Source organism: Eptesicus fuscus, chromosome 7, assembly GCF_027574615.1.
Source record: "Eptesicus fuscus isolate TK198812 chromosome 7, DD_ASM_mEF_20220401, whole genome shotgun sequence".
NCBI lineage: Eukaryota > Metazoa > Chordata > Mammalia > Chiroptera > Vespertilionidae > Eptesicus > Eptesicus fuscus.
This window is the reverse complement of record NC_072479.1, coordinates 57,580,779-57,719,486: the sequence shown is the minus strand read 5'-3', so window position 1 is coordinate 57,719,486 and position 138,708 is coordinate 57,580,779. Positions and strand designations below refer to the sequence as shown.

Sequence of the window (138,708 nt, the reverse complement as noted above, 5' to 3'; positions counted from 1 at the left end):
GCCGCAAGTAGTTAGCCAGCTGCCTCTGATCCTGGGCCCTGTGCTGGCCTTGCTGGTCCTGGGGGTCCTGTGTGCCCTGGGCCTGTGGCATGTCCGGCGGAGGCAGGAGAAACATCAGCACCTGCACAGCGAGCTGGGCGAATCCAGACTCATCCTGAAGCCTTCCGAGCAGGGGGACAGCATGCTGGGGGTATGAGCATGGGGAACATGGGACACAGCGCCGGGGGGAGGAATAAGCAGAAGCCACAGAATCAGAGGGGTGCAGAGTGACAGGTAGCCAGGAAAGGCACAATCACAGACACTCAGATGCCAGTGGGTGGGGAGCTGGGGGAGCGAGGAGCATGCAGCCACAGTAGCAGGGGCCAGGTAGGGAGAGAGGAGGGGGCTGGGTGAGGGACAGCTCTCAGTGGCCTCTTTGTACCTTCAGGACTTCCTGGACAGTGACTGCACAACAGGCAGTGGCTCGGGGCTCCCCTTCCTGGTGCAGAGGACGGTGGCACGGCAGGTCGCCCTGGTGGAGTGTGTGGGTGAGCCGTGGGTGAGCCTGGGGGATGGGGACCAAGGGCTCCCATGAGCTTGGAGGGAGGGGTAAGAGAGCTCTTGGCCTCTGGAGTCACCGACGGGGCCAGGTCTGGCTCAGAATGGGAATTCTGCTGGGCACGGAGTGGGTGGAGACCGGGCAGGGCTAGATCCTTCTGCAGAAGCCAGCAGGGAACAAGAGGCAGGTGGGGGTGGCCTGCGAGCGGGGTGTGGGTCTGCATTGAGTTAAGCCTACGTGTCAGAGGTTCTGCAGATGGGCCAGTGCAGCTGGGGACTACGGTGCCCAGGGCCTTGTGTGACCTTCTCTCCCCTCCGCCCCCCTGTCACTGGATCAGGAAAGGGCCGCTATGGCGAGGTGTGGCGAGGCCTGTGGCATGGTGAGAGTGTGGCGGTCAAGATATTCTCCTCGAGGGATGAACAGTCCTGGTTCCGGGAGACTGAGATCTACAACACAGTGTTGCTCAGACACGACAACATCTTAGGCAAGCTGGGTGGGGGTGGGGTGGGAGTGGGGGAACGAGGCCAGGCCCCGGCTTTCATCCCCTGCACTCAAGGCTGGAGTCCCCAGCCTATGGACACCCAACCCTGAAGGACTCCCAGCCCGGCCTCAGCCCCCACCACCCTCTGACTCCGGCTTCCTCTCTGCCCTAAGCCAGAGCAGCCTTCGCCCCAGCCCCTGCTTGCCCTGACTCAGTCCGTCCTGTGCCTTAGTCCAGCCCTGACCCCGGCCAGTCCAGACCCCCTCATCTCTAAACCCTTGGCTGAGCCACCTGACCCTCTGCCCATAGGCTTTATAGCCTCGGACATGACTTCCCGCAACTCGAGCACGCAGCTGTGGCTCATCACGCACTACCACGAGCACGGTTCGCTCTACGACTTCCTGCAGAGGCAGACGCTGGAGCCCCGCCTGGCCCTGAGGCTGGCCGTGTCCGCGGCCTGCGGCCTGGCGCACCTGCACGTGGAGATCTTCGGCACTCAGGGCAAACCGGCCATCGCCCACCGCGACCTCAAGAGCCGCAACGTGCTGGTCAAGAGCAACCTGCAGTGTTGCATCGCAGACCTGGGTGAGCGGCGGGGCGGAGTAAGGTGGGCCTTTCCAAGGGGCGGGGCGGGGCAGGGAAGGGAAGGGGCGGCCCCTTTGCGGGCGGGCGCGGTCCCATGTCCACGGGGCTCCACCTTTGCCTAGGACCTAGGTGTCTGTGTGCGTGCCCTGGCGATTCTGATTGGCGCTTTAAAACGTAAAGAGATGTTTGCTGTCTCATTTCCCCTCCGCAAGAGCCCCACCGTCTGCCTAACACTCTTTTTAAGCTTAAACTCCTCCCACTGCCCCACCCCGGGCTCCAGGAGTTGGGAGAGAGGAGCAGGGAGCCAGGACCCTGGGTTATCCTCCGGGCTTCACTGACTACATCGCTCCTGCTCATGGGGCCTTGGGGTCCTGCTCTGTGAAATGGGCGTCATAATGCATGCCTTGCCCGCTCCCATCCCGCTGCGTCCTTGGGCACCCAGAGAGCGCTACACAGTCCACGGAAGGGAGCCAGTGTTCTCCCGGCCCGCCTCAGAGCCGGTCTCCATCTGCCTGCAACCCCACCTTGCCCCCTGGACCACAGCCTCTGGGGCCACCCTGTCTGTGGGCTGGGGTGAGCAGCCGAAGTGACAGCCCTGCTACCCACAGGCCTGGCTGTGATGCACTCGCAGGGCAGCGATTACCTGGACATCGGCAACAACCCGCGAGTGGGCACCAAGCGGTACATGGCCCCCGAGGTGCTGGATGAGCAGATCCGCACCGACTGCTTCGAGTCCTACAAGTGGACGGACATCTGGGCCTTTGGCCTGGTGCTGTGGGAGATCACCCGCCGGACCATCGTCAATGGTGAGGGCCCACCCTGCACAGGGTGAGGAGCGGGGAGGGGCGAGTGGGTAGACAGGCAGGAGATGGGGGCTTGTGGCCAGACTGCCTGTATTCCGTTCATTGCTACTCGCCAGCTGGTTCAGCTGAGCAACCTTTTGAGGTTCATCTGAGTCTGCGAGTTTGTGATTCTGGCTGTGAAATCTTGGGTAAGTGATAATAACAGGAATATTAATAGCAGCTAACATTTATTGAGCTTAAATATGTGCCAGATGCCATGCGATATACATGTATTGTCTTATTTAATCATCCTCTGTTGGCAGGAAGCTGGTATCGCTTCAGTAGTTAAGAGCGTGGGTTGGGAATCAGGCTGCCTAGGTTCAATTCCTGATTTTGCCACTGACCACGGGCATGTTACTTCACCTCTCGGTGCTCAGTTTCCTCATTTGTAAAGTGAGAATAAAAATAGTTTCTAATGGTTGAGATCATCCAAATAAAAGGTTTAGGACAGATCCGGAGCTCAGTAAATACTAGTAGCAATTATTGTTGTCATAATGAATCCCTGACACAGTATCACCCCCATTTTACAGATGAGGGGACTGAGACCCAGAATTACAGCCGGTTAGATGCAGCACCAGGATCTGAAACCCGGCGCTCTGACTCCGGGGCCAGTGTTGTTTTTCACTGTGCTGCTTAAACCTCCCTGGTCCTTGGTTTCCTTGACCACAAAACATGCGAGATACCATAGTGCCCGCACTGCCTGCTTATTGCTTCCTCATGTTCCTGTGGGTGCCACAGGGGAGCAGGCAGAGGGACCTCATCCCTGCTGGCCCCATGCCACGGGCAGCCCTGTGGCCAGTGCCTTCCCGGTCCTGGGGTGCAGGGATGAGGGCTGGTGTCTGGACTGGCCGAGAGGCTTGTCAATCTTGGTGGAGGCTGCCCACAGAGTGGGGCTGCCAGGAGTCCTGACAGTTTGGAGACAACCTCAGGATAAGACTGGAGCTCTGTTCCTTGGGGAGAGGGACATTCTCATTTCCCGAGCATCTGTGAGGGGCCAGCTCCATGCCGGGCCCCGTTTGCTCTCAGCAGTCACCGATGGGTGGAGGCTGAGGTCTAACCAGTCCCTCTGGGAGGCTCAGGGGCTCAGGTTCCTGCCCCTTCAGGCCTGAGCTTTTAGAGTCAGCTCTAGGGGCCGGTGTCAGGGAAGGGGGCGCCTTGACGGAGCCGAGGCCCCTTGGACCAGGCTGCGGCGGGAAAGGAAGGCTGGACCAGCCAGGGCCGAGGGCAGGCTGACTGCAGGCTCCTGGGCGGAGGGAAGCCCTGTCAGCCCCACACAGATTCGTGGCGCATTATAAACACTGTAATCTGGTGTCAGCCCCGGCACTGATTAAAGGCCCATTAGACACGCTCAGGCCTCTGTGCAGCACTGATTAGGGCGCGAGCGGCTCGGGGGCTGGCCTGGAAGCCCGCCACGGGGAGAACAGCTGGCGCAGGCTCTCCCGGGCTGTGGCTGTGGCTGTGTGGGCCCGGTCCATGGCCGGCCTGGGAAGCAGGGTGGGGCACGGGGCACTTTTTCCGAGCCTGGCCTCTCCTGCCTGGGCCGTCTGCAGCCCCACAGGCCTCGTTTTCAGAAAGCCCCTGCTAAGGACTTCGGTGTAAGGAGGTGCTGCTGGCTGAGGGGGTGCCGTCCCTGAGAGGGGCGGGTGTTCTTTGGACTTGGGTAGAAATTCCTTTCTTTTAAGAGAGACGTTTTCTCCCCCTTCTCCTGCATCCACATCCTCACCCAACAGTCAACCAGCTACCCTCCCTTTAGGGTAGCAAGGAGGTCAAGAGCATGGCCTTGGGTTGGATTTTCTGGTCTTAAATCCTAACTCTCACTTATTACCTATGCATTTAGGTAAGCTCCTTAATTTCCTTAATTAAGACCACTCTGGCCTTAATTTCATTGCTTATAGAGGGGGGCTCACATAACATTGCTTCCTTCCTAGTGTTATTGTGAGGATTTAATGCAATGCAGTTAGGACAATAAACATTGGAATTATGGGCATCTGTGATCATTGGGACCTGGGAGCGGAGCCCGGGCCTGGGTAGGAAGCAGCTATGGAAAGGCTGGAACAAGATCTGGCCTAGGGATCCAATGAGATGAAGTCTTGGCTCTGCCATTACTAGCTGTGTAACCTTGGCCTCAGCTTCTCTGAGCATTAGTTTCTTCATCTGTAACACACAGGTAATAATAGTACCCACCGCATAAGATCATTGTAAAGACAGGATAATGCATATAAAGTATTTATAGCACAATGCCTGGCACATGGTAAGTGCAAAATAAATGGTAGTAGTAATTATTATTTATAAATATATTTATAACTAGAGGCCCGGTGCATGAAAATTCATGCACTGGAAGGGGGGGGGGGTCCCCTCAGCCCGGCCTGCCCCTTCTCACAGTCCGGGAGCCCTCAAGGGCAGGAGGCGACCCAGTGATTAGGGGAAGGCGACGCCCCATCACACCTCTGCTGCTGCCACTGCCGGCAGCTCAAGCCTTGGCCGACCCTGGTTACCTGAGCCTTGGGCGGCCCTGGGCGGCTGGGCAGCCACCATCCGAGGCTTGCCTGCGCCTCGGGCCAGCCCTGGGCGGCTGTGGGGCTGAGGGGACTAGGCACCGCCATCTTGTGGCTGTGGGTGCCACCATCTTTGAGGGTGGGGCCGTCAATTAGCATGTTCCCTCCTTATTGGCTGTGGGCGCTGCCATCTTTGAGGGTGGGGCAGTCAATTAGATATTCCCTCCTTATTAGATAGGATATTATAGTGTCCCTCTAAAGGGTACCATGGTCAGACAACTGGTATCTTGGCCCCTGGACAGAGGTGGGCAAGGCTCTCCTCTAGGTAGTATTGGCCTTCTTGGGGTCCCGAGTGACTGCCCTGTCTCCCCTCTCCCCCGATTCCCAGGCATTGTGGAGGACTATAAGCCACCCTTCTATGACGTGGTGCCCAATGATCCCAGCTTTGAGGACATGAAGAAGGTGGTGTGTGTTGACCAGCAGACCCCCACCATCCACAACAGGCTGGCTGCAGACCCGGTGAGGCCCCTGTGGAGCTGGGATGGCACGGGGTGGTGGCTCACAGCTGGAATTTCTGAGCCCAGGAACTTGTGTCTGAGGCCTTGGCTTCCCCCGGATAGATTCTAGGGGGCAGATTCCAGGGTCCTCCCTGGCCACACCCTCCCATATCTCTGTCCTGTGGACCCCCACAGGGACTCTAGTTATTCTGGGATTTTCAGAACCCTTCACCTTGCTGGGAAAATCAGAGGTTCTCTGCTGCATTTCTTACTATACAGTTTTTGTTGTTTGTTTTTATCTTTGCTCAAAATACTTCACATACTTTTGTAATACACATACTCACACGTATATAAACATATATAGGCACGCACATGCTTCTACTTAAATATACATTCACAGATACATACACATGCAAGTATGTGCCAGAATGCTGACCCTGTGAAGACAAAGAGCATGTCTCCTGTGTAACCCTATGTCCCCATTACCTATGACAGTGCCTGGCCCACGATTGGTGCTCAATTAATGTTTATTAAAAGAATGAATAAACGTACACACATACATACATGTATGTATACATAGACACATGTACATTTTTACACAGCATACATATCCACAAAAAGCCACACATGCATTCAGATGTACACACACATACAATCCCTCTCAAGAACCAGCTTGAGGTGGTTAACCCTGTGCACTCGCTTGCTTTTTTCTCGATTCCTTTATTCTACTCGGGATTTAATTTTTAAATACCCCAGATTTTACAAAGCGCGGCAGTAGAATAAAAAACTGGAGTTTCTTTTCATACAAACTTGTTTATTTGGATTTTTTTATATTTCAAATTATTGATACATTCAAAGAGTAATTTTAATCTCGACAGCCGAGTGCAAAAGGTTAAATCTGAGCTTCCTGGGATGGGTTCCTCCCTGCACATGTGCATGTTGGGGGCAGTGCTCACCACCCGTTCTTCCAGTGTTCACCAGCCAGGGTTGGTGGGGGCTGGGAGACACAGCCCTCAGCACTGGGGTCTGATTGGGGGTGCGGGAGCCCCGAGACTTACATATCTCCCCCTTCTTGGGTCTCGGTGGCGGTGGGGGGTGGGGGAAGGTGCTCCACAGACCCTACTCCCCAAGGGGGACTGAGCGCTCCTGAAGATCTGAGTTACATCTCTGTCCGGCCTGCCTCTCTCCATCCTCATCCCATTCTTCCTCTTCGATTTTTCCTTTTACTCTTTTCGTCCCTGCCTGGATCCCTCCATCCTCCCCCCACCCCCTACCCTTACCGCTCCTGTCTTTCCTCCCGCCTCCTTCTCAACACTCTCATCGCCCCTCTCCTCGTCCTTTGTCTCCTGCTTGTGTCTCCCCATGACTGGGCCCTTCTCCTCGCCTCCTCCTTCCCATCTCCCCTGACCCATGTCTCTGCTTCTCTCCCTCCCCCAGGTCCTCTCAGGTGTGGTTCAGATGATTCGGGAGTGCTGGTATCCCAACCCCTCCGCCCGCCTCACTGCGCTGCGGATCAAGAAGACACTACAGAAACTCAGCAACAGCTTCGAGAAGCCCAAAGTGATTGACTAGCCACAGGCTGACACCTGACTCCCCTCAGCCTGCAGTGTGTGTGTGTGGGGGGGGGAGGAGGGGGCGGGCAGGGGGGCGGTGAATGGTGGTCTATCTGGGTGGAGGTAGTGTGTGTGTGCTGGAGAGGGGGTGCCCCTCTAGGGGCAGCTGTGCCTGCCCAGCTCTGCCCCCAGCCCATCCAGCCCAAAATACAGCTGGGCTGAAACCCGATCTCCCCACTGTCTGGCCTGCTCAGAGCAGCAGGCTCCCTGACGCCTGGCTCTGTCCCCACCACCATGCCCTGGGCGCACTCCCTACCACCCAGGACAGAGTGCAAAGGAGGCCCCAGTGCCAGGATGGCCAAGCCAGGGAATCCCAGTCTCTTGGGCCGAGAGCCTGGGCCTGCACTTTACCCCCTGCCCTCGGTCAACCCCACTGCCTACCAGAGCTGCCACGTGGCACAGGGCCCTGTCCAGCCTTCAGTAGACACCCTGCCCTGCCAGGCCCTCGCCTCTGGCCAAGCCCCAGACACCCAGGACCCATGAGTTTGTATCTCAGCTCCATGATGCCTTGGGCCTCTGTCTCCTGGACAAGACCCCTGCTAGCTGCCGACCAGCTGCCTGAGAGAGCTGGGGCCTATCCTGGGCCCCTCCTCTCCCCCCATCCTAGCTGACTTATTGGGGCATTAAAACCAAGGAGCCCTGCTGTGGGTGTGGCAGGGTCAGAGGCCATTGGAGAAGTGGCAGGTCAGATGGGTAAGGCCCAGGACTTTCAGAATAACTGAGAGGACACTGAGGCCAAGCATGGCTGGGAAGGGCTCGGCTGGGAGTCGGAGACCCAGGCTCTGGTCCTGGATGCTTGCTGAGTGACAGGAATGAGCCTTCACTGTCCCAGCACCTGTTTCTTCATGTGCATATTGAAAGAGTTGGTCCTGATGGCCTCTGAGGTTGTTCAGCTCTAATTTTCTTCTCAATGCCATCCTGCTCAAACTCAGTTCCTAGTGCCTTCTACTTATGCCCCAGCCCGTGGCTATTTGCCCCAAGATGGGGCTTTGAACATAAGCTTATCTGAGGCCAGGAGTGTCTAAGATGCCTCCTAGTTTAAGTCTCCAGGCTCCAGTTCCTGCCAATGGCCATCCTTGGGCTCAGATAGTCCCTGGCCTTTTGGCAGACAAGCCAGCCTTCGCCCCCTCTGTGGCTTTGCCTTCTCTACCCAGAGCTGAGAGGGGTGAGGATGGCTTCCGGCAGGGCCTCCAACCAGTCAGCCTCTAGCACCCAGGTTCCTGCTCCCCACTGCCCCTTGGCCCAGGCCCACACCCCGGGCCACGCCCCAGAAAGTGTGTGCCTAGAAAGAACCTGATGTTTGTAGAGAAACACAGGGAAACTTTGGCGTTTGGAGGTCAAAGGTGTGTGTCTATGCGCTGAGGAGGTTACCCTAGGCAGGTGGATGGTCTGGGGGGCTGTGGGGGTGGGGGTGGGGCTCATGCTAGGGACAAGGACAGCCCCAAACTTGGGAAGACCCGAGCTCACAGCCCTCAGCCCTTGGGGCAGGGGGAGAGAAACCCTCAGTTCCTACAGGAGGGGAAGAAAACAGCCTCCTGCTGTAAATGACCCAGCGCAACCTCCCAGGCCAGCGCCGTCCACCATCACCCGGGGCACTTTCCCAGGCCTGCTCCCAGCATTGTGCAAGGTCCTGGAGGAGAACCAGGAAGTGAAACCGAGTGAAAACAGAAAGCTAGATGGACCTGCGGGGTTCCCAGATCATCACGGGGCAGCTTGCTTCATGTCTCCTCATCACTGATCACTGGAGCCCACCCGGCCCAGGAATCAGTCCTCCCCTGAAGGATTTCTCTCTGATGAATTTAGGGGCCAACAGGCTCCTTCTGAGACTCCACAGCCAGAAGCTGAAGGCAGCAGCTCCTCAAAGCCTAGGAAATCCCTAAGAGGAGAAGGTCTGAGGCAGGAGGGGGAGTGACGGGGGGAGAGTTGAGAAAAAGGGGCCAGAGCAGGGAGAACAGCCAGTGGCCAGGCAGGGCCTTAAGGGGGCGCTGGTGAGCTGCCGGCATCATGCTTCTGCCTGAGGGCAGGAAGGCGGGCCAGGTCAAAATTAATCTCTGACCTGGAGATACTGTTTGTGAGAGCACTTAGCTGGTGCTTAGCACGCAGTAGGTCCTCAATAAAACCGTGGTTGAATCCTGAGCTCCAGCTGAGTCTTCCTAGGCCGGTGCTTCTGCAGTGGCCCGCCTCAGAGGGAACCTGAGGGGATGGGGAAGGAGAAGGCCCCAGGGTGTCATGCCGGGACTTAGCCCTTAATTGACAGCTCATAATTCGCTCAGGCACCCCACGTCCCACCCCCCCCCACCCACACCCCCCACAGCCCCCCACTCCCTCTGTGCAGGGCCCCACATTTCTGTTCAGACCCTGAGCTGGGTTCCGGCTGCTGGCGGCGCCGGCCACATCGCCCTCTGCTGGCCTAAGGGCTGCCCAGCGGCCGCCGCCCTCCCGCCCCTGCGCGGCATCGACGGGCTTTTCCCGGGGATCTCCTCACCCCGCCCCGGCGCCGGCGGGGCGAGCTCCCCGGTGCTCCTGCTTTGCAGGTACTGTCCCCTGAAAACCACGCCTCGCAGGAGCTCTCCGTGTCCTCACTCAGAGGCGGCTTGGACCTGCCTGCCTGAATTCTCTGTTTTCAATTCCCTCTTCAAATGGGGTCTCCACCTTGCCTGGAATATACAGAAAGGGTACCCCCATTCCTTTTACCACGGAGGTCCTCCCCTACTCCCTGCAGCCCCCCCACCCCAGTGGGCCTCGTGCCTGGAGCATGTGTCTGTGGAGTCCAAACTACCTACAGTGCGTACCCTCCTTCCCAGGGCACCTCTCAGACGGGCTCTGGGGAAGTGAGGGTGTTCCTGGCATCCGACCCCTCCCGGCACCCCGTGCCTGCCACCCTCTGATCCCTACCCCCCACCTGATGCCCACGCTGGATGGAGAGGGGAAGAAAGGCAGGAGGAAGAGGGCAGAAAGGGAGCTACAAGAAGCCCGCTGGGGTCTGGGAAAGGAGCGTCGCTCATGGCCTCCAGGGGCAGAAGAGTTCTTGGGAGGCCACCTGTCTGAGCCCGTCGCTGAGGGGAGCCTCGGGGAACCTGTCTGCCTTGGACAGAAAGAAAACCGCTCATTTCTTTGCAGTTTTCCCTGTTTTCCTGGGAGTCCCAGGTTCCGATTTCCTCACCTCTACAAAGAGGGAGAGGGCACCTGTGTGGGCCCTCCCTGAGGGATGATGAGTGTCTATAACGTGCCCAAGGGGGGGGGGTGAAGGTGGTCCCTGGAGCATGAGCTTTGGCATTGAGGTACACCCCTGCCCCCCGCAGTACCCAGGCCCTCAAGGTCAGTTCTTTGTACCCTCCTCGTCACTTTCTTCCTCAGTCCTGCCTCACATCAGCCTTCACGAAGAATGTTCTGCTTCCCCCATATCCTTACTCGCATCAAGATTGTCAGACCGAGAGCCCGAACCGGTTTGGCTCAGGGGATAGAGCGTCGGCCTGCGGACTGAAAGGTCCCAGGTTCGATTCCGGTCAAGGGCATGTACCTTGGTTGTGGGCACATCCCCAGTGGGGGGTGTGCAGGAGGCAGCTGAATCGGTGTCTCTCTGATCGATGTTTCTAACTCTCTGTCCCTCTCCCTTCCTCTCTGTAAAAAATCAATAAAATATGTTTTTTAAAAAAGAAGATTATCAGACCAAGAGATGGCAAAGGCCTCATGCCTAAAAGACCCAGCCCTGGGAGTGGCGTGGAGGGGTGCGTGTCCCGCGTCCAGTCTCCCAGCGTGGGGACTGATGCTAGCTGCACAGTCGTCACTCTGGGTGGGCGACTCTTGGAACGAGCTGCTTGCATCAGGGCCACATTCAGTTTGCTAGAAATAGAGACAGAGGGCTTCTTGACTTTGCATATGATTTGCATAATGTCGGAGACACAGTCTATTTTCAGGCAGTTTTCAGGTTAAAGTGTTGTCGCTGCTGCCCTGCAGGGTGTCACGTCTGGATGAATCTCTTCTCTGTTCTTTCTCACCCACCCACTCTTACTGACCTAGATCCCCCGCTGCAGGAGCAAGTGGTAGGGCGGGGGGAGAGTGGGGTTGTCCAGGAGACACGGGGACAGGGCAAGAGGCACACTGGAATTTCCTTTATTACCGCCACCACCAAAGGCAGAATGTGGCTGCTCAGGGCAACGGATAGGCAGAGGGCGGCGAGGCACCAGCCACAAGGTGGCCCATCCTCTGTTCTACACAAACCTTTCCCACCTCTCCTGCTAGGTCCTAAACAGCCAGTTCCCATACAGAGCCGGCTAGATAAACCTGTTCCTCGAGGCCACCCATAAGGCTTTGCTTGGCCCAGACATCCCTCGTGGGCATTTATTTTCAGCACTAAGATTTGATTTTAGTCTCATGGGAAATCTGACCCCTAGTCCCTCCCTCTCCTGGGAACCCCATCTGGGAGACCAGTATCCTAATCTGATGATCAGTGTTTGCAAAGCACCTGGCACACAGTAGGAGGTCAGCCAATGCTAGAGGCCCCTGCTTTCCTTCATTTAGAAGTCTGTGCCAAGCCCCTGGTTGTCCCAGGCCTGGATGCCCATCAGGCACCGTCCTCTGAGGGCTGAGGCCAACACACCAGAAGGGCCAGTGGGTGACCATCACTAAGTCGGCTGTGAACTGGTCACAGCACTTGGCCTCTCAGCTAGAAAAGGGGGTTTGGTGGATTTCCGGGGCAAGGGCAATTCTCATTTCATAGCTTGAGCTGTTTGATGACCTGTCCTTGGCCAAAGAGGGCTAGGCCTGGAGCCCCACCCAGGGCTCCCTCCAGACCCTTCAGCCTCGGGGCCAGTCTGGTGTGCTGTCTTCCTAATGATTCACCAGGTGCCTCGGCAAAAAGCCTGGGAGCCATCCTGGGTCCTGGGAAGCAGAAGGCCACTTGGTCAGGCTGGACACCAGCAATGCATTACCCAGAATTCCCGGTCCCTGGCGTCCAAGTCCCCCTGGACCTGCCCTCATCCCCTTAGGCAGGCGTTTCCTGTTGATAAGAAGCTCAGTCACAAACACTGATAAAGAGATGAAGAAAGGAAATTGACGGGCTTGGGTATAATGGGCATTTTGTCTGCCTTTTCTACCCTCTTCCTTTGCCCAGCTCCCCTCCCCCGCTGCTTCCCAGAACCCAGGAGAAAACATGTCCCCCACCTCCTCTTGGGCCCTGCTTTGTAGTTTCCAGGAATTTAGCCTCACACACAGTCCTTAGAAGTAGGGCCCAGGTCAGGGGGAGGGGAGGTTAGGAGCTCAGAGGCAGGAAGCACTGGGTGCTACGAGGCCACCAAGCCCAGGGGAAAGGGCTGTGGCAAGAGGAAGGAAGGATGGTCAGGCACAGGTTTCATCTACGACTTTCCCTCTCCCCTCTCTCCCCCCCCCAGAGACCTGGATCCAAGTTGTGGTTAGGTGGTTGCAGTCTATAATTAGCGAATTTTCCATAATTTTAGTCTCAGGCTCATTACTGGAAAATCTCATTAATTTTGACTCTACTAATTTGGATCTATGATCCTTCAGGACAAGAACTAAACTGATGTTTAGGAAAATAAACAAAACAAACAAGTTTGCAAAGCATGTCCGGCTTTCCTTTCTGGGTTTGGGCTGGTAAGCTCAGCTCCACAGACAGTTCTCAAGCGCTCAGCCTGCAGTTACGATAACCTGCCACCGGGTGTGTGATGAGGCTTCGCCTGACACTTGTGCTTCAGGTACAGCAGTCATTGCTCACCGAGAGGTTCTTTAAAGGCTTATATTCGAGACTCCTTTTTTCCTCTTCCCCCAAATTAGCTCCTCAATAAAACAGTTATGCACACAGAAAGAAGTGGAATAGATGGTTCTAAATGGCCATTGTTTAAAAGGAAACCAGTAGCCCTATACAAGTTGGAGGCATTCTCCTGAATTCTTTTTTTATATATATACTAGAGGCCCGGTGCCCGGATTCGTGCACCGGTGGGGTTCCTCGGCCTGGCCTGCGGACATCCCCCAAGGGGTCCCAGGTTGCGAGAGGGTGCCGGCCAGACCGAGGGACCCCACTGGTGTATGATTGGGCTGGGGAGGGACCGCAGGAGGGTTCCAGGGTGTGTCCTGCCCATCTTGCCCAGTCCCCATTGGCCGGACCCCAGCAGCAAGCTAACCTACTTGTTGGAGCGTTTGCCCCCTGGTGGTCAGTGCGCATCATAGCGACTGGTCAAACAGTTGAACGAACAGTCGGACACTTAGCATATTAGGCTTTTATTATATAGGATTTTTATTGATTTTTTTACAGAGAGGAAGGGAGAGGGATAGAGAGTTAGAAACATCAATGAGGGAGAAACACCAATCCGCTGCCTCATGCACGCCCCTTACTGGGGATCGAGCCCGCAAGCAAGGTAGATGCCCTTGACTGGAATTGAACCCGGGACCCTTCAGTCCATGGGCCAACGCGCTATCCACTGAGCCAAACCGGTCAGGGCATGAACTCTTAACTGTTCTCAGTCCTGGTTACCACCTGCCTGGGCTTTCTCCTGGCTTCAGGCCCTCACCTCTGCCATTGCACTGCTGACACCTGATGGAAGGAGCGGAGTAGTGAAGAGCAAAAGGTTTCGTCCTGGTCAAGGTTCCAGTCGAGGTTTTTGGTGGGTTTTTTAGTAATTCAATAAATTTATTCCAAATTTTATATAGAGGAATATAAGTTCATGAGGAGCTATGCCATTTTTCCCTTATTTTAGGTTACTTTTTGAATAGGTATACACTCACATGATTCAAAAATAAATGACTCGCCCTAGCCGGTTTGGCTCAGTGGATGGAGCATTGGCCTGCGGACTGAAGGGTCCCAGGTTCGATTCTGGTCAAGGGCATGTACCTTGGTTGTGGGCACATCCCCAGTAGGGGGCGTGCAGGAGGCAGCTGATCAATGCTTCTCTCTCATCAATGTTTCTAACTCTCTACCTCTCTCCCTTCCTCTCTGTAAAAAATCAATAAAATATATATATTTTTAAAAAAGAATTGGTTTAAAAATAAAATAAATAAAATAAAATAAAATAAAATAAAATAAATGACACAAAGGCAGACAGTGAAACGCCTTCCTCCCATCCTTGTCTCCCATCTGCCCAGGTTCCCTAGCCCCCCAAAACCATTAGTCTTAGTTCGTTATGCTTCTGTCCCCTCACACTGTCCTTATGTGTATATAAGTGAATTTGAATATGGATCCTTGTTTCTCCCACCTTTTATATAAAAGTAGCCTATTCTATACACTATTCTACACCTTACATTTTTTTCACTTAATAATGTATCTTGGAGATCTTTCCATATCAGCAGATATAAAGTTCTTTCTTTTAAACAACAACATAGTATTCTACTACTTGAATGTACCATAATTAAACCAGTCCCCTATTTTTGGAAGTTTTCAATTTTGGACTATTAGAAATAATGCTGCAATGACTAAACTTGTATGCACATAATGTTGCTTAGTTCAAGTGTATCTGTAGGATAACTTTTAAAAAGTGGAATTCTGGGGTCAAAGGACATGTGAATTTGGCCAAGTTCATTTTGAAGAAGCAAAAGTGAAGCCTTGCCCTAGCAGATAATAAGACATAAGACAAGCGATAGTAACAGAAGTAGAATAATACCAGACAAATGGACAAAAACAAATGGATAAGTGGAACATAATAAAGAACTTAGGTCTGTGTTCACCTGAAAACTGGAATGGGATAAAGGTGGCATCAAAAATTAGTGAAGATAATGGTTAAAGGGCACAGTGGTTTTTTGGGGGGAGGGGACTGAGGGAAATGTTCTAAATTAATTGTGATAATGGTTGTACAACTCTGAATATACTAAAAGCCACTTTAAACAGGTGACTTATATAGCGTATTAATTATATCTCAATAAAGCAGTTTAAATATTGGTGGTTTTTTTTTTTTTTTAAAGGCCAGGTTGTTTAGATAGTATTGAGAACACTGGATCACTGTTTTGAGGATAAATGAACTTGGGTCTCTACTTTACATCATATACAAGGATGAAACTCCAAATGCGTTAAGAACCAAAATGTAAAAGGCCGAATAGCTCCTGGCCGGTGTGCTCAGTGGGTAAAGCATTAGCCTGCATAGCAAAGGGTTTCAGGTCCAATTCCTAGTCAAGGGCATGGGTTATAGGTTTGATCCCTGGCCCCAGTCAGGGCACATGCAGGAGGCAACCAGTCGATGTGCATCTGTCACATTGATGTTTCTCTCTCTCTCTCTCCCTCTCTCTCTCTCTCTCTCTTCCCTTCCCTCCACTCTCTCTAAAAATCAATGGGAAAAAAAAAATCCTCGGGTGAGGATTAACAACAACAAAAAAGAAAGGCAAAACTGTAAGGCTAATAAAAGAAAATATAAGAGAACATCCTGTGACCTAGGGGTGGGAAAAGACTTCACCAAGACCCTTAAAACAAACTGCGAAACAAAGAAATATATGGGTATAATGATATCACATCACTCTTCTACTATACACCATACATACATTTAACATTAATGAGTTAATAAAATTAATAAATAGATGGTGGACCAAAAGGAGATATTGGCAATCCCTAAAACTGTTAAGGCATTAATGTCTACAATATATGAGAAACTCATACAAATCAATGAGACACCCCCCCCCCAATTTAAATAATGGCCAAAAGACATGAGTCAATTCACACAAAAGGGAAGCCCAAATGACTAACAAGTATAGAAAGGAATGCTCAAGCTCACTAGCAATCAGAGAAATGCACATTTAAATGCCATAACAACTAGCATCCATCAAAATGGCAAAATTAGAAAAGTGAACAATGCCAAGTATTGGCAAGGATGTGGGGCGATTGGGACTCTTGTGCAGTCCTTGTAGAAGTATAAACTGATATAGCCCTTTTTATTTTTTAATATATTTTTATTGATTTCAGAGAGAAAGGGGGAGGGAGAGAGAGAGATAGCAACATCAGTGATAAGACAGAATCATTCATCAGCTGCCTCCTGCACGCCCCACACTGGGGATCAAGCCGACAACCCAGGCATATGCCTTGATTGGGAGTCTAACTGTGACCTCCTGGTTATAGGTTGACACTCAACCACCGAGTCACACTAGCTGGGCAAAACGGATATAGGCTTTTTAGCATGACTTAGTGAAAGCGGGTAAGCCCATGTGATTTGACCTCGTGAAACCAAATCTGAGTTCATATCTCAGAGAAATTCTCATCAAGTCCACAAGGGGACAAGCAAGAGGAAGTTCAGCACAGGGCTGTGTGTGAGAGCAGGGAGCTGGACACAGCCTTGGAGCCCGTTCCCGGAGGAATGGATAAGTAAAATGTGTGGACAAATATTTCAGAATGCTGTATCATCCAGAAGCAATGAACCATACAGCAACATGGATATCCATACAGCAACACGGAGAGAGCTTCAAAACATAGAATTGATTGGCAAAAAGGGAATGAGGCTTATGGCACAATCCCTTTTATATAAATTTAGAATGCATAATAGAACTTCTATATGATCCAGCAATCCCACTGCTGGGTATATAGCCAAAGGAATTGAAATCAGGATCCCAAAGAAATATCTGCACTCTGATGTTCATTGCACCATGAGTCACAGTAGCCGGGATATGGAAGCAAACTAAATGCCCATCAGCAGACAAAGGATAAAGAAAATGTGGTATAGACATACAGTGGTATAGTATTCAGCCTTTCATTAATTTTAATATTTAAAACAAAAGAAATTTGTGACAACATAGATGAACCTGGGGGACATCAAGCTAAGTGAAATAAGTCAAATACAGAAGGACAAATTCTGAATGATACCAGTTACACGAGGAATCTAAACTAGGCAAACTCATGGAAGCAGAAAATAGAATGGTGGGAGGTGGGAATGGGGTGGTATTACTAGTAGTCAAACGGTACAAAGTTTCAGCTCTACTAGATGAGCAAGTTCTAGAGATCTAGTGTGCAGCATAGAGCCTAGAGTTAAAATACTGTATTGTATGCTGAAAACTAGGCTGAGGGTAGGCCTATGTCCCGTGTTCTTACCACACACACACACACACACACACACACACACACACACACACTGATAATAGAATGCATACATATCCCAAACAACACCACATTCTTCATCAGGATTGGCATGTGTTAAAGGACAGAAGCAAGCACACTAGAGTGACTGTGGGGTGAGGGGGGCAAGGCGAATAGAGATTGGAAAGGGGTTTGGAGAAAGAGGTAAAAAATAATCTGAGAAGGGCCTTGCCGGCTTGCACAGGCCAGTGGTGATAACATGCTACCACGTGATTAACCTGAGGCCCACACAGGGGGAAGAGAAAACAGGACCAAGGACTGCAGAGTTTGAGTCCTGACTCAGCAGCGCACCCGCTCACGATCCTGGGCATGAAACAGCACAGACTCCTCAGCTTCCTCATCCCAAAGTGGGGATACGACATAGGTGGTCGTGAGGAATCCATCGCGTGTTGGGCCAGAATTGCTGTTCAATAAATAATAACACAAATACTGCCCAATCAGCGTGACTGAGTGGTTAAGCGTCGACTTATGAACCAGGAGGTCACAGTCTGATTCCCAGTCAGGGCCCATGCCCGGGTTGCAGGCTCCATCCCTGCTGTGGGGTGTGCAGGAGGCAGCCGATCAATGATTCTCATCATTGATGTTTCTATCTCTCTCTCCCTCTCCCTTTGTTTCTGAAATCAATAAAAATATTTTTAAAAAGTAATACTAATACTAATAATAGTATGCTGTCCTCATTGATAGCATTCACAGCGTCCCTTGTGCAGAGCTACAGGCCAGCTTGGTGTCAATACTGCCACTTTGTTCCTCCGCCTAGTGAGAGGAGAGAAAGGCAGTACCTCTCCCCAGCTCCTGGCTGTCTAATCTCCCTGGTCTTCTCATCTGGGCAGCAGCTAAAAAGGAGAGATTTGCAGAGCAAGGTGGAAGCCGATGATTGCATCCGAATATGTGTATTACACGAGTGTATTTTCAATTAGAAGAAGGCTCCTCGTCCTGCACTCACTGGCTGCTCCCTTTGGATCAATACTTTACTTAGGTCTTTTGTGAAATGAAAGTTATATTCACGCCCCACTGTTCCCTTAGTAACAATCTCCAGCAATCAGATCTGCTCTCTGGTGGAAATGGCCTTTGGAAAGTGCCTGTGCAGTACACAGTTGCACAATCTTACCTTTGCCAGAAACTGTTTTCTGATGTAGCCGGTATCTTTTTCAGAAAAAAAAAAAAAAAATGTCTTTAACTACATTTAAGCAGACTTAACAAGGCCTGAAAATAACTATAATGTGGTTTTCACCCCACGAGGGGATTCTTAAAATACTAAAGCACTGTTTTTAAGCATAGTCAAGTACTTCTGAAAAACTAATTTACATTCCAAACAATTTTTATGCTAATTACAAATGATTCTTTCTCAACCACTAGGTAATATTTTATGTTACTGTATGTACCTGAAATGAATAAAATTACTTTTTTTTTCTTAAACCAGTATTCACTAATTCAAACTGGTCTTTCCACAATTCTTCCAGATTTACACTAGTATTTCAGAATTTGGGAATTTGATTGCATAATATTGAGGTAAAAACAGATTTATCACAGCTGTCTACAGGAGAGGGTTGTGACTCTCAGATCTCCACTGATCGAGAAAATGGAAGCCCCAGGATGCTCTCAGATGCTGACGTCAAACCATACCTATAAACTCACCCGCACCCACATCTCTCCCCCTCAGGTCCCCCTTCCTCCTTCCTCAAATCAATATTCCACAATGCTCTCCACTGAATGCCCCTGCCCTCAGCTGAAACTCCAGACTCCTTATCAATAGGCCCTTATTGCCTGACCTGACCAGGCCCATAACTCTGCTCACATCTCTTTCCACAGCCCTCCTTCCAGGTTCTTGGGTCTTAATGACCCTTCGCTCTTCTGAATGAACCTCAGCTCGCCCTTCTCTATCGTGTCCTTCCCACCAGGGCATGAACTTGCTGCAAACAAAAGCTCCACTCCCCTTCCAGCCACCTTAATCTCTCTCCTCCCCCCTCGTGGTCACATTTATTGGGACAGTCTCTGTTTCCTTACCTCCCACTCACTCCCCAGCCCACAGTTTCTGGCACTGCCCTGGAAACGGATCTCTTGGAGGTTACCACTGGCCTTCTTGTTGAGGAGCCCAGTCCTTATGTGACCTTTGGGCGACATCTGACTGCTGGTCACTCCCACCATGGCTTTCCTGACATTCACTGCGGTCTCCGGTCTCCGTCCTGCCTCTCCCAGACCTCCTTCCTTGTAGGATTCTCCTGTAAATGCTGGTGTTCCCAGTTCTGTCCCAGGCCCCCTTCTCCACCTGCACATGCCTCCTGGGTGAGCGCTTCACACCTGGGCTCTAATGCTCACTGATGACCTTCACATCCGTGTCTCCAGCCCACACCTCCCTCTTGAGCTCAACCTCAAGACCCAGCTGCTTCTGGAAGGCTCCTTAGGTGTCTCCCAGGCACCCCACATTCATCACGCCCAAAACAGAACGTGTTACCTGTCACCTCAAACCTGCTGCAGCTCTGATGTTCAGAGAATATTACTATTCAAGCAATCATATGATATTTGTTCATGGTTTATCTCCCTACCACCCCCCACATCAATCAATCAGTCAAACTCAAAGTCTTGTCTATTCTATCTCCAAATTGATCACCTCTCTCCATCCCTACCCAGCTACCAGCGTCTCTCACGTAGGTTAGTGGGACCTCCTCCTAGTCTCCTGCATCCATCTAGCCTCTCCAGGTCATCCTTCACCCTGAAGCTGGAGAAGTTCCTCTAAGATACAAATCAATATTCCACAATGCTCTCCACTGAATGCCCCTGCCCTCAGCTGAAATTCCAAACTCCTTATCAATAGGCCCTTATTGCCTGACCTGACCAGGCCCATAACTCTGCTCACATCTCTTTCCACAGCCCCCCTTCCTCTTTGGGCTCCAACCACACTAGACGTCTTCCTTCCAGCTCCTCAGACCCACAGTCCACGTTTGTCTCCAGGCCTTTGTGCACACTGTCCCTCTGACTGGAACACTCTTCGTCTGACTGACTGGATTCTGAGTACATGTGTGCGGTGGTGTGACAGAGTGGACTTCCCAGAGAAGCAGGCCGGGCTTGAATTCCAGTTCTGTTGTTTTCGAGCTGAAGGTCTGACCTTAAGCCTGTTGACTAACCTCTCTGAGCCTCAGCGTCCTCCCTCAGCCGGAGAAAGAGAAATAATAATACCTGCTATGTCTGGCATATATTGCTTTTCCCTTTCAACTACCTCACCCGCCTCTACCTATCCACTCTCATGTCCTTTTCCTGGGAATTGTCCTTTCTTCCCTTTTTGTGAACAGTGGTGGTTCCTGGCAGCCATGTTTTTACAAATATGACCCACTCCTGACAGGTCATTGGGTCAGAAGTGAACACCTGATCCCCGCTGGACCCTCAGTCCTACCTCCTGAATTAGGAGTTGGGATCCAGAGAGAGTCACACGGACGCCTTTCCTGTGCTGGACGGAGCAGAGACCCCACGCTGCCAGGAGCCGTATATTCCTGTGAGGATGAGAAGCAGAGAAAGCTGGTCGGCATCAAAGGAGATGAAAGCAGATGCACAATGAAGCGAAGACCCGGAAACGAGAGACACAGAGCGAGAGTCTTGTTTGTTGGACATCCGGCTCCCAGTGACTGACAGACCAGCTGCCCTGAGCCTGGCAGAAACCCCTGGATCCTTAAAGTCAAAATGATAAAAAATATTTTCTTAAATAGCTAGACTGGATTACTTGGAAGGAACAAAGTCCTAAGCACTTTACTTATCTTACAGAGTTAGTGTGCAAGTTAGAAATGAGGTATGTACACACATGGTAGGTATTCAATAAATAATAACAATACTATGTTTATTAACACATTCAATGGATGAATGAGGTAAGGATTGATTAAGGGATGTCAGAACTCTGCACTACTTTCTCTAGAATAGTTTCCAAAATAGGCCCCAAGGTTTAGCATTGTAATCATCCCATGAGTATTTTTATTTAATTGAAAAGGCCAATCATATTTCAGTAATTTTGAAAGAAATTAAACATAATCTTGCCCTACCAAACTGAAGCAAACATTTTCTTTTGCATACATACTTCACATACTTAAAATCATGGTGCACATTCCATTTTGTTTCTGGTATTTTTCACTTAACGTGTCATAAGCATTTTAATATTTCTACACAAGACATCATAATCATTGTAATGATTGCATAATATTCAATACACTATATTACATAATTTATTAGGCATATATATTCTGGGGTATTTTTGTACAGTAAATCGTGCTGCAATGTATATCTTTGTGGATAAGATTCTTTTAAATTAGTTTATATTGATTTAATTATAATAGTAGCATATAGTCATTTTTGAAAATGTTGATGATGTAAATAATCAAGAGGCCCTGGCTGGTGTAGCTCAGTTGGTTGGGCACTGCCCTATGCACCGAGAGGTCGCCAGTTTGATTCCCAGTAAGGACATGTGCCCAGGTTGCAGGCTCCATCCCCAGGAGGAAGCGTGCAGGAGGCAGCCAATCTATGTTTCACTCTCACATCCATGTTTCTCTCTCTCTCTCTTCCTTTCTCTTCCTCTCTCTCTAAAAATGAATTTAAAAAATTTAAAAAAATTTAAAGGGGGAAAATATTCATAATTTTACCACCCAGAAGTAACTCTTGCAAACATTTTGCTAAATATTCTTCCAGCTCTTCTTTTGCATAATTTAATAATAAATATTAGATTATACTATACATATTTTATAACCTGCTTTTTCCCCACTTTAACTATATCATCGACATAGTTTTGTCACTAAAAACTTTTCTACAATCCTTTATATAGATGTACTTTGCATGAATAATTTTCTATTTTTGAAAATTCATTTGTTGCCAATATTTTGCTATTTCAGCCGAAACTGTGATGACATTCCTGAGTCGAATCTTGATGCATATGTTTGATTACAGTATTTCTTTAGGATGAATTCCTACAATAGGATTGTAGGGTCAGGAAGTATATGGATATGCTTGGGATAATTTCTAGGAGTGAAATTATGAGGTCCAAGTTTAGAAATGCTTTAAGGCTCTTGATATATTGCGGTTTTGCTCTTTTTTTAAAAAAAAGGCTGCCTCCATTTTCAAGAGTGGAACTTCAGTGGTGGAGGAGAGAAGAGTGGTTTTTTTGTCTTCTCAGAATCACCTCCCAGAGGAGAGAGAAATGGTGTGCACTGGGTTATGGGGCCCAGCTCTGGGCCCTCTTCCCTCCCTCCCTGCACCCTCCAAGGCAAGCTCCCCTTGCATTTCGGTGTAATGACAAAGACCACAAGACTCGGGTTCTAGGTGCTGGTTCCACATTTTACTGACTGAAGTCTTCAGCAAGTCACTTAGGTGTTCTGAGGCCTCAGTTTCCCCATCTAAGTGAGGCTAATTATGCTGCTATGGAGCAGCGGACTTGGTCTCAAAGGGAAAGAGGAGTAAAAAAAAAAATCAATTCTAAATCTCTATTCTAAGCCGTGCATTTGGTTCAGCCCCACAAGGAAGCAATGGCGTTCAGTACCAAGCTCCGTTTCTGCAAAGATGGTGGCGCCCTGGCGGTGGAGAGCGTTGCATCATGGGATTTCACCCACCTGGCCGGCTGCAGCAGGGTGGGGAGTGACCCCATAAATTCCTCCCTGTGGCCACCTCTGTCTGCCTCTGTTCTGGGTTAGCGTGGTGGCCGGCCCACCCTTGGGATTCCTTGGTTTTAATACACAAACCCTTTCTCCGCCAAATCCGGGCGGCCCCTGGAGGTTCCCATGGCAACAGCACGCCTGGGAAGGACCAGCTTGGGGTGGGGGGGCGTGGGGGGGAGAACCAGATTTTTTTTTTATTGTAAAAAAACAAAACTGGCCAGAAGCCACAGGCAGGGCAAGCTGGGACAGGCTCTCCATAGTGGGGCTGGTCCTGAGACCAAAGACAGCGGAGGGGTGAGCGCAGGCAGGCGCCGCGCTGGGCAACCTGGAGCGCAGCACCTGGCGCGCGTTGAGTACTCGCTATGACCAGACACCATTACCTGTGCTGTGTTTGTATTGACTTGTTTGATCCTCACGACAAACCTATGAGGTAGGACCATTATTATCCCTGCCTTACCAGTTAGGGGACCGGTATGGTGAGGTTCAAGTCTGGCAGCCTGCATTCCGGGCCTCTAGGAAGTCACAACTCTCCTGTCCACAGCCGTTGACAATTGATAAAAGGATGGTTTCATTCTACCGTCCCCCAGATTTTGCAAGATAAACATTATTTTCCTCAGATTGCAGACGAGGAGCTCAAAGGTCAGAGTGGTGAAGGGATGGGCCCCGAGTCACACAGCTGGTAGGACACAGAGCCGGGGCTTGAGCCCAGGGTCTTTTTTCTACTCGGCAGATCTGGGCCGTCCTCGCTCACAGGGGCAGGCAGGGCAGGATCGCTTAGTATGGCTTTAGGGGCTTGTGGGGGAAGGGGCGGGTTTCTGTGCTTTGGGCACAGTGCCAACCCTTTCTCTACGCGTCCACACACGCGGGCACACAGGCCCCGGCCACTGAGGCTGTGCCCTCCCCGCAGGGACGGCCCCTCCTCACCACAGGCTGCCCAGGCAGGTGGCCTGCCCACACCTGCGTGCTCCCTGGGAGAGGCGGCTAGAAGGCACATCTCCCCGCCCCACTCATCCTTGCGACCAGGCCCCGCTTCCCAACGAGGGAGAAACTTCCAGAGGTCTGTGAGGCCACTGGAACTTCTGGGATTTTTTTCCTAAAAAGAGTGAGGAGCCTACATTTCCGAGCTTCGAGCCTAGGCTGCGTAAGGTAGGGAAGTCTCTGCCATCCCTAAGGGACACCGGCCTGTTGTTCTCCCCATGCCCATGTTTTATTTCACATATTTGATTACCTGTCCCCTGATCTGATTATTTTCTGGATGGTGGCCTTTGATGTTTAAAAGTCCTACGATGCCTGCGGTAAGTGCAGTGGCCTTCTAACTATCTGTCTTTCTGCCTCATCACCGACAGACTATTCTCTATTTCCAACGGAGAGGTTACCTCTACGGTCTTGAAGGAAAATCACATTTGCTTAAGATCCATCATGGCACAGATACTGATCGTATGCCTTCCCCTTCAGAGCCAGGGTCTCCATGGGAAAGTGAGGACGCCTTTAGACCCATCTCTTCCCACCTCTGCAGAGACAAGGGAGGCAACAGCGGCCTCCAGTCTGGCGAAGTTCCCTCTCAGAGGGTGGGCTAGAGAAGGGGCGGAGACCTGACTGGGCAGAGTTAAGGTCCTCTCCCCAGCTTCATCGGCCTGACTCTCTGCCTCCATCCAGTTCCCTCTGAAAGGCCCACAGTCCATCCTTAGGACTTGAAACGGTCCTAAGAGGCGTGGACACCCCAGCTTTCCCCAGCAGCCGCAGACCCCGCCATGCCTCAGCATGAACCCCATGTCTGTCCAATGTCCAGCTGCAAAGGATCAGAGAAGAGTTAGCACACTGCAACCAGCTCCCAGTTTCCTCACTGGGGCGGAAGCCAGCCAGAAGCTTCTCTTTAGAGGACCGGACATCCATGCGCAGGACAGCCTGGCCCCCAAAGGGGAGTGGGCAAGGGGGAGAGGCTGCAGACACAGGGAGAAGGAGAGCCAGAAAGTGAGGCATGGGGGCTGGTGGGAGAGTGAGCAGAGGGGGGACCGGTGGTAAAAGTATGCCAATACCATGTTGCTATTCCTCTGGTGGGGAGGGTGATGAGGGAGGGCATCCTGCTGTCTTGAGTACTGAGCACCTGTGCACTCCCCCCACCCCCCCGGCAGCCTGGCTCAGGCATGCAGTGGGTATTTAGTAAGTGCACACCAGAGCCGGCGGTTATGTTGATAAGATGACGGCACAGCACTCAGTCTGCAAAGTCCAGACTTCTGTCTCTCCCACCCCCTGGGAATGTCATAAATAAATCCCTGGACCTGTTCCAAGAAGAATTTCAAGGCTTCTCTGCGTGTGTGTGTGTGTGTGTGTGTGTGTGTGTGTGTATGTTTTCAGAAACACAACAATTTTACATGCTGCTTGGTATGCAAACTCCTAAGCAACCCACGGGGGAAATGAGGGCTGGGCCCCACCAAGAGAAGGTAGAGGCAGGATCGGGCCAGTCTGGGTCAGGCAAGCAGCGGTTAACAGCGTTAGGTCCCAGCCAGCTCTGTAGCTGGCTCCGATAACCTGGCTCCCAGACACCCAGTCGGCCCCAGGCTCAGGTTGCTCAGCCCCCACCCCCTCGGGTTTGGCAGTATTCTCCACCAGGTTTTTGCAAAGTGCTGGGGTCTTAAAATAGCATAAAGGCACACACACTCAGACGCTAGAGTCAATTCCTGTACCACAGAATGATCACAAAGGAGGGCGAGTGGAGAGGGGAGAGAGAACTGCAGGGCATCTCCCTGAGTAGAGAGCAGTGTGAGTGTGAGGACGGGGTGGGCACTTGGTGTGCGGAAGGGGGTGGAGGAACAGGCAGGAGAAAACTCCCAGAGGGCAAGAACGAAGGACTTCATTTGAACCATTCCCAGGGCCTAGCCCAGTGCCTGGCACATAGACATCCAATATATGTTCCAGGGTAAAGAAATGATGAATGGACCCGTGGATTTGCTAGAACATAAAATGATAGCAATATAGTCCAACTTCAAATAGCAAAATTAGAAATGGGTGCCCCAAAGTTAGAAGATTCTATCAATCAGTAAGTATTTACTGAATGTCGTGAGGGAAATGGAAGTGGTGGGGATTATGATCTGTCTGGGGAAGGAGAGATGAACACACCGGAAAGATGGAGGGTTGCGGGGGGGGGGGGGGGGGGGGGGGGGGGGGGGCGGTGGCTTCCGGGAGGAATCAGACCCGAGCTCCTTCTGAAGGCAGGGAAGAGTTCCGCGAGCTGGTGTTCTAGCCACGGCTCCTAATCTACGTACAAGACAAACACACTCAAACCCGTGGAAGTGAAAAGAGGATTTCCTGGAAAGATGCATGGAAATCTCAAGGAAATGCACTGTGGGAAATACACCAAATCTCATGGGATCGGAAAAGGCAGGGGGCTGGGTATGTGCTGAGGACAATTTGACTGCTACAGTGGGCGAGGCTGGAGGGCATGTGTGCACATATGCATACCAGCAGGCATACCTGGGTAATCTCTCTCCCGCCCCTCCCCCTTCTCCCTGCCGCTGCCCCCTCTCTTCTCCTGGCTCGCCCTGCTACCACACGGCCCAACATGGCTTCCAGGCACTCCTCTGTGGCACCCACCACCGTCTAAGTAACTGGGTTTCTACGCCTCGTTAGTTCAAATGCTCATGAAAGAGCAGCTGATTAGCTCGGCCAGTTTATTTTATTGCTTTCCCTTGGTTCAGATGCCCAACCCTGGTGCAATCATCTGTGGCCAGAGGGCAGACTGTGCACTCACCTAGGAGAAGGGGTGTAGGCAGGTGAGAGCCATACACTCTTGTCATCCAGATATGAAAGAGGGAGCAAGGACTCTCCAGGCACGGGAAGACTATGAACGAGGGTGTGTGTGTGTGTGTGTGTGTGTGTGTGTGTGAGAGAGATAGAGAGATAGATAGATAGATAGATAGAGAGAGAGCGAGAGAGAGAGAGAGAGAGAGAGAGCCTCTCCACAATGGGTAAATAGTAGTACCTCTCTTATGGGCTTGTTGTGAAGAGTAAATAAATAACCTACACAAAGCTCTTAGGAGAGTAAATGGTCAGTCTCTGCACACTATTTTTATGTGTAGGAGGAGATAATTCTGGATGGATATCATGTAGAGGTCTTTTTTTTTTGGGGGGGGGGGGTGTTCAGTGAACTTTATTGGTAGTGGTGCATGACAATGTAGGGCTTCCTAAACCCCTCTCCTTCTTCAGGGGTTTGGGAAGGAACCTGTGGGGATCAGGAGATTCTCAGTGTGGTGGGGGCTTGATTGTGGGCAGGGACTCCCCAGCAGCTGAGGGCCTCTTTTCCTCTCGCTGGGGCTGGTGGTCAGGGGGCTCTTACTCCTGGGAGGCCATGTGGACCATAAGGTTCACTACTCTGTTGCTGTAAACAAATTCATTGTCACACCAGGAAATGGGCTTGACAAAGTGGTCATTGAGGGCAATGCCAGACCCAGCATTGAAGGTGGAGGAGTGGGTTTCACTGTTAAAGTTGCAGGAGACAACCTGGTCCTAAGGATGACCCAGGATGTCCTTGAGGGGGCCCTCTGACACCTGCTTCATTACCTTTTTGATGTCATTGGGTTGGTCAGCTTTCTCCAGGCGGCAGGTCAGATCCAAACCCGACACGTTGAGGGTGGGGACATGGAAGGCCATGCCAGTGAGCTTCCCATTCAGCTCAGGGATGACCTTGCCCACAGCCGTGGCAGCACCAGTAGAAGCAGGGATGATGTTCTGGGCAGCCCCTTGGCCATCATGTCCCAGCTTCCCAGAGGGGCCGTCCACGGTCTTCTGGGTGGCAGTGATGCATGGACTGTGGCATGAGTCCCCTCATGATGCCAAAGTTGTGGATGACCTTGGCCAGGGACGCCAAGCAGTTGGTGACAATCTTGAGGGAGTTGTCACACTTGTCATGGCTCACACCCATCACAAACATGGGGGCATCTGCAGAAGCGCAGAGATGATGATCCTCTTGGATCCACCCTCCAAGGGAGCCCCAGCCTTCTTCAAGGCAAAGAAGGCACCAGTGGACTCCAAGACATACTCAGCACCAGCATCACCCCCTTTGACGTTGGCGGGATCTCGCTCCTGGAAGATGGAGACGGACTTTCCATGGATCGCAGGCTTCCCGGTCTCAGCCTTGACGGTGCCTTTAAACTTGCCCCGAGTAGAATCCTACTGGAACATGTAGACCATGTAGTTAGGGTCAATGAAAGGGTCATTGATGGCAACAAAATCCACTTTGCCAGAGTTAAAAGCAGCCCTTGTGACCAGGCGCCCAATAAGGCCGAATCCATTCACTCTGACCTTCACCATCGTGTCTCAGGGTCGTGGCCGGCCCTGTGCAGGAAGACGCGGGTGTCTGTCCAACAGGAGGAGCGGAGAGCTTCATGGAGAGGTCTTGATCGCCAGTTTGGGATCTTCCTGTACAAGTCACTATCTTCTCTGAACTCCAGTCTCTCTGTCTGTAAAACAATGGGATCAAACAAAATACTTTCGAAAATCTGCTCCAGATTTAGGATGCGTTCATTTGGCCGGGTGTTATGGGTCAATAGGGAGCCTGTGTGTTTTCAAGGAGTCAGATGACCAAACGAAAGGGACCTTCTCGGAACACAGGTGTGCCTGGTAACGACAGGGAGGCCCGGCCGGGAGGGAGGGCCGGGGTAGCAGTAGCAGCACCAGAAATGTGAGGGAGGAGACTCTGGACTGTGACTTCACTGAGGGCGTGGAGGAGAGGGGGGCCAGATAGGCAAAAGCTCAGAGGTCCACAAGAAGAGGAGGATAACCAGGAGAGCCGTCCTGCTTGGCCACTGGGCATGCCGGAGAGAAACTGAAGTATGAGTCACCAAGGCTGAGGGCACAGACCTGTTTACCAAGGAGGCACTGGGGTAGAACAAGGTCAGTGTGAGGGTTAAAGAAAAGAAAGAAGGCTGGTCTCTAAAGTCATGCAATGGCCTCTGGAGCAGAAAGTGAACGAAAAAAGCCTAGGGAGGGTTTTCTTCAAGAAGGAACAGCGCATCACCATCCCAAGAGACCACTGAGCACGGACTGCATGCTGCTGACCACATCAAGTCCCTGAGGCCGACGAGGGCCTTTGGGCTTCTCGGGCCGGTAGCAGTCCCTCTAACCAGCGTCCCATCCTCAGCCACCAGGCACATCAAGTTCAAGTTCCTTCCATTGCCTAAGCGGCCCTCCCTCTGCTTCCTTCAACTCCCTGGCCCATCTGCTCTCCCACCAGCCCCTACACCTCACCTCCTACCCCGTCAGCCTCCAAATATCCCCTTTTCTGGCCCCACCCTGGGTTGCTGACCGTTTCCAGAGGAAATTGTACCATCAAAGAAAGAGGCATGTTATGACCTTTACTCTCTGTTCTGCAACCCTAGCCTAATGCCATCTTGGCAATCACTTTCTGCTTTTCTAAGTCTCTGGACACCACTCCATGCTCCACAGTGGCTTTTACAAATTCTCACCACTCTCTTAGAGCACCCCCCCCATACATACCATCCTGCCTCCTGACCATATTGTCACAAAACAAGTGGCCATGACTGAAAACATCCAAGTGACCCTCTCCTGCCTAAAAACTTATTTGTTCAAACCTCTTTCCTCTAGCCTCCAAGAGGGTAACATTCTCCTCCAGGCCAAAGCTACTCCCTGTACCTCTGGGTCTTGATCCTGTGCCCTCATCAACCCTGGGTTCTGGAGTCATCACTCACTCCTTCTTCCTGTATCTTTGAGCAACACTTGGCTCCTTTATAATGATCTGCGTTGCAGTCTCTCCTTCTTACGAAAGCAACAAAACAAAGGAAACACTTCTGTGATCTTGTGTCCTGGAAATCCCCTTTTCTCTCTCTTGTCTAGTTTAGAAATCTATATTTTTAAATTGGATTATTTAGTCTATTTATATTTATTATAATCATGGATATATTTGAACTTATTTTCACTAAGTATCTTATTTTGTGTTTTCTATTTATGCCACCTCAATATTATCCTTTTCCTTTCCTTTCTTGCCTCCTTTTGGATTATTTTTATCTCATTCTATTTCCTTCCTTCTCTCACCCTGGGAGTTTTCCTTCTATTAGTCAATATCTGACAATTGACAAAGTACACTTGAGTTCATACACAACTTACACCTTTCAATTAAGCTCTAACTTTTAAAAGGTATCTTCTATGGGCATGAAATTCTAAATTGGCTGTTATATATTTGTTTGTTTTTTTGCATTTAACTATGCAAGTTCTATTTCTTGGAATTTTGCCTGTGAGGATTCCTCGTAGTCTGACTTGAAGATGGGTTCCTCTGAAGACGATTTGCTCTTCTTCCTTCCAGGTCCAGGAGTGCCACCAGCCTGGGGTCACTTGAATCTAAATAGTGTGTAGTTTTTCAAACCACCCAGGTAGGGTGACTGTGGAATAAATTAAATCATGAAGGCCAACTTGGGGTTATGAATCCTCGATGACGATTCCCCCCCTCCCCCCCCCCCCCCATTCTCACTCAGAGGCAAGATCCAGGTCAGGCAATTTCCCTTCCAGTCTTCTGGAAGAGTGTTCCTAGTTCACTGGTCAAATGAGGGTATTAGCACCCTTTGTGGTCACAGCTTTGTGCGGATGGTCACTTATTAGGCTGCCCACTTTGGGCAGGCCTAGGTTTTGTGTCCTGTCCCCTATGTCCAGCTCGCCTTAGAAAACCAAGGTTCAGTCCTGGCTGGTTTGGCTCAGTGGATAGAGTGTCGGCCTGCAGACTGAAGGGTCCTGGGTTCGATTCTGGTCAAGGGCACATGCCCAGGATGGGAGCTCGATCCCCAGTGTGGGGCGTGCAGGAGGCAGCTGATCCATGATTTTCTCTCATCGTTGATGTTTCTAGCTCTCTCTCCCTCTCCGTTCCTCTCTGAAATCAATAAAAGTATATTAAAAAAAAGAAAAGGGGAAAAAACGCACACAAACGAAAATCAAAGTGCAAGTTCACCTGGTATACAAATGTTCTCAAGGGGAAAGCCAGCTTTGGTGTTCTGCTCTCCTATCTTTGTTCCTTAGTTTGGACTTGAGTGTTCTTCACTTTCTAGATTGTTTATCAAGCATTTTGAGTTGTTTCTGCAGCAGGAAGAATGTGGTCTGTCATTCTGAAGAAAACCCAAATTTCCCCTTCCCATCACAGCCAAGTTCTTTTAAAGCATAGATGGCCTTCAGTCTTTTTAAGCCTTCACCTCCCATTCCCGTGTAGCCTCCTGAAGATGGGCTTCCACACCATCTTCCAGTGAACCTGCTCAGGTAAGCATGACCAACGGGCTTCAAGTTATCAAACCCTAGACACGCTTTGCTCCTCATCTCACCTGAACCCTTCTTAACATTAGATACTGCTGACCTCTTGAACCCCGCTCCTGCCTTGGTTTCTATTCTTTCCAGGTTCTCTTCTATGTCACTGATCGTTCCTTCTCTGTCTACTTTTTTCCTATAGTATTGATGTACTTCCGAAATTCTCTCACCGCCTTCCCCGCCCCCACCCCGAGTTGTTTGAATAGGTATTAGATGCTACTGACCTCCAAATCCGTTTCTCCATGGCTCCGGGTACCTCCAGGAGGCCTCAATGCCCAGTGGGGGAACTCAGCATCTTCCTCCCAACCTGCTCTTGCTAATCTGCTAAACGGAGCCACCAAGCAGCCGGGCAAGACAGATTGCCCTGGAGTGGTTTGGGGCCATCCTCATTTCCTCCTCACTTCCCTTATCCAATCACGCATGCAGCTTCTACCTCTTTCAAACCTCTTGAATCTATTTCTCTTTCCCATTTCAATTGCTGCTGCCTCGGGTCAGGTCCTCCTCCTATCTTGTCTGGGCCACTGAAATTGCCTCTGGTTTCCTTTCTCCAACCATCTGCGCAAAGTTCAAGTTCATTTGGATCAGCAAAGTAGTTTTTCTAAAACACAAATACGATCACTTTCCCTCCTTGCTTAGAACCCTTCTAGTGTCCTGGAGAATACGATACTTCCAAGCCTATGTCCATGTCTGTCTGTCTTTCCAACACTACCTTTCAGCTCCCCCACCATCCTTCTTCACTCTGCACTCCCTGGGGTGCTGCCATGCTGCTCACAGTTCCCTTAAATGCCAGGCAATTTCATTGCAGTACCTTGCTCATACTGCTCCCTGTGCCAGGAACAATCTCCTGCCTTCCCTTGCCCCATACAAGCCTGTCTATCTAGGAAACATTCTTTTGTCTTCCAAGAGTCAGCTGTAGCATGGCCTGCTCCTGAAACCCTTCCCGCCTCCTCAGCTTGTCCCTACAGAGTTGAATCGTCATGCCCTCCTAATTGCCCTCTCCGACCCTTTACAGGTGTATGCTATAACACCTGGTTCTTAATCCTCACCCGAGGATATGTTTCTTGGTTTTCAGAGAGAGGAAGAGAGAGAGAGAGAGAGAGAGAGAGAGAGAGAGAGAGTGAGAGAGAGAGAGAGAAGAAACATCAAACATCGATGTGGGAGAAAAACATTGATTGGTTACCTCTTGTACATGCCCCAACCGGGGACGAACCTGCAACCCAGGTATGTGCTCTGGCTGGGAATCGGACCCCCAAACCCCCGGTGTACGGGATGACGTTCCAACCAACTGAGCCACTACAGCCAGGGCAACACCTTGGTGCTTTTTCTAAATGCATGTTTTATTAGATTGTAAGTTCCATGAGGGCAAGGACGTATCTATGTTTATATGTTGTGCCTTGGATACGATGTGTTTAATAAGTGTTTGTAGAATGGATGACTGAAGATGGGCTATTGCCTTCCTGGGATTAATAACACCGCTATTTGCGCACCAAGGCAAACTGTGCTGAGTTCCCCAAGAGGTGGGCTGTCTGGATTTGCTGCAAGCAAGAAGGCAGCTGTAGCACCAGGTGGTCTCGTCAGTGAGCCCGGGGAGGAGGACTTTTTCCTGGAAAAGGGAATCCTGGCAGCTCTGGGGAATCTCTGACAAAGGGACAGAGCAGGGCTGGCGAGGAGTTCATAGACTGTGATATGGGTCCCGCCCTAAAGTTAAAGAGGCTTACAGAAAAGGACACAGGCCCTCACGGGTGGTAAGAGAGCCAGGCTGCAGCAGGGGGCACAGTCTGTCCCATGCAGCTCGGGACCTGAAAGGCGTGGTCAACGCATCACCTAGGACAATGGTCGGCAAACTGCGGCTCGCGAGCCACATGCGGCTCTTTGGCCCCTTGAGTGTGGCTCTTCCACAAAATACCACGTGCAGGCGCGCACGTACAGTGCGATTGAAACTTCGTGGCCCGTGGGCAGAAGTCGGTTTTCAGCCTGGGCGAGTCTATTTTGAAGAAGTGGCGTTAGAAGAAGTTTAAGTTTAAAAATTTGGCTCTCAAAAAGAAATTTCAATCGTTGTACTCTTGATATTTGGCTCTGTTGACTAATGAGTTTGCCGACCACTGGCCTAGGAAATCTCTGACTTGAGCAGCTGCCTCAAACTCTCAGGAATAGGGTGTGAAGGACATTACTAACCTCCCTCCCCTGCCCCATCGAGCCTAATCTCCCCCCTTCAGCTGGCTCTGGAAGATCAGCCCCTGAAAAAAGCAGGAGGTGCTTCAATGTCGAAGAAGGACAGGACCAGCAGGCTGTGGCGTCGACACTTAATTATACGTGAGCCCGGGCAAGTCACTCACCCTGCTTAGGTCTCAGCTGCCTCGCCCATAAACTGAACACACCCTGACGTGCCTCAGCCCCTTCACGGGATTATAGTAAAGGTCAAAGCATCATTGTAAGAATAGCCATTCTCTCTGTATCACTTCCTATGCGTCAGAGGCGATGCTAGGTGCCATGCAATGTCTTCAGCCGTCCTCACAACTCCTCTATGAGGGAGAACTATTATCAGCTCCATTTTACAGATGAGTGAATCGAGGTTTAGGGAGGTAAAATGTCTTGCTAAAGTCCAATGCTAGCCAGTGGGCTGAGTGAGGTGGCGTTCGATCTGGGGACCCAGTGGTCCGGGTGCCTGGGCGGTATATTCAGGTTTGTGGCTGACCTTGCAGTTTAGGAGCAGAGCTACCACCGGGCCCCTCCGGGAGGGACTCTTGGTCTTGCGGCCACAGCGGCAGCACTGAGTGAGATGTAGGGAAGAACAGCCCCTTCCCCGGGGCCTCAGAGACGTGCCCCAGAGGGCTCAGCCTTCCCTTCCCAACCACAGGGGTTGGTCAACATACGGCATTGAATAGTGGCCCCTAAAATTCATACCCAGCCAGAACCTGTGAACATGAACTTACTGGGACGTAGGATATTTGCATATGTAATCAAGTTATAATTACTTCAGCTCCTACTGTGTTAGGCTGGACCCTAATTCAGTGACTGGTGTCTTTATAAGAAGAGAGGAATTTGGACAGAGATACACACACAGAGGGAAGATGACCCTATGAAGACGAAGGCAGAGATTGATCAGCAAGGCTTCCCCAAGCCAAGGACTGGGGAAGAACACCAAGGATTCTGGGAACCACCAGAAACCAGAAGGGACGGGGCCTGGTTCTTCCCCAGAGCCTTCAGGGAGAACATGGGCCTGCTGACACCCTGGTTTCAGGTTTCCAGCCTCCAGAACTGGGAGAGACTACATTTCTGTTATTTTAAGCTATCCAGTTTGTGGTGTTATAGCAGCCCCAGGAAACTAGCACAGTCACGGAGAGCTGTGCCCACCACAGCTGGGAGCCCCAGGGTGTGGGTGCAGCAGAGTTTGGGAGACCAGTTTAATGGACTAGAGAAGGGAGGTGCCTATTGTGGGGGGAGGGGGGAGGGGGGAGGGAGGTAGGGAGGGGGAGGGAGAGCAGTATAAAAATAAGGTGTTTACTCATCTAGCTACACTGACCCATTTGTAGACAGTGCCTCTGCATGACTTTGCACGTGTGCATGTTGGGGCAATGTGTCTACAGTCTTGTTTTTTTCTGGTGAGGATGGGGCTTCTTCAGGTTGGTGATGACTTACAAAGTGAGGACTTCATTTGAGAAACTCCTCCTTTTACCCTTTGGTCACCGTTTCCAACCCTAGATCCTAGACGATAAAACTGGACTTAGGCTAAAATACTTGCCCAAGTTGTCGGTCGGTAAGAAAAGGAGAATTCAGATCCATAATTTTGGCTTTTTTTTTTTTTTTTTTTTTTTTTTTTACAATCTCAAGCTCTTTCTCAAGCCAAAGAAAGTAAACTCTTTTCAGGAAGATAGAGGTGATTTTATCTTCTATAAGCATTTTCCCTGAATTTGAAAGTAACACTTTGTTTATTTTTAAAAGGTTTAGAAAACACTGAAATGTTTAAAGAAAAAGTAAAAAAATTATTCTGGCAGTGACTACTGATAATATCCTTCTGGTCCTTTTCTATGCAGATATATGGTATATTATAATAAAATTAGAATAATACTGTAAACAGCTTTGTGTGTTTTTTAAATCCCCACCCCAGGATATATAAGGGATCCCCCCAAAATACATACTTTTATAACTGATAATCAATTTTGAAAATGAGCTGTATGTTAATAAACACTGACTTTATAATCACTCAAAGCATGTATCATTTTGGGGGACATCCTGTATTTCCATTGATTTGAGAGAAGGGGGAGAGACAGGAATGGGTTGCCTTCTTAGGGGTCCTGACCCTGACTAGGGATGGAACCCGAAACCTAGGTATGTGCTCCGATTGGAATTGAACCCTCAACCCTTTTGGTGTATGGGACCACGCTCCAACCAACTGAGCCACACCGCAGGGCACATCTTCGTATTTTGCTTTTTAATTTAATATTATCTCATTTATCATTACCATTCACTTAACCTTTTCTCACTTCATGGCTTTTTATAACCATACCTTTTAATTACTAAATAATGCTCCATCATATGGATGGGCCATACTTTTTTTTGTCTTTTATAATTGCCTAGTTACTAGCCTTTTACAAGGATAAACATGCCACAGTTAAAACTTTTCATAAGCATTTATTCTGTCTTATTTCCGGAAGACAGACAGGGGATAATACCGGGCCAAGGGGTCTGTGAGTATTTTAAGGCATTATATACATAATGCCAAATTGTTTACCCAAAAGGTTCTACCTGGGAGCAGCATGTGAGCCGAGATGGAGTACTATCACCAAAGAGCCTTAGGATGTTCTGAAAGGGGGCACCCCATCACTGATCATACAGGTTGCGGGGCGCCCAGAGGATTGCAGACGGTTGCGAAGACCCTGCTGGGACAGGAGGCTAGGCAGTGGGATGAAGGGAACCAGAAAACGCAGGGGACTCGCGGGACCTTAGATGCGGGGGAGGAGGCTGGTGCTGATAAGATAACTGCACTGGGTGGGGTGCAGGGGAGGGCGGAAGCTGCGCGTTCCCCTCGGCTTCCTCCTAGCCGCATACGCGCCGGTGAGGGGGACCGAGGGGCACACCCCTCCCGCCCCTTTAACAGGGACACTCCCCTTTAAGGCGGGCGCCCGCGCGCACCCGGCCCCGCCCTTCGGGTGCGCGCGCGGCGGCCGCGGGGCCGGCTCCGCCGGGAGCGCACGTGCCGGCGCCGGGCGGAGGAGCGGGAGGCGGGAGCGGGGCCGCGGGAGGAGGGGAGGCGCCGGGGGCGCGCGCGCGCGCTGGGCGCTGCTGGGCTGCGGCGGCGGCGGCGGCGGCGGCGGCGGTTACTATGGCGGAGTCGGCCGGAGCCTCCCCATTCTTCCCCCTCGTCGTCCTCCTGCTCGCCGGCAGCAGCGGCTCCGGGCCCCGGGGAATCCAGGGTGAGTCCGGAGGCGGGGGGCGGGGGCCGGGATGGAGAGGGCCGGGCGAGGGCGAGGCCTCGCGCCGCGGCGCCTGGGCTACAGCGCGCCCCTTCCCCACGCGCACAATATGGCCGGGCGGGGGGCGCGGAGGAGTCGGGGTGACCCCAGTGTCTTCTCCTGACCCCCTAGGCTCCGCCGTCCAGCCTCGACCGAGCTCACGCCGGGCCCCTGAGGACTCGAGCCCTCTTCCAGGCGGAGCTGGATTCGGGGAGCTCTCGGGGGTTGTGCTCCAAGCACCCCTATATTTCATAAAGGGAGTGCGGGCTTCTTTCCAAAAATGTGCAGATCATGTTTTCGCCCCTCCGCTTGTCCAGGGGCGGGGGGTCTTCATTTCCTCTCTCCAGATGCTCCTGGGGGGATGCCTTTTCTCCCGCCAAGATTGTGGGGCTGCGGCGGTAGGGGCTTTGCTTTCCAAGGTATCCAGGTGCGGAGAGCCCCTGCGCACCTCCGACGGTAGGGGCAGGGGTCTCTAACCTTTCCTTCCGACCCTGCACCTGGGGGCATCTCTTCGCCTCCCGCTCCTCCCTCCCTCAGGTTCCGGGCGAGGGAGTCACATTTCCCCTTCGCGCAGCCCCTGGAGTTCAGTGGGGCAATCCCCCACCTCCAGTACCCGTGCCCTGTGGGAGCTCTGTGGGGGGAGTGGGACGAACAGGCCCCTCCACCGGCTAGGAGTTTGCCTTTGGAGTCCCTCTGACCCTCGGAAACCAGGTTCCGGAATGGTTAATCTTCATCTAGGTGTGTTTGCTTTCCATCTCGCCTCCCCCACCCCACCCCAGGGGGCCCATTCGGTTGCTCACTTCATGGATGCCTCTCAGGTGAAATCCTAGAACCCGCCTCCAACCCTCAAGATTATTTAAAGGTCCCACCACTGGACCCGCTCCCTGGCCCTTGGTCCGTACTTATGTACCTTCCCCTACGACCCCTCTTAACTCCCCCTCCCCCCTCACACTCCTCCCCCCCACACACACCCGTCACCTTCCAGCCCCCACCCTTCCAGCTGTAGAGGTGGGTGCCTTTCTGTGGCACCCTTAACTGGGCGTGTTATTTAGGAGGCTTTGTGGGGCTGAGAAGAGCCGATGAAACCCTCAAGTATTTCATGTAAGAGAGTTGTCTCCGATGTGTTTTGGCATTGGGGTAGCAGATGCAGGTTATGTTTGGCAGTTCTATTGAAGTGATTGTTGACCCACAGATGGATCTGGGAGAGACGGTCGGGATTGTATCTGCTCTGATGTACGAAGCCTGCTGCTTTGACTTCTCAGCAGCCCCTAGCCTGTCGGCAGTGGGAGGTCAAGTGTGTGTTCTGTGGCTCTCCTCTCCACTACACATAATGATTCTCAGGTGGGTTCAGGCTCCTCTAATGCACCAGACAATCAAGAAGGGGCCTCATCCCACTTTGGAGTGTCCAAGACAAGTTCATTCTCTCCAGCTCTCATACTTGTTCCCAGAGGGGAAGCCTGTGCGGTGGGGTCTTTGTTCAGTGGCTGATACTCCTGTTAAGCGCCTCGTGTGTTCCTGGGTCTCCATGTGCCGTGCTCGGTGACACGCCGTAGTTTCTGATCAACACAGGGAAGGTGGATGAACACAGCCTGACATTTAAGATCATGGTTTTCGTGAGGAATGTTTTCTGGGCCTTATTGTGGGCCATGCTTTCGGAAAGTGTAACATCATGTTATTTCTCTACTGGGGTAGTACATGAGGAGACTTGGCCTTCATGTTTGTCATCTGATATGTGGATGAATAAATCTTTAAATTCCTTCCGTAGGAATTTTTATCCAGTCCCTGCTGTATGCAAGATTTTTAACAGCCGTTTCCCTGTTAACTTGTAGTGTCTGTGGGCTTGTTGTGAGCTTAGTTAAGAATGTTTAATTGATAATCCAACTGGTGCTGAATGGGGCAGAGTTCATTTTATTTTATTTTTTTTGTAACCTTCCTAAAATGGATGTTTGTTGGGGTGAGATGGGTGGTCAAAATAGGGAATTAGTTTCTTTTTTTGGTAAATTGGAAATTGGGTTGTGTGTCCAGCAAACATTCTCGAAGGCCTTTAAACTTCTTGGCCAGACACTACAGTTTTTTCCGGGACACAGCTAGTTGCCAATAGTGCATGCTACAGAGACCACTGTTGCAAAAGGCCTAAAGTAAAACGTCAGTTCTGGGAAAAGAGAGGCTGATGATAACAAGAAGTTGATTGCTTTCCTCCCCTGCACTTCCTCTGTGCGCTGGGCTTCCCTAGGTGGGCCGAGGAGCCGCGGAGCCCAGCCCTGCCGCCTGCTGCTGGGGCATGCCATGAGGACAGCCAGGGATAGGTGTTTCTGTTAATTACTGAATTAACTTGGACTTGGTAAAAGGCCCGTGATAAGGCGAGTGGCTTCCAGGTTACAAACAGCATCCATTTGATAGGTGTGCCATGTTTTAAGGCCTCTCTCTGGAATTTTCACATTAGTATTTAAAAATAAAAAATGGCATAGTTAGTAACAGAACACACTCATTTCTTAAGACAAAAGCAATAATGGCAACATTTGAGCTTCTGATAGGAACATTTTCAATTTCTTTGAACAGACTGAAAATCTCATTTCAGGCCAAGTCTTGTAACTATTCAGTGGACATGGTTTTGAAGTACAGTGGACATGGTTTTGAAAGTGAACTCTTGTGGAGAGGAAGGGAATCTCTGATTAGTTTTGTTAAAAGCTCCTGGAACAGATGTGATTGAAACATAGTAAAATGGCTACTCTGGCTAAAGGTTAGAGCCAGAGGGAGGGAGGAAGCTGGTTTCCAGCCCCACAACTTCATTCCCTTTCAGGTTGTCCTTGAATAAGTGACTTAACCTGACTGTGCCTGCCTCAGTTCTCCCTCTGTAAAGTGAGGAAACAATCCGTGTCACTCTGATTGGGACATTAGTGGGACTGACTGATAGCCAGTTGGCTGGGAGGTATTTTTAGACACAGTTTCTGACTTCAGTGAACAAGCAAAGTTGCGTTACTTTCTATCTTATGGAGCAGAATAACATACTGTCAGGATTGATAGAAGCGCCACCGCGTCACAGTGTGGTTGATTTCTTCTTATTTGTGCATTTTTGTAGATGAGTCAGATTTCCTCAGTTAATTTCTGTCTTTTGACAGGCTCTTCCCTCGTAGACCCGGCAGCATACCTGTGCTAATCAAAAACAGTCTGGAGGGAGTGACCTGCTTTAGGATTTATTGGTTTGGCAACGTTTTAATTCTTACGCAACTCTGGGTATGTTTATGGCACTATGTAAATGTTACATAAGAACATGGAGGCTGCGAGGTGCCGGAACGGTGCCTGTGAGCACGGGAAGGTTAGGCTTCATCCTGAAGGACCTTGGGAACCTGCAATCAGTGCTCGGAGAAGCGGCACTTCATTCCCCTCTAGAAGCCTTTTTGGTTGATTGTGTCTTTCAGGTGGACTGCTGTGTTATAAATAGGTTTACTCTCCACTGGTGAGCTAATTGTAACCTTGCTACCAAAATATGAATCAGAAGGCGAGGAGAGGAGACGCGCTGCTGCTTTCAGCAGGTCCTGTGGAAGCCGCTTGTTGCGTTTTGGAACATGAGTTGAATTGCGTTGCAGTCTGTTCTCATAATAACTCGGGAGTACAGGGTGTTGAGGTGGAATGGAATTGTCAGTTCCTGGTGCTGTAGGGCTTTCTTTTTGAAGGTTAAATTAGAATACTGAAGTGGCTCTTTTGTTTTAATTTTGAAATCCTTATTGTTTACTGTGCAGTTTTTGCTCAGAGCAGCAGTGAACATTAATTCTGGAATCCCGCCTCTTTGTCTTGAATTCTTGTGTTGTTTGTCTGGTATAGTAGGGGTTGATGTAAGGGGGTCTTATCTCATTTTCCTCTCTGTATTTATACAATGAAAATCCTCGAGTCCTCTTTCTCACCAACCCTGCCGCTGCTGGAAAGTGCTGCCGGCACCCGGAGCCCACCCGTGCCGCCTAGACGGGGGCTGCAGAAACCTCTTAGGGACTCAGCTGCTCAGACCTGACAGCCCCCCAGTCTAACTTGCATGCTGTCGCTCTGCAGGCACTGCTTCCTGGCCAGGTTCCAATACCTGCTCGTGGTTTTGCTCGCCTCAGTTTCTCTCTCACACGCTTTCACCGGAGCTTGGGCCCCAGAGGCACCGTCTCGGCCCTGGTGTGTTCCCCCTGCCCCTGGCTTCTCTGCCATGGATAAAGGTAGCCGCGGGGGAAGCTGCTATTGCAGAGTGTACTCGCATCTCTCTGTCCCTTACTCTGTAGAGCTGCCAGAATTTAGTGGTGAAGTTTCCATCCCAGGTAATCTCACCTGCTGTCTGGGTTTCAGACGGTGCTACTTCTGGCAGCTTGGGGGTTCTTCTCTCTCTCTCTCTCTCTCTCTCTCTCTCTCTCTCTCTCTCTCTCCATGTAGTCTTTTTTTTTTTTCTCTCTTCACTTAGTCTTAAGCCTGCATTTGTCTTGCTAAATATATTAAATTTAACATAATAAAAGTAACTACTTCTCCCTTTGCAGTATCAATCAACCCTAATATTTACACAATTACATACCGGAGAATTCTTTATTTATTCAGATGGGTATGTGCCTGGAATGGTTCTTGGCGTGAGGAAATAACAGAGAACAAGATGGACAGAGATCCATAAATCCCTGATTTTCGTGGAACTTACAACTGCAGTGGCTTAGGCCGAAGATGAAGAAGTAAACCCAGGGGTCCGCTGTGAGTGCTGTGAAGACAGTAGACCAGGATGCTGGGTTAGAGGTGCTGGGAGCTGCCCTTCCACGTCCACCTCACCCTGTAAGATGGGGTGTTGCACTCATCTCGTTACTTGTGGTCGATATGCTCTATAAAGTCAGCTGGAACACTGAATCACCAAATACGGAGCCATGCTCCCAGGGGAAGCAGAGGGTTAGGCTCCTGTGAGCCGCTGGTCACAGGATTACATCCATCAGTGCATCCCCTGGCCTTCGTATTTCTATTTAAGACACCTTGTTCAACATATATTGTTGATTATTAAACATTGAACTCAAGGCCAATAGCACTATAACACATGCCTGAACAAAGCTTTTCTAACGTATGTATTTTCTCTGTAAGGCACATCATCTTCTTAGCATTTCAGCACTACTCTTGAAGGCCATTTTAAACTGAAATCACCAACAAAACCACAGAAAGGCAAAAAGCACTGCGCTACATAGACCATGAAAAGGACGCACACTTGCAGTGTAAGAGCTGAAACAGGCAGAGCGCTGCCTGACCTCAGCGGGGGCCTGAGCGTTGGGTGTTCAGACTTCCGGGCACACGTCCAGATTTTTCACCCCTCAGTGCATGTCCACAAATGACCATGAGAGCATCGCCAGTACCGATTTGGGGGTTCCAGGTAAGGTTTAGCAATTAGGCTGATTCACAAATACAGAATCTATGATTGATAAGGATCAACTGTATTTTGTTAAAGCTGTTCAAATAATTGTGGGTGAGAGAAAATTATACGGACATTCAAGGACTCCTACTAAATGGTTTCATTGAACCAGGATTTTAATATATATAGTTAGAAGTCCCATTTTCAGCCTGTAAATAAATTACACACACACACATATATACACACACATAGAGAGGGAGAGAGAGAGAGAACTGTGGTGTCTAAAGATTCTTTTAATACATGTTTATTGAGCACCTACCATATTCCAAACACTTGTTTACAGTAAACAAAAGGAGACAGAAATGCCTTTCTTCATGAAGCTTACCTTCCTGGCAGGTGAGATAGTCCGTAAAGAAATAAAATATTTCTACAGCCCATCCTTAACCTCCCACCCCCAAGACCCCCAGCCTTTGGTGTACAAACACCTCTTCCAGTTACTCCGTCCAACATGAATGTAGGTACCACTGTGAAGGCAGTTTGTAGATGTAATTAAGGTCCCAAATAAGTTGGTCTTTGTATAGGGAGACTGTTATGGTAGACAGAACCTAATCAAGCCAGCTAGCCCTTTGAAAGCAGAGAATTTTCTCAGCTGACTGCAAAAGAGGAAGGCAGAGATACTCCAGCTGGCTTGAAAGAAAATAAACATCTGTATATGAACCGCCCACGGGGCCACGGGGCCAGGAACTGCAGGCCGACTAGGAGCTGAGAGTGGTCCCTGGCTGTCAGCATCGGGGGGAAATGGGGATCCCAGCCCTTGTGCACAAAGCAGTGGGGTTTGCCAACAACCAATGAACTTGAAAGATACTTGAGACCTGGTACTTGGCCATCCCATCGCTCGACCTTGCATGTGAAAAGTGCTTTGACCACGTGGCTTTCATCTACTGCCTGTTGCCTTTTCCTAGCCATTTGTGAGTGTTTGGAGGAGAGAGGAAATTGTGGGTGCTTTGGCTATAGTGTTTTTTAGGTGATTGTGATGTATATACACACACACACACACACACACACACACACAGAGGGTGGGGCAAAAGTAGGTTTACAGTTGTGAGTACTTGGAACACAGTTTATTCTTGTATTATCACTTATTAATTATTGTATTTATTTTTAAGTAAGTATTTGTGTTGAACCCACCTTGCCACAAATCTTCATTTATTATCTTGGTATATGTTTGTGTATTACATTTTACAATTGTATTGGGTAAGATTGAATCAGATTCGATCAATGTTCGTTTCTAATATCCAGACCAAGCTGAATGAGAGGGATACTGAGGAGTCTGTCTTTGCCCTTTAGAAGTTTATACACAGATTGACTTTTTGTCTGCTTGTTGGAACAACCACAGAATTACGAAGAGTTCAGACCCTTATTGACTGGATGACAGTAGTAATAAAAGCTTCTGATTGACTGAATGTTTACTGCATACTCAAGCGTTGAGCGGAGGCACTCTTGTCCCCATTTTACCTAGGAAACAACTGGGGCTTACAGAGGGTAGGCCATGGGCCGAGCGAGGTCCGTCTGACTCCAAAGCATGTGCCCTAAATACTGTACTTTATAGTATGATGCCTACTCAAGTAATTTTCTAACCAGGCTCTGCCTCCAATCTCCGAGTTTTCCTCCATCCCAGTGCTGAATTTAACTTGGGAAAATACACCTTCTGAATCTGATGACTACCGTTTTTATGTGGCCTCCAGGATCAGTGCCAGACCCCTTAGCCTGGCATCACAATCTGTCCAATCTGGCCTAGTCTCTCTTACTGCCCCATCTGTGGCTGGCACCTTGATATTGTTGCATCTGCCCATTCACTGTGGACCTAACATGCCTTGTGCTTTTCTTGGCCTTGCCCTTCTTTTAGCCAAATCCAACATCCTGCAATGTGGACCTTCTTTGTCCTCCTGTCTTTCCCCAGTCAATGATCCTCTCCTCTCTGCTTTTCTCTTTGGTCCTTATTGGTAGTATGGAGGTTTTTTGTTGTCTGCTCCTCCCATTCTCCCACCAAAAATTGTTGCTAGAAACTGGCTTATTCTTCTTTACATGGCTTTGTCCTGTCACAGAGCTTTGCATACTTTAAGTACATGATAAATTTCCTTATTTCTGTCCTCTCAGCAAAATCCTAGGTAAATAATTCCAATTCTGACCTATAATTTTATCATCTCCTGTATATGCAGTTTTTATCGCAGTTACTCAAAAATATTACATTTTGTGAGTTACTTGGAATGTCATATCTCTCTTCCTACCTCACCTCTTTCATCTCCATTTATTCTACCACCTATTTTATTCCAGCCAAATTAACTTGATTTCAACCTCATTAGTTTTATTCTCAGCCCTGGCTGAATTTTTTTTCTTCTCTTTCATTGCCCCAGATGCCTGAAACAACCATTCCTATCCTTTTTCTACTCATGTACACCATCTCCTTTCCACTCATCCATAGTATCGTAAATAGATCAGGAAACAAATACAATATATCACCATAAATATCCTCCCTGCCCTAATGAGCCACAAATATGTCTACTTATATACAACAAAGAAAGAAAACAATGTTTTGCATGTTCATTGTAAACTGCTAGTAAAGGAGAATTACCAAGTTACTAGTAGATAGTTTAAATATGGCGGCTGAGTCTGGAACATTGGACATGCTCCATCATAACGATACCACTCACTCTTTTACCAATGTTTTACCTTGACATTCTCCCAAACAGCAGGTGGGCCCTTGCTGGATGTTCAGGTATTTACAGTCGGCCATAAATTAAGTTGCATTGACAGGTCTCTTTAGCATAAACATCAAACATTTCTTTTGAGCGAGAACAAAGCTTTCATTCTCCAGACCTGAGGCTTAGGGGTGAACTTGTTTAAACAGCTCTCCAAGTAGAATGTCAGAAAGGCAGTTTGTAGAATAGAGATAGTGTGAAGCTGGCTTTTCAAACACTTTTCTCTCATGCAAACTCCATTCCGAGACCTTTTCCCAGATTGGAATTAAATACCAAGTTTATCAAGTGTTTTATTGTTAAATCTGTGTGTGTGGTTTTCTCCCCTCCTCATACAAATAGCTTCCTTTATGAAGTCAGTTACATTTTTTTCATAAGTGCTTTTACCAGTACATTGTGTGTGTGTGTGTGTGTGTGTGTGTGTGTGTGTGTAGGTACCACCATTACACATATGAAAGTTGACTTTATTATGGCTCTTGGGAACCTGAGAGGTTTTGTTTTACAATCACCTTGTGAAAGGTGAAGGTGTAACTTGGGTCTTTTTTTACCAATAACATCTGATCACTTTACTGCAAGATTTTTCTACTTTGGTTAGTTAGAGCTTTGGCTGCTGGTACAATGGCAGTGCCCCATTATTCCCCCTACACTTCCCCTTTTCAGGAAAACCTACCTCTGTTTTGTGAGTTTACTGCCAAACACCACCTTCTTTAAAAAAAAATAACATTAAAAATTTTTTTGATTGATTTTACAGAGAGGAAGGGAAGGGGGATGGGGAGAGAGAGAGAGAGAAACAATGGGTTGCCTCCCGCATGCTACCCCACACACCCAGACCAGGGATTGAATCTGCAACATGGGTATGTGTCCTGACTGGGAATCAAACCTGCCACCTTTGGTGTATGGAATGATGCTCCATTCAACTGAGCCACACCAGCCAGGTGATACCTCCATTTTACACACACACACACACACACACACACACACACACACACACACACATACATATACGTGTGTGTGTGTGTGTGTGTGTGTGTGTGTATTATTGATTTCAGAGAAGAAGGGAGAGGGAGAGAGAGAGAGAAACATCAATGATGAGAGAGAGAATCACTGATTAGCTGCCTCCTGCATGCTCCCTACTGAGGATCAAGGCCGAAACCTCGACATGTGCCCTGACCAGGAATTGAACTGTGACCTCCTGGTTCATAGGTCAATACTTAACCATTGAGCCACGCTGGCCAGGCAACACCTCCATTTTTAAATTAAGGATTTTCATAAGCACATTGGCTGTTGTCTAGATCAATAATTACTGTAGCCCTCGCCAGTTTGGCTCAGTAGATAGAGCGTCTGCCTGTGGACTAAAGGGTCCCGGGTTGTCAAAGGGGTGGGGCCGGGGGGAATTAATTTGCTTTCTGGATATTTAATATAAAGGGAATCATACAATGTGCTACTTCTTTCACTTAACATAATGGTTTTTAAAAGTTTATCCATATTGTAGTATATGTCAATAACTTATTTTTGTAGCTGAATAATACTCCATTGTATGAATATACCATATTTTGTTCACCCATTCATTATTTGATGGGTATTTGGGTTGTTTCTACCTTTTGATTATTGTGAATAGTGCTGTTACGAACATTTGTGTACAAATTTTTGTGTGAACACTTGTTTTTAATCTTTTGACTATACTATACCTAGGAGTAGAATTACTGGGTTATATGGTAATTCAATGTTTAACTTATCGAGGAACCATCGAACTATTTTCCACAGCAATGTTTGAGGTTTCAGTTTCTCTCACCAACACTTGCTGTTTTCCTTTTTCATTTCCTTTTGGCCTTCCTAGTAAGTATGAAGTGATATCTAATTGTGGTTTTTATTTGCATTTGAATTTGAAATTCACTTGCATTTGAGATCTTGTTGAACATCTTTTCGTGAGCTTGTTGACCATTTGTATATTTTCTTTGAAGAAATGTCTGTTCAGGTCCTTTGCCCATTTCTTTAAAAATTGTCTTTTTGTTATTGAGTTGTAAGAGTTCTTTATATATTCTATATACGAGATCATTATTAGTTATGTGATTTCTTTTCACCCTCTTAATATTTGTTCTCCTTTGGTGCACAGTTTTTAATTTTTATGAAGGCCAATTATCTATTTTTTAAATTTTTTAAATTTTTTAATTTTTTTTTTCAATTTTTTTATTAAGGTATTATATGTGTACATATCTTACCATTGCCACCCCCCACTATCTATTTTTGTTTTGTTGCTTGTGCTTTTGGTGTGCTATCTAAGAGACCATTACCAAATACAAAATCAAGATTTGCCCCTGTTTTCTTTTTTAAGTTGTAGAATATAAGTTTCACTCTTATATGTAGATTTTTTTATTCATTTTGAGTTAGTTTTTGTCTGTGGTGGAAGGTAAGGGTTCTATTTTTCTTTTATTTTTTGCATGTGGCTATCCAGTTGTCCAGCACCATTTGTTGAAGACTAGTCTTCCACCCTGAAGGTTCTAGACATTCCTCTCAAAAATCCGCAGATCTTAGATATATAGGTTTGTTTCTCACAAGTCTATTTCATTGATTTATATGCCCATACTTATGCCTGGAGTAAGTTTTGAAATCAGGAAGTGTGAGTCCTCCTTTATTTTTTAATTTGTCAAGATCACTTTGGCTATTCAGTATCACAGAGTTGTGTAGAGTTGTGGTCTTTGTTCGATCCTAAGGAAGATGTAGGGGGGTTGGATAAGGTCCTTGTAAGAATAATTAAAATGATCCTGGGTTATGATAGGGTATTCTGATAGTTTGGCCTGTCTGATGGAAGAATGAAGGCTGAGAGGGACTTTCTGAACAACTTGTAAAATAATGAAGAGTCAGGGCAGCACAGGCTGATTTGGGCACCAAATATTGGATACGCTAGAAGTAGGAGGTTGCCTGGTGAGGTTTGAAGTGGCAAGTTTAGTGTGCTTATTAAACAGGACAGTACTCCACACAAGAACTAATTTGATGAAACTTATCTCCAAGAAGCACTTGACATAAGCTACAAATCATAAACACCATAGCTTTAAAACATTTTAGAACATTCACTAACCTCCATCTCCCAGGACAGACGTGCCTGCTTTTCGGTATGCCTCTTACCTTTTGAGGTTTGTGCCACCCCCTACGCTCTCCTATACTTTGTCCCCTGGTGATATGTATGGTCTCAGGCCTGATACTGGGTGCGTGGTTCTTAGGAACTCCCAGTGAGCCACAGCCTCACCGAGGGTCTTCCCGGTGTCTGCCAGTGGGTAATCGAGGGGACCGAACCGGTGCCCTCCTGTGGTGAGTTTGTCTCGCTGGGACCTGGCTGTATTCGTGCCTCCACAGCATGCAGCTAGACCGAATCTGCCCAGGCTGGGACCTGTCAGCCTTCCTCAGCCTTCCTCAAAGCACAGCCTCTCTCAGAATCAAATTTGCATTTATTTCTTACCACAAACCCTTCTAATCATACTTTGGAACCATGTTCAAATCCTGCCAAAGCGGTTTTGCCTTTTTAGTTCATGTTTGACTAGCTTGTTAACAAAATTCTGTGCTAGTGGGAATTTTGTTCCGACCCCTTTTTAACTTGTGTGTGTGTAGAATGATTTTGTTACTCCTCTGTGATTGGTTTTCCTAATTGTGTTATTTCAACTACATAACTATTAGATATGTGTTGTTTATATTCACGTGTGTAGACTGATTTAACTTGATGAGTCAATATGAAACATTATAAAGGCTGTTATCATTAATCCAGATTTAGCTTTTCAAAGACATTGAAATTAGGTTTGTGATTTATAGCAAATTTATAGTAAATTCAGATGTTTGTGTAATTTTATTATCATTTACTTTGTTTTAGTGAAAAATGAATATTTACAGAAGACTAGCCATAATGTCTGTCTTTAAAGTTCAGGATAAGGTATATAAAATTTAAAGCAGAACTTCCCATTGTTGGATCAGTGAGGCAAACAGTGTGGAATTTAGAAATAAACTGGATTCGCATTTCAGCTGGAGGGTTTTAGAGGTCATCTAGTTCAGTCTCTTCTTTCTGGTTAATCATGAGGAAAATGAGGTTCAGAGGTTAAATGACTTGCCCAATGCCACGCGACTCAGTTACTGGCAGAGCTGAGGCTCCAACAGCCCTTCGTGCTGTGGTCCTGCTTTAACTTGCCACTCCCTAATTAATGGATAAAGAGACAAATGTTAAGTGTGTTCGAGTTTTACATTGAGAGTTAGGATTAAAATTTACTGAGCATCTATTTTTTAAGCACTTTTTAATTTCATTTAATTCTTACCTAGTCCAGTGACATAATTATTAACAGCTCCACTCTACAGATTAGGAAACCGGGGTGCGTGAAGGCTCCTAACCTGCTCAAGGCCATGTGATTAATATTAGAGCGGGTATTTGAGCCAGGTCTTTCTGACCCGTCTCCTGCGGTGATACCCGGCCGCGGCTCCAGTCATAGGACGGAGACCTTTTCAGGGGTGCGGGCATAGTGATGGTTCCGTTAAAAATAGATCTTTTCAGACTTGTCACTCATTGTAAAACACATAGACGTACACAGATCGGCGCAGAGGGGATCTTTCTCAGAGTACCCACAGCACAAACGGGTGTTGGCTAATCTTTATACCATTTCTGTAAGATAAGTGGTATTTTTTGGTTGGGCAGCCAAGGCCCAAATAGATCCAGGGACTGGCTCAATTCCTTATCGCACACCCACAAGGCCCTGCTCCCGTTTCCGGTCTTCGTCCAGTCTAGCATGGATTTCACCACTCTTGTTCTTTCCTGTCTTACACCAAGATTGTTTAAGTACTTCCCAAAAATAATGAGCCACGTGTGGGCGTGTTCCTTCTCCAGGATGAGTCACTGCGAAAGGGGCCGGGAACCAATGAAAGGAGGATAAGTATCTGGAATCAGACTCCTGGCTCCCGATTGACGACTCTGAAGTGAGCTTTTTTCAAAAGGCGGCTGCGGGTCTGGCCTGTGCGCCCCACGGTGCTCAGAATAGCCCTCTTGGAGTTGTTCGCTTTGCCTTCTCGCTTCCCAAAATAGACCCGATGCTGTTCTCTTTGCTGGGTGGCCTGGCGCATGTACTGAGAGGTGTTCACTCCATGGGGAACCCCTTTTGTGCTTGAAGGTCCCCACTGACACAGAGGAGTGGCTGTTGGCTTCCCTGAAGTAACAGGACTGCAGCTTGAGTAAAAGAGATTTGAATTGAGTATTCGGGAGGTCACAGAAGTAAATTTGTTAACAAGAGGAATAAAAGAGGGAGCAGATAAAGGTATTGGGGAGGAAAACGGAGGAGGTTCTTTTAGTCTTTCTTGTGTCTAAAAGGGTTGGAATTGAAGTTTAGGAGGCACGTACTTTTAAAATTCCCTCTGGATTTGGAATGTAGCCTAAAGAGGACCTGCTTTAAACTTCCTGCCTTTAAAAATGTAACACTGCCCAAACCCTTCAGCAGGTAGCGACATGTTCTGGAATTCCTCCCAGAAGAAAGGGATCTGATCAAACGCTGTGAAGAAAATAACCACAGGCCATGCTGCTGTTTACCTGTCAGTGCTCTCTCTCCCTTGTTTCCTTGGCTGGGGATGGCAAGGGATGTGTCCTCTATAGAAGCCTAGAAAGGAGGGGTGTGACACTGAGATATTTAGAATCTGCCTTTGGATTTGAAAGCTAAGAGGTGCCTCCCATTGTATTGGAGAAAGAGACAAAGATAAACTGTTTACAGCCTAAAGGGGTGAGTGACAGCAGACTAGGTTTTCATGGGACTGGTCCTATGTGTCTCTTCTCTAGGGGCCCTAGTTTGAACACCTTCCCACTCGGTGTCCAGATAGTATCCACTTGGTGTCTAGTCTGGGACCGGGGTGGGCCTACCACCTCCACCCCCTGATGGGCCAGTGCTTCGTCCAGCATGTGAGTCCCAACCTGAGCATTGTAGTGGCTAAAGCCGCACTCCTGCCCCTCCCAAGAGGTCAGGGCTCGGTTAGGCTCCTGGGAGACAGTGCTGGGCAGCACCAACTGCTGCTGTCTGTGCTATTCCTGTTAGACAGATAAATTAAGGATTTCAGACTCCAGGGCTGCTGAACTAGCTTTCAGAGGCACAAATTCACTTACAGTAATTTCCTGTCAATGGTCTACACTTATGTATACTACACACCCAGCTAAACTCACTGGCCCAGAGATGATTGCATACACTACCTATCTGGGGGAGGAGGGAATATATATATATATATCTTTAAAGTGATATCCAGGGACCTTTCCGAATGGGTTAAACACATTGAGTACTTTTTATGAACTAGCTCATTTAACCCTCGCTATAACTTTATGAGGTAGAGGATGTTGAACAGTCAGGGGAAGCTTTTCTTTCTTTTCTTTTTTTTTAATTTTCACCTGAGGATATGTTTATTGATTTGAGAGAGAGAGAGAGAGAGAGAGAGAGAGAGAGAGAGAGAGAGAGAGAGAAACATCAATGTGAGAAACATCTATCAGTTGCCTCCCGCAGCACCCTGACCGGGGTCGAACCCGCAGCCTTTTGGTGCACAGGACGATGCTCCAACCAGCTGAGCCACCCAGCCAAGATGGCAGGGGAAGCTTTTCAAAGGAAGCGATGTTTAAGCTGAATTTTAAAGGATTTGTAAGAATTAGCCAGGAAAAAGAGCATTGCAGCAAAAGAATATATGAGAGCATGCATACTGACTGCATTCAGGAGACTAGGCATCTAAATTTAAAGAAAAACGTCTTTCCCAGTCACAAAATTATTTGTATTAAGTCTAAGGCAAAGTTCAAAAGGCAGTTTCTCTGTGTCTCAGAGGCATAAAATAGAGCACTTAGAGGAAAGTGGTGGGGCCTAGAAAGTCTTGTTTGTGAGCTGAATAAACAGGTGGAAAGGTTGTGTCTCCGTTGACGATAGCATCTTTCTGACCCGATCTCTATAAAAGCTGCTGATTTTGGAACATCAAGGATGCTAAGGAATGATATTCTAAGTTTGTGAAAGGACCTCGGATAAGATCTAATCTTTGATGTCAATGTCTACTCCCAAATATCCTGCAGCTCTGCTGTGTACATGCACCAACTGCCTACAGGCCAACTACACGTGTGAAACAGATGGAGCCTGCATGGTTTCCATCTTCAACCTGGATGGGATGGAGCACCATGTGCGCACCTGCATCCCCAAAGCGGAGCTGGTCCCCGCCGGGAAGCCCTTCTACTGCCTGAGCTCCGAGGACCTGCGGAACACCCACTGCTGCTACACCGACTTCTGCAACAAGATCGACCTGAGGGTGCCCAGTGGTGAGTGACACCTTGTTGGACTATTGGCTCATCGTGGAGGTAGGGCACCCCTGTCACTTGATCCTTCCCTACGCTTCCCAGTCCCTTGGTTTGATGATAGGTAACTTGTTGAAGTTCCCTAAGGTGACAGGGGATGGGATTGCTCCCACATCAGGTTTGCAGATTAGAGGATGAGGGAGACAGATTGTTGTCAGATTGTCCCAGAGGTGAAAGCTGCATTTTGGATGGTGGCCAAGTGGCACAGGCAACTGTGGAGGAGTGGGAGAACCAGGCAAGGAGGGGGGCGGGGAGAAGGGTATGGGACTGATTCTGAAGGAGGCAACCCCAGAGCCTCATGAAGGGAGCTTTTGGGGTGGGGTGAAGGCAATAATGGAAAGAGGGGCTACAGTTAGGCAAAGCGGGCAGTGATCAAGGCTGGGAAGTGTTAGATCTCACCCCTCTGCAGGTCTGCCATTTAGAAGGTATCACTGAGGAGACAGACGTGCAGGAGAGAGACAGGAGCAGAGCTTAAAAGAGTTATAAGTTGAAGAGTAGATCCTGGCATCTGTCTGGGCCACTGAGATGGGACAAGTACCATAAATGACAAAGTGGGTTATGGATTTGACTGCTGCAAAGGGCACTAGAGAGGTTTGCATTTGAGAGCAGACAAACTCACCCAGTAAGACTGGAGAGGTCAAGCACACCTTGAGCGTGTGGGGAGGGAAAGGGCATTTCACTTAGAGGCGGGTGTTGGGATAAATGAGGCCAATGCCCTCCCTTGTTTTTACTCTTTGTCCTTTCCCTCTCCTTTCGCACCTGACCCAGGTCACCTCAAGGAGCCTGAGCACCCATCCATGTGGGGCCCCGTGGAGCTGGTCGGCATCATTGCCGGCCCCGTGTTCCTCCTGTTTCTCATCATCATCATTGTTTTCCTGGTCATTAACTACCATCAGCGTGTCTATCACAACCGCCAGCGGCTGGACATGGAAGATCCCTCGTGTGAGATGTGCCTCTCCAAAGACAAGACGCTCCAAGATCTTGTCTACGATCTCTCCACGTCGGGGTCTGGCTCAGGTACTGAGTTCCTCTGGCCTTGTGTGTTGTTGGCCTTCAGCACTGCTTCCCGGCAGGATAGAGCATGTATGAGAAGAGCTGGGCCTTACACTTGTTTCTAGCAGCATCGAGTCTTTTTGTTTCATACTGCCCCTTCTTGTGGAGTCTGACATGTAATAAGATAAGGGGGTCACAGAAAATCTTTCATTCCCTGGGATTCCAAAGGTCAAGTGCAAAACTCTCTCTGCCAGAAACTGCCTCTCTCCAAGTTCTGTAACCATACATCTGTTAAAATTCATCTGGTTCCACCTGAGCGGTGGAGTGCTCAATTTAAGGGCCCCTTTTGAGAAACAGGAGTGTGCCGCGTTCCTGTGAGGTGGTGACAGCTAATCATTGATCTCTGAGCAACCACAAGGGGAGTTTAAGGACATTGAGTGAAGCTGAAAGCTGGGTTTGGTGAATCATTGACTTGTTTCAGTTGCCCAGGGGTTTTTCATGCGGTTAAATAAAGGCAGCTTGAGCTTCCAGCAGGCATCAGCTCCATTTCTTGTTCTGCCTGTTGGTAACCGAGTCTTCCTTAGATGAGGGAATTGAACCAAACACTGGGCCTTGTCCTGAGACCAGGATTGGCAAAAGGGAATTGGATTGGTCGGGTCTCAGGGTATATAGCTCAGCTAGCTATTAGAGATGAGTATGACGGCAAAATATTCTTTTTATGAAGATAAACAATTATTTTAGTGATGGTGGTATTCTGTTCTTGTAAAAAAGTCACAAAAATCATTATTGTTGCCATTGTAGCTAAAACATACAGAATCATATTTGTGAGAATTTTGTGTTTGTGTTTTTTGGGTTTTTTTGCCATGTGACAAGACTATTCTGTAGGGAAATTATACCATCAGTCATAGCCAGACATTTCTCCTTGAACACAAGGAATACTTTGACATCTCTTGAATTTTAGTGGTTTTGCCTTTATTAAGCTCTGCAGTAAAGTGTGCCAAAATGATGGATGTATTAAAAGCTGTATACATTTAGGAAGAGAGAACAATAGATGGCCTGTTCTTTGATGAAGGAGGAAGGGCAGTGGTTAGAACTTCCTGGCTGCCTGTGACTTGATTTACTGTCCGAGGAGGGTAGCTCGGTTTTCAGAGTCTAGCTGAGGCTCTGGAAGGGCATGGTGGTGAACAACCATTTCTCTCTGGATGGTTTAGTCCATTCTTAATTCGGAACGTGCAGAGCTTCCAAGGGGTTGGAGTTTTAATTCTGTGGATTTAAAGCGAATAAGTCCTTTGCTGCTTACGTGACTTTCAGTTCACATGAACAAATACATATGGAACACCCTCTGCATGATACAGGATGAACCAAGATAAGAAGGAAGCTGAGCCAAAGTTGGATAAGAGATGGAGATGGTTGGGAAAGGTCCTACAGAGGGGGTGTACTCCAAGGGGTCTTGAACACTGAATTTGAAGTTTTAGGAGAAATGAGGGCACAGGGAATATGCCGGCCAAAGAAAATCTCTTGAGCAAAAGGACAAAAAGGCATGAAAGTTCACCGGTGTTTAGAGAATGACAGAGAGTCCGGCATGGCGTGGCCACGCTGGGGGTGGGAAGGGGCAGGCTGACCAGGAGGAAAGGACCTTGGGTGCTGTGCTTTTTCTGGCAAGATCAGAGGCATCTGCTGAAACGTCTCCTGTGGAAGGAGTTCTGGCAGTGTTGTGGAGGATCAATTCATTCATTTGCCAACCTCCTGTTAGAGAGGGCAGGGTGAGGTGAGGCTATGTGCGGGTTGCAGGGCAGGAGCAGGGCGAGATGGGAGGCAGAAAGATGAGTTGGAATTGTTTTAAAGAAGGGCCTGAACTAGGACTGGCACAGAGAAGATGGGGAGTAGGGGTCTAATTTGAGAAACAATTTGCTGACTCTATACTGCATATAGTTAAAAGCATGAACTTTGCAGTCAGACAGTTCTAGATTTTAATTCCGATATTGCCACTTACTGTTTGTATGCATTTGAATGAGTTACTTAACCTTCTCCCTTTGGGCCTCAGTTTTCTCATCTGTAAAATGGGGATAATAAAAATACCCACCTTATAGATGTTTGTGAGGAAATGAGATAATTTATGTTAAGCCCTTAGCATAGTGCCTAAAGCATACAGTAAATGGTCATTTTACATCCACAAGAGTTAGGGATTAATGACATTTTTTTATTTGGTCAGGGAGAGGAAGTGAGAGAGTTAAGAGTTAGTCATGATGGTAGGGGTGGATTGGTTAGATAGGGAGCCATTGAATGAGTCAAATGAGGCAATAAATGAGTTCTAGAAAGACAATAAAATTAATCTTAGAATAAGCATGGGTAGTCTCCCATTCTGCATCTGGAGCTCCACCTGTGAGCAGAACTTTGATCTCTAGATCCTTATATGCCCTGACCACAATTTGGGTTTCTTGGGCCACACAGCACTGCCCTCTAGTGGCAAACTAGCAGAGCAGCCAGAAGGTGCTCCCAGTGCTCAAGGCCTCACTTGCATCTTTTCGGCCCTCTTTCCTGTTCATCTGCATAAGGTAGATGTGGATGGATTGGCCCACAGGTGGCTGGTTACAGAGTTGATAAATCTGGTCAGATGTTTATATTAAAATCTGTCACCCACACTAACTGAGAGGACAAATTGCTTAGATCAGGAACAGCTGATCCATTGCATTTCCCTTTCTGTATTCACTCTCAGGCGCCGCCTGGCTTAGTCTTCTGGTGGATTACCTGGCCATGGTACAGGGGCAGCCACAGCTCTCCGTGGCCAGGGCATCAGTGTAGCATGGGGCACGGTGATAAAGACTTTTCCAGTGTGGCAATGAGAGTGGGAGTTACAAAATTTAGCAAAATTACAGTGTCAGCTTTCTTTCCATCCTTTGGTCCATAGGGTTACCACTTTTTGTCCAGCGCACAGTGGCCAGGACCATCGTTTTACAAGAGATTATTGGCAAGGGCCGGTTTGGAGAAGTGTGGCGCGGCCGCTGGAGGGGTGGTGACGTGGCTGTGAAAATTTTCTCTTCTCGTGAAGAACGGTCTTGGTTCCGGGAAGCAGAGATATACCAGACAGTCATGCTGCGCCACGAGAACATCCTCGGATTTATTGCTGCTGACAATAAAGGTAAAGAAAGGGCTGGGTGTGGAGACAGTGTGTCCTAAAACCAACTATGGTTCCAGACAGAGGCATGACTGGGCCAACACAGCTCTGTTTGCCTTCATAGTTATTACCCATAGAGAGAGAATCTAAATCTATACTACTAATAGAGGACTATGCAAATTGTCCAGGACACCGTCACAGTAACGACCGAACAGCAGGCTGCGTGGGGCGACCAGGCCGGCAGGGGGGGCGGTTGGGGGCAACTAGGCCTGTGGGGTGGGGGCAGTTGGGGGCAAACAGGGGGGCAGGGGGGCAGTTGGGGGCAACCAGGCCAGCGGGGGGGGGGGGTCAGTTTGGGGCGATCAGGCTGGTAGGCAGAGGTGGTTAGGGGTGATCAGGCTGGGAGGGGGAGCAGTTATGGGTAATCAGGCAGGCAGGCAGGTGAGTAGTTAGGAGCCAGTGGTCCCGGATTGTGAGAGGGATGTCTGACTGCCGGTTTAGGCCTGATCCCCAGGATTGGGCCTAAACCAGCAGTCGGACATCCCCTGAGGGGTCCCGGATTGGAGAGGGTGCAGGCTGGGCTGAGGGCCCGCCCCCCTTCCCCCCCTCCCCGCATGAATTTCGTGCACCAGGCCTCTAGTAGGGTAACAATTTTCAAACTTTTCTCCTACAAAAAGCTTATGTGGAAACCCAGGTTACTTAGCAAGTAAATAAGCAGTTATTAAGCAGGTAAACAGGATAAAGCTCTTGCCCCTCCTGCTCACTTCCCTTTCAAGACACTATCAAACCTCCCCCCACCCCCCCAGGGTAGTCCCTGAGGGGCCCCAGGCAGTTTACCTTGAATAAAACTGGAGGGAAGAGCCCTGACCACTTTGGCTCAGTGGATAGAGCGTTGGCCTTCGGACTCAAGGGTCCCAGGTTCAATTCTGGTCAAGGGCATGTACCTTAGTTGTGGGCACATACCCAGTAGGGAGTGTGCAGGAGGCAGCTGATCAATGTTTCTCTCATCGATGTTAAAAAAAAACAAACAACTGGAGGGAAGAACTGTGGCCTCAGCTCCTGCCAGGAAAGATGCCCCAGAAAAGCACGTCGTCCGCATTCTGTGACACCCCAGCAGCAGGCACCGTTTTGCAGTGGAGCAGGTGCAGCACATAGTGACCTGTCTGCCCCCAAAGGCTACCTCGTGGCTTTCAGACTCGGCTTTGGGTCCACTTATTTCCGAGGTCCCTTACTTCCTCCTCCTCCTCGCTCCTGTTTTTGCTTTTGTTCTTGAGTCTCTCTTGTGTGACCAGGCACATTGTCATTTTTGAGGACCTCATTCCCAGAGGGATAAAGTAATGGTTAATTATAGGATGTGATCAAGTAACATGCTGTTCTAGTGAGCACAGCCAGGGGTGAGAAGTGGGTCTGGGAGGGCACACCTGAGCTTGATTAAGGCGAAGGTGGCAGGAGCTGGTCAGAAAGCAAAACTAATGGAAGGTTCACTCCAGACAGGTGAGCAGAGGAGAAGTGTGTTTGGGAACCTGCAGGTAACTTGGGATGGCTGTGTGACAGCAGAAGACATGGTGAAGTCACAGAGGCCAGATTGTGAGGGCCTTTTGGAGAGGAGTGTATTTTTTTATGAGATGGTGGGTGGTAACTGAAGTTTCATTCATTAATTCAGTAACATTATTGACAACTATGGGCAGGACCTCTGCCCGCTGCTTGGATCATCGCACCCAAGAACAAGACACAGTCCCCGCCCTCACAGCCCCAGGGAGGGGACGGCAGACACACGGGGAGGTAGTCCGTCCGCTTGGAGTCAAAGGCCATGAGGCGATGGGCTTTACCGCTTTGGAACCTCCTGGCAGTTGTGACAATTTGCTCCCAGGGCACAGCGATTTTTAGAAGTTAGTGCCTACAAAGCCTACGGAAGATGCTAAGTATTTATGTTTCCTTCCTAAAACAGCAGCAGGCTGTCATTCCTCACATTGCTGTGGGGGTTGGTAGTGATCCCGGCCGAAGGGTCTTGGACTCATACACAAGGGAAGAAGCAGAAGAGAATTTTTTACTCCTTCTGAATAAAACAACATCACCTTGGAATAAAATTTAAAATCTTACATGTATTTTAAAGGATCGAAAGATGTCTTCCCTTTTGACTTATTGGCAGGGTCCTCAAGACTTGGGGGCTGGTAAGGGTGTGTTGAGTGGACCCCTGTTCAGAGATGCCAAGACTAGGGCTTTTCAGAAGCCACTCCCCTGATGCATCTGGCAGCTGTGTGAGTCGGGCCTGGCCTGGCTGTCGAAGCCACATTGGACCAGCGGAGGGGAAAATGGGACTCCTCTGACTTGCCTTTTAACACGATATGTAGTACAGTGTAGGGTCCTGGAAGCAGCACCGGCCTGGAATCTAGAAGACCTCAATCCAATTTCCACTTTTCGTATCGCCTGCAGCATAACCCAATTAGATTGACAGCTTTGGGGTTTACCTTTTCTCCCCTCCTCCCCATGCCCACCCCCACCCCACAATGTACAAGAGCGTGTGCTGTGCACCTTCCATTGCTCTTCTGAGGGCGAGATGACCTCTCTGGAATGCTGGGACCTGTGCTCATCACGCCCTGGAAAGTGTTTTTTGGTCTGAGATACAATAATGCACAAAGGAGCCCTTTCCTACTCAGAGCTCATAACCTGGAAAGAGCAATGGCTTTAGGAAAGAAATGCTACAAATGAGACAGGTGCTGGGCTGGGCTCAAAGGGTCTTGGAGACTGGGGGTGGAGGAAGGTAGAAGAGGGTATAGGGGGGATAAATGGTGATTTAAGGAGACTTGAACACAATACAATATTCCAGATGATGTATTACAGAATTGCACACCTGAAACCTATATAATTTTATTAACCCATGTTACCACAATAATTCCATTTTTGAAAAAGGGTCTTGCCGCAGAGAGCACCTGCGAAGCCTCCCTCTGGCGGCGGTGGACGCAGCCAGTCGTGGTTGCTAACGTAGATGAGCGGTCTCCTCAGGATCGAAAGCAGCGTTACTCTCTAAGCGTACGCTTCCTCTTCTGGAGGCCTCGCCTCAAATTTGGGGTTACAGTGGGATGCTGTCCAGAACCCTACAGCCTCCTACGAGAAATAAGGGAGCAGGTCTAAGAAAGAAATGCTGTTCTCCTGTCCTCCCTGGAGCCCGAAACTGGTAGACACCTGCAGATGAAACGGACGCAGAGGGGGCCTCGGAGGTGTGGAGGCGAGAGGTGGGAGTTCAGGAGCAACGGGAGTCCATAGGGTACACATCTTCCTTTCCTGCTTTAACCTCTGTGGTTGTGCTTCTTTATCTTACCTTACCTGGTTGTGGAACTCTTCTGTGGTTCTCTGCAGATAATGGCACCTGGACACAGCTGTGGCTCGTCTCGGACTACCATGAGCATGGCTCCCTGTTCGATTACCTTAACCGGTACACGGTGACGATCGAGGGGATGATCAAGCTGGCCTTGTCTGCTGCCAGTGGGCTGGCACACCTGCACATGGAGATCGTGGGCACCCAAGGTGAGTGGACCCAGCCGAGGGGCAGTGATGCTGAGTTGACTTTAAAAGCTTGTACCATCCTGATTTGGTCCCCTGACACCTTCTTACTGAGAAAGTTGGAGCTGGACCTCAGGAACTGTCGTCTAATCTAAAGGAGAGAGGTTTGGGCTTGACTTGAGTGAGAACAAGAGGATCTCCAGGCTTCTTTCCGCCTGCCTCCAGCACTCCCACGGAGGCTCTCGTGGCAAAGTATGGGTATTGGCCATTCCTTGGCCTGGCATAGTTGTTGGTTGGTGAGCTAGTGTTCACTGAGTAATCATCTCAGAAGTCCACAATGCACAGGAACTAAGAGATTTCAACAGACTCTTGTGACGGGAGCATCTGTTTAGTAATTTCACACATTCATTGTTGGGGGCAGCTGGCTGAAAGACTGCTTGGTGGATTAGACCCTGGGCTTCCCTAGACTAGGAAGGTTTTTCTGGAGGCAGAAGACCTTGACCATCCCTACTTGTTGACTGTAATGTCAGCTCTTTAGGAAATCCTGGATCTTGTCACGGTGGCAGGGTGTGTTCCCTGATGCCTCATTGACCAGGGCAACAGCACTTGCTGGCCATGACAGAAAACCAGCCATTAAAAGTTTGGTCCTGTTCTTAGCCTCTGTCGGGTATCAGCAGTCCTTACTAATTGGTTGGTGATTTTGTTTGATTCTAAGACCTAGCCAACACAGCCGTTTTTCTTTTAATTCCTCAGCACTTCAATACTGGAGCGTGTTAGTTCAGGGGAGGCGAGCAGTAGCAGTAGTCACAGTAATAGCTTCTAATACACATGCCCTCTGAGCTCATCACTTACCTACATTAATGCATTTCTCCTCACAGCGTTTCCGTGAAGTCAGCCCTGGGGTTAGTCTTTACAGTTGGGTTAAGTCGCTTTTCCAGGGTTACTGGGTTAGTGGGAGGCAAAGCCAGGACTCGAACTCATGCGACCTTCCTAACATTCCGTCTGGCTGTAGACTCTTGCTTGTAACATTTTTACTACCTTTCTTTAAAGGTCCCTGTTTTTTTCCTCTGCCAGGGAAACCTGGGATTGCTCATCGAGACTTAAAGTCGAAGAACATCCTAGTGAAGAAAAATGGCATGTGCGCCATTGCAGACCTGGGCCTGGCCGTCCGTCATGACGCAGTCACTGACACCATTGACATTGCCCCGAATCAGAGGGTGGGAACCAAACGGTAGGAAGGCCCTGGGCCTCTGCCTTTGCCCTCTGCCCGTCCTGAGTGGTCCATGCGTGCCTTCCTCATTGTGCAGGAGGAAGTCAGAGAGGGTCTGCTTATCGGTTGAATCTCAGGGAACTTCACTAAGTTGTTTTGCTGCTTTTCCCTCCCCTTTGACCTGAATGAAAGAATGACCCAGGATCCAAATTGTGAGGCCTGAGGTGACCCCCTAATTGCCTCTGTGTGTGTGTGTGTGTGTGTGTGTGAGAGAGGAGGGGGGGGGGGGGAGAGAGAGAGAGAAGTAGTATTAATTAGCTGAGAGGGACTTTGATGACTATCTAGAATAATTTTCACATTATCTGCAACCAGGTAAGGTAAGATAAAGAAGTACAGAATGAACTTTAAGCTCAATCCATCACTGTGGCTACATTTAATAAAGTCCAAGACCCCAGTGGCAACTAGATATTATATATTGTTAGTGCCCTGTGACCCACAGTACAAATACCTCTGCCAAGAAATCAAAACATGCTAAAAATAAATCTTGATGTTAAAAAGCAGAGGTACAAGTAAGAGTAGCCTATGCTACTTCCCAGAGCTATGCTGAAGAATTTAGATTCGAATCCAAAACATGGTAGTTTGCAATAAAAACATTGATCAGTTCCTCGTCCCCAAAGGGCTTTTGGGCGATACCCACATTCTGAGGCCTCGAGTCAGCGCTTCGATTTAAGGAGAGAAGTCGTCTTTTCCTGTGCGTGATCCTGTTTCCTTTGCTGTTGCAGGTACATGGCCCCTGAAGTGCTTGATGAAACCATTAACATGAAGCACTTTGACTCCTTTAAATGTGCTGACATCTATGCCCTCGGGCTTGTGTATTGGGAGATTGCTCGAAGATGCAATTCTGGAGGTACTTTTCTCTTCTGCCTTTTCTTGCTCCTGCCTCCCAGTCTAGGATGCTGATCACCTGAGGATGCTGGTGTTCTCCTGCCTCCTTTCTTTTTACAACCTGTGGGATGCCCAGTGACGGACGCCATCGATCACAGCGTTCTCATCAAATATGAGGGAACCTTGGAGGTAGCTGTGCTAAGGGTGTGTTTACTCTTTGGAACAGCTTCCAAAATAGTGCTTTACATTGTGGTAAACATTCTGGAGGCCTATTTGGCATTTTAAAAATTTTAAACAGATTGTTCTCATTGGTCCTGGAGCTTGTGAAAGTCCTGGGCAGGAATAGCATGAGACTGCTGCAGGGGCCTCCGTTACACAGGAGGCTTTGGATGCCAACACACTGGCTCTCACGCTGCGCTCCTGGGGAACATGGGTTCATTGACAAATTAATAGTGGTAATTTCTCAATTTGTAGGACAAAGCTTACCAGTGTGTAGAGTTTTCTCAAAATGAGTTTTAATCTTGTACTTTTTCTTAAATCTTGGAATTTGCAACTGCTCACTCATGTCTGAATTGAGTAAAAGGTAGTGTCAGGTTTAGCTGAGAACATTTTTGTCATCAGCTTAGTACATCAGTATTTTACAGTGACTTTTAAGTATGCTGCCCTCAAGTTCAAGAACCACTAGACCCCTGCCCTCAGCCACTTATCTCTAAGAAATTCCAGGTCAGGGGGGATGAAATGAAATGAATTAAAAAGAACTGGTGAGTCTTCCAGCTAGACCCCTTTCTGTGTTACTGTTTTTTTCTGTCTATAATATTTTTGGTAAGATCCAAATTATGGAGAAGGCACTCAGGTATTCATAGAATTGTACTTATAAAATTTTGATCCTTATATACAGAATACAGATTAAGAAAATCTGGTCACACAGATCTTAAACTGAGTAACTTAATTTGTTCTTCCTCATACCATCCAGAAATTGGGGCTAAGTGTATAATAAGAATAATGCTAATATTTACCCCTTTTTATTATAAATTAGTTTAATCTTTATTATAAACCTGTAAAGTGGGTACTAATATTGTCACCATTTTGCAGATGAAGAAAATGAGTCATAGGTTAGCTAATTTGTCTAAGATCATATGGCTGATAAACTAGGATTCAACCTGTGGTAAATTGAGGTCAGAGCTCAAGCTCTTAACTACCCCTGAGATAACTACCAAGTCAACTCTATTGCTTTTTGTTTTTTTATTTCAGAGAGGAAGGGAAAGGGAGAGAGAGAGAACCATCAATGATGAGAATCATTGATCAGCTGCCTCCTGCACACTTCACACTGGGGACTGAGCTCACAGCTGGGGCATGTGCCCTTACTGGGAATCGAACTTCGACCTCCTGATTCATAGGTTGATGCTCAACCACTGAGCAACACTGGCTGGGCCAGACTCTATTTAAAAGTCTCCTGTTAGCTCCGGATAGCAGAATTTTTCCTGGAAAAAGGCATGAGAAAGTTACATAGTATTTTTTAAAATATATTTTTATTGATTTCAGAGAGGAAGGGAGGGCGGGAGAGAGATAGAAATCAATGATGAGAGAGAATCATTGATCGGCTGCCTCCAGCATGCTCCCCACCTGGGATTGAGCCTGGGATCCTTCAGTTCACAGGCTGACATTCTATCCACTGAGCCAAACTGGTTAGGGCACATTGGATTTTTTAAATTAATTTTTTATTATGGAAAATATTTCAGTATGTAGCTCTGACTTCCAAAAATAATACTCATCACACTTTTTTAAATGAACATTAATTCTTAATATCATTTACATCAGTCAGTGTTGTGATTTCCCCAATTTTCTCCTGAACAGTTTGTTCAAAATTAGGGTTAATGTTCATTTGTTGGAGTTGAATGATGCATTGCTCAAGTCTCTTATAATCTACTAGAGGCCCGGTGCACGAATTTGTGCACAGGTGGGGTCTGGCCGGCCCGCCCAATGGGGGGACATCGGGGGCCAGGCTGGCCAGGGGGAGGGGTCGCAGGAGGTTGGCCGGCCAGCCCCGCCCCCTATCGAGGTGGGGGTGCCGATCGGGGCCCTGATCAGGCCAATTGGCTGCCGCAGTGCACATCATAGTGAGCAGTCCTTCCGGTTGTTCCAGTCGCTTGGCTTTTATATATATAGATAGATTTCACCTCCATTTTTCCCCCCATGGTTTTTTTAATTGGAGAACCCAGTCATTTGCCCTATAAATTTTCCTGTTTGTCTCTTCATGGAGTTCATGTGTTCCTGTGACTTTTCTGTGATAGTTACATTTAATCACTACAATCAGATTTTTTTCCCAAAAAAGTTCTCTGTCACAAGGCACATAGTGCTGGTAACTCTGTTTCTGTGATGTTAACAGCCATCGATGATCATAACAAGGTGTCTAGTTTGAACAGGAAAGGCAGGAAAAATACTTGATTTCCATTTATCACAATAAGTTTGTTACCTATCATCTTACAAAGGTGACCATGATTTTGAGGGTTTTGTTGTTTCGTATAAGTATGAACTGGAAGACTTTCTTTTTGAATTGGTGGGTTTTAAATATTTGTCTCCATTAAAGTTATTAGTCTTACTGTTGCGTAAATGTTCTCATCTTTGACTAGTTGGGAGCTTTTCAAGTTGGTGCCTGTCAACTTGACCTCAGTAGTCTTTGATAGTGTTCTTGCTTTTTGGTATGAAAGAGATGTTTCTGGCTAATCGTCTGTACCTCTTGTCCCATCCCTAGATCCACCGAGCTCTCCACGGGGCCCATTCCCTCCTAGTGGGACGTGGTGTTTGCAGGCCACAGTGTGCTTGTTCTCATTGGAGTTTGAGTCATCTCTTCCTTCTGTTGGTAACTCAGGTGGACATTTTCTTTTCTTCCAGGAGTCCATGAAGAATATCAGCTGCCATATTATGACTTAGTGCCCTCTGACCCTTCCATTGAGGAAATGCGCAAGGTCGTATGCGACCAGAAGCTGCGTCCCAACATCCCCAACTGGTGGCAGAGTTATGAGGTAGGAAGCTCCCCTACCTCCTGCTGCTTTTCCGTCTGCGTGGTTTTTCTACCTTACCTGACGGTGGGTCCAGCCCCTGAGTGTCTGTTACGATACACCACTGTGCTATAATATACTAAGCCCTGAGAGGCCACAGTCCCTTGTCCTGGGCACTGTAGGGTCCCCTTGGGAATCCACAGCCTAGTACAGTGGTCAGCAAACTCATTAGTCAACAGAGCCAAATATCAACAGTACAACGATTGAAATTTCTTTTGAGAGCCGAAAACTGACTTCTGCGCATGGGCCGCGAAGTTTCAATCTTACTGTACTTGTGCGCCCGCACGTGGTATTCTGTGGAAGAGCCACACTCAAGGGGCCAAAGAGCCGTGTGTGGCTCGCAAGCCGCAGTTTGCCGACCACTGGCCTAGTAGAAGAAATTGGCCCTGGGGACACAGATGAGATAGGTAGTCAATAGGAGACAGAAACAAAAGCCTAGTGGGAGCTGTTAGACCTGTCTAACTGGAAAGGTGACTGAGTGAGTACATGTCTGTGAGGGAGGTGGTCTTTCTAAAAATTAAGAAGAAGGGAGGAGGATGTAGAGAATTTGAATTTGGGGGAGATGGCAGATGAAGCGAAGAGGGAACAACATGCCTGACTGGTGTAGCTCAATAGTTGAACATCAGCCTGTGAACCAGGAGGTCATGGTTTGATTCCGGGTCAAGGCACATGCCCGGGTTACAGACTGGATCCCCAGTAGGGGGCGTGCAGGAGGCAGCTGATCAATGATTCTCTCTCATCACTGATGTTTCTCTCTCTCTTCCTCTCCCTTCCTCTCTGAAATCAATAAAAATATTTTTTTTAAAAAAAAAAAAAAGAGGAAACATTTTGTGGAAAGAATTGAAATGACAAAATTTTTTTTAAAAATATATTTTATTGATTTTTTTACAGAGAGGAAGAGAGAGGGATAGAGAGCTAGAAACATCGATGAGAGAGAAACATCAATTAGCTGCCTCTTGCACACCCCCTACTGGGGATGCGCCCGTAACCAAGGTACATGCCCTTGACCGGAATCGAACCTGGGACCCTTGAGTCCGCAGGCCGACGCTCTATCCACTGAGCCAAACCGGTTTCGGCTGAAATGACAAATTTATTATACAGATTCCTAATAAACATGGAGTTCTGGGTCTTAGAGTCTTCAGGGGGAGCGGGTTTGCCTAGCTAAGTGCACTTGGGCCTCTTTTTCTCTCATAGCTCTGCTTTTTTAATTTTATTTTTTTATTTCACAGAGGAAGGGAGAGGGAGAGAGAGAGAAACATCAATGATGAGAGAGAATCATCGATTGGCTGCCTTCTGCACAACCTCACTGGGGATCTCGCCTGTAACCCAGGCATGGGCCCTGACCCAGAATGGAGCGGTGACCTCCTGGTTCACAGGTGGCTGGCTGCTCAACTACTGGCAGGCCGCTCTGCTTTTTAGGAATATACCCACTAGAGGGCGCTTCCGCATTGGCCAAAAAATTACTAGTCGTTCACATTTTAGGTGATGTCCTCTCATTGCATAATACAGCAACATTTTCCAAATGTTCCTTGGAACCCCTGATTGGGTTTACTTCAGAGGATGAGTGAGGCTGGAAGAGTTGCTTTTACTGCCCTGCCCCCCCCTCTGTTCAGTCACCACTGTTTGTATTGTTGGGACTCTACTCAGGAAAGTGGGGAAAAAATTATTTTTCCTCTCTGAAAATTCCACTGCTAAAAGGAATTTTGAAAAATGGTGGCCTAGAGCAGCAATCGAGGAACTTTGTAGCCCTCGATAACCAGTAGCGGTCCTTAGGTGACCTACCATGTCACCTTTTGGCCTGACTTTAGTGGTCACCTGGGTCATCCTGGCAACGACAATGTAGCTTTCTGCCTCTGACAAGATTGCTTTCAGGGGTAGTTTCCACCGGAGCCTTACTAATTGTTCTTTCGAAAGTAGCATATGGCCCTGACTGGTTTGGCTCAGTGGATAGAGCATCAACCTGTGGACTGAAAGGTCCGGGGTTCGATTTTGGTCAAGGGCATGTACCTTGGTTGCAAACTCGATCCCTGACCCTTGGCCCTGGTCAGAGCATGTGGAGGAGGCAACCGATTGATGTGTCTTTCTCACATCGATGCTTTCTCTGTCTCTGTCTCTCCCCCTCCCTTCCACTATCTCTCAAAATCAACCAATGGAAAAAATATCACTCGGGTGAAGATTAACACAAACAAAAAAGAGTGGCAGATGAGCCCTGGCCAGGTAGCTCGGTTGGTTAGAGCATTGTCCTGATATGCCAATTGTGGGTTTGATTTCTGGTCAGAGCACATACAACAAAGCAACCAGCCTGGCCGGGTGGCTCAGTGGATGAGCATCAACCTATTAACCAGGAGTTCAATTCCCGGTCAGGGTATATGCCTGAGTTGGGGGTTCAATCCCCAGGGTGGGGCAGCCAATCAGTGATTCTCTCTCATCACTGATGTTTCTATCTCTCTCTCCCCCTCTCCGTTCCTCTCTGAAATCAATAAAAATTATTTAAAGAAAAATTAAAAATGCAACCAGTGAATGCATAAATAAGTGGAACAACAAATCAATTTCTCTGTCTCTCCCTCCCTTCTTTCCTCTCTCTAAAGCCAATAAAAAAATGTTTAAGTAAAAGTAGAACAATAATCATGAAAATGGATTCTCGAACCTGATAGGAATGGTTGTCAGACCCCAGGTGGTTGTGGGTGTTTCTTTCCAGATTGCGCAGGTGATGGGGGCGGCTCGCTGTGCTTGCTGAGAGCTCCCTCTGCTGAAGCTTCTCCTTGTGCCTGCACAGCTGGCGCCTCAGGCAGGGCGAGCCGTGGGGACAGGGAAGCTTGCAGAGTGTTTCCCTGGGTTCAGAGTGGGAGGAGATGCTGGCAGACTTTCACTGAGAATGAGGGGCCTGGGAACCGGAAAGGCTTCCGCTGGGCAGGGTCCCATTGATGCCTCTGGTCTCTGGGCAGGCGTTACGAGTGATGGGCAAGATGATGCGCGAGTGCTGGTACGCCAACGGCGCAGCCCGCCTGACTGCTCTGCGCATTAAGAAGACCCTCTCCCAGCTCAGCGTGCAGGAAGACGTGAAGATCTAACCCTGCTCCCCTCCCCTACATGCAACCGGGGCAGCGAGGACTACACAGAGCTGCCATGTCGAGCGTACGACGGAGGCCTACCTCTCGTTTCTGCCCAGCCCTCTGTGGCCAGAAGCCCTGGTCCGAAAGAGGGCCAGAGCCCGGGAGACCCGCTCACTCCCATGTTGGGTTTGAGACACAGACACCTTTTATACTTACCTCCTAGTGGCATGGAGACTGAGCGAACGTGTGAGAACTCGGTGCCACAACTCAACCCGGTGCACCTGGGGTATTTCCAGGAGTGGCGGCGCGGCCTGGAGGCCCAGGTGAAGCTGAGTGCTGAGCAGCACTGAGGTTTTCCTCCAGGGACCAGCCCCAGCACCGAGGTGGCCAGAGGAACCCGAAGCGCAGCCCTCTGGCAGGCAGTTCGGGGCCCCATGCTCCACCCTCGCACGGACATCGGCCGGGGCTGCCAGCGGAGACGGAATCCGCTCCTGTCTGTCCAGCCAGGTGTGCATGTGCTGAGGTGCGTCTCCTGTTGTGCCTGGTCTGTGCCACGCCCGTGTGTGTGTGTGTGTGTGTGTGTGTGTGTGTGTGTGTGTACGTACACGTGTGTGTCTGTAGGTGTGTACTTCCCTGCTTGAGCTTTCTGTGCATGTGCAGGTCAGGGGTGTGTTCTTCATACCGTCTTCGTGCTGGTGCCTCTGTTCAGTAGTGAGCAGCGTCTCGTTTCCTGGTGCCCTGCCCAGAGGTCTCCTCCCTGCCCCTGCCCCAGAGCTCTGAGCCACGGTACCTCCTTTCCCACAGGCCGCTCTGCCCACCCTGTGTGAGCACCGCTCCCCATTTCAGACTGGAACCAAAGCTGGCCCGGTTGTCCATGGCAGGCGAGGCTTTTGGGTCCAGGTGTGAGGGGAGGGGTGAGTGGACAGGAAAAGCATCTTGGTGTGAGTCTTGGGCGTGTGGTCAGCTGCCACCGTGGGAAATGAGCCAGCCCGGGGCATGGTCCTCAGCGGCATCGAGGAAGGCCCAAGGCGTTTGGAGCCCAGATCTGGGGACTCGGATTAGAATGTCACATCTGTCTTTCCTGTCCCGGAGTCTGGAAACAGCCGTGTATATTTTTGGTGGTGGTGGGTTTAGGGGGGGAGGGAGAGGGGGTGGGAGGGAGGCATTTGCATGGGTCTTTACTGGATTATCTGATCATGGTGGAGGGAAGGTAGGAGGCTTGTACCCACTTCGGGGCCCTACTAAAGGGAACAGCCTGAGCCGAATCCTATTTAACCTGAATGTAGTAGTTAACGATGTCTAGAAGCACGGTTGTGGGGGTGGTTTGGTCACCATGTCTTAGGTATATAATAACTTTGAAGCCATAACTTTTAACTGGAGTGGGTTTTTTGTTGTTTGTTTTTTTAATTTTATTGGGAGGGTCTAGATTTTAACTTTTTTTTAATATTATTAAGTTTTTATAAAAGAAAAACCATCTCTATGTGATGATTACCTCTCAATTTATTTGTTTTTAAAGAAATCCCTACAAAATCAACCACAAAAAAAAAAAAAAAAAAAAAAAGCTTCAATCAAGCGCACATAGCTCAATCACACTGGAAATGTCTGTCCTTGTCCTGAGCCTGTCCCCACTCCACAGGAGAGACCCGTCCTGCCCGGGGTTAGTCTCTCTTGCTTCTGCCCACCCCACCCCAGTTCCATGAGTGGTTGGGGCCAGGGCCCTGCCCTTCGTGCATTGTCCAGCTGGCTGCACCTTCTCCTCCGGGCGTTTGCTCAGCTCATGTTGGGTGCCTGTTGGGTGCCAGGCACTGTGCTCGCTGCTGGGAATTCCGCTGTGAACAAAACAGGCTTGGGTCCGACTCTTGGAGCGCTGAGGAAGGACCTGGTCCAAGATAGTGGGGGCCTGTTTTGAGACCAGAAGTTTCGTACAATAGTTGGTTCTGAGAGCGTTTGCGCCTGGAATGATTGCTCTCATAGAAGACGACCACTGAGGAGCAAGGATGCCTCCCACGCCAAAGAGACCGGTGGTGGGCACGAGAGCCCAATCACTGCATTCCTCCTGAGCCTCCTGCCTGCCCCGGGGAGATGGGATGGATCCAGCTTCACAGCAGCCCTGCCTCCAGCCCAGCGATTCTCTGCCAAAGCTTGTGGAGGAGGGGGGAGCCCTCTCCCTGCTTATGTGTCTCCCCGATGCCCCTGGCCTTTCTATTTATTTTCCTGATGTATTGCCTCTTTCCTTGCATTAAAGGAGATTTCCCCCTAACTGTTTGGGCCAATTTACTGGCTATTGACTAATTTCCCTTGAATACCAATTGTGTCATCAGGGGACTTTCTTTCCTCACCTCTGCTGGCCCCTCGCCCCTCTGCCCTGCAGAACCTGGCGGGTTCTAAGTGATAACGGGATTAGACTCCTGTGCCCGTCACAACCAGCCTCTGGGATCTGCCAACACTCCTCAACCCAGGGACTCCCAAGCCACTAGCCTACTCCCTAGGTGGCCCTTCGTCCTCACCACACGTACGTCCAGCTCCTCCACCCTGGGGAAGGCTGAGCAGTGTTTTGGGAAGCTCCCGTCCTCACCCTCGCCACTCTTAGCCGTAAGCGTTAGGAGTTTAGAGAGTTGGGGAGAAACTACAGCCTGGAGCCGTGGTGTTTGGCCCCCGAGGCTCACCCTGACCCTTCGGGCCACCTGCACCTCTGGATTCTGGACTCACAGACCAAGACCAAGCCCGTTCTTTTGCTGCCATCAAGGCCCCGAACGGCATTCTCGGTACTTCTGTTTGTTTTGTACATTTTATTAGAAAGGACTGTAAAATAGCCACTTAGACACTTTACCTCTTCAGTATGCAAATGTAAATAAGTTGTAATATAGGAAATCTTTTGTTTTAATATAAGAATGAGCCTGTCCAGTTTCTGCTGTACATTATTAAAGTTTTATTCACAGAGCTGTTCTGGTGCCATCTGTATTTTTTTTTTTTTAAATCCTTATTGATTTCAGAGAGGAAGAGAGAAACATGATGAGAGAATCATTAACTGGCTGCCTCCCGCACACCCCCCACTGGTGATTGAGCCTGCAACCCAGGCATGTGCCTTTGGCTGGAATCGAACCTGGGACCTTCAGTCCGCAGGCTAAAGCTCCATCCACTGAGCCAAACCGGCTAGGGCCTGGTGCCATCTGTTGTCCATCTGTGGGTTGCTCCCAGCTGTTGTCAGGGGAGTGGGCCTGGGCAGATGTTCTCAGGTAGCGTTTCTGCCCTCCCACTGGGCTGGGCAGCAGGTCACAGAAGAGCTGACCCGGCCCTGTCGGGGCTCCTGAGACTGTCCTCGGTTCCGTGGAGGGAGAAGGCCTGGCACGTGAGGGAGTGGGACACGAAACACCTTTTCCTGGGCTTGGTCTGTATTTCAGTCTTGGAGCATTTCCCTTTTTAGACAAAAGAGGGTCTTGATCCTGCTGAGTTGCAAACCACGTAGTTTCGAAGACGGCCTACAAGCTCTCCGCAGTTTCTGCTTCCTCCCAGCGTGGAGTATGAATGTGAATTTGGGGCTTTGAGATGTCAGTCTCCAGTGGTTCCTCTGGCATTTTCAGTGTGTGGGTGGGTGGCTGTGAATGTCTGTCTCCAGGCTGAGGGAACCTGGGATAAAAGTCCTAGAATCATAGAAGTTCATGTTTAGGCGGGACCCTAGAGGTACCCTGGTCTACCACCCATTGGGCACATGCCTCCTGACAGCATCCCACCACGTGGTTGTGGGCCACGTGATTTCGAACCTCCTGCTGTAACACTTGGGATCACAACTTGCACGTCTGCTGTGGAGAACGTTCTTCCTCATGTAGAACCGGGCAACCTCCATGTGACTTCCATCCACAGGCGCTTCAGAGCAACTTTCTCTCTTCCATATAAGGCCCTGATAACACTTGAAGGCAGCTGTCATGTTACCACGAATCTGGCAAAGCTTCGAGTTTCTTCAGTTAATATTAGCAGATACTTACGCGTGCTGAGCAATGCGCCCAAATTTGCTTTATGTATTTAATTGCTTTAATCCTAAAAGCGTGTGAGGTGGGCATTATTGTCCTCTCTTTGTGGCTTAGGAAACGGGGTTAGAGAACTCAAGTAAATGGCCAGTAAATCAAATAAGCATAGCTCACAGGCTGGAAAAGACCTTGGGTTTAGGATGTCGGACTGCAGCCCTTTAGCCTTTGCACCGTCCAGCCTCCATGGTCCACGGTTCTTCCCCAGGCCAGCTGCTCTCCGCTGAGCCAGCTAGAGCCGGGCCAGGAAGGGCACCTCGGCATTAACTGGCAGCACAGACTAGAACGGGAGTCCCAGACTGTGCTTGACACCGGCAGGTCACATCCCATGGCTGCATCTCATGTCTCGGGTTGAGTAAAATCCAGCCTCCTTCCTCCATCCTGTATAAGGGAAGTTGAACTCAGGTGCAGGATGGCATATGTTTACCCTGTTAAGTTTTACCATAGAACTTGCCCATTGCTCCGGCCTGTCGATATTTTAAAATTCTGATGGTTTGCCCAGACTTTTTCCTTGTTTTCCCATCTGAGACTGTGGGGCTGGAGAAAGTCAAGTAACTTACTTTAAGACGTTGGCTTTTTAAGTTTGGCATCTATCCCCATTACCCAGGTTAGCTGCTAATTAAATGCTCCCTGGCCACAATTCTTTGACGCACAAAGAAAACAGCAGAAGCCCAGGTAGCTTGCTGAAGTGGCCAAGTATTAGGGCCGCTGCATCTCTTTGACCTACCTGTCTGTCGGAAGGAAAGGTGAAGTGGCTTGTAGCTAATCTCAACCCCGTTCAAAAGACCGTCACCTTGCAGGCATGGACCTACAATTCCCTAGGCTATGGATTGCAGGTTCAACTTCATTCTGGAAATCCGAATGCCAACCATTCAGGTACCTCTTCATGTGCCCTTGGAGGTTACTAACAGGGTTTCACCTTCGTAAGGCCCAGTACAGGAGACCTGAATTCATTTGACTGGTGTATCACTTGGGTTTTCATTACACACATTTTACATTTCTGCCTCCTCCTTCCCCCCAGGCCATGTCTTCTGATCTTTGCAGTCTGGAAAACATGATTGCTAAAAACAACCAAAACAAAATAAGGAGTAGAGTAGGAGCCTTCAAGAGACACGTGGGAACATAGAGGGATGCAGAATGAAGGTGGTGGGAGGGGAGGAAGCTTTGGATCCAGCCAGGAATGCTGTATTAGGGTTCCCCAGAGAAAGAGAACCAGTAAGGTGGGTGCGTGGGTGGGTGGGTGGGTGGGTGGATGGATGGATGGATGGATAGATAGATTTTTTAAGGAATTGATTCATGGTTGTTGGGGCTGGCAAGTCTGAAATGAGGCCAACAAGCTAGAGAGCCAGGGAAGAACTGATGATGCAGTCTTGTGTCCGAAGGCAGCCTGGAGGCAGAATTCCTTTTTCCTCAGGGACCTCAGTGTTTTAAGGCTTTCAGCGGAGTGATGAGGCCCAACCACATTTGCAAGGCAATCTGCTTTGCTGAAATTCTACTGATTTAAAGGTTAATCATACCTCAAACATGCCTCCACAGCAATGTCTAAGCTGGTGTTTGACCAAGCACCTGGCAGCATACCCAACGGAAAGTTGATGGGCACCCCATGGTCAGACAGGATGGCATAAGGAATATGGCAGAGAGCCCTGGGTCTGTCTGGGAATGCTCTTTGGAAGCCGAGGATGGGGCTAATGGGGTAGGAAGGTTTAAGGAACAATTAATGAATATTAATAATAAATAGATTGTTGTTAAATAAGCATTTGTTGAGCAACCGTAGTGTGTAAAGCAGACGGCAGAATGAACAGTCTGACCCCTTCTCTTCGCCACAGGGAGAGGATCTGTAGGGAGAGAACTATGAAGCAGATGTTGGCAAGTCCCATTACTGAGCAATACATACCGAGTGATGGAAGCGCAGATGCCATGCCTAGGGAACTACAGGACTGCCCTCCAGGGCCCCTCGCTGGTGGAACAGACTAGTAAATAGATAACCACAATGAACTGAGATAAGTGCTATGATAAGGGCAGACTCCGAATGCTCTGGGAACACAGGACAAACAAGAGGTTGGGGTCAAGAGAGGTGACATCTCATTATTTTGGAGCAGACATTGGCCTGCTGATTGAGGAGAAGAGGGAGTTTTGGTCAAAACGAGTGTGTCACCAAGAACCACATATGTCAGTACGGCTAGTGCAATGGAGCTGTCATGTGCTGAAAAAAGAATTCGTTCTGGGGCCACCAATGCCATCACTTCCCCTGTGACAGGTACCCCAGAAGGTGATAATCTATCAGTAATTTTTTTCCTCTTGAGTCTAGACTTGGTCTCCAAATTTTTCTGAACAGCATGCTTATGTGGAGTTGTCCCATAACGCCTCTCTGTCATTCCTGATGTAGGGAATGGGCACTTTAAAGCAAGGCTTTACGCAAGGGCGTGATGTGACCCTATAAGTGTTTGGGGACAATCACAGCACTGACACCAGGAAGCAATTGCAGTGGTGGTAGCAGGACCAGCTGCAGGAAAGGGGGAGACTGTTGGTAGAATGCACGGGTTTGGGGCGTGAGCAACAGCAAACAGTGAGAGAAAGGGGCGAGCGGGCCAGTGTAAACAGGAGAATCTTAGCCTGGTGCCCAATGCTCTCCCCCGGGAGAGGGAATGAACCACCAGAGCAGCTGTGTTAGCCAAGAGGGTGGAGATCCGGGGAACCTGGGCCCCGAAGAGCTGCTGCTTTCTGTCCTAACTGTACCTGTTCTGAAATGAAGCAGGTAAATAATGCATACCCTCTGTCCTAGGAGGGTGCTGTAAGGAGAGCTGGAGAGGAACCCTCCTTCCCTCCGCCAGTCTGACTTGTTCAGGCTGCAGACCCCTTGCCATCCCATATCCAACGGAAATAAACTGTCATGTCTGCCTTGCCCCAACATTCAACCCCCCCAGAATCAAGTCTGGGCTGTGATGGATCCCCCCTGCTGCTGGGCTCCCCGGGCCACAACACTACACTCACACTGTCCGTGGGAACTGTTGAGCAATGGGAGTCATTCAGAAAAACAACCACTCCTTCCTTGTCAGCTGCCCGCCGGCTGTCCATGCCTCCCTCAGTGCCATGCAACTGGGGGCCCAGCCCCTCATTCCTGACCAGAGAGCCAGCTGAGTCCCAGGCCCGCTCCCTCCCACCCCCCTGCTTGGGAGCAGTGGCAACACCCAGAGAGGAGCCCCAGTGGCAGACTGGTCATCCCTCCAGCTCTGCCACTGGGTGAGACTCCATAGGGGCCTGAGCTTCTGGAGCTTGAGCAGGTCTCTGGGGGTGAGATCCAGCTCTCCCGCTTCCGCCATGGGGGCTGTTGAGTGTCTGGGCAAGGGCTTGTGCCAAAGAGAAGGGGGTCTTACCATGGTCTTGTCCAGGAGCTGAGCCCCTGCTGTCTGTGCCCCCAGCACAAGCCAAGCCCTATCCTGAGAGCTGGGAGCTGGGAGCTAGGGCACCTGGGGCAAAAGGAAGCCAGACGTGGGGAGCTCCTCCTGAAAGGCAGGGGACCTGCCCTTGGGAATAAAGTGCAGATTGAGTGCAGATGTCTGAGGAGCCAGAGCGATGGGGCTTTTGCAAGGAGGCTTCCCAGAGAGAGGAGAGGGGGGAAGATGTGTGCTGGTACGAGGTGCGGGCAGAGTGCAGCACGCTCCCCCCCAAGCGTCAGGAGCTGCAGGAGGTGGATGAGGAGAAGATGCCAGACAAGAGGCTCTGGCTTCGGAGGCAGTCGTGGAGGCTTGGAAAAGGCAGAGGTTAAGGGCCTCATGTGCTGTCTGGCGGAGGTTACAGCACCAGGCGGCCCACCAGCGGCCTGCCTTCCCGATGAGTTTCACCTGCAGCAGGGCAGCGCTGGCTGAGATCAAAACACAGCTTCCTCTCTGTGACAGGTATGAGAGTCCAACCTCGGTGACTAAAGTGGAGCCGGGCTCCTCAGGGGAACACAGGCCCTCGGGGTGGGAGAGTTGTGGGGGATCCACAAAACCAGCTGGGATTCCGGGTGGAGTCCTGGCACCAGCCCTTCAGTCTGATTGGAAGATTTTCCACCAAGAGACTCGTGACCACCAGAGGGCATCACCACCCCATGGTGTGGGGTCTTCGCCGCCTTCCCTGGAGAAGCTGGGGAGGTGAGGGTGGAGGTGGGAGCCAGCAGCCAGGTCTCTGCGCTCTCAGGGGAGCTACCAGCAACTGAATGAAACAGCCCCTGGGGTCAAGACCCCTGGGATCTCGTGGTTATAGCACCCGTTCGGCCACCCTCTTGGCCTCAGCTTGCCTCCTCTGTTAAAGGAGGGCTTTATCCACATGGTAATCCGCCTGGACCTTAAGGCCCTTTCCAGCTCTGAAATTCCTGGGTTTGGGGAATCGTGCAACGACCCTGACAGAATTGCATCTCCGGTGCCCACCCTTCCTCTGCGTTCTCTAGGGCTCTCTGCCTGGCAGGAGGAGGAGCCTGGGCAACCTTCTCTGGGGGTGGCCTCTCACTTGGAGGCAGGGAGGCAGACTGACCTGCACACTGAGGGGCGTCTGCCTCCGCCTCGGCCTGAAGGAGGAATGTCTCCGCAGGGCTGTCCACCCCGGTGCTGTGCTGCCCACGGCGTCCTCTCCAGGTCCGGCAGGGAGGTGTCGGTGAGCTCGCCCCCCTGGGAGAGGTAGGATGGTGGCCCTTTCGCAGGTCTCTTCGGGGATAAGCACAGGAATACAGAGAATAGAAACCATTGCCTCTCCTGCCTTCGCTCGCCTCCCCACCCCCACCCCACCCCCAGCACAGATGCCGTCTGTCAGGAGCAGGCAGCAGACGGTCCAGGGGTCCATCTGTGCTAATGCTTCACAATAGAGTCCCATGTTTCCCCATCGACACCCCCTCAGCCCCTCCACTGATGGCCACTTGGTGGTGCCAAGGGGAGAAGTGGGAGGAGAAAGATGAAGGCACCCTGGGAGTTAGCTCTTCGCTCCTGGAAGTCCCCCTCCACCCCTGCCCCCCACCCAACAGGCATCCTGCCATCTGGACTTGTGTAATCACTGAGGGGCAGAGAAGTACCCCCTCCTACCCACACCTCCTGCAGGGCAGGGCCCGGGGGCCCGGGACCTGGGGGTGGGGAAGAGGCAGACACACAAAGTCAAGGAGACAAGGAAGCAAGGAGACTGTGACAGACCCGTGAATGAGATAATCAGGAGACAGCCAGGTGGATGTGGCCACTTGTCCCTCCGAACGCCTCATGCCAGGTGTCCAACACAGCACTTGTGCAGACACCACTCGCTGCCAGCCCAAGAGCCTCTGTGACCCCAGTGCCCAGCCAGGACCTGGCCTGGAGCAGGGCTTCCACGCAGGGAGAATGAAGAACTGAAGGTGACAGCATCATTTCGTGGTGGATTGCAGGCTCTGGAATCAGCCTGCCAGGGTTTGAATCTCAGCTCTGCCACTAAGTAGCCTAGAGCAGTGGTCGGCAAACTCATTAGTCAACAGAGCCAAATATCAACAGTACAACGATTGAAATTTCTTTTGAGAGCCAAGTTTTTTAAACTTAAACTATATAGGTAGGTACATTGTTATTAACTTAATTAGGGTACTCCTAAGCTGGCCTTTGCTAAAAACTCAAGGGGCCAAAGAGCCGCATGTGGCTCGCGAGCCGCCGTTTGCCGACCACTGGCCCAGAGCAGGTTACTGAACCTCCCTGGGCCTCAGCTTCCCGTGTGTAAGGGATGGTAATGACACCTATTCCCCAGGGTTGTCATGAGAACCAAGTGAGTTAATCCGTGTGTGTAAAGCACACGCAGAACAGGGTGCACAGCACAGGGTCCGTGTTGGTGAGTGTTAGCTGTGAAGGCCGACACAGGGACCGCGCTTCCCTGGCCTTGGCCTCTGCTGAGTGGCTGATGTGGTGCTGACACCCTGTGGGGGTTACCCGCCCCTCAGACGCCAGACCTGGCCTTCCACTTCCTCCCCTCACTTCCTATTCGGGCACCTCTGACGACAGCCTTCAGCTGGGCCGTCCCCCCTCTCCCGCGGCCTGGGCGCCCTGGGGATGGTCCCTGAGACTGGGTCAGAGCGTGGCTGAGCACACCCAGCCCTGAACCCCAGGGAGCGGAGGCACGCCCCTCCCCAGGAGTCAGCTCCTTAGTCTGCTGGGGAAGGGGTCTGTGAGCTCTGACGTCAAGAGCCGAGGGGCGATTTCTCCAGGAGGGACCACTTCTTCCCCACCGCCCTCTGGGTTCCCACCCCTCCCCTTCCCCTGGACTTGGGGGGAGGAGGAGGCCCCTCTGCCCTCTGCTGGGGACACCTGGGCCTCTCCCTCCTTGGGCTTCTGCACCGCCCTCGGCCTCCCCCCGCCTGCAGTCTTCTGCAGCCCCCAGGTCTCCCAGGAGCTCCCCTGGGCCGCCACACCTCCTCGCTAGGACCCCCTCCTGCACCCACCGCCAGATGTCCCCGAGTCTCCAAAGCCATCCGTCCGCCAAGGTTCACGTCTCCCGCGCGAGCCCCTCCACAGCACCCCTCCCCCAGGGGTCACGGAGACCCCGGAGCCCGCCCAGGGCGCCCTGCTTCCCACCCCACTCCTCCGCGGCTAGGTTCCCCCCCAGGGAGTGCTCGGGTCCCCGACTTTCCCCCGCGCGCCGGGCTCCGGGCAGCGCCCCCCCGGGGGCGGGGCCTGCGGCTCTGGGGGCGAGGCCGCCGGGAGGCCGCCCCCGCCCCGGGTCCGCCCAGCGGAGCCTATAAAGGGGAGCGCCGGCCGCCCGCCGGGCTGGCACCCCCGAGCTGCAGTCGCCCGCGGCGCGGAGCGAGCGCCTCCGAGGGGCGCGGGCCGCGGGCCGGAGCGATGACCCTCCGCCGACTCCGGAAGCTGCAGCAGAAGGAGGAGGCGGCCGCCGCCCCGGACCCCGCCGCCCGGGCGCCCGCCTCCCAAGTCGCCCCGGCCCGGACCCCGGCCTCGGGCGCCCCCGCCGCGGCCGCCGGCGCCGGGCCCCCGGGGGACGAGCTGTACGCCGCGCTGGAGGACTACCACCCCGCCGAGCTGTACCGCGCGCTCGCCGTGTCGGGGGGCACCCTGCCCCGCCGGAAGGTGCGTCCTCCCCGCGCCGGCTCCGCGGACCCCGCTCCGGTGCCCCTACCCCACCCCAGGGTCCCTTCCCCCTGACCTCAAGCCCGCCGCATCCCCACCTGTGCCTGCTGACCCTGCACCCCCGGCGACCCTCCAACATTCTGCTCAGGGTCCCCCCAGTCCGCCACGATGTTCCCCAGCCCGCACCCCCACGGCCCGGTCCAGGACCTGCCGAGTCCCCTCGGCCCTCCCTCGGCGGTGCCCGCCCCTGGCCCCCGCAGCCCACGCCTCCACGCCGCCCCATCTCGGGGCTCTCCCTCCTGACCCCCCAGCACCCCCTTTTCTCCTCATCCATCTGGCCGGCACCCTCCGCGCCCTGCCTCCCGGAGCCCAGGGGACTTGAGACGCCCAGGGCCCCTCGCCGGGCTCCTGCAGTGGAGCGGGGACCGGGCTGGGGTCCCGCCGCTCGCCGACCCCCGGAGGGTCCCGGTGGAGAGGGAGGGCGGCGGGCGTGCGGAGCCCCTGAGCGCTCACCCCTCGGAGGGAACTCGGGACGCCTGGGCCGGGCCTGCCGCCCTGCGTGCGGCTGGTGCGGGGGGCGAGGTCACGGCTCCCTGGACCTGGCTGGCCCGGACTGGCTGGACCGGACGCGGTGGGAGGGGTCCCAGGGCGCCCGCGGGGCAGGAAGGATGCGGGCCTCGCCTGCCCTCTGAGTCTCCCCTCCGCCGCGGGTTCTTCCTCTGGCCTGAGGGAAACCCGAGCTCCCAGAAGGGGGGCCGGAGGGTGGGGGTACAAGACCCAGGTTAGGAGAGGGGGCTGGTGGCCTTTCCTTGCTCGGCTCCCCCCCTCCCCCCCTGGCCCTTGGCTCCCCCCACACAATGAACAGCTTGTTGAGAATTTGCATTTTATGAAAATAGGGTGGGAAGACAAAGGGGTCTCTCTCTGTGCGGCCCAGGGCTTCCTCCCCGGCCCTTTGGGAAGTGTCCCCACCCCGAGGCCAATCTGTGGTTCTGGAGAAAGAGGGTCCCCTTATCTTCCTAGCCGTGGGGAGGCTTGTGAGGAGAGTTAACAGGGGCACCAACCTGGAAGGCCCAAGGCTCCTTGGGGCTCATGGGACAATGGCTGGTCTGGGACAGGACTTCTAACAAGGATCAATACTTTAGGGGGAGAGAGTGAGGGGGGAGGGAGGGACTGTTTTAGTTTATCAAGGGCCCTAAAGAGGCAGGAATCCTCAGCTCTTTCATCCCCCCCCCCAAAAAAAATAATAAAATAAAAATAAAAAGAACTCCCAATCTCTCTCCTATGTATGATGAGACTTAAGGATACATTTGAGGGCTAAGGCTTTTGTTTGTTTGTTTGTTTTTGTCCCAGAAAGCATCCAATGTTCAGGTTGAGCCGGGCCCTGCTGGTCCCTGAAACACTCTGTACTTTGGAGGAGGCCATTGGCCCCTCTGTCTCCTGCCTTCCCACACTTGGGCTGGGATTGCCCGCCCTCCAGACCTGGGCCCAGAGCCCAGCTCCCCGAGCCACTGTCTGCGGCTGAGAGATTAGGAGAGGCCTGACTAGCAGGAGGTCTCTGGAGTGCCTTGACAGGAGTCTGGGAGGCCTGAGCCCTCGCCGGCAGGCACCCCGGGGTGGAGACTATTCTGCCTAGATGAGTGCAACACCCACCCCCAGTGTGGGCTTAGAGGTCCATGTGTCTGAACCCAGGAGGACTGTGTGTCTCCGCGGTCCCAGTGATGGGGAGAATGCCATGGGGTGACACGGATCGTGGACTTAGCAAGTAGTTACACCAGCACCAAAGCAGGTGTGCAACTGGGACCAGACCACAGGGAGAGCTGGGGCGGGGGCTGGAGCCCGGGGAGGGACCTCCCAGAGCCAGGCTCTCAGCATCTGCTCAAGGACAGCCCTTTTCTCACCTGCTCCTTCCGGATGCTCTATCTTCCTGCCCAGGGTTCAGGATTCCGCTGGAAGAATCTCAACCAGAGTCCTGAACAGCAGCGGTAAGTAACCACCACCCCTGCCCCTGGCCTGGTTCAAAGGGGGGGAGGTACCTGGTGAGGTAGGGGGTAGCCTGTCAGTATCTCGGCCCAGCCCAGGGCAGTCATGCTCCCACCCTTTCAGCCTGGCTCCCTCCCCTGAAGTAAGGGGCAGGTGTGGGTGTGGGTGTGGGCTGTGTGAAGGGGGTGGCAGAGAAAGAGTCCCTACTTTTGAGTCATCAGATGCTCCTCAACCCACCCCTGGTCCCTGCAAATGTCCCCTCCCTGGGAGGCCTGGACCTGGGAGGTGAGGAAGTTAAGAGAAGTTTTCAGGGTCCTGAGCCCTCCCAGCCCCAGCAAACCCAGAGGGCCCAGACCATAGCCGAGCTGTGTCCAGCTGCTTCAGTCTTGCTGCCCCGGCTTCCAGAACCTGTCCCATCCCGTGGCAGCCCTGTTAGGAAGGACCTGAGGGAGTGCAGACATAAAGGCTGATCCAGGCCCCACTCAGCCGGGTCCCGATTTGGGCCTGGCTTCTTCTAAAATGGATCAGCTGGCCAGATTGGCCTGTTTGGTGCCTGAGCTGAGTTGTTTTTATATGTCTAAAGCCGTGGTCGGCAAACTGCGGCTCTTTGGCCCCTTGAGTGTGGCTCTTCCACAAAATACCACGGCCTGGGCGAGTCTATTTTGAAGACGTGGCGTTAGAAGAAGTTTAAGTTTAAAAAATTCGGCTCTCAAAAGAAATTTCAATCTTTGTACTGTTGGTATTTGGCTCTGTTGACTAATGAGTGTGCCGACCACTGGTCTAAAGTGTTGTTAAAATAAAAACAAAGAACCATATATTGGAGGCTGAATGAACTCCGAAAAGCCAGCCTAAAATATTTACTATCTGACCCTTTGCAGAAAAAGTTTGCCAACCCTTCCGGAAAACCAGAGAGCACTGGGATAAACAGGGAATTCTCAGTCCCCCTGCTCCCTTCTCCAACGCACTCAGAGGGTTCCAAGTGGGGAGGCGCTCAGGTTGGGGCTGGGAATTGCCACTCAGCATTTGGGGAGTATCTGGGTCAGGCTGAGAGCTGGGGACCTGGGTCTCCAGGGCCTTCCTGAAGCGAGGAGCCGCGAAGGGGCCTCTGGCAGCTGCTTAACTCTGCCTCTGGCGGGGAGGGAAGGAAGGGGGTGGAGTGGGCAGAGGAAACTCTAGGCTCCCCCAGCAGGCGAGGATCTGGAGCGGCTCCAGACCATTGTGTCCAGTGGGCAGGCCTTCAGTGCGGGAAGGGGCGGCCTCGAGGCTCCCCTCCCCCCAGCCCTCACATCTGGTGGGCTGGCCCCACCGAAGCTGGGAGGAGCAGCTGTGGTCTGGGCTCAGCCTCGTGACTGGCCTCTGGGGGGCAGGGCCAGCCCTCTTCCCAGGGCTGTGGATCAGAGGAGGCTCCAGGCTGGGGCTGAACTTAGAGCCTCCGCTAACTCAGTAAGTGGTACTCTGGGGCTCCTAGGAAGGAGGAACTGACTAAGAAATCATCCAGCTAGTCCACCAGCTCTGGGGGCTGGGCATCTCCAGTGCCTCCCCCCACCGGAGGCTGGGTGGACTCTGGGCAGCTGGATGAAGCTGCTTTCCGCTGGGCATGGGGAGGACATCCCAGCAGCCTGTGATGAGAATGAGTTGTCACTGGAGACAGGGAGCCCTGACTGCATGCTCTAGAGCTGACTCCAGCGTCAGTGGCAGGCCACGCTCTGGGACTGCCAAGCTCCTTTAAGTGCTGGCAGTGTTGATGAGATGGCCCTTGTGTCTCCTGCAGGAAAGTGCTGACTCTGAAGAAGGAGGAAAACCAGACCTTCGGCTTTGAGATCCAGGTGGGAGAAGCTGGGTGCAGAGCAAGGGAGGGGTTGGGAGGCCAGTCTGAGGAATGGGTGGACCCTGCCCCAACCCAGGCCTAAGGGTCCCCTCGTCTATTACAGACATACGGCCTTCACCACCGGGAGGAGCAGCGTGTGGAGATGGTGACTTTTGTCTGCCGGGTTCATGAGTCAAGCCCTGCCCAGCTGGCTGGGCTCACGCCAGGTGGGGCCTGAGCTCAAGGCTCAGGGCTCTGGGAAGAGGGGGTGGGGGGTGGGTGTAACCTTACTCCCAAACAGAGGGGGCAAGAAATCTCTTCTAAAATCAGTTCCCCTTCCTTGTCCTATTTTAGGAAGGCCAGAAAGAAGAATGGGTAGATTCCAGGCTTTGGACCCAGGCAGATTTGCCATTTACTATGTGATCTAGCAGTCTCATCAATAAATGGGGGCAATAACACGTCCTCACATTATAGTGTGGAGAGGGGGTTCCCTCGACACAGAGCCAGGGCCAGGTAAATGCCTGATGATGTTTTTTAAAAAATATATTTTTTTAATTGATTTTTTTTACAGAGAGGAAGGGAGAGGGATATAGTGTTAGAAACATCGATGAGAGAAACATTGATCAGCTGCCTCCTGCACACCCCCTACTGGGGATATGCCCTTGACCAGAATCGAACCTGGGACCCTTCAGTCTGCAGGCCGACGCTCTATCCACCGAGCCAAACCCGTTAGGGCTGCCTGATGATGTTTTGCCTCCTCCTGGCAATCTGGCAACCCAGCACCTGCAGGAGCTGGGGAAGGAGCAACATTCCCTTAGATCTGCCTGGTCTTAGGGATCAGGGCCTATCCTGCCCCTGACCTGGCCCAACTCTGGGGTACCTGTGTTACTTCCTCTAACAAGGAAATGATGCCTCCAGTAGGAGACCCTGGGGATTGGCCGAATCTAGAGTCCCAAGTCCCAGGAAGGAGCAGCATGAAACTGCACAAACTGACCCCTCCCAATTCTATTACCATTTCCTTCCCTAACCCTCACCTGCTTGCCCACTTACCAGCAGCCCCTCACAGCCAAGTGATGTATTGCAACTTTGCAAAACAGGTTCACACCCCCTCTCCTTCCTGATCCCCGAGGTAGGCACAGCTGGGATCATGCCCTTTTTGTACAGCTGGGAGAGGAACTCTCAGAGATGGTGGTTTGCCCTGCCTGAGGTCAGGAGGCTGTGCAATGGCACAGGGTATTAGAAGCGCTCATGCCCAGGGCCAGTGTTAGTTCTTAGCTTGGTGCTACTCATCCTGCCCCCTTCCTGTCCGTCTGGATCTCATGACAGCCTTTGGGCTAGACTGAAATAACCTTCTCGGGGGGCAGCCCCAAGTTGCTGGGAGGGCTCAGCCTTTGGGGTCAGAGCTTCCTGAGGGTGGAGTGTGGGGGTGGGTTTAAGAGGGCCTGACCCCTAGGCTGGGGTCTGGGCCTGGACAAGTTCTTCCCACAACCATGGGGAGGTGGAAGGGGGAGTTCAGGAGGATTCTGTAGGGTTACTGCCACTACCCTTTCTGGCTGGGATTCTCCCCCCCACTGAGCAGATGCTGACCTGACCCCCTCTCTTCCTGGCAGGGGACACCATCGCCAGTGTCAACGGCCTGAACGTGGAGGGCATCCGTCATCGAGAGATCGTTGACATCATTAAGGCATCTGGCAACGTTCTCAGGTAGGTCCCGGTGAGTCCTGAGCTGAGCCCAGCCTGTCTTGGTATTTCTGCATCCTGGGCGCTCACTCAGCCTTCGGTTCCCCAACCTCCTCAGGCTGGAAACTCTGTACGGAACTTCCATTCGGAAGGCGGAACTGGAGGCTCGCCTGCAGTACCTGAAGGTAAAGCAGCCGGGATAACCTCAGCTCCCACCGTCCGCTCCCCGAGCCCCCGCCCCTGCAGGCCTCACTCTTCTTCAGGGGGTCAGTTATCTGAACCTCCGTTTAACCGTAAGGTTTCCCCGGTGAGCTCCCCGATCCCTCAGTCTGTACCCCTCTCTGGCTCGTCTCTGGCTGGCTCCTGACAGGGAGGGGGTGGTGTGTCTTGCAGCAAACCCTGTATGAGAAGTGGGGAGAATACAGGTCCCTAATGGTGCAGGAGCAGCGGCTGGTGCATGGTGAGTACAGTGCGCTGTGAGGGGCAATTTGTGCCCCTGCTGATACCTTCACCCTCGCAGCCACGCTTTCCCCCCAGAACTGGTAAGTGGGTTACTTCCCCCTCCAAAGTGAAGGAAGGTTTGTTGAGCTACTACTCTGGGTACAATACCGCCCTGGGCTGGTGCACTCGCATCGCTAGTTTATTCTCAATAGTCCTCTGAAGGCAAGTATTCGATAGTCTCTCCATTTTACAGATGGGAACGCCAAGGCTCAAAGAGCAGGTTTTAAAATCCCTTCCGTGGCTCATGTGCCATACGGAGGTGGTCCTCATGAGGATTTGAGTGCATCATTCATTTTACAGACAGGGAAGTGGGACTCGGCGTTGGGACTTGCCCAGGACCACATAGATGGTTAATAGGAAGTTGCTGTCCCCCCCCCCCCCCGCGTCCCCCCAGCTGTGCCCTCTGACGGCCCTCCCTCCTGTCTTTGGCCCCGGCAGGCCTCGTGGTGAAGGACCCCAGCATCTATGACACGTTGGAGTCGGTGCGCTCGTGCCTATACGGGGCTGGCCTGCTCCCCGGATCACTGCCCTTCGGACCCCTGCTGGCCGCGCCCGGGGCCCCCCGCGGGGGCTCACGGCAGGCTGGGGGCGACCCGGACGACGCCGTCTACCACACGTGCTTCTTCGAGGGCGCCCAGCCGCCCCTGCCGCCGCCCCCGCCGCCGCCCCCCGCCCGCGCGCCGGCGCTGGGCCCGGCCGAGGCGCTCCCCTCGGGGCTGCGGGCGGGGCTGAGCCGCAGCGCCAGCGTGCGGTGCCCGGGCCCCGGGGGCGGCGGCGGCGGCGGCGGGGGCGCGCCCGGCTCGCTCTGGACTGAGGCCCGCGAGCAGGCCCTGTGCGGCCCCGGCCTGCGCAAAGCCAAGTACCGCAGCTTCCGCCGGCGGCTGCTCAAATTCATCCCCGGACTCAACCGCTCCCTGGAGGAGGAGGAGAGCCAGCTGTGAGGGCGGGGCGGGCGGGGGGAGGTATTTATTTATTTATTCGCTCCTGCCAGTGCAGAAAGCAAGGGGGCGCGGGCGAGGGAGGCGGGCACCAGGCCGCGGGGGGGGGACCCCAGGAGCCCAGAGCAGCGGGAGAGGGTCCTGGCCAGCTCAGCTGGGCGCTGGCTTGTCTCCGCCCGGCGGGGAACCCCGGCCCAGACGCCTCTCCTCCTCCCCCCTTAGCCTCAGTGGGAGCCGGCGCAGGGAGAACCAGCCGGGCTCGAGGCTGGGAGATGTTCGGGGGCCATCCTCCATCTGGTCAGCAGTGCCTTGTGGGGTGTCCAGGAAAGCTCCCCCTGATGGGGGACCCTGTCCCACGAAGCCTCCCCTCAGCTTTACTCGCCCCTCGGCTTTGGGGAGAAGTGGCTATGGCCCGTAGTCCGCCCACCTTCCATACACACAGTTCCAGCTAACGGCCCCCCTCGCTCCGGCCTCGCCCTGGGGCCTGTAACTAGGTTGGGTTCTCTGCCCCTTGGGGGACACAATGAGCACGTCCGGGTGGGGTGAGGGCAGGACCGGCTGTTCCATCATTTCGCATATTGTTGCTTCTGAACCACAAACTGTATAAAATGGACGGTTTTTGATCTGTGTCAGCGTGGTGACTGCCTGACGGAGGGAGTGGGCTCGGGCAAGCTCTGACTCCACCATGCACCCACCTCCCCGCACACACATACACACACACACACACACACACACACACACACACGCGCGCGCGTGTACGCACAAACGCTGTGTTTTACACCTTGTTTACCTGGAGCCTGCAGCCAGGGAAATAGTCGGGGGATTTCTAACATACGTGTCTGGGCCTGAACCAGAGGCCCACGCCCTCTTCAGAACTCAGCCTCTTGTTTCAACGCATGTTGAGTCTCCCTCCCCAAATACCCACAACAGGTGGCGGCCACGGCTCCTAAAGTCCTGGGCTATCCTTGTGTAGATAACTGTGCTGGGCACCCCCTCTTCCCAGGGCCTGGGGTCTCCTGCAGAGGAGACGGTAGCCATCATCCAGCCAACTTGAGACAGGCCCCGTCACGGGTCTCCTCCGTGGGTTCCCAGTGTCCCCAAAATAAGATTTCTAGCTCGAAGGCTTGGATTTCTGATCCCGGCCTGGCTTGTCTCCCGCTCTGGGTCCCTGCTCTGGCCACCTTGTTTTACCGGGTACACGGCAGTCCCCTCCCCTGGGGGGCCTCTGCCCTTGCCCCTCCCAGAGCTGGCCCCTTCGGCCCTCGACTCTGCCTCCCAAAGGTCTTGCCGCCCAGTCTGAAATACAGTCACACCCTTCGGCGCGAAGGAGTCCTGTTTTATTTCCATCATCTTACTCGTCTCCACCTGAAATTGCCTGGGTTTTTATGGGGTTTGTGTTTTGCCTGGCCTCCCTCCTTCCTTTCTTATCCCTAGACCATCCCTTCACACAGCAAGTCGTCGGGGGATGAGCTTTCCAAAAAGGAAGTCCGAGAGCATAACCCTTCTCGGCTTAAAACCCATTATGGCTTCCCCTGGAATAAAAGAATAAGATGTAAACTGTTTTCCACAACACGTCCCTCTGGGCAGACACATTGTAAAAAGGCCTCCCTCCCTCTGGGTTGACATCAGCCACACAGGCCCAACCACTTCACAGCGCGAGCCATGCCGGGCGCAACCTGCATGAAGCCCTCCAGGATCTGGCCCCTGCCTCTCTTCAAACCCAGATGGTTTCTCCTTCCGTGTCACTTCTATGTAAGCCCCTCTGTTCTTTCTAGTCCTCTTCCTCAAGTGTGCCAGCTTCTTTCCTGCCTCTGGCCTTTGTCCTGCTCCTCTCTCTGCCTGGAATTCTCTTCTTTCCAAGGCTGATTCCTCCTCCTCAGTGCTCAGCTTAAACATTACCTCCTCAGACAGGTTTCCCTGACCAGAAGTAGTTCCCTGTCCCCATTCTTTATTTTGAGCACCCCTCCGCCCCCATTTTCTTTATAGCATTTACTACCAATTGGTAATTCTTTAAAAATATGTTTTTATTGATTTTAGAGAAAGGAAGGGAGAGAGAGAAACATCGATTGGCTGCCTCAGATACACACACCCCAACAGGGGATTGAACCCACAACCTGGGTATGTGCCTGACCAGGAATCGAACCGGCGAGCCTTTGGTGCACAGGATGAAACTCAACCTACTGAGCCACATCGGCCAGGACTACCAATTGGTAATTTTACTGACTTCTTTTGCCTTCCTAAGGCAGGAAACTCTGCCTCGTTTACCTTGTACCTCCAGGGCCTAACACAGCCCGGCACACGGTAGATGATCAATAAATGGGAATGCCTCCTTGGGGCCAGCCCTGTATAGAGTTAACCACTGCCTCCCACCTCGCAGCCCTGGGTGTGGGGAGGAGCCCTCCCCTGCTCCACCTGTAACTGACATCTGTAGGCCCCGTTCACGCAATCCCTTGGGGGCTGGGTGTCAGCTCCAGACAAGGCACCTGCACCTGGCGGCCCTACCCTCTCTGGTCCAAGGGAGGGAGGACATTTGGTTAAGAAAATGGAGCTTCCCCAAGCTCCCTGTTTGAACAGCTGCTCTGCTGTGATGACAGACAGAGGCCCCCAGGGGCTCAGGCCTAGAGGAGGGGCCCTCTCACCTGGTTTCCAGACCCATTTGCCTGGGCATGGCTGCCACCTCCCTGGGGGCAGGACTATACGGCCTCCCTGCCTTCCTCCACCCAGAACAGATGCCCAGCCGCTTTCCTCCCAGCCGGTTCTTCCCCTCTCCATGCAGCTTGTCGGGAGTGATGTCCGGACTCCTCGCCTGGGCTGACGGGGGCTCCTGACTAGCCCTGTGCACCCAGAGGAGGGGGAGAGGGTACCCAGGGCGGGCGGGGCTGGATCCCACCTCTCAGCTGATGGGATGACGGCACCAGCACAGCAGTCTCCTGCCGTGTAGGTGGGTGACAGGGAGTGACTAATGTGTGAGCTGCGATGCTAAAAATTAACCCAGGAATGGCGTTGGGTGGAGGGATGGGTGTGGGTGGGGAAGGAGCAGGGACTCACAATATCGTGTGGTCGGTATTCCCCCTGCCCTGCCTCCCCTCCTTCACCTCCTACCACCCTTCTGGTCCTCCCAAAGCCTCAGAGGACTCTAGGGGAGCCCTTCCCCATCAAGGCCAAAGGGAGCCCCAATAATGCCAGAGAGGAGGAGGAGAGTGGACACCACTCCAGGTCTTGGGCATGGTAGAGTGAGGACACAGCCCTGCAGACGGAGTTCTGGTCTGAGGTCCCCACACAGCACCGCATCGGCCCCATCTCCTCAGCATGGTGGCTGCCATGCCCTGAGTCCCCTGGCTCGTCCCCCTCTCCCCGGGGCAGTGGGGGGATCAGAGGCAGCCAGAGCACAAAGACAAGGCAGGTCCCAGCAGCAGGCCAGAGGGGGACAGTGTGGGGAGCCGTACCTTAAGGAAGGGACCGGGGAGTATCTCCCCAGCACCTGCTATGGACCCAGCACTGTACCAAGCACGTCCACATCCATCACCCCACTCAGCCTCACAGCATAGCTGAGCCAAGTACCAGGGCCCCCGTTTTACAGATGAAGAAACAGGATTAGAGGTTAAGGTAGCACAGCTGGTGCCTGGCAGAGCCGCATCCTCTCAGATCCGTTTGTCTCTAGATCCTGGATTGGGGAGGGGAAGGCTTCTTGGAGGGAGTGTGAGGACAGGGTCAAAGTGGGAAAGAACTATTTAGAGGAGCTTAATCTTTAAAGGTGTGGGACTTGCTTTTGGGGGGAGGGTAGGAGTGTGGAGTGTATATAAAGGGTGGGACCCGGAAGAGCAGGGTCTGAGATGTGCCAGATAACAAAAGGAGGAGATGGGGTCCAGAGGGATCAAGGTCCCACAGATGTGGGTGCTATGCTGGGGTGAGCTGAGAACATCCCCATCAAAGGGGAGCTCTTGAATGGGGGCTCTAGGGGCCACAAAAGAGGCTTGGGCTTGGCCAAGAGACGTGTTGACCCACCAAAGAAAACCTGTTAGGAACGAACCATAGACAAAACCAGGAACTTGAGCTGAAGGGCAGCAGGAGGAGAAGAGGCGAGACAGCAGACGGCCTTTCTGCTCACCAATCAGTCACAAGCGAAGTTGGGGAACTGAGAGGCTGTGGGACTCCCCAAGGGTCAAGAGAAACGTCAGGCTGTGTCGTTGGAAGGCTGCCTGGTCCTGCACTGACGGAGGGATGGGATGACCTAAAGGAGGGAGTGATGGGCTACAAGGAGTGAGAGAGGAAGGGACACGGGGCCGTGAGAGGGCGGGCGACCCAGGGGGCTTTCTCAATAGAATAAAATAGCCAGGAACTGAGACAGACGCTGGTCAGTAGAGCAGGTGGTCTGACCCCTGGTGGTGACCTCAGAACACTGCACCTCTCTCAGCTCTGACCTCACAGACAGGAGACCAGCAGGGTGCTGGGAAGGCAGCTCTCCCTCCCAGAGCCCACCTCTTCTGCCTTCGCCCTGCCCCACCCTCAGAAAGCGGAGCCTCCTCGGAATCCCACTCTCTGACACCTGGCCGTGCCCGGCATTGAGTGGGCAAACACTTCCTGGAGGCAGTTATGTCTGAAGGAACTGAGTTCAGAACTTCCCCGATCAAACTTCATTCACTTCTACCTTCTCCGGGTGGGACCCCATGTGGTCTGAAGTCTCATGGCCTGGGGCGCGGGGAGAGGGAGGAAGCACACTTGCAAAACTGCAAGACAAAAATTTTTGCTATAAGGGAGCCCCCCTACACACACCGCAGTGGATTTTCTATTCTTGGAGTTTAGCCTTTCGGTAGAGAACAAACAAATCTATGTCAAAAGTGAAAATTATGCAAATGCTGCCCCTCTGGGCCTCTCTCCCTGCGGCTACTCTACGGAGTCACTTAACAGCTCCCCTCACAGCTGGCCAGGTCCCGTCAGCAACCTCCCCCAACTCCCAGAGTGACAGGCAACCCGCGCCCCACTTGCAGCGCTCTCTAACCCTCACTCTGATTGAGGGCCTGGCTCATACCCGACTATTGCTGGGGAAGGTGGTCTCTGGTTAAGTGAATGCAAGACGTGTGATTACCAACTAAAGACACTTCACAGTAGGTAGGGCCCATCCCCTTAAGGTTGATTGGGGAGTTCGGAGGTGGGTTGGGGCATTGCTATTTTAAAAAACACCCAGGCCCTGGCCAGTGTGGTTCAGTTAGTTGGAACGTGGTCCCGTGCACGGAAAGGTTGCAGGTTCGATTCCCAGTCAGGGCACATACCCAGGTTGTGGGTTCAATCTCTGGTCTGGGTGTGTATGGGAGGCAACCAATCAATGTTTTTCTCTCTTTCTCTCTCCCGCTCCCTTCCTCTCTCTCTAAAATCAAATAAACATTAAAATAAAATAAAATAACAACACCCCAGTTGCTCAATAAGGATTTGTGGACTGGATGTGGAATGAAGATTATTCCAGAGAGCTCTGGACTCCAAATACTGCCAGAACTCAGGCCCTGCTGAGGCCGACATCCAGTATCCTTGTCATCCTCGTCCTTGGGGAGCTGAGGACCGGTGCCCCACACCGACACAGAACCACTCTGGGGTTGCGGTGTAAGTGTTGGTATGTGTGGTGGCCATCACCCCCCAGACTGGGAGCTCCCAAAGGGCAAGGAGACCCCATCAGACACAGCCATGCCCCCACCTTGGCTGGAGTCAGCGGTCAGCACACAACCCAGGCATCCAGGACTTGCGCTGTAGCTGATGCTCTAGGGCAAGGGGAGGGGAGAGGAGGCTGCGCTGAGCAGGGGTTCATGTCCAGACCAGTATTTGGGGATCAGAGGGGGTGGTGCTGGGGGGCGCAGCCCCTTGAGCTGGAGTCAGCTCGGCACCCCCTCCCACCCTCGCCCAGTCTGAGCCTGAGGGCTGACGCGGCAGAGGCAGGCTCCAGCCTGGGGGCGCCGCTGCCTTTACCGGCGGGGGTGGAAATGAGGACGCTGGGTGGTGGTGGGGAGCCAGGAGGGAAGCAGGTGGCAAAGCCCGAGTGAGTAACCGCCTCTCCGCAGCAGCAAATCTTGCCGCTCCAGGAAGTCCCACAGACATCTGCACCCCCGCCGCCCCCGCCGGGACCTCATCCGCGCGCGCCCACACCTACCAGCGCCTCCAGCTCGCTCTCGCCTCCCTCTCCAGGCCGCAGCCGCGGCGCCCCAGCAGACACCACGCTTGACGCAGACACCACGGGCCCCGCCGGGCAACCTCTCCTGCGGGTCCTCCCTCCCTCCCACCGCTCCACCGCATCCCCACGCCCCGACTTTCAGAACTGCGGCTAGGAACCCCACGCTCCTCCTGGCTTCCTGGGTCTCCCGGCAGGGCTGCGGAGCTTTGGGGAGGTGTCGCCCTCTGCTGGGCAGACGCGCGAACTGCTTGCTGTCGTCGTCGCGTCCTTGCCGGGCCCGCTTGGTTGCCCGGTTTCAGACCTTCCTTGACTCCTTGGGCTGCTGTCCTCCTCCTTTCCTTGACCGGACTCCTGGAGGACGCGCAGTGCATGTCTGCAGGTGTCGGTCCTGGTCCCAGCGCTACTACAAGCGATCTGAGCCCCGGCCTCCCGCTACCCAGGGAGAGAGCAGTCAGGAAGACTCAGGGCAGGACGGGGAAAGGAGACAGGGGAAAGGAGACGGCTCGTAAGCCCGAGGGAGTGTGTGGGTGCCGGGCGTGGTGGTTGTAAACACTAAGGGCGTTCTCCTCCTTAAATAATCTTTCCCCCCGGGCTCTGGCCCCTAGTGGAAAGAGGGCATAACTCATCCCTGGAGAGCATCCCCTTCTGATTTACTGCCACCCTCTCCGCGCTGTTTTAGGTCCTGCCTTTTCCCCTCTCCAAGTGCACAATTCGTGATTAAAAGCCTGGATTCTGGAGTCAGACGAACCCAGATGTGCGTCCCTGCTCTGTGACTTTACGTATCTGTCCTTGGGCAAACCACGTAACCTCCACCCTTCACAGCCTCGGTCCCTTCCCCTGCAGAATGGCGGTCATGCCAGGAATACCCGCCTCTCAGGCTGTGCAATCCCTGGACCTAGCCGGCTCAGGACTTGTTAGTCGATGTTAATGTGCTTGCATTCTGAGCAGGACTTCTCAGCCACATGACTGACTCTCCCTTCTACAGGGGCCACAATAGCAATGAAGGGGCCCAAAGTTTGCCACCCTAAAATAATGCCTTTGGGGTACTGATTTTAGGCTTGTCATTAAGAAACAAAAGATGGTGTCAGACGGGTACTAGACTTACCGGAGTAATCACTTCGTACGTTGTAGCAATGTCGAATCACTATGCTGCACACCTGAAAGGAACTTCGCCGCCCCCCCCCCCCCCATATAAATTCAGCTGGAACCACCTGCTTAAAGGAAGGGAGCATCCCCTTAGCACCCTGATGTGAACTACACGTGGCAGACGGGAGAAAGCTAGCAAGGCCTGTTGGCTGGACTCCCTCCGGGCCCGTTGTTTCTGGATGGCCCAGCAAGGATTTGTTTCCCAACTGTTCGCACTTTCTCGTCGACCTGTGAACTGCCTGCGTTCCCTTTGAAGTCCCAGACCCCGTCCCCTTCTCCTTTGTCCAAAAAACGGCATAAACCTTAACGGTCCGATGCCTCTTCCGGTCTCGTAGCGCCGCTGGTATGTACATCCACAGTACATGTTGGATTTGGTTCTCTTTGGGTGCTGGATGCTTTATTAAAAGTTATCTATAAAAAATGTGGGACAGTTTTCTGCTGTTAATCGATCTCGTGTTAATTTGGTTATTCGCTCAGCAGAAGAATGTAGAAGGTGGGAGGAGAGGTATGTTTTGCAGCCCACAGTAAGAAAGGGAGCAGTCTCCATCCCTGAGCTTACTCTGTCCCCAGCACTGCTCTCCGTCACAGGGGTCTCTTTATTCCTCCGGGGCACCCAGGATCTCCCCTTCTCAGCCCCCTCCAACCCATCCTCTGCCTTTTCCCAGATTAGAGTCCTTTCCCTCACTTACCTGGGGTCCTACCTACATGCCTTATAGTTAGCATCCTTCATCGTTCTTTAGTCACTCACCTGCTCTATTCTTCCTTCATGGCCCTTCTTGTTACATGGCATTACATTCTATGTTTTATCTATGTTCAGTCCCCCCCCATCCCCGCCCCATGTATCACCATGGAAGTAGGGGCTTTTTGAGCTCCCCCCCACCCCCCGACGCCCCGCATCTCTATGGTTCCGAGAAGACCGCCTGGCCTGGCCCTGGAAAGACTTTGGTGTGAATATGAATGAACCCAGCACTCCCCTTTCTCCCTTCAGAGGCAGCAGCACCAGCCCCCTTCTCTCCAGTAGAGGGCACCACCACACAGCATTTTGGGGTCTCCTGGGCTGGTGCTAGGATGGGAGATATTTATAAATCCCTCAGGCCTCTCTCCTCCCACTCTGTGGGCGCGCAGGCAGGCTGGGGCCGGAAGCAGGAGGGCCCCCTGGGCTAATCTGCCCTGGCAACGCAGAGCTGGCGTGCCCTGGCCACACCCTCCAGGCCTCCTGCTCCCGTGGCCGAGGTCGGAATACCCTGACCGCCGTCCTGGGCACGCCCCTCAGCAGCTGATGCTCCGGACAGCTCAGCCCCTGTCCCGGCTCCACCAAACCCGAGCAAGGACACGAGCTGCTGCGCCGCGGTCACAGGTTTGCTGTGAGGCCCAGACAGGAGGGCATGTGAACTATGTTGTGAATGTAAACACCGGGCAAATGTAATCTATACAGGCCTTTCTTGGCAGTGGCAGCAGATTAACAACAAAAGAGGAGAGATTAAGAGGGCACTTAAAAGGAATTGCACGGCTAAAGGAAGGTGGGTTTATAAAGAGGATTAAGATCGTGAAGGAGAAAGAAGTTAAAAATAACGTCTACCTTTCGCCAAGTGTTTATTCGGAGCCAGGGCTGAGGAACGTGATGCCCAAACATTGTCTAATTATACCCGCACTTAGATGGTGCTCTCCGTGCCGGGCGCTGTGTGAGCGATGTGCGTAGAGACAAGCGGGGCTCTCCCAGTTCAGGGAGCTCGGTGGTATCCCTGGCTCCACCTACACACGAGGAAACTGAGGCACGGGGAGCGCGAGTCACCTGCCCACGGCTCACAGACGGGGCTGAGATTCCAACCTGAGCACCCCGCCTCCTGGAATGGGCTCCCAAGCCCGCATGGTCACAGCCATACTGCAAAGAAGACATGGTTCCATTTCCCAGATGGACGCGGAGGCTCAGCAGTTACAAAGCCCGCCCAAAGCCACCACGGGAGGGAGTGGGTGTCTTTGATCCCTGCTTCACCGCCCGGTGAAACCTCTCCGGCCCCGCCGGAGCCAGAAAGGGGCAGCAGCAAAGGTGGCTCAGGCTTCCCCCAGAGGGGCCAGCAGCAAACACACTGCCTCTTCCTCTGAGGGTCAGGGGAGGGGGAGAGACAGGCTGTGCGGGGCTGGGTGGGCGAAGGAGAAGCTACTTGGTGGCCTCGAATTCCTGGGAGGAGGAGGCTGGGCCATCTTCTGGGCCAGGATGGGGAGAGGAGGTGCTGTGCATAGTGACTCCACCCGGTGTGTGGGCTCCCCTCCCCCACACCTCCACAGGTAGAACGGCTCTTAGGGGCTGGCCGACTGTGGGAGATGGGAGCGGCCCCACCCTTGCCGCAGTGCCCCTCATCCAGCCCCTGCCTTCCAGCCTGTTACATAAGCTGCTTCATTCCCAGAGACTGGAAATAGCCGTGGCAGTGCTGGCGGGGGGCATGATGAATGGGCCCCGGAGCATGGGAGCATCAGCTGATCGCTTCTGAAGTGACCTGAGGGCCTGCCAGCAGCTCAGGTTACCCAGCCCTCCCCGGCCTGCAGAGGACAGCTCCAAAGTGCCTCTGTGTCTGGACATTTATGGTGCGAGTGTCTGAGGGATTATCCCCCTCCCAAGGCCGAGTGGCCGAGGCAGCTCACAGCCACACCACACCCATGGCAGCCTCCCTGGGTGCTGGGAACCCAAGCCTTGCCCCGAGAAAGTGCACCCCGGGGTCTCTGCAGCCAGCGCCAGGGAGAGCTGGAAACTCTGCTCTGGGTCCTCTGCTAAGCACCCCACAGAGAGCACGAGGAGCCTGAGGAATTGGGGGTGTGCTGGGGGCCCCTGGAGGCTGCAGGCTCCATTATTCTAGGGCTGCACTCCACTCCCGTGCCCACACCTCTCATGTTGCAGCCCACTCTGTCACCTCACGCATGGCCCCTGGATCCAAGGAGGTGCCCACACACTCTGATGCCTCCTCCAGGCACCTGGCACACACCCTCCCACAACTGGGGAGCACCTGAGCAGACTTTTGCAGACCACCGGGCATGGGAGGGTGTTCTCCCAGCACATGGTGATTATATGTTAAGAATTATGATTATGACCATTCCAATTCTGTGCCTTTAAGATACCTAAAAGGTGCGCGCGCGTACACACACACACACACACACACACAAAACAACAACACCCCACACACAAAAATCCCCTTCCTAAAAATATAAAATAATGCTTTAAATTACCTAACAGTTATGCCTGGCTGGTCTGGCTCAGTGGTTGAGTGTCAACCCAGGATCCAATTCCCAGTAAGGGCACATGCCCGAGTTGTCGGCTCGATCACCAGTAGGGGGTGTGCAGGAGGCAGATAATCAATGCTGTTTCTCTCTCATCAATGTTTCTAAGTCTATGTTTCTATCCCTTTCCCTTCCTCCCTCTAAAAATAAAATCAATAAAGACATTTTTAGGGCAAATGTAACTAAGAAGAAAATAAACAAATGGGACTACATCAAAATAAAAAGCTTCTGCAGAGCAAAAGAAACCGTCAACAAAATGAAAAGGAAGCCCACTGTGTGGGAGAACATATTTGCCAATGATACATCTGATAAAGGTTTAATATCCTAAGTATATAAGGAACTCATACAACTTAACAAAAGGAAGACAAACAATCCAATTTAAAAATGGGCAGCCCTAGCTGGTTTGGCTTAGTGGACAGAGCGTCGGCCTGTGGACTGAAGGGTCCGAGTTTGATTCCGGTCGGGGGCACATGCCCAGGTTTCGGGCTCAACCCCCAGTGGGGGGGGGGGGGGCATGTGGGAGGCAGCCAATCAATGATTCTCTCTCATCATTGATGTTTCTATCTCTCTCTCCCTCTCCCTTCCACTCTGAAATCAATAAAAATATATTTTTTAAAATGGGCAAAGGACCTAAATGAACACTTCTCCAAAGAGGACATACAGATGGCCAAAGAGACATATGAAAAAATGCTCAAAGTCACTGATCATTAGAGAAATGCAAATTAAAACAACAATGAGATATCACCTCACACCTGTCAGAATGGCTACCATCAACAAATCAACAAATGACAAGTGCTGGTGAGAATGTGGAGAAAAGGGAACCCTAGTACACTGCTGGTGGGAATGCAGACTGGTGCAGCCATTATGAAAAACAGTATGGAGTTTCCTCAAAAAATTAAATATGGAACTGCCATTTGACCCTGATCCCACATCTAGAATATATGGGATCCCACATCTAGAATATATCCTAAGAAACCCGAAGCACCAATCAGAAAGGATATATGCACCCCTATGTTCATAGCAGCATAATTTACAATAGCTAACATCTGGAAACAGCCCAAGTGCCCATCAGTAGATGAACGGATAAAAAAGCTGTGGTACATCTACACAATGGAATACTATGCAGCAGTAAAAAAGAAGAATCTCTTACCTTTTGAGACAACATGGAGGGACCTGGAGAGTATCATGCTAAGTGAAATAAGTCAGTCAGAAAAAGACAAGTATTACATGATCTCACTCATATGTGGACTCTAAACTGATATTCTAAGTAATATAAACTGAGAACGCAGTGGATCCAGAGACATGGGAGCATGGAACAGAGTGTGGAATCTCAGAGGAAAGGCAGGGGAGGGTGGGTGGGTGGGAGGTAATCAACCAAAGACCTTGTAGCATATATGCATGGCCCATGGACACAGACAATAGGGTGCTGAAGGCCTGGGGTGGGGGGCGGGGGCAGGCTGGAAGGGGTGAATGGGGGGGAGAGGGGAAGGGGGACATATGTAATACTTTCAACAATAAAAATTTATTTGAAAAAGAAATTAAGATTTAAAAAAAATTACATTACCTAACAATTAAATCACCAAATTATTCCCCTCCCAGTCCTTCAGTGGAATAGGCACAGCCAGGGAGTTAGGACCTGTGTCCTCTATGGCTCTGTGGCAGGTAGGGTCCCCCATCCCCAGCTGGACATTTTACAGAACAGCAATGGAAGGCGGACGAGTTGTCCACCTACCCGATGACATTCCCTGCTCCATGAACAATTGGATAGCCCCACACAGACACACGCTGCTCTTCTTGGGCCTCAGATGTGGAGGCGGGATTCCCTTCCAATCTTCTGCAGCCGAACTCCCTGGAAGGCCCTGCCTGTGCCGAGGTTCTGCCCATGCCTTTGCCACTGTCCTTGTGTGTCTATGGGCCCCGGGCTTCTGAGCCCACATGGAGGCACAGGGGAGACGGGTTCAAAGGGACACCAGAGAGCTAAGGGATACCCATCCCACTGCCCGATGAACCTGTCAGGGAAAGGACTTGGCCTCTCTCCGGCCTCCTGCCTGCCTCCAGGTCTCTCCAGGTGTTCCCCTGGGAGTTGTCACAAGTAACCAGAGCTGTTCCCGATGGTGAGAGCTCAGAAGGATGGTGTTGCTTGGCAACTGGCACAGCACAAAAGATCCAGCTAATCCAGGCTGTCTGGGCTGGCCAAGCCCCACCGCTTCCAGGGCAGGAGCCTGCTGGCCAGCAGCAATCCCCTAGAGACAGGTGCTTATAAACGTCTACCTCTTTCCACTTCAGCAAACCCCAAGTTCTAAGCAAGTTCTAGCAAACCCCAAGGCTTGCACAGGGAGGACCCTTTCTCTTTCCACCTTCCTGTCTCTCACCCTTTTCATGAGTGCTCTTTTCACAGCCCAGTGAATAATCTGCAGACCTCTCTGGGGGGGTGTCCCAACTCTGTTGCAAGCCATGAAATGTGGGGCAAATTACTTCACCTCTCTGAACCTCAGACTCCAATCTTTGAGGTCACGTGGATCTGGATACAAACCCATGCTTCATTTCTCAGCTGTGTGATACCAGGCATGTTGTTTAACCTCTTGGAGCCTCAGCTCCCTCAGTATAAACCTACCTTATAGGCTGCTGAACAAAGGAAAAGGCAAAGCAAGGAAAATGTTTGGCACAGAGCCTGGCACATGACCCGGCAGGATTTGGCCTAGGCACTCCTCTCTAGCCTTACGTTCCAACACTCCCTTAGTCACTGGCCACTACTCATTCGCCTATTCTGCTGTTGAATGAATCAAGCTCTTTCCCACCTCTGGGCTTTCCGGTATACTGTTTCTTCTCCCGGAACACTTGCTATTACCCCCCCTCCCCCCCTCTACCAGACAATTATTCTTCAGTTGAAAAATTACTTCCCTGGAGAAACATCCCTTGTTCACCATCCCCCTTTTGAATGACAGCTCCACATTAAACATCTCTTCGGCATCCTGCATTTCGTTTTCTCTTTATGGCACTTAATGCTTATTTAAATGCAAGATGGTTTAACATTAGTCTCCCCTAATGGGCTGTAAGTCTGGACAGGGGCTATGTCTGATATGTTCTTTGCTGTGTTCCCAGTGAGAGGGTTGGCCTAGGTCCGTGGTCGGCAAACTGCGGCTCACGAGCCACATGTGGCTCTTTGGCCCCTTGAGTGTGGCTCTTCCACAAAATACCACGGCCTGGGCGAGTCTATTTTGAAGAAGTGGCGTTAGAAGAAGTTTAAGTTTAAAAAATTTGGCTCTCAAAAGAAATTTCAATCGTTGTACTGTTGATATTTGGCTCTGTTGACTAATGAGTTTGCCAACCACTGGCCTAGGTGTTCTCCATAGTACATTCCAGCCCTAGCCGTTTTGGCTGAGTGGATAGAACCGACGACCTGCAGATTGAAGGATCCCAGGTTCTATTCTGGTCAAGGGCACTTGCCTAGGTTGCAGGCTCAATCCCCAGTAGGGGGCGTGCAGGAGGCTCAGCCAATCAATGACTCTCTCTTATTGGTGTTTCTATCTCTCCCTTTCCCTTCCTCTTTGAAATCAATAAAAATATATTTAAAAAAACCAATCAACAAACAGAAAGTACGTTCCAGCTTTCTGTATCTCAAACCGGCTAGGGCTGGATCTCTTTATTTCTTATTTCTTCCGTCTCCTAAATTGACCTAATTAATTTTTGCACCACTTCTTTGATTAACCTGAATCTCCCAAATGCGGCGTCTAACAGCAAAGGCAGCTCAGTTCATTCCACTCCATTTCTTTCAGGACTGGCTGGACCAGATTTGGGATGGCCAATCCCAAACCTGCCCCTTAGGGAATTGGGGACCCCTTTCTTTCCGCATCCCAGGGCGCTCCATCCTCCCAGCGACGGCCGTCAGCTAAGAGCAGACCCGAAGGAAGCGGGCCCTCCTGGCTTATTTGCATACCCTCGTGCTATTGGTTGGAAGGGCGACCAATGGTTTGCTCCGGTGTTTGCCCTGCGCCGGCTCAGCGCCGCCGGGTGACGTAATGGAATACGGCACCGCGCGCGGGCTCCCTCGGGTCAGCCTCGTGACGTAGAGGCTTCCCCGGCTCCAGCCCGCCCAGCCCGGCCCGGCGGGGGCTGAGCAGCCGCCCCCGGGAACGTGGCGTGGGACAAGTCCGAGGCCGAGGCCCCGGCGCTGCAGTGGGGCCCAGCCCTTTTAGTTCCGGCCCGGCGTTCCGGTCTCGGCTCCTCCAGGAGGCCCGGCTTGCCAGATCGGATCTGGCGGCGTGGAGAGAAATCTGGAAGCAGACACCAGAAGATTACCAAACTCGACTCCTCTGGGAGTGGATTACCGGCCTCTCACAACGTAAATCACGCAGTTCTTTAACGTTTTGCATTTGTTTACAACGAGCGTGTTTGATTTTGTAATTAAATCGTTACAGAAGATTTCTGTTTGTTATTATTAAAGAGCCTGGCTTGGATTTAGAGGAAATCTTGGCATTAATTACAGCCTGGTGACCTTGGCCACTTTTTCTAGCTGGCCCTGATGCCTTCCATGGCAACCAGGAAAGAGCAAATGTAGAGGCATTAAAAAACAAAACAAAAAAACAACCCTTCAGCCTTGCGGGGTCCAGTCTCTCCCTTCACACTGTGCTCCATGTCCTCTTCCTCCAGGAAGGCCTCTCAGATTAACCCTCCAGATTCCACCCCGATGCTAGCTCGAGGTCTCTTGGACCTTCTGGCAATGTTTTCATAACTACTCTTGTGTCCTGCCTTCCATCAGATTAGGAACCAGCTTTCTGCGGCAACAATCTTGTCCTTCTCCCTCAGGAATTTTCCATAATGTGGGACAGCACTGGCTAGGGCATCTGTTTTCCCCTCTAGTCCTAGCTCCTGAGCCATGCACATAGTTGACCTTTTCTTTCCTCAGTTTTCCTATCCACAATAGGGGCTGTGTGGTAGTTACTGGAATTTGTGTAGAAAGAGGAGGGGCTAAGGTATGAAGGAACAAGATGGTGGGTAGAAACTAGAGCGCTGTTCTGGAAGTCAGAAGACCTGGGCTGTGGTTCTGTCACGGCCACTGACTTGAGTCAGGGAGACCACAAGGGGGTTGAAATGTACTGGACATTGTGATGCACTAAGAGGTGACATTGCCCCTATCATCTGTGCAGCTCCTCAAGCCCCCCCCCCCCCCCCCCCGCCCAATAAACATACCAGCTGGGCAAAGCCAGGTGAGTGCTTTGCACGTGCAGCTTGCAGTGTAGTTCCCCAGCCTGCCTTCCCCCAAGTCCTGTGTGGAAATGGCAGGTCTGCTATTATGTGCCAGGTTCCTTGCTGCATTCTTCATCTCTACCCTGTGAGATGGTTATGTTATCATCCTCATGTTTCAAACGAAGAAACTGAAGCCCAGAGAAGGTGAGTAACTTCCCTGAAGCCACACAGTTCCTAATAGCTGAACCAGTGTCAATCTCGGGCCTCTTGAATCTATGTGCTCCTACCACCTCACACTGTGGTCATGAGCCACACAGGCATGCTTTAGCATTATATATTTTATGAAATATTTTATTTGATTATAAAACAGGAGAGTATATAATAAAGCCAAGTTACACCAAAGTATTTATAGAAGGGAAAGACCTCTGTGGGCTGGAAGCCTTCATGGAAAAACTGGTAACTGAGCCTCTGAAAAAAAAAAAATCCTTCCTGTCCAAATAAATGTATTTCTCCTACGCAGGCAAAATATTTTTAAAATGTATTTCAAAAATTAGATTTCTGGAAAAAGAAAAAGAAGAGGTGGGGGTAGTGGCTTCTTTAAAAAGTCCATTTGGAAGGAACACCTGGGGTAGGAAGGAGAGGAGGGTGGCAGGGGAGGAAAAAGCAGGTCCCGTGGCTCGCCTCCTCTTGCCATTTTTGAAGCCTCAGTTTCTTTATCTCTGTTTTGGCCTAATCCTTGAATATGGAAGAGAAATGTAAAGGTCCTGAGAGGTGATTTTGAGATAAGCCGGAGATCCGTGGGATCATTATGAAGAATGAGAGAAAGGGGTTTCAGATTTGCAGCAGGAGTTTAGGACAGGTCCAGAAAAAAGGATTTCTGGGCATTGGCAGGGGCTGGGGAGAGGCATGTGGCCCCTGGAATGAGGGCTGAGTGGAGATGTGGGACCTCCTTTTGGAGAGTTTTGAATGCAGAAGAGATTCTTTGCTGCATGGGACCTGCTGGGTGCTGGGGATTGGATGGGATGCTCATAATTTAAGGTGGTTACCAAAATGAGCAGTCGCTGGTGGCTGGTGCTGCAGAGCACAGGACTGGGTCCCGCCGGATGGGTCTTTCCCACTGGTCCTGCCTGCCTGGCAGTATAGGAACAAAGAAGGTAACCCCAACTCCTCCTGCCTCCAGCCCCACTGCTCCAGCCTTGACCTGGCCTCCCTGAGCCAGCCACAGCGAAGTGGGCAAGTTGCTGGAGAAGGATTTGCTCAGAACAAGATGGTTCTCCCATTTCCAAATAGTGATCCAATCGGGTGGGAGAGGGAAACCTTCCAAGCACTCCCACTGCTAGAAGGCTCTTACGGGGGAACCTGTGCTTGGAGACTATGATCAGATGGGGGTTCACACTCAGGGCTTCCTGCCCACTGGGGTGAGCCTGTGGGTATTTCTTGCACTAAATACTCCTGCCATTTGGGGAAGTCAGACTCCAAAAGGGGAGCAAGGAGGAGCGTATGAGTGCCTACTGTGTACAAGTCACCTCCACAGCTGTTCGATTCTCCGGAAAACCAGAAAAGGTGGATCATATTAATATCCCCACTTTAGCTCTAACCGGTTTGGCTCAGTGGATAGAGCGTCGGCCTGCGGACTGAAAGGTCCCAGGTTCGATTCCCATCAAGGGCATGTGGGCACATCCCCAGTTGGGGGTGTGCAGGAGGCAGCTGATCGGTGTTTCTCTCTCATCAATGTTTCTAACTCTCTATCCCTCTCCCTTCTTCTCTGTAAAAAATCAATAAAATATATTTTAAAAAATATCCCCATTTTAAGGTAAGGAAACAGGTTCAGAGTGGTGACGTGACTTGCCCTAGGTCGTACAGTATTATGGGAGTAGCCAGATCAGTGGATCCCCCCAGTGCCTTGCTCCTGCCTTCACTCCCGCCTCTGGGAATGCTTCTCTTCAGGAGAAATTTCGCCCTCCCAAGAAGTCCTCTTCTCTACTAATAAGTAAGCTGCCTCTGGCTGATGGCCCTGGGTTTGGGGGCTTAACCATCTTCCCCCTCACCACCCCCCCAGCTGGGTTCGTTGTCTTTGGGTTGGCATGCAGGCCAAGCAATGCAGATGAGGGTGCCCAAGGCTCAGAGGGACAGTTCTTTGTCCTCTCAAGCCAGCCTAATTGCTGTGTGACTTTGGGCTGCTGCCAAGCCTCTCTGGGCCTCACTTTTTCCGCCTCTTCCTCGGGGGAAGCCCCAGGTAAACTTATTTATAACTTAGCTTCAAGTGTGCTGCTTCGGAAGGTGTTAGCAAGGCCACAGAACCCTCGCCTGAGAAACAGCAGCACCCCCAGGCCGGTTTGCGGCGGGGCGGATTATGTAACCGGGTGCTCAGCGCGTGTGTTGGGGATGGGGGGACGCGGGGCGGGGCGCTCGCGGCTATTCCGGGCGCCGCTATTTTTAGCCCCATTGATGAGGCTGCGTCGGCTGCCGCCGCCGGGATTCCGGAGACGTCAATGGGCGCGCGTCACGGTCCCTGCCCGCCCGCCGGGGGAGGCGCGCCCCGGGCTGGGACAGCGGCGCGGGCGGCTGCGGGTCGCGGGGGCGGGGGCGCGGCCGAGGCCGGAACTTCGGGGCGGGGGGCTCCCGGGGGGCGGGGGGCGCGTCGGCTGCAGCGCGAGAAGGCGGCGGAGCTCGTGGGGGCCCCGCGCGGCGTCCGCGACCCCCGGGCACGAGCGCCCCTGCGGTGCGGCGCTCCCCCGCTGCCGGGTGCTGTGCAAGCCCGGAAGGCGCGGGTGGAGAGGCGAGCGGAGCTCCCCAGGCCAGGTGAGGGGGCCGGGCGGGGCGGGGGCGCTGTGGTCCCGGAGTGACCCGGGAAAGAAGGGGGTCTTGCAGATATACTGGGGTGAGCTGGGGCCACGCGGCGTGTCCCGCTTGGACGCCGGGCGGCGTGGGGGGAGGCACTGGATTCCCAGCGGAACCTGCTAGCTCCGGCTCAGCCCCCAAGCGCGGCGGCCAGCTCTTTCTCTCCCCGGCCCGCCAAGGGTGGGGTTTGGCCCGCGAGGGGCGCTGGAGGTGGCCAGGCCAGAGACATTCCTTCCATTTCCCGCCGGCTGCAGGGAACGGGTTCCAGGAGTTCGGGAGCTCGGCTGCCAGGATGCCGCCGGGAGGGACCGGGATTGCCACATGCAACTTCTTCGTGGGACCGGTGGGGAAACCGAGGCCGGAGAGGGTCTCCTGGAGTCAGAAGCGGACCTGGGAGTGGAAATGCTCCTTGGTGGCATTTACAGTGAAGTATTAATTTGGGTTTGGGGCTCGTGTTAGGGGAATGCTGGGAAAACGGAGGCTGGGCAGAGATAGGTGGGTTCACATCATTTCTGCCCAAAGGGTGCTCGTGGATTAGGGGGCTGAGGACAGCCTGGGCAGGGACCCTAGTGGTGGCCACACGGCTGGCTTTGTCCTTAGACCCACGCCAAGGGAATGCTTAGTTCAGGGACTTGGAGGGAGACCGAAAGGGGGGCCAGTTGTTTCTTTGAGAGATCGAGAGCTGAGAGGAATGGCGAGTGTACAGCAGGTAGGATAAAATCAGGAATCCAAACGATGGCAGTCCCGCCAAAGGGTGGACCAAGACTAACGAGATGAACGTGACTGATTGTAAATGTTGAGACCTGTGCTGGAGTTAGGAAAATCAGGTCAGGAATTCAGGCCTAGAGCCTGGTTCAGAGGCCCAGCCACCCAGGCCCTGGAGCTTCCCTCTTGCTGTCTGGTGTTGGCTGTCAAACTGCTCTGCAATCAGAGACCTCTGCCCACTACACAGGCCCCAGGGGGGAATGCAATGCCTGTCCCTGGGCTCCCTGGGTCCTAAGCCCAGCTTTGCCTCTTCCTAGCTGTGTGACCTGGGGCAAGGTGCTGAACAGTTCTGTGCCTTAGTGCCCTCACTGGATAAATGTTCCTAATAATCATCCCTTCCACATAGTGGTGCGAGGCTGAAGTGAGAACATGTACATAAAGTGCTTAGTCATGTATCTGGCACATGGTGTTCAACATATATCAGCTGCTGTTGTTACCGTGTGTTGAAGTAATATGCCCATTTCTGGGTGGAACATTGGCCAGTGCACAGCCTAGGAGCCACCAGGGCTGCAGAGGGTCTGTCAGCCGTGCCCTGTTGCAAGGGGGAGTGTAGTTAAGAAAAGACCCCAATGCTGTGGGAAAGAGAAGGAAGGACGTTTCCGGTGGGCCCAGGCAGAGCAGAGACCCCGCGCTGAGGGCTCTTGGAGTCAGGGTTGTGATCCATCGTAGTGAGTCACATGCCCCCACGTGGAAGGGACCGCTCTTTGGCTGCAATGTCCTTCCCACCTCCTTCCAGGCCACGGGCTAACCCCCCTCCCAGCCCAGTTCCACTGCAGGCATGTGTGAGCCCTACTCTCCTAGAATTCCACAAATACTTACTAGGGCACCTGCTAGTGCTGAACTCTGTTTTATTTATTTTAAATATATTTTTATTGATTTCAGAGAGGAAGTGGGGGGGGAGGGGGGAGAGAGAGAGAGAGAGATTAGTGATCAGAGAGAATCATTGATTGGCTGCCTCCTGCACACCCCTGACTGGGGATTGAGCTCGCAACCAGGGCATGTGCCCTGACCGGGAATCAAACCATGACCTCCTTGGTTCATAGGTTGATGCTCAACCACTGAGCCACACCAGCTGGGCTGAGCTCTGTTGTAGAGACTGAAGAATGCAGGGCTTGAGAGAGACAAGTGAACAGCATTAGTCCTATGGAGATAATAAACGTAGGTTAAAGTGGTAGGATGAGGGTGGAGGCTCTGCAAGAAAATGGGAATGGAAGCTGATGGATGAGGAGGAGGTAGCCGTACAGACATCCAGGGCAATGCTTTCCTGGCCGAGGAACAGACAGTGCAAAGGCCCTGAGTGAGGAAAGGAAGCCCGTTTGGCTAGAGCACAGCTGAGTACTTGATGTCTGGCCTGATGCGCCCACCACGTTTGGCGGGTGTCACTTTTTCTTCCTCCAAGCCCACTCGGTCCTTGGTTTGCCCTCTGCACAGTGCTGATTGTAACTGACCTTGACTCATTCCCCCATTGTAACCTCCTGTGGCCCAGGGATCTCGGTTTGTTCCTTCCTGGGCCTCCCACTGTTCGTGGCTCACTGCTGGGCTCCCAGGAAATGTGTATGCAATGACTGTGGACGGGAGGATATTGATCTGGGATAGGAGCTGGGGTCAGGACCTTGCTCTGAGATGTTAGGAATCACTTCCTAGGCACCGCCGGGCCCCTGACTCTGGCCCCTGTTCTCAGACACAGGCGGGATGACCTGGGCACTCAGACTGGGCCTGGCTGGTAGGAAGTGTGTGTCCCTCCTGACCCTCCTCCTCAGCTGTGGGCTGGGAGGGAGAGGAGGAAGGCGGCCTAGGCCTGCCTGCAGACCTTTTCTGGAGTATAGGAGATGATGACGTCATTCTGGGAAGCAGGTGCAGCCTATGGGCCGGGGTGGGTTCGAAGCCTGATTTTGCCTTCTGTTTGGGGTTGGAAGCTCTCCAGGTGTTCCAGGCTGCCCTCCCCTCCTTTCCTGCGGCCTTCACTCCATGCTCCCACCACACCCACGGGAACAGGAGGGTGCTGGTAGCTCTGTAAGAGGAGTCTGAGTGCCCTGGGCCAGAGAGCTCCCTTTGCTGGAGGACCCTGGGGCAGAAGCCAGGAGGGCGAGGAATCCCGCCGCCCACCCTCTGGGGCCCTCTCTGTCCTGCTTCCTCTGCCTCCCATCCTGGAAACATCTACTTCTCTTTTCCCAGACCTAACCAGAGAAGGCCAAGCCCTGGCTGGTCCTGCCCTCTGGGGCCCCGTTGGGAGAGGAGAGGGTTGAAGAAGGCTGGGAACAGGGGAGGAGAGCTGTGGGGGTCTTGGGTGCACTGGGTAAAGGGGGCTCTGGCACCAGTGCCGTCAGTGGGAAGAGCCTGAAGAGGCTAGAGAGGTGGTGCACACAGTTGGCCCCAGAAGGAGAGGCTAGGAGATGCCCGGAGTGGCCTGGAACCAGGGCCTGAGGTTAGCTCTGATGTGTCCACATGGAATTTCTCTTCAAATTGATATCACACATGTGTCTAGCACTGTTCTAAGTCCTGTACATATAGCTCATTTTAAGCCTGATGATAACCCTATGGTTGTTAATTTTAGACATGTCAATTACAGATTGTCATTTTTGCGGAGCAGGAACATGCGGCACAAGGAGGTTATGTAACTTGCCTAAAGTTACAAGTGATGAAGCCCGGATGTGAACGTAGGCAGCCTGAGATCTAGCATCCTGCTCTTAACTACTCTCCTCTAACCTGGGCCTTCCCCTTTGGGGACTGGCATCCCTTCACAGAATATTCCTTCGAGTCCTCGTTGCTCTGGTTACAAGGCCGGGCTGCCTCTGGAGATGGGGGTCACGGAGCCCCTGCCCTGAGGGCCTCTGAGGCTCTGGGGGCTACTGTGCAGCCCCTGGGGAGAGAAGGTATTCTGCTCTGTCCTCACAATCGCTCTCTTTTCTCTGCTTACAAATGCCCTTTTGTGCATATCAGGGGGCTGAGAGCTGGATTGAGGCACCCTCACCCCAGAGTAGGCTGTAAGGCTGAGGGGCTGGGGACTGCCATGCGTCGCCATGGCTTGGAGATGCCCCGGATGCTGTTAGCATCTCCTGGCCACGACCCCAAGAGCTGCTTGCCTAGGGCATAGGCCCCACGCTCTGCGGCCCAGCCTTGGGCTGGCTTGCCCCCTGGTAGCCTGGGTCCTGCCCCTGTTCCCACAGCTGTGTGTACTGGTCTGTGCTGTCTCCAGGGAATGCCCCTGCCGGCTGGTTTCTTCTCCGTCACACTGACTCCCCCTCTGTAGGCCTCCACCATGGACAGAGGCCAGCTCCAGCCCCTGCCTGGTGTCCGGCTCCTTTCGCCAGGCCCTGGAGATCTGGAGGATGGTTTGAGTATTGCCCAAGGTCTGGCCATCCATCCAGAGTGGTAAGTGCTCTGCTGTTGTTTTTTTGTCTACCCCTGGGGCCCCCGAACAGGTGGGGTTAGGGGGCAGAGGTGGGTGTGGAGCCGCCTGAAGTGGATGTGGTTTGGGGGATGGAGGGGGAAGCCCTGCAGAGGTGGTGGTAGGCGAGGTGCTGCTCAGCATGGGGAGATCTGATTTTCAGTGGTGGGGGTAATGTGGGGGTGGGGAAGGGGGGAAGCCTCATTTTCTTAGCAGGATAGGTGGAGGGGGGCACTCTGGGCCCTGTGACATGGGGTGATGGTGGGGGTGGGGGAATGACAGCTACTCTCAAGGCAGCATGTGCCCCGCTCCAGGAAGCTGATGGGGTGGAGTTGGGTAGTTCAGGGCCAGGCTGGGAGTATAGTGGGGCAGACATGGGGGATGGGAAGCTGGCTTGTTTCTGGGGTGCAGGCACTGCCCCAGGGGAGTGCATGAAGGGAAGGCAGGATTACCCCATTCCTCCCTGAAAGGGTACTGACCACCCCCTGCCTACTATGACTGTCCTGAAGGTCCTGTGAGGTCTGGTAGAGGGAGGTGCCTCTGTAAATGGGAAGGATCTTGCTAAGCAAGGACTGGGAGAGACCCCCCCACCCCCACCCCACTATGGATCCAGCATTCCTGAGGGGGAAAATCTCAGCCTTGTGGACATGGCCAGAGGGATCCTTGGATGAGGGACTGAGTTACAGAGGGGAGATGTGACTTTTCAAGGTCCTATGGTGAGGACATGTAGAGCCAAGCTTAGAATCCAGGCTCCTGGATTCCAGGCAAGCCCAGAGGCCTGATCCGCTGTGAGGACACACCTTCTTGTCTGAGCATGCTTCCAGACAAGGCACAAGCCAATCTGCGGGGTGGTGGTGGTGGTGGTGGTGGTGGTGGTGGTGGTGGTAATAGGAATGGCATTTCCATCAGCCCTTTCTCTGGGGACCTGGGATACTGGGATGGGGCCAAGGGCACCATAGTCCTGGTTACCGTGTTTACCTGAGGGAGCTGGAGTTCACCCTGGCACCCTGGACAGGGATCCTGTGATTCCCCTGTTCCTTCCCTGGAACAGAGAACAGAGGGCGTCTCTGAGCAACAGCCCCCTCAGGCCTTGGGAGATCTCAGATGAAGCAGGAGCTGGCTCGGTATCTTCCCCAGCCCCCCCTCAAACGCTGCTGCCTCCTGGGGAGTTAGTGTTGAGGGTGCAGAGAGTCCCAGAGAGAGGGCTGGGCTGGGGAGGGCGGGATGCCCAGCTGGAGCCTGGATGGAAAAGGGAAAGCCCCGGGAAGCAGGGCCTCCGTTTCCAGGGCTGCCCGGGTTGTGCACCTGGCCTCATGCTGGCAGCAGGCGCTGTGCCACCCACCTCGGGCTGGGGGCAGGGAGAGGAATCACTGTAAGTGGGAGAGGCGGGTGTGCCTGGTCAGCCGGAGATCACGACTTGGGGAGCACGTGAGTGGAGGTGACAGCAGCGGGCCAGGTATCTCTCCCTGCACTCGGCCCCCACCTCTACCCTCAGCTCAAACCCGGCATCCCGAGCTCCCAGCCTTCCCTCTGGGTACGTGGCCGCCCCCACGACAGGATTTCTCGTGTTCACCTCGTTGTCTGGGCGATCGGATGAATCTCTCACGTCAGATATACTGCCAAGGCCACCCTGAGGGGCTGCCAGCTGGGGCCCCGTGAGTGCAGGAGCTGCTGGTCTTGTGACGTGGACACCTGTCTGCCAGGCCTGGGCATGGGCCCAGGGTCACGCTCACACCGGGGCTCCCGTCAGTTGACTATTTTGGGCTCTTGCTGACCGGGGCCAAAGTCGGGCTTCAGCCAAGAGGGCCCTGAGGCAGCTCCCCCTGTCCCCAGAGGCCGCTCTGGTTTCTGCTATATAAACAGAGGAGGACATGCTGGCTTGGAGACAGCTCCACGTCCTGAGCCCGCTCAGCCGGTGCACAGCCTCCCCTGCGCAGGACAAGCTGACTGGGCAGTCACGTCTCTTCCCTCAGGGCTCCCTGAGGCCGCCGGGAAGAGCCCCCAACCGGGCCTGGGATTCTCCTCCCTCGGTGCAGCTGCCCACGATGAGCCAACGCCGATCGTGAAGAGGAAACTGGTGAGTCTTAGGAATGGGGACACTGAGGCACAAGAGCCGGGCCATGTGGATCCTTCCCCATTGAGACTGTCTGCTTTGTGGTTTCTTTCGCCTTGCGAGGAGTCGGGGAGGAGGAGGGAGCCAGGGTGGCCGATGTCCTGAGGAATGAGAGTAAGGGCTTCCCTGCAGTTGGATGATGGGAGTCGGACCTGGGGGCACTTTGTGGTTGAGAACCGGGAGACGCGATGCCATCTTTCTCCTCCCTCGGAGATCTCCAACGGGGTCCCGAGCCTCCTCTCTGCTGCCCAGGTCTGGACAAGGCACTGGTGCGCTCAGGTGGGGAGGGGCACTGGAGTGAGCCGGGTGTCCACCCGGGTACTTCAGCATTGGTTCTCGAGGAGGGTCCCTGGACCCCCAGCTGGCCGGGACTGGGAGGCAGACCCCTGGGCTTGGCTTCCCCGAGCTCCCCGCCCCTGCCCCACTCTCCTTGCCCAGCTCCCCAGCTGGTTTGGGTGCCTGGGAAGCAGAGCTGGAGTGAGGTCTGGCAGGTCCGCCAGCCAGCTTGCCACAAACACGCTCCCCAGGCCCCAGGCCAGCGGCTCCGGCCCGGCCTGGAACAGTGGCAGCTCCTTACGTGGGAGGCTCTTGCGCGCTCCTTCTCGGTGCTTAAAAAAAACAAAACCTTTTCCCTTTCTGAACGTGAGCCTCTAAACGAATCCAGAGCCTGTGACTAAAAATACTTTAACAATAGGAAAATGCCTCAGTCTTTCCGGCTAGGGCTCATTATCAGCGGGTTTTTATTTTGGAATTTGAAATTTTGCCCAAGGTGGCTGGGTGGAGACCCTGGGCAGGGGCAGGAGAATTGGGTGGGTGTTGCTGTTCCGATGGGAGACCCTCCAAGGGAGGAGGAGGGAATGGCTGGCCAGGAGCTGAGCCGACGGAGGGGCACAGGAGGGGTTTTGAGGAGGGTCCACATGAGGTCTGGGCTGTCCTTTCCCAAAGGAACTCCGTGATCCTGTCTGCGTTTCCCAGCTCTGGCTGTTCTTCCTGAAGTCGAATCTTATTCCTCTGTGCTGTATGTTAATTCCGTCTGGCCGAGAGGGAAGTGGGGTTGAGAAATCACTGGACTAAAAATGACCTCTATGGAGAGAGGCCTGCCCTCCTTAATTAACTAGCTTTCTTCAGAGTATTGAGCGCTTGCTGCATACAGAGTCTGGAATTTTCTGGTGCTGGGTGGAGCCACATCTCTGGGCACACTCTCATTTCCTTTCACTCAAGCGCTGTTTTTCTCTGGTTCTTAAAGAAGGGGGGTGCCGGCTCCCCAGGTTAGCTGAGGACCCTGGTGTCTGTTTCTTTTCCCTGTGACCTAGGATCCTGCTGCAGGTGCCTAGAACCCCCATCCCCAGACGGTGCTCCACTTCACTCTTACCCCCGCCCCCCGCCCCGCTTAGCAGAGTGAATTCTCACAGCGCTGGGACTTGTGATGCTGTCTGCATTGGACAGATGAGGAAACAGTCTCGGAGAGGGCAAGGGCCTGGTCGCACACCAGGTTTGCTGGCTCCTGGTCACAGATGCCTCTGAGAGCTCCTCTGTCTTTTGCCCCAGCCAGGGGCTGGGGTGAGAGGTGGGGGGCAGTGGCTCACCTGCCCACATCGTTGGGAGCCTGTTTTCAGAGAGATAACATATGTCCGTGAGAAGCCCCCTGGGACAGTAGGCAGTGTGTTCCCACCCCCAGCACAAACCCCCTGCCCACGGTCAGGGCAGGAAGAGGAAGTGGCCAGGTCAGGGCAGGCATAGGTCCTGGGGCTGAGGCGGGGAAGGTCCCCTGGCCACTTCTCAGGGAGAGGAGGCAAAGCTCCCTCTCCCTGCCCACCCTGGGGTGGGTGTGGAGGCCTGTGGGTGGGGGTGGTTTTGGTGAAAGGGGGGCAAGTTCCTGCCCTCTGCACAGCAGTGGAGGGGGCACCCTGAGGTCAGGGGCCAGCGTGGGAAAGGGGCTGTGCAGTTCCACTTCCTCCATCCTCTATTCACTCATCTCCACGCCCTCCCTGGGCTGGGAACACTGGCTACCCGTTTGGGACGGCCCTGGGCGACTCCTGCTGAGGATGCATGAGGGGTGCCCCTGCCAAGTTGGGGGAGACAGGGCCTTGCTCTAACGTTCACACATTGGTGGGGGACGGGTGTGGCTGAACACATGGTAAGTCACCCTAAGGTGTGACTAGGAGGGGCAAGGGCCTAGTGAGTTGTTCAGAAAACATACTGTGTGTGTGAGGACCCCTCTCTAATGTCAGAGACCGTGGCCTCTCCCAGCTGTAGTTGTGTTCTGAGTGTGTAGCATGAGAACAAGTACATCACGAGAAACAGCCGCTGCTCCTCTGTGATTTCAGAAGCACACACGTGAATGAGTCAGTTCCAGCGGCCTCTGTACCATTTACATATAGATATTGCTTTCACTGAGGCGTGACTGTTTTTTAGTTACGCTTTTATTTTTTGAAAGTATAATATATGTACCACAAAGCATGCAAATGACAGGTGTGATAGTTTAAGAGTATAGTGTCATGACGACTCCAGAGTGGGTGGCCATGTCCAGATTGTGAGCCAGAAGGTTTCCAGTCCCCCCGAAGACTCCCTCCTGGAACCACTATTTTCGATTTACAGATGCTTGTGTGTGCCTGGTTCTGGGGTGCCCTTATAAGAAACAAGGGGGCACTGGGTCCAGCACAAAGCTGAGAGTTAGGGGACCTGAGTGTGAGTCCTGCTCCCAAGCCTCCATCTCTTCATTTATAAAATGTGGGTCAGAATTCTCCTGGACGGCTGAGGAGAGGGTTCGTGGAAGAATCCATGTGAAGTGCCCTGGGCTGACCCTTGATCGGTAATTCCCCGTGCCCCCAACCCCCAGCGAGGAGGTGCTTATTATTACGTGAGGCTGACCCAGGGGTGGCACATGAGCTGCCTTAGAGGATGAGCAGGGTTAGAACAGAAGGAAGAGGAGCAATGTGCCCAGGTGGTGGTGGGAAGGTTTAACCCAAGGTCCTTATATGGGGGCAGTGGGGAGGGGAGGAGAGTTGTCAGGGCACATTGGTGGGCTGGGCCTGCAGTGGGAGCCTGACATGGGTGGCTGTCTTATCTCCAATGTGACATCTTCCATCCCTGCCCTTCCTGTGTTATCCTGGCCCTTCCTTACCTTCTGGTTCTCCCCTCTAGTTTTGGATACATCTCTCATCATTACCTGTTTCATCATTACCTGTCCCCCCACCCCCCACCAGAGCTGTTTCACTCTTGAAGGCTGGGCTTCTTGAAAGGGGGGAGGGTCCCTTAGGAGTCCCTGTGCAGCCTGGGACCAGCTTATGGTCTAGGTCTCCCAGAGTCTGCATCAAATATGCCTTTCTTTCCCCACAGTCCTGCCTTGGCCAGATGCCACTCCCTTCAGAGTCCACCTCCTCTGGAGGCCACCTGGCCAGCAGGGAGGAGCCCAGGTCCCCAAGCCCCTCCCCTCTCCCCCTCTCTCTTAAGCTAGGTGTTCCACAGGGGTGCCCCATGGTGGCCCTGGCTGTGCTCCCACAGAGGGACTCCACCTTTGTCTCCTGTTTTCAGAGTGTAATGTGTTTAGACCTCCCAGCAGCCCTCCCCTCCTACAAGCGTGGCCAGGTGGCAGACGCAGTTGCCTCCCCTCCCCTCTGCCTTTGGAGCAGCAATACTGCAGCCTGCAAACCTGCGGCAGCCAGGGAAGGTGGGGCCTGGGCTGCAGACACAGATCCGGAGGCTGGGGCTGAGATGTGGCGATTTAGCCGGGGCCCTGGACAGCTCCTCAGCACATGCGCATTCCCTGGGGCTCCTGGGTGGGCCTCCCCACGAGAGCAGGGAAATGGACAGTGGTCCGGAGGAAAGGCAGGTGCTAGGGCTCGAGGCTGGCCCAGTTGTCAAAGAACTGTTAAGGCTGGGCTTGAGCACATGCAGCTAACACACCTGCTTGGCTGATGGGGGATGGAGGGAAGAACGCTGATCTGGCGAGTCATCTTTTGCTGACATATTGAAATTATTTTTATTTTTTGAGGAAGGCCGTGTTGGTCGGGAGGAAGTGTCCCAGGGCGGGCTGGGGGACTGGGCGGCCAGCCCAGTTTCATCAGCCCGGACTTGCTGTGTGTGCCTGAGCCAGGTGCAGATCCTCTGAGAGCCCTTGGGTCCTAATCTGCAAAATGGGAGGACATGAATGATATTAGTGGTCAAGCCTTTTTTTTTTTTTTTTTAAGCTGAATCCTTTTTTTTTTTTTTTTCCTAAGCAAAATCTTATGCCAAGGCCCAAGACAAAGAAAAATTTTGGCTTAAGTGGGGTGGAGATCCTGGATGGTCCCGTTGGCATTATCCTGCCCATGCTTCCCCTTTACCCAGGGGGCCTTGAAGGGTCTCTGGAAGATGGTGTGGGAGAAGCCAGCGGTCCCTGAGGACTGGTCCACACTGAGATTGCATGCTGTAATAGGCGTGTTCTGGCAGGTCCTGACCACATCACGGAATGGGATTGGTGTTCCGTGAAGACTGCTCCATGCGGGTGGACAGTGGGGTTTGGGAAGTGGAGACAAGCTGGTTAAGGGGTGGTTTTAGTTTTCTTAATGGGTGCGGGCAAGGAAAAGCAGAGGTCACTGGCCTCACTCGGCTGGTCTGCTGCTGCTGCCTTCAGGTACCACCGAGGCATGGCTGTGGCTGGCAGTAGGAACTGGGGACCCAAGAGAGGTTCCAAAATAGAATTTCAGGAAAAAACGAAAAGTTGCATGTAGGGCATCAGGAGCAGAAGTGGGGTAACGAATAGTACACAGATGGCAAGCACTGCTTGGAACAGACGAAGTTTGAGGTGCTGGCTGGACCTTTGAGTGGACAGAAGTGGGGGCTGGAAGACAAGGGTGTGGGGAACCTGAGACGGAGGTGAGGATGGATGTGAGGAGCAGAAAGTGCCTCAAGGGTAGAGGGAATTGCTGTAGGGTGCCCAGATGAGGTGAGAGTGGGGTCCAGGGGTGCAGGCTCAGTGGAAGCAGAAACTCCATGTTGACTTGCAGGGGAGAAGGGGGCTGGGTGGGGCCCCAGTGTGTGTGTGTGTGTTCTCCTTATGAATATTAGCCCTTCCTTCCTCTCTTTCCTAGCAGGTAAGGGCTCCCAGGCGAGGGGCAGGATGGGGGTGGAGGGGTGACAACCAGACCAGGGAAGGTTCCAGGTGGCTGCAGCACGGCCTGTGCCCTGATGTAGCCCTGATACAGGGCTGGTCAGAGCTTTCCACAGGTGTTGGAGGTGAGGTGGCCGTGTGGGTAATCCCTCATGCGGGACAGGGGAAGGCGAGAAAAGATCCCCTAGAAATGCAGTCAGTGGGGATCACCGCCTTTCTGTGTGACCTTGAACAAGTGCCGTATTTCTGAGTTTGTTTATTTATAAAATGGGGAAGAGTCTGCACAAATTCGAGAAAGTTTCTCAGGCTCAACCCAATTCTGAAATTCGGTAATTTCCCACCAGAGTTCACTCAGCCTGGAAGGGACTGCGGTGGGGACTGGTGAGAAATGAAGTTCAGCGGGTGGGGTAGAGCCCATTGGTCCATCTTCCGCCTGGCAAACCCCTGCCCTCCGGAAGGTATTTTGCATAGGAAATTGCGGGGAGAGAATAAGGCTCTTACTGATCCTTGGGGCAACCTCACAGCCCCAGACCCCGCCGGGGAGACTCTGCAGGGGGAGCCCGGTCAAGTGCACAGGGCTGAGGTGGGGGCGCAGGGTCTTCAGGTGTGTCCCCGAGTTGCCCGCCCCAATCCCAGGCCTCCAGGAAGGACTTGGGAGGGTGCCAGGCGGAGCCGGCCCAGGGAGCCGGCCCAGGGAGCGGCTGGAGGGTGAGGAGATCCTCGTCGGGGAAGCCCTGCGGCCGCGGCTCCAGAGCGCCCTCTCCTTGGGTTCTGGCCCTCCAGCCGGTTATTTCGGACCTGGGGACCCCGGGCCGGGCCCTGGGTCCCGCGGGGGAGCCTCGGGAGTCCACGAGTTGCTATTTTTAGCCGGCGCGGCGGGCGCGAGGGCACTATTTATAGATCAAACAGTCCGCGCTCCCTGCGTCAATGGAACCCCGCGTGCGTCACCCGCGCAGACATTCCAGGCCCCCCTCTCGCTCCGCCCCCTCGGGCTCCCCGGCCTGCGCCGCCTCCCGCCGGAACCGCACCGCCCCCCGCGCCCTTGTATGGCCAGGGCTAGCCGGCCGTGCGTCAGAGGCGCCCCCGCCCCTCCCCGTGCGTCACGGAGCGCTTAAGAGGAGGGTCGGCTCCGCCGGGGAGCCCCAGCGGTGGCGGCTGCGAAAGTTAGGGGAGTGTGCGGACGGCAGGAGCGCACTCGGCGTCAGGCATCGACTCGGGGTGCTGGTCCCGGCAGGAGCGCACTCGGCGTCGGGCATCGACTCGGGGTGCTGGTCCCGGGCTGGGGAAGCAGGAGCCGGCCGGGTAGGTACCCCCGCGGGGAGCGTGCAGCTCATCAGCGCTCTCTGTCTCGGTTTTTCGGGGTGTTGCATGAAGGAGATGGGTGTACGCGCGGGTAGAAAGGATGTTGTAAGGGTGCAGCTCTGGAGTTGTCGGGGAGCAGTTGGAACGGAGCAAGGACCCAGGCTGGACTAGAGTCTGCTTGGTGCGGGGGGTAGTGTCTGTGCAAGGTGGAAGCCTCAGGGGGTTAGGGTTGGCGCCAGGAGTCGGGACTTGTCCAGTAGGAAGCTGTCTGTCTGTAGTTCAGTCTCCCAGGGTGCTCAACTGGGCACACAGCGCCCTGGACTGAGGTGCTGATGGGGTTCTCAGTACAGCGGGGGGGGGGGGGGTACAGAGAGCTCAGCTGCTGGGATCCGTTGGGTTTCCAAAAGGGTCTCCTTCGTCCCAGCTTGTCAGCCCCCTCCCCATGCTCCTAGTAAGTTTTCTTAACACTTAGGAGGCTGCGGCTTAGCTCGCAGGATACAGCCTGAAGTTTCTGCCCCAACTATGTTAGCAGACCCCTGGGTTGCCCAAGGAAATGGCCAGCATTGGTGGCTGAACAGTGGAGGGGGTGCCGTTGCATGATGGGATAAGAAAGTCTTCTTGGGGTGGAAGAACAAGGAAACGTGTTTTAGCTGTAGCTTGGACCCTGTGTGTGTGTCTGTGGGATATGTGGAAACCCTGGTCCTTGGGGATGCTGGATGTCAGTTACCAATGTTGGGGTCTCTGGTGTGGTGCTATCTGGAGGATACTCCCATCCTTCTACCCCCAGAGTCACTGTTGGATCAGACAGGTAGGGTGCAGCCTGAGGCGGGTTCAGCATAACAGGTGCAAGCCACATTGTTGCCAGGACCTGCCTGGAGCCGGATTCGCCCCCTCCCTCCTTCAACCCCGCCCCTTCCTCCTCCCTGTGGGACTTTGCTGCCGTCTCCACCCCCATGTGGGTCCGTGTCTTGTGCCTTTAAGTACCTGCATGGGGGGGGGGGGGGGGGGGGGTATAGGTTGGTGGGGGTTGATCCGGATGTGGGACGTCCAAGTGGAGAAACAGGATTTGAATAAAGCTGGAACGCCCAGCCCTTCGTGGCTGCTGCCTCTCCTCCACCCCAAACCCATCCCTGCCCCTGCTTCCCTAGTGCAGGCAGACGTGGCCACCTTATCTCTCGCAGGTGCTGTGGGCTGTGGACAGGTGCTGCTGGGTGGGTGGGGCCAGAGCTTCCTGGGGCTCTGTTGTCTGGGTTGCTTGTGGGAGTGTTAGGTCAGGGTGGTGCTACCCTCTCTAGGGCCACGGAGGTGGGAGAAAGGCTAGAGCCCGAGGACTCTTTGGGTGCTTTGCCCCTTCCTGCTGCCCCCCTTGATTACGGTGCTCTGTTCCAGCTTGCTTTCTTACCCAGCGTCCCTCCCTGACTGGTGAGGCCAGAGCTGTGCAGACCCCAGGCGTGGAGGTGGGATGGGAAACTGTCCTGGACCCCTTCTCTGTTAGTTTATGACCAGTCTGGGAACTTACGGGTCCACCAGAGTGATGCTTCTCTGGTCCTCAGGATTTGGGGTGTGTGTGTGGGGGGGTTGTAACCCCATTGTCTGAGCTCCTGAAGTTTTCAGAGCACAGACACCCTTTCATGGAGGGACCCAGGCAGGGCAGGATGTCTTCTCCCTGCAGAGCCACTTCCCGTCTCCTGGTGGACTCTGGGAGCTCTCTTATAAAAATTACAGAGAAAAATGCTGGGGGGTAGCAGAGAAATTCCTCTTAGGGACTGTCCATTCTCCCGGACATCCAAGGGGCTGTTCTCTCCTCCCTCCTGCCTCCTCTCAGCCTCTCTCTCTTCAGCATATGGCCTTTAAAGGTCTGGAGCCAGGTTACCCAATCCCCTGGGGAGCTGGGGACAGGGTGAGGAGTCCTGGGCTCTCTTCCTCTTTGCCTCTGGGAGCATCCCAGGCAAGTGCAGAGTGGGTACCCATCCCCAGATGGCAGGACCGGTGTGCGTGTGGCATCTGCAGCCTTTGCTCAGTATGCAGTGTGGGGGCAGGGATACGAGACAGGTTCATTGCTGCTTAGGCCTCTTTCTGAGGCAGTGGGGCCTTCACTCCCAGCTCCTCTTCCATTTGCAGGATGTCCTTCCCAGGTATTGGGGGGCGGGGGGGGGGGGGCGGGCGGCGGGGCGGGAAGAGGGGGAGTTTTGCAGAGGCTAGGCGGTGCCTGGGAATATTCCCAGAAGTGCCAGATTGGAGAAACAGCATATCTGTTCCTGGGGACTGAGCTAAGGCCGGGCCTGGCTGCTTCTCCCACCCACCCTTCTCCCAGCCCCCACCCGTGCCTTCCCCGGCGAGGGAGGGCAGGGCGCTGGAGGAACACAGCTTCCCCCTGTTCTGACAGAGAGATTCTGGCTGGATGCCTTCCCCAGGGCTCCCAGGCTGACTGGGTGTGGCAGGCCTTCCGACTGAGACCACTCTCGCTGGGCCTCTGCTCAGCGGCTTTCTGTGACAAGGAGGTGGGGATGGTGCTGTGGCCGGGGGCCAGGACTCTCCTGGGTTCTGGGGTTGACTTAGTGGCTCTGACACCTCAGGGTCTCATGTCTGGCTGGCCTTCCTGCCACCTGGCTGCTCAGGGGTCTGTCTTTAGAGTCGGGCTTCAGGCTTCTCTCACTGACTCCCCTCCGCGGTGTCTTCCCTCTCCAGAGATGCCCTGTATCCAAGCCCAATATGGGACACCAGCACCAAGCCCAGGACCCCGTGACCACCTGGCAGTTGACCCCTTGACCCCCGAGCTCAGCAAGCCCACCATGGACCTGGCCAGCCCCGAGGCGGCTCCCACTGCGCCCACGGCCCTGCCCAGCTTCAGCACCTTCATGGACGGCTACACGGGGGAGTTTGACACCTTCCTCTACCAGCTGCCGGGAACAGCCCAGCCGTCCTCCTCAGCCTCCTCCTCGGCCTCCTCCACATCCTCGTCCTCAGCCACCTCCCCTGCGTCTGCTTCCTTCAAGTTCGAGGACTTCCAGGTGTACGGCTGCTACCCCGGCACCCTGAGCGGCCCGCTGGATGAGACCCTGTCCTCCAGCGGCTCTGACTACTATGGCAGCCCCTGCTCAGCCCCGTCACCACCCACGCCCGGCCTCCAGCCATCCCAGCTCTCTCCCTGGGACGGCTCCTTTGGCCCCTTCTCACCCAACCAGACTTACGAAGGCCTGCGGGCATGGACAGAGCAGCTGCCCAAGGCTCCGGGGCCCCCTCAGCCGCCGGCCTTCTTTTCCTTCAGCCCCCCCACTTGCCCCGGCCCCAGCCTGGCCCAGAGCCCCCTGAAGATGTTCCCCTCGCAGGCCACCCACCAGCTGGTGGAGGGAGAGAGCTACTCCATGCCCACGGCTTTCCCAGGCCTGGCGCCCACTTCTCCACACCTCGAGGGCCCGGGGATGCTGAGCGTGCCCGTGACCTCAGCCAAGTCCCGGAGCGGGGCCCCGGCCGGAAGCGAGGGCCGCTGTGCCGTGTGTGGGGACAATGCTTCGTGCCAGCATTACGGAGTCCGCACCTGCGAGGGCTGCAAGGGCTTCTTCAAGGTACTGGGCTGCCCCGGGGGTGGCTTTTCATGAGGAGTGGGGACAGGCTGGTCTCTCACCCCCGCGGGTCTGTGGGAGTCTCCTGTGGGTTCTCCCAGTGACTCCTGCTTTTCAGGAAAGGTCCCCAGGAAATGGCCAGGGGGACTGCAGTGTGATGGAGAGAGGGGTGAGATAGGGGCAGAGGGTGTGGGCTGCAGGCGTCCTCAAGAGAGTATGTGCTAATGGCCAGCCTCTGGTTTCCCTCTGCCCATCCTCCGCGAATCAAGGCCCTGGTGGGAAGGGGCCCCCAGGCGCTCGCTCGCTCGTGTTCCTGGCAGGAGATGAAAGGATCTGGGAAGAGGGCTTGGTGCTCGAGGGCTGGGGGTGGACTTGGGAACAGGCTGTGTGTTTGTCCCAGCACTGGGTGCCTGCTTAGCTTCCCGTCACCACCCCCCCTCCCCCCCTCCGCGGCCCTCTCTTGTCTGCCTCAAGGAAGGGACAGGCGGATGCAGGCACAGGAGCAGTGCAGGTGTCTGGGCTGCCAGGGAGCCCCTCGCCCCTAGTCTGGGGTCCTAGGGGTCTTCCTCCTGATGTGGAAGCCTCCCCCAGTGTCCCCAAGACTTTCCTTCTCCCCCCACCCTCCACCTCTCCCTCCCCTGCCACCCAAATGTTAGAAAAATAGCTGTGAACAGAGAGTGCTTTTGTCTGGGATGGCAGCAGGATCTGGACAGGCCCCCCCGGCTCCCCCTCCCCACACGCTCTGACAGCCTGTTCCGTGTTGCCCCCCCTCCAGCGCACAGTGCAGAAAAATGCCAAGTACATCTGCCTGGCTAACAAGGACTGCCCTGTGGACAAGAGGCGGCGGAACCGCTGCCAGTTCTGCCGCTTCCAGAAGTGCCTGGCTGTGGGCATGGTGAAGGAAGGTGGGTGGTGGGACATGCCACGGGACAGCGGTGGGCCTGACGGGTGTGGCGGGCGGAGGCCCCGGCGTCCGTCCCGGCGGGCCGCGGGGGAGGGCGCGCCTGGACCCTGTTTCTGCCCCACCTCTGGTCCCCCTGCCTTGCTTACCGGGGCGGTCCCCGTTGGGTCCCCTGGGTCTCAGGGGCTCTAGGTCCTTGGTCTTCCCAGCATTGTGCACGTCTTGGGCTGAGAGGTCTCTCCCTCCCTTCCTCACCCCTGCCATTTCTTTGCAGTTGTCCGGACAGACAGCCTGAAGGGGCGGCGGGGGCGGCTCCCTTCCAAGCCCAGGCAGCCCCCAGATGCCTCCCCTGCCAATCTCCTCACTTCCCTGGTCCGGGCGCACCTGGACTCCGGGCCCAGCACAGCCAAACTGGACTACTCCAAGGTGAGCCCGCAGCCCACACCCAGTGCCCCCGTGCAGGTTACCAAGGCGCCTCTTCAGCTGTTGGACACATTGAAAGAGGAGCAGCCCCTGTGGCTGACCAGATGGGAAAATGTGCCCCTTGGGTGGGTGGCCAGTTGGAAACATGTGCTCCTCCCAGCAGCCTCTGCCCTGGGTGAATATGTCAGGATTGGGAGGCGTGGTGGGCGGGATCTCAGTTCCTCTCCCACCGCCGAGATCCGGCCTCTGAGGCATGAGGTGGCTGTGCCTGGTGGCCCTGGCCCAGGGCCCTACGTGGCATGCTGACCCCTCTGGGCCGCCCCCTAGTTCCAGGAGCTGGTGCTGCCCCACTTTGGGAAGGAAGACGCCCGGGATGTGCAGCAGTTCTACGACCTGCTCTCGGGGTCCCTGGAGGTCATCCGCAAGTGGGCCGAGAAGATCCCGGGCTTTGCGGAGCTGTGCACCGGCGACCAGGACCTGCTGCTGGAGTCGGCCTTCCTGGAGCTCTTCATCCTCCGCCTGGCCTACCGGTGAGCTGCCTGCCGTCCGCCCGGCCCCGCCCCGGCTGCCCTGCCCGCCCGGGAGCCCCCCTGACCACCACCCGCCTCCCCGCCCTCCAGGTCTAAGCCAGCCGAGGGGAAGCTCATCTTCTGCTCCGGCCTGGTGCTCCACCGGCTGCAGTGCACCCGGGGCTTCGGCGACTGGATCGACGGCATCCTGGCCTTCTCCCGGTCCCTGCACGGCCTGGTGGTCGATGTCCCTGCCTTTGCGTGCCTCTCCGCGCTTGTCCTCATCACAGGTGAGTGGCCAGTCCTGGGGGCGGGGGAGGGCCTGAGGGCCCTGGTGGGCTGGCATCTGACACTGCGGGCAGGAGGCAGAGCCGGGGCTTGGGCCCAGCTGCGCGGGACTGCAAAGCCCAGGCCCGTCTGTGAAGGATCCCAAGCGACCCAAGAGCCAGACCGTGTAGGTGCTGTGTGTGGCCTCGGGCTGTGCTTTATTTTTAAAGCCTTACCTGGATGACGTTGCGTAACTGCACGGAGGATACATTTTCACAAACGGAGCACACCCGTGTAACCAGCACCTGGGTCACGACACAGGCATGACCAGTCCCCCAAAAGCCCTCCTTGTGCCCCCGACCCCCGGGGCCAACTCCATCCTGACCTCTGACAGTACAGGTTCCCTGTGCCTCTTGTGTGCTTTCTGTAAATAGAATTATGCAGGATGGGCTCTGGGTGTTCAATGCAGGGGTTTTCAGATCTCCCTCTTTTATTATTTACTTATTTTTGTTAATCCTCCCCCAAGGATATTTTTTCCATTGATTTCTAGAGAGAGTAAAAGGGAGGGAGGGAGGAGGGGAGAGAGAAACATCAATGTGAGAGAGACACACATCCATTGGTTGTCTCCCACATGTGCCCCCACCAGGGCTGGGGATCCAACCTGCAGCCCAGGTACATGCCCTTGACCAGGAATTGAACCCGTGACCCTTCACTGAGTGGGCCAGCACTATAACCACTGAGCAACACCAGCCAAGGTGATGCTTTATTTTTTTTAAAGCACCAGAATCTGCCCCCATCCCATTTTTACTTAAATTTCACAGGGGACCCCGCAGGATCTGAGGCCTCTGTGGTGTGAGGCCAGCTGTCCCTGGAGGGGGCCTCTAGGGCACCCCTGCTCAGCTCCAGGGCTTCTTGGAACAGTTTGGGGGACAACACTGGCCTCGTCAGAAAACCTGGCTAGGGTTTCCTTTCTTTTTCGTGACCCTGGGCAAGTCATTGAACCTCTCCGGGCCTCAGTTTCTCCCCCGGGAAGATGAGGGTAATGAGTGTTACCGCCTTCCTAGACTTCTCATGAGGCTCCAAAGTGGCTTCGTGTGTGTGGACGTGCTTTTGCCAAGTGCTGGAGGAGTATGAGGGACGGTTAGTGGCAGCGGTTTGGGGGCCTGGGTGAGGCCAGGTCTTGGAGGGGTCCAGTCCAGGGTGGTTAATCCTGTGCCCTCCTCACAGACCGGCACGGGCTGCAGGAGCCTCGGCGGGTGGAGGAGCTGCAGAACCGCATCGCCAGCTGCCTGAAGGAGCACATCTCGGCGGTGGCGGGCGAGCCCCAGCCGGCCAGCTGCCTGTCCCGCCTGCTGGGCAAGCTGCCCGAGCTGCGGACCCTGTGCACCCAGGGCCTGCAGCGCATCTTCTACCTCAAGCTAGAGGACTTGGTGCCCCCTCCGCCCATCGTCGACAAGATCTTTATGGAGACGCTGCCCTTCTGACCCCAGCCTAGGGGCACGTGTGCACTGCGTGCGCACACTCCGCCGCCACCCCACGTGCCTTGAGCCCATGGCCCTTGGATCCCCCGGAGTACCGCCCCCCCCCCCCGCCGGGGCTGGCGCTGCAGACTGACTGGCCTCCTCACGTACTCTGGGAGGTCACCCCCTGGAAGAGGGGGATGCATTCATGGGGGAGACCCCTACTCTTTGTCTTACCCTCCCATCCCAGCCCTGGCCTTCATGTTTTTGTAAGATAAACCATTTTTAACACACGCCGCTGTGCTGTAAATAAGCCAAATGCTGCTGTAAATACAGGAAGGGAGAGGTTGAGGTTGGGGGGAGGGGGAGAGGGAGGGATGGGACCCACCAGCCTGGGCAAGCCTTTCCCAGTCTCTTCCTCCTGACTCTCTCTTGCCACCTCCTTCCACATGTACAGAAACTCACTCGAGGAGGAAGACAAATGACAGATTCTGACATTTATATTTGTGTATTTTCCTGGATTTATAGTATGTGACTTTTCTGATTAATATATTTAATATATTGAATAAAAAATAGACATGTAGCGGAAACTGGGGTTCTGTCTATCTCTGACACCCGCGCCCCTCCCCCCCCCATCCAATTACATAAGAGACAGGTGAGCCCTAACTGGTTTGGCTCAGTGGATAGAGCGTCGGCCTGCGGACTGAAGGGTCCCAGGTTCGATTCACGTCAAGGGCATGTACCTTGGTTGCGGGCACATCCCCGGTGGGGGGTGTGCAGGAGGCAGCTGATCGATGTTTTCTCTCATCGATGTTTCTAACTCTCTATCCCTCTCCTCTTCCTCTCTGTAAAAAAAAAATCAATAAAACATAAAAAAAAAATCTATATATAAAAAGAGACAGGTGACTGGGTAAACCTTGGATATCACCAGCCTGACCTACCAGGCCTCAGTTTACTCTTTTGTAAAAGGTGGGTAATAATGGCATCAGCTTCCTGGGGCTGTTCTCCAGAAGCACTGAGACCGGAGCTGACACTAGAAAGCCTCCGGTAATCGGCCGCAGTGGAGGCCGGCTGGCAGGGGAATAACATCCAAGTCCTGCCCTGGGGCGACGATCTCTGATTTGGCTTCCGCGTCGGTAAAACGGGGGCGGAGCCTACCTCCTGGTGCTGCAGGAATCCCGGAGTGGGTGTGGGGCTGGGCCAGGGCAGCCCGGAATGGTGGTGACAGCTGTTTTTAGTACACGCTTTTTCCATCCTCTTCTTCGGCATTCTTCCCCACATGCCTCACAGCCCAGCGTCAGGACCCGGGTCGCTGGCAGGCCCTGACTTCTTGGCAAGAAGAGTGTTCTGAGGTCCCTACCTGGGCCCAAGTGTCCCTGTGTAGGTGTTCCCCCAAGCTCATCAGCTGCTTCGTCAGCTGGATTAAAAGGCAGCTTTCCTAGCCCTGGCCGGTGGGTTCAGTGGGTAGAGCGTTGAACAGCGGCACTGAGGGGTCTCAGGTTCGAGTCCTCAAGAGCAGGTACCTGGGTTTCGCGTTCGCTCCCTACCCCCAGTTGGGATGTGTCTCTCTCACATCGATGTTTCTCTCTCTCTCCCTCCCTCCCTTTCACTCTCTCTGAAAAGCAATGGGGAAGATATCCTCAGGTGAGGGTTAACAAAAAGTGAAATAAAAAATAAAAACGAAATGCAGATTTCGAGACGACCTCACAGATTCAGACGGGCAGCCCTGGCTGGGTAGGTCACTGGGTTAGAGCAGTGGTCGGCAAACTCATTAGTCAACAGAGCCAAATAGCAACAGTACAACGACTGAAATTTCTTTTGAGAGCCGAATTTTTTAAACTTAAACTTCTTCTAACGCCACTTCTTCAAAATAGACTTGCCCAGGCCGTGGTATTTTGTGGAAGAGCCACACTCAAGGGGCCAAAGAGCCACATGTGGCTCGTGAGCCGCAGTTTGCTGACCGCTGGGTTAGAGCCTTGTCGTGATACCCCGAAGTTGCAGGTTGGTTCCAGTCAGGGCACCTATAGGAATCAACCAATGAAAGCATAAAGAGTATGCGGCAGCTATTCTCATCACTAGGGGGCTTCGAGATCTGTAGGGTCCAAGGCCTCCATTGCCCCACCCCTCCCCCCACCCCTGGCCCCTCCTCAAGCACCCAGGTGGTTCCTTTGCCTCCCCACTGAACAGACGGGAAACGCTGGGCGGGCCTGCGCGCCACGTCTGTCTGTGCAGAAGGGCAGGAGATGGAGGAGAAAGACGCAAAGGCGGAGGGACTCAGTCCAGCCCCAGCTGGTGGGAGATTCCCCAGGGACCTCTGCCCCTAATCAGAGCACTGCCACCAGACTTACCTCCCCACTGAACAGACGGGGACACTGAGGCCGGGTGAGAAAGAGGGGCTCCTCGGAGAGCAGCATGGAGCTGACGGCAGGGCTGAGGACAGAAGCAGATTCCCTGACACCCCCAGGCCCTGCCCGCCTCGCCAGGTGCGGGTGCTGCGACAGAAGCGCGCTCAGGGCTCTGGCAAGGGGTGCCAGGGCCCCGTGCTTGGAGGCCCACACACTGCCGGCCGTGGCCGTGCACGGGTCACCGGGCGCCCCACCTCCCCACAGGTGGACGTTCTGGAGGCCTGGGGCGGGACTGTCTTCCCAGAACCCCGTGAGGGCCTGTGGTTGGGGCTCCCTGGGGACCTACAGACCGGCTGGAGCACTGGGAAGGCCTTTGACTCTGTCCTATTCCTGAGCCGAGCCAGTGGCCCGGGGAGGTGGCGTCTCGCCCAGGAGGTGGGTCCTGGCCCCGGGAAACCGTGGGCTGAAAGGAACAGGTGTCCCCCGGCCTGCCTTCAGCTCCTTGGAAGGAAACCGATGGCCCGAGACCTGGGGCCTCAGGTCGGGTCGACCTAAATTCATGTTTCTCAAAAGAGTGGCCCCCAGGCCACCTGCATCACAAGCCCGTGGGTGCTTGGTAAAGGTTCAGATTCAGGGCCCCACCCCTCACCAATCCGAGTCTTTTTTTTTTTTTTACAGAGAGTAAGGGGGAGAGAGAGAGAGAGACATCCATCTGTTGTTCCACTTACAGTGTAACGTTCCACTGCCCACGAGGCTCTTCATATGTTTGTGATCTCAAGCCCTCACTCTCACCCTCTGAGGAAGGTGTGGTTCTCCTCGCCTCACGGGCGGGCAACACAGCAGCCTGGTAAAGAACAAGGACTCTGGGGCCAGGCTGCCGGGGTTCAGGTCTCGGCTACAGCTCTTACGGGTTGTGGAATTTGGAGCAAGCGACTTCGCCTTTTCTGTGCCTCAGCACCCTCATCGGCAGAGGAAGAAAATCACTGTGCCTGTTTCACCAACCTGCCGTGGTGATGACAGGTAATGAATGCCTGCAAAGTGGTTCAGACAGGGCCCAGCACAGAGCAAACAGCCCATAATAGTAGCCATTGTTTTCACAAAAGAGAATTCAGGTCTGAAAAAAGGAAATGACTTTTCCAAGGTCACCTGGCTTGCAAAGTGGCTGAGCTGGTGTCTCACTACCTAACCACTGGGCCTCCCTGCCCAGGGCCTCGGAAATAAGAGAAGTCCCAGGGGTGGGGGCTGCTTTTCAGAACTCTGGCTGCTGGGGTCCAGGGCTCTGGGCTGATTCCTCCAGACCCGCCCTGCCCCGCCCCAGGGCTGGCCTGGAGGGCGGCCCTTTCTTTCCACTGAGCAACTGGAAGAACTGGCCTCCACGTCTTGCTAGGGGCTGAGAGGGCAAACAAGGGGGCATTGAGCCTGGTGGGGCCTCACAATGGCCGCTCTGTCCCGGCTGGCCGGGGGCTGGGCCCATTTCCGACGGGGACAATAGTCAAAAGGCAGTGACGCTGGCAGGGCCTGGAATCCCAGGCGGGATTTTCCAAGGCCTCAAAGCCTGCTGTTTGTCCTCCACGGGGACCCAGGAAGCCTGCCTCCCTGCCTCCCCCCAGCCCACCCACGCCGGGCCCTGTGCCCAGAGGCGCGGGCCCCCTCCCCAGCCCTAAGGTGCCACTGTGACTAGGGAGGGGGGTGGCTTTGAGTCTAGGGTCTGAGTGGGCACTCTACACCCCAGGGAGCTGTGCCTGGAATGCAGGACATTGCCCTCCACCTGGGCTCCCGCTACCAGCACTCGGTTGTGGAGGGAGATGGTGGGGGTTGAGAAGCTTCCGAATGTCATGGGCAACCCGACCTCAACGCTGCACTTGAGCTGCCCGGTGCCACGCGGTCGGCCGTGCGTGTTCAGTGTGCGTGGCGGTGGCAGCCGGCTCCAGAGGGGAGCCTGTGAGAGAGCCGTCGGAGGCGGGAGGTGTTGGTGTGGTGAGCGGACAGTCAGCAGGTTGCTAGTGATGTTTGTTTCTGGTCATGAGGCAGCTGTGTGTTGAGGGCAGTGTTTGTTCTCGTCACTTGACGCTGGGCCTGGGGATTCCCGGAAAGTTTTAGGTTAAATCTGGACAAGCCCTAGGGCCCGCCAAGTCCCTGACTGTAGCAGAGACCCCGGCCACTGGGCTTTCTCAGAAGGCGAGGCTGAAGGGGTGAGACTGTCCATCTGCCTCCCAGCCCTGTCCAGGCCTGGCCTTGCAGCCCCACCGCTCATCCTGCAGCTGCTCGGACCCACCGGGAGCAGCCAGGCCTGGCCCCACACCTCTGTCTCCAGCTCCAGGCTCAGCTCCTGCAGGCTCAGCCTTGGCTGCTCACAGCGGGGCTGTCTGGGTAAGGCCCAGGCTGGCTAATGGGACTTTGAAACCTCCAGCTCCCGGTGGTGGAGACAGGAAGTAATGCAGAGCCGAGGAACAGCCCCTCACCCCCACGCCAGCGTCTCCTTCCCCACACAGCCAGGGACATTCTGAGGGCAGGAGGCACATCCCAGGGCCCCCGGCGGGACTCAGAGCTGGCCCGAGGGCCCTGGGGCCCTGGAGCTCTGGCCTTGGCTTCTGCCTCCTGCCCCCGCTTCTCACCCCTGGGCCCAGGCTCCAGGCATCCTCCCCACAACCCCGGCTCCCCTTTGCGTCCTGCTGGCCCTGACCCTGCCACTTGAGGTCTGACTTGAGGTCTGACTCAGGAGCTGGCACTGCCCAGCCACTACCCAGCATGGGACTCGGGGTGGCAGCTGGGCCAAGGAGCAGAGTGCTGGGTGGCTGTCCAGCTACTGCTGTGTGAGCAGGGAGCAGCGCCCAGCTGCACGCCAGGCAGATGGGGTACTGAGTGCCACCGCCCTCCGAGCTCGGCACATCAGAGAGCAGGGCCCCCACCCTGGGACACCCGGAGGGTAATACGGAGACGTCCCCAGCTCGACAAGAAGCCAGGGGAGATAGACTCTCTGACGAGGGTGGGTAAAGGGCCCTTTCCTATTGCACGGACAGTCACACGGAACCCAGGCTGTGTGACCCAAAGAACAACAGACACACACGCCTCCCCAAGGAACAGATGCAGACGTTGCAGGACTCCTTACCCCCGTGGGACGAACACAAAAATAAAGCCGCACCCCCACCCCAGCGTGGCCAGAGAAGCAAACACACAGGCCTTCCCCGGTGGAAGGACAGACCCCACGCCCCCAGGAGAGCTGGCAGCGGACACGCCCCCTCCCAGCCCCGTCCTGGTCCAGAGGCTGCCCCATGATGCTGGGCCTGGGAGGTGCCTCTTTCTCACGCTCTCTGTCACTCTCCTCCGCCCAGCCATTTCCTCTGCCTCGGAGGAGGCGTGGCTGGGAGTGACATCCCAGAAAGGGTGGGAGGTAGAGGAGCCCCTGCCCAGGATCCCGGGCGGGGGGGTTGGGGGGGGCAGATGTCAGAAGGCCCGTTCACCCTTGAGGCCCAGCCCGACTAGAGGGGCGGCAGGCAGGGTGCTGGCTACCCAGCCAGGCTGGTCACCGTCAGGAGCCCCCAGCCTGACGTCAGTCCCACTGATGATTGTTGCTGAGGCTCGAGTCGTTCCTATGACGCCACAGGGGTCAGCTCTGGAATGGCTGGGGGTGGCCTGCAGGGCCAGCGTCAGGGATCAGCTCTCCCCTGGGACGTGCACCAGGATGGGTGGGGCCAGCCGAGGCCACACGCTCCATGCGAAGCCAGCTGCCTACTCCCAAGGTCTCACGTTGGCCTTTACACTCCCTCCACAGACCTTTGCTGCAGGCCTGGCTCCCAGGGCCTCAGCACTGGCCCCTCTGCCTGCCTGGCCGTGGCTCTGGGCTGCGGCTGAGAAGTCCTTGCCTCTCCTGCCTCAGAACCCTCAGTTTCCATGCTCAGTCCTCAGTGAGACCTCTCCCCGCAACCCTTTCTTTCCTCTTTCCCAGGAAGCCTCCCCAGAATAATTCCCTGGAGCCCCACTTCTTTCTGGAATCGACTTCCAGAATGCCCTTCCCGCCGTCTCCACAGGCTGCTAGCCAGTGTTCTCTGCAGGTCTTCTGGCTTCTTCTGGTGCCCAGTCACCTCCCAACTTGCTGAGAGCATGGCTTGGGACTCGTCCTCCCTCTGAATGTGTCCCTTTCTATCCAGGCCACAGGCGTCTCTCTGGAATGACAGCAGTAGCCTCTGTGCTGGCCCCATCTGGCCCTGCAGAACCTGCGGCCATTCTTTCATGCCACATGTGCTCTCTTGCCCGGGAGTATCTCCTGGTCCTTCTCTGCTCAAGGCTCTGAGCTCCCAGAGGGCAGGGCTGTGACTTGTCCACTTTGGTATGACAAGGGTCTAGCATATGGACAAGTTATATATGTGTTGCATGAATGCATGAATGAATGAATGCATGCATCTTGATCATCAGGGTAGTGGCAGTGTGATGGGAGAATTCATTCCATGTAATCTCTCTATTTTGACCAAGACCTTCCTTCACTGTCAGGACCACCCTTGCGGGTGTAGGAACCAGGAACTGAGGTGCAATGAGAACCATCCAATAAGGATTCAGGGAGGTAAGAGGAGGCAAGTCTTGGCTAGCATCTGGGCCTGAGATAAGACAGATGAGAGGGTTCGGCTTCACCCTCAGGCAAGAAAGGCCCCATGGACAGGGTGAGTTTCGGAGTAGGGACAAGAATGGGTAAAAGAACTGGTGGAATGAGGAAAGAGTAGCTGTGTGGCCTTGGCAAGTGTTTCTCAGGGTTCTTCAGAGAAACAGAACCAAATAGGATCTATACATTTATTAGGAGGAATTGGCTCACGTGAGTATGGAGGCTGACAAGTCCCACGGTCTGCAGTCAGCGAGCGGGAGACCCAGGAGAGCTGATGGTGTAGTTCCGGATGCCAGGAGCCTCCAGATCAGGGAGAACAGATATTTCAGTTCAAGCCGGAGGCAGGAAAAATCCAACAGCCCAACTGGGAAGCTGCTAGGCGGGAGGAGTTCCCCTCACGTGTGTGGGTCAGGCCTTTTGTTCTATTCAGGATGACTGCCTGAGGCCCACCCGCCTTCGGGAAGGTGGTCTGCTTTACTCAGCCTAGGGATTCAAATGTTAATCTCACCCAGAAGCACCCGTACACACACCCAGAGTAAAGCTTGACAAAATGTCTGAGCATCCTGTGGCCCAGGCAAGTTGACACATACAATTAGCCATTGAAGCAAGTCACTACATATCCCTAAGCCCCAGCTTCATTCGGTGTAAATTGGGGGGAAATGATATTTCCCTTCCAAAGTGGTTGGAGAAACCCACACAATCGTGCATGTGAAGTGTTGCTGTGGTGCCTAGTAAGGCTCCATGGCTGGTAGTAGGGTGATGATGATGTTGGGTAGTGGCCACACAGAGCCCGGAGGCAGACGGACTGTATCAGAGGTAGAGAGAGGTCAGTCACCCCCCTCACTCACTGCTGTATCTGGGAGTTAGCCCCTGGTTCCTCCCCTGGGGTTCTAACCTGCCTTTGGCTCCTCACAGACCCCGCTCCGAGGTTAAGTCCAGGCTCCAGGAAAGGTCGCTGGTCTGTAAGGCAGGCAGCTTTCCTCTTCCCCCGGCTTTGGGGGTATTCAGGAGGCTGCCTGGGGAGAGGTATCTGCAATTGGGACAGAGACAACCAGAGACCAAGGTTGCACAGGGCAGAACTATGGGGAGGCAGGAAGTGGGTGGGGAATAGATGGTTGGGGAGGTCAGCCGGAAAAGGGGATTGAGTAGGGGGGTTGGAAGAACGGTGGGAGAGGGGGAGCCTGAAGGGCAGGTAGGGGGCAGTGGAATGCTGGAGCTGGCTGGTACTCAGAGCCAACTGTAACTCTGATGATCAACATGTAATCCTTTCATTCTGAACTCCACATTCAGTGATGGCCCTAGAGCTTCAAATTGGCCGTAGTAGAGAATTGGCAAATGTTACTAATCAAGGCATTTCTCCATCAGAGAGCAGGTGTTGGGGGTGGCATATTGGAGTGTGGTAGTGCACGGGAGGGTCAGGGTGTGGAGGAACCAGAAATAGAACTTCTGCAGTGGTAAGAATTCCTGCATTTGAACCCCAGGACTTGACCTTGGGCAAGTTACTTGACCTCTCCCAGCGTCAATTTGTCTCATACGATTAAATTAACATATAAAAACCACTTAGAATCATGCCCTTTCCATTCCATTCCATAAATGTTATGTATTATTCCTTCGGAAGAGAAAGTGCGTGTTAGGAAAATGAGCATCTTAATCCCCAGGTTCTGTGGGCATTCACAGAGCTACGGAGAAACCCCTGTCTGCCCTGGACGTACAATCTGCTTGGAGGACCAAACACGCTCCCAGGAAGTTACACAGCACTAAAAACGCACTCATATTCATGTAATACTTGACAGCGCACCAAGGTTTTTCATATGGATTATCTCTTGTAAGCCTCACAACAGCTCCCTGTTTAAAGGAGCAAATCAGAAAGGATGAGTGACGTCAAGAGGCACACACAGAGGCAGCGGCAGAATTACCAGCCTTACAAGGACTGCCACCAGATTGGTGAAGTAAAGCACCAAGTGGCACTTCTGTATGATGATAACACAGAGGAAGGTTAAGTCCCTTTCTCCAGTCTCTATGTGGGGCCAGGGATCCTGACTATTATGCACTGGAAAAAGCTCAAGTTTTGCTATCCACTCAGCGTCATGCAGCAAACTGGCTCATCTCCAGGGCACCTCTCCACTTAGCATGCCCCTCACCTTGGGGCATCGGTGCCCCTTCCTGGCCTCTGAGGCCAGAGTTAGGGGCCGCACCTCCACCCGAGGGGCTGGCTCGCCGCGGATGACTCCGCTCCGCCTGGGGAGGCAGCACAGAGCGCGCCGGCCTCTCCTTCCCTCTCGTCTCTATGGCGGAAGTGAGTCGTTCCAGCCGAAACACAACAACATTCTCGGTGGTGGGAGTGAATGGAGTCGTCCAAATGAGAGGGATACTTCTCACCATCAAATCTTAAAAAACCCGAAAGATAATCAAGAACAAGGAAACATGCAAATTACATAGCGGACTATGGGTATAATTACTTTCTCGCGTGGATGTAAAAACTGTCTGGGCAGCTGCACTTGTGTCGAGGCTCGGCCAGCCTGTCGCGCCCCCCGTGGCCGCGGAGGCGGGTGGAGCCGTCCAGCTTGAAGGGGCGGGGCGGGGGTTTCCGGGCCGGCACGGCGTCTCCCGCGGTGGGGGTCCGGCGCTGCGCCGAGCACGGCTGCGTCGGTGCGGGTCCGGGCCGCGGATTCGGGGAGGTAGGGCACCGTTCTAACCCCCTGCCCCTTCTCCTGGGCAGGCGCGGGCGTTCCCTGAGCCGGCAGGAGGGAAGGCGCGCCCCGAACTCCCAAGCCCGGCCAGGTGGGGCGCGGAGTGCCGCCCCCGAGACCACCTGTCCGGAGTCCGCTCCACCCCTGGTACCGAATTGTGGAGGTTCTGGGGGCGGGACGGTGGGAAAACGGGGACCCAGGCCGGAAGTTCGCCCCGAGTCCCGCCCGAGTGCTTGATGCGTAGCTGAATGCTGTCTGTTTTGCTCTTAGTCCTTCTCTTGCGCTGGATCGGACCTGCGGAGATCTTACCGGGTGTGAAGAGGAGGTGGAAGGGGATGACCCGAGCCTGAGTGACCCCGCTTCGGCCTGTGCGCGTAAGGTGGTTATGGGGTGCCCTGGGCTCCAGCCTGACCCTGAGAACGCATCGGTCAGTCTGCCCCTGTGATCTGCAGACCTGCGCCGTCGGGGGCGGGCGGGGAGGGGGGACCAGAGTGACGAGACTTCCCAGGCCCAGCTTTGGAGAACTGGCTCACGGGAGGCAGGGGTGAGGTTGAGGGGACAGACAAGCTCATCACAGACCAGAGGTGGCTGCTCTGGGAAGGAGGCTGGAGTTGGTCAGTACTGATTTCCTGGAGACGTGGAGCCTAGAATAGCGTCGAGAATGAGGGACGAGCCTGGGCTTGGGACAAAAGTGAAGCGTTGTATGGTCTGTTTGAAGGTTTGTGGGGGACATCCGAGGGGGAAGTTGTGGAAGAAAGGGGAGCTGGACTGGAGCTGGGAGTCTCTAGATGGGAAACTGCTGGATGGAGTTAAACTAGATAGAAGGCAGAAAGGAACAGGAGAGCCCCCTCATCCTTGCTCTAAGAGCGTACAAGAAACTAATCCAGCAGCCCTTGGAAGGACCTGGAATTCCTGGTCCGGATGAATCCAGCAGTAACTTTGTACCAGGTTCCAGGTACCGAGTTTCTAGTGATGGATAGGACAGTCCCTGCCCTTGAGGAACTGTGTACCTCCTGGGAGAGACAAGACAGGATAACACGTGTGAAAAGGTGACTGCTGGGACAGGTGGGTCGGGCTGATTGCCAAGCGAGAGGCAGAGCCCGTTGATTTCTGACCGCTGTCCTGTGTGTTCAGTGGTGAGCAGCGCTGCTTGAGCTGGATAGAGACAAACTGGAAACAAACTTAGAAAAGAGTTGTCAGGACCCCGAGTAGATAAGATGTGATGTCGGCATGTTTCTGGGGGATGGAGATCTTTAACCTGTAGAAGGGGTGAGGGGGTGATGGAAGAGTTGCCTTTAAATAGCTGAAAGGCTTCTTTGTGGAAAACGATGAGGTGTATTCTGTGTGGCTTCTGATATCAAAACGTAAGACTAGTGGTTTGAAGCACTAAGAGGGATTCCTTCAGGAGAGCTGTCTAAAGATGGGATGATCTGCCCTAGCCGGTTTGGTTCAGTGGATAGAGGGTCGGCCTGTGGACTGAAAGGTCCCGGGTTCGATTACGGTCAAGGGCATGTACCTTGGTTTCGGGCACATCCCCAGTAGGGGGTGTGCAGGAGGCAGCTGATTGGTGTTTCTCTCTCATCGATTTTTCTGACTCTCTATCCTTCTCCCTTCCTCTCTGTAAAAAAGTCAATAAAATATATTAAAAAAAAAAAAAATAAAGAAGGGATGATCTGCTGTGAGAGGCACTGAATTCCCTGTCGGGAGGTTTGTAAGCTGAACACTCTCAGCTAAGAAACGTGACTGTCCCCTCTCCCTCTGGGCGCATCTTCAGTTACCTACTAAGTTCTGGTCCTCAAATTGTTGTTTTCTTCCCTCTCCCTCCACCAGTGCAGCCATCATCTTGCAGCAATTACAACCTAATAACTATAGCAGCTCACACCTGCTGTGATTACTAATTGCCAGGAGTGCTTTAGAGATGCCAGCTCACCTAATCCCCCAGAAAACCCTTTTAAGGTAGTGATGGTTAAAATCCCCTTTTTATAGATTGGAAAAACGAAGGCACATGGGAGCCAAGCAGCTTGCCTAAGAGCACACAGTGAGCAGTTGTCAGAGCTGGGGTTCCAACCCCGGCTGTCTGGCTTTAGAGTCGTTGTTCTCAACCACTCTTCTGTGTTTTCCATGTGTTGTTTTATTTAACCTTCACAATAATCCAAATTTTCGGATAAGAAAGCAGGCCCGGAGAAGTTGCGAGATTTGCCTAAGGTCCCTGCAAGATATGGGAGAGCTGGGATTCCAGCCCAGGACTGCTGGACATGGAACCCCCACTCTGCACTTCATTCCCCCACATCCATTTTGCTGCCTCTGTAACTGCCACTACTGTAGGGCCTCTAACTGGACTCCTTGCCCAGCCTTTCTGCTGTAAATTGGCAAGCTCTCACCCTGGAGTCTGTGGATGGCCCTGGAAATAAGTGAGATTTGGTGTGTATGTGCATGGGTCAGTCAGGTTTTAAAGCCGAGTCTCCTTAGCTTTTGTTGACGTCTCAGAGCATTTTGTGACCCAGATAGTGAAGAGGCTGAGCTAACTTTCTGATGCACAGATTTGACCTCAGCACAGTGATCACTGACTCTCCACTGTCCTTAGGACAGAGTTCAAACCCTTAACCTGGTCATTCAAGGTCCCAGGAAATCAGACTTTCCTACTCCCACCTGGGAGTCTCGCCAGTATGGGAACATTTGCCTGCCTGTCTCTCCTCCACCCTGGCAGCTTCTCAAGGGCAGGTGTTTGCCTTTAATGGTCAGTGCCTGACAGGTGTTACACAGTGAGCATGTATTGTAACCTGCACTGAATACCCTAGTGCCGTGGTCGCCAAACTGCGGCTCGAGAGTCACATGCGACTCTTTGGCCCCTCGAGTGTGGCTCTTCCACAAAATACCACGTGCGGGCGCTCACGTAAGGTGCGATTGAAACTTCGTGGCCCATGCGCAGAAGTCGGTTTTTAGCCTGGGCGAGTCTATTTTGAAGAAGTGGCTTTAAAAGAAGTGGGGGTGTCGATTGCATGTGGCTCGTGAGCCGCAGTTTGCCGACCACTGCCCTAGTGGAATTCAAGCCTTGGCCAGTTGTATGGCCTGGGAACTTTGAAGCTCTCCCCCTTTCTGATCCCAGCACCGAAAGTTCTCTGATAGTAGGTGCTGCCGAAATGCAGGGAAAGGCTATGGAGGCAGGAGCTGGGCTGGGTCTGGAAGGAAGTGAACAGGTAACGTGCAGATCGTTCAGAAGGTTTCAGTATTCTGACCTGGCTCTTCTTGCAGGGCGGCCCCTGTGTGGGGTGGAGCTCCCTGTCTCTACTCCTGTCCCCCACCCTGTGGTGGGCCACTGGCTGCAGGATGAACTGTCGCTCGGAGGTGCTGGAGGTGTCGGTGGAGGGGCGGCAGGTGGAGGAGGCCATGCTGGCTGTGCTGCACACGGTGCTCCTGCATCGCAGCACAGGCAAGTTCCACTACAAGAAGGAGGGCACCTACTCCATCGGCACCGTGGGCACCCAGGATGTCGACTGTGACTTCATCGATTTCACCTACGTGCGAGTCTCCTCGGAGGAGCTGGACCGTGCCCTGCGCAAGGTTGTTGGGGAATTCAAGGTAGGGTGTGGCACAGTCCCGTCAGGACTCGAGGGAGGCACCCTTACCCTCTGGGTTGGTTCTACATAACTGAGTTGGAAAGGGTCCTGGCTACCCTAGGAGGACGGGGGTGGGGGGAGCATGGGCAGAATTATTGGACCAGATGATCCCATTTGCTGCTCAGATGAGAAGAGGGAGAAGCAGCAAGGTCTGATCTGTTCTTTGCCTCACTTCCCTCTTCTGTTCCTTGGCTTCCTTTTTTATTTTATTTTATTGTTATTATTATTTAAAAAATACTTTTATTGATGTCAGAGAGGAAAAGAGAGAGAAAAACATTAATGATGAGAGAGAATAATTGATTGGCTGCCTCCTGCATGCCCCCCATTGTGGATTGAGCCTGCAACCTAGGCATGTGCCCTGACCAGGAATCGAATCATGACCTGCTGGTTCATAGGGCGATGCTCAACCACTGAGCCACACCAGCCAGGCTCCTTGGCTTCCTTCTTTCTAATCAAGGATCACTGGGCTTTATATTCCTCCCCCCTTTTCTTTAAAGATTGTGAGTTTAGGTTGTCATTGAGCGAAGGAAGTGGAAGGATTGTCCTTAATTAGTAGTGGAGAATGCATATAGGATTTACCAGGGGAGTAGATGTTGGAGTACATTTTGAAGGATGGGACTAAAGGAGTGTGGTTGTAGAAGGAACAAGAAGGCCCTTTGTGTAAAGGTGAAAAGCAAGGATTTTGAAATCAGACAATCGATTCAAATCCCGTTCACTGGCCTGTGACTTTTGGCAAGATAACTTCAATCTGAGCCTCATTTTGCCTCAATATTCCTGTCTCCCAGAGTTGTTGAGGGGAGTGAGTGGGGTTGTGTATATAAAGTGCCTGGCCCAGAATAAGTGCTTAAAAAATAGCAGTTCTGAACAAAGCTGGAGGAGTTGGGTGAGGAGACAGATTTTGTTGTTTTGCCTGAACCACTCAATTTTAGGCGGGCAGTTTGCTGTGTCCCAAATCTTTTATCTTCTCTGTTTCTCATTCCCTGCCCTCCCTAAAGGACTAATAGAGCTAGGAGAGCATAATTCCCTGGGGCGTAGGAAGCAGGTGCTCACAGGATGAGAACTCCTAGCCTGCTATCTGCTACCCTTTCTTCCCCAGGATGCACTGCGCAACTCAGGTGGCGATGGGCTAGGGCAGATGTCCTTGGAGTTCTACCAGAAGAAGAAGTCTCGCTGGCCTTTCTCAGACGAGTGCATCCCCTGGGAAGTGTGGACGGTCAAGGTGCACGTGGTGGCCCTGGCCACGGAGCAGGAGCGGCAGATCTGCCGGGAGAAGGTGGGTGAGAAGCTCTGTGAGAAGGTCATCAACATCGTGGAGGTGATGAACCGGCACGAGTACCTGCCCAAGATGCCCACGCAGTCG

At 53.0% G+C, this 138,708-nt stretch overlaps 5 protein-coding genes, 1 long non-coding RNA gene and 1 pseudogene across 14 annotated transcripts in view; 6 read left to right on the top strand and 1 right to left on the bottom strand.

Moving 5' to 3' along the window:
• Positions 1-7,055, top strand: part of ACVRL1 (activin A receptor like type 1) — an 18,575-nt gene extending 11,520 nt beyond the window's left edge. For both annotated transcript variants that reach the window (XM_028144398.2, XM_054719069.1), the window contains exons 4-10: positions 1-190; positions 428-527; positions 876-1,022; positions 1,329-1,604; positions 2,213-2,410; positions 5,330-5,460; positions 6,876-7,055. The exon at positions 1-190 is cut by the window's left edge and continues 19 nt beyond it. In XM_028144398.2, coding sequence (XP_028000199.2) covers positions 1-190; positions 428-527; positions 876-1,022; positions 1,329-1,604; positions 2,213-2,410; positions 5,330-5,460; positions 6,876-7,010 — 1,177 coding nt within the window. In that variant the 3' untranslated portion in view covers positions 7,011-7,055. The remainder of the gene's footprint in view (positions 191-427; positions 528-875; positions 1,023-1,328; positions 1,605-2,212; positions 2,411-5,329; positions 5,461-6,875) is intronic.
• A 20,006-nt stretch (positions 7,056-27,061) lies between these two features.
• LOC103285307 (glyceraldehyde-3-phosphate dehydrogenase-like) lies at positions 27,062-28,039 on the bottom strand (annotated as a pseudogene).
• An 8,232-nt stretch (positions 28,040-36,271) lies between these two features.
• ACVR1B (activin A receptor type 1B) lies at positions 36,272-74,014 on the top strand. 4 transcript variants are annotated; one of them, XM_054719066.1, is made up of 9 exons: positions 36,272-36,444; positions 51,638-51,877; positions 52,682-52,930; positions 55,815-56,045; positions 59,379-59,546; positions 60,597-60,753; positions 61,515-61,639; positions 64,510-64,640; positions 73,578-74,014. In XM_054719066.1, the coding sequence occupies exons 1-9, from the start codon at positions 36,354-36,356 to the stop codon at positions 73,590-73,592; spliced, it is 1,407 nt and encodes a 468-aa protein (XP_054575041.1). In that variant the 5' UTR covers positions 36,272-36,353; the 3' UTR covers positions 73,593-74,014. The 4 variants fall into 4 exon arrangements, with proteins under 4 accessions (XP_054575041.1, XP_008138919.1, XP_054575042.1 ...); XM_008140697.3 differs by lacking the exon at positions 73,578-74,014 and adding an exon at positions 67,622-68,041; XM_054719067.1 differs by lacking the exons at positions 36,272-36,444; positions 73,578-74,014 and adding exons at positions 49,499-49,533; positions 67,622-68,041.
• Positions 68,042-70,670, top strand: LOC129149794 (uncharacterized). Its single transcript, XR_008556607.1, has 2 exons — positions 68,042-68,252; positions 69,246-70,670. It is a non-coding gene; the product is annotated as an uncharacterized LOC129149794 (long non-coding RNA).
• Positions 74,015-78,503: 4,489 nt separating the features above from the next.
• Positions 78,504-86,339, top strand: TAMALIN (trafficking regulator and scaffold protein tamalin). The gene is made up of 8 exons (XM_054719065.1): positions 78,504-78,812; positions 80,745-80,794; positions 82,564-82,618; positions 82,724-82,826; positions 84,210-84,303; positions 84,398-84,464; positions 84,673-84,739; positions 85,219-86,339. Exons 1-8 carry the CDS (start codon positions 78,570-78,572, stop codon positions 85,719-85,721), a joined length of 1,182 nt encoding a protein of 393 aa, XP_054575040.1. The 5' UTR covers positions 78,504-78,569; the 3' UTR covers positions 85,722-86,339.
• Positions 86,340-108,422: 22,083 nt separating this feature from the next.
• Positions 108,423-124,692, top strand: NR4A1 (nuclear receptor subfamily 4 group A member 1). Of its 2 annotated transcripts, XM_028144401.2 has the most exons (8): positions 108,423-108,456; positions 110,446-110,549; positions 119,668-120,545; positions 121,318-121,447; positions 121,718-121,869; positions 122,194-122,396; positions 122,487-122,665; positions 123,870-124,692. In XM_028144401.2, the coding sequence occupies exons 3-8, from the start codon at positions 119,670-119,672 to the stop codon at positions 124,124-124,126; spliced, it is 1,797 nt and encodes a 598-aa protein (XP_028000202.1). In that variant the 5' UTR covers positions 108,423-108,456; positions 110,446-110,549; positions 119,668-119,669; the 3' UTR covers positions 124,127-124,692. The 2 variants fall into 2 exon arrangements, with proteins under 2 accessions (XP_028000202.1, XP_054575039.1); XM_054719064.1 differs by lacking the exons at positions 108,423-108,456; positions 110,446-110,549 and adding an exon at positions 116,831-116,979.
• Positions 124,693-133,621: 8,929 nt separating this feature from the next.
• The window catches only part of ATG101 (autophagy related 101), a 5,520-nt gene continuing 433 nt past the window's right edge, over positions 133,622-138,708 (top strand). The window contains exons 1-4 of one of the 4 annotated variants that reach the window (XM_054719063.1): positions 133,622-133,719; positions 134,002-134,110; positions 136,984-137,310; positions 138,445-138,708. The exon at positions 138,445-138,708 is cut by the window's right edge and continues 433 nt beyond it. In XM_054719063.1, coding sequence (XP_054575038.1) covers positions 137,059-137,310; positions 138,445-138,708 — 516 coding nt within the window. In that variant the 5' untranslated portion in view covers positions 133,622-133,719; positions 134,002-134,110; positions 136,984-137,058. Of the gene's footprint in view, positions 133,720-133,778; positions 133,879-134,001; positions 134,111-135,394; positions 135,439-136,983; positions 137,311-138,444 lie in introns of those variants that run through there. The other 3 variants (XM_054719062.1, XM_054719061.1, XM_054719060.1) reach the window with 3 other exon arrangements.

Coding starts and splice junctions, on each gene's coding strand:
- ACVR1B (XM_008140697.3), top strand. CDS start 36,354: ATGGCGGAGTCGGCCGGAGCCTCCCCATTCTTCCCCCTCGTCGTCCTC. Junction 61,640..64,509: donor TCGAAGATGCAATTCTGGAG/GTACTTTTCTCT, acceptor CTTTTCTTCCAG/GAGTCCATGAAGAATATCAG. Junction 64,641..67,621: donor ACTGGTGGCAGAGTTATGAG/GTAGGAAGCTCC, acceptor GTCTCTGGGCAG/GCGTTACGAGTGATGGGCAA.
- TAMALIN (XM_054719065.1), top strand. CDS start 78,570: ATGACCCTCCGCCGACTCCGGAAGCTGCAGCAGAAGGAGGAGGCGGCC. Junction 84,304..84,397: donor GCATCTGGCAACGTTCTCAG/GTAGGTCCCGGT, acceptor CAACCTCCTCAG/GCTGGAAACTCTGTACGGAA. Junction 84,465..84,672: donor CTCGCCTGCAGTACCTGAAG/GTAAAGCAGCCG, acceptor TGTGTCTTGCAG/CAAACCCTGTATGAGAAGTG.
- NR4A1 (XM_028144401.2), top strand. CDS start 119,670: ATGCCCTGTATCCAAGCCCAATATGGGACACCAGCACCAAGCCCAGGA. Junction 121,870..122,193: donor CCAAACTGGACTACTCCAAG/GTGAGCCCGCAG, acceptor GCCGCCCCCTAG/TTCCAGGAGCTGGTGCTGCC. Junction 122,397..122,486: donor ATCCTCCGCCTGGCCTACCG/GTGAGCTGCCTG, acceptor CCCGCCCTCCAG/GTCTAAGCCAGCCGAGGGGA.